This window comes from Sander vitreus, chromosome 15 (assembly GCF_031162955.1).
Source record: "Sander vitreus isolate 19-12246 chromosome 15, sanVit1, whole genome shotgun sequence".
Lineage (NCBI taxonomy): Eukaryota > Metazoa > Chordata > Actinopteri > Perciformes > Percidae > Sander > Sander vitreus.
In genome coordinates this window covers 6,923,970-7,068,148 of record NC_135869.1, presented here as the reverse complement: position 1 = coordinate 7,068,148, position 144,179 = coordinate 6,923,970, and the positions used below count along the sequence as shown (strand labels likewise).

Genomic DNA, 144,179 nt, shown 5'->3' with positions numbered 1-144,179 from the left:
TTAAATTCCAGTTAACTTTCAGCCCTGACTTAATATGGGGCTCTATGGAATCTGTCTTATAGCTTCTTTTTTTTATTCGGAATTTCGCAATTCTGTCCATGATTGTGTTTAACAGAAACTATTGGGCTCTACATTAATGCTGCCATCAGTCTGTGGCTAGTTTGCGCCGGCCTCTTGTTTTTTGGGGGAAACCCTGTCAGTCGTACACACATTACTGTTCATCTTCTATCTGTGGACATGTTGTATCGCTGTTTGTATGCACAAAACAACAGCGTAATGCGTTGTTATCAACTGGTATTGCTAACAATGGCTAACCTGGCTAGAGCCAACCCCCACAGTGAAAATCCGACTTGCTAAATGGAACGCATTCAACTCGGGTGTGACCCAGCTCTGGCCTCCGAGTTCGAGGTAAATGGAACGCACCATTAGTACATGACTATCCTTAATAAGAGGATGTTGGTGTGCGTGTAAACGCACAGATACTGTAGTAAACACCAACAAATACACACCATCAGAAGCTCTATAAGCACACAGACTATTCACACCCTGTTTGCCATTGATGTCGATAGAAAAGAGATGAAACAGACTGAATCTGGACTACGGAACCATTTCGTAGTCATTCGCTCATTGCACTGCCTTTCTCCGGATATCAGACCTACTTAACTGCTTAAGCCATTTAAACACTATTAAATACATGTATAGAATATATACAAACAGTATGCCACCACAGTTCAGACCTAAAGAAAAAAAAAAAAAAAGCACGTCTCTGACTGACTCCTTCCATCGCTTGCAGAGAGGCTAGAAAAGAGAAACCAAAGGCTTGGGTGGGCGTTCTGCTATTTCACAGTTTATGTCACTAATCAGAAATTTGTCGGTCATGTTGTTTTGTAGTTTTTATTACTTAACTATCAGCAGGTGGTGGCTATTTCCTTTCAAAGTTTTTGTTGCACATTACTACCATGGTTCCACTTCCAAATTTGTCTTTTAAAAATGCGGTGGCCGCTTCTCCGTGTAGGTTTGGATTCCAATGATCAATGCCATGCGACAGAAAACACGTTTGTCCTCTTCAGAAGAATCCAGTCCAGTTCCCAAACAACGGAAGGAATGGTTCGGCAAACCGCCTAGTTCAAAAGTAGTAGAACAACAAATCAAATGTCCTTTTCCTCGGTTTCATTTTGTGGTCATGCCCTCGTGTCACTCTGTAAAGCACTTTGTGACGAGCCCGTTCGATAAAAGCGCTTCTTTTAAAATAAATTTGAATCCAGTAAGATATTGAAGAGAGGAGAAGCCAATACAGATCATCCATAAATAAAACACAGGTTGTTGAATGTGGTTTCCGTGTTGATTGCCAAGCCGGGTTGCCAGCAAGACACACAAGGAGGATTCTGGGTATTACAGAGGGAGCATTTTTGGGATTGGTTATTGACTGGTTATTGATCGCTGGTTAGATGTCAGATGAGAGGATGCTTCTTTCCTCTTTGAATGTCACCCCCCCCTTGTCCTCTCTTTCATAGTTGTCATCCCTGTTATTCTTTTTTCCCCCCCTCACTACCTGTCCGTGCAGTAAATGGTTGATTGGATTAAAATACAGCCTAGGTCAGAATGAAGGCAGAGCTCCTCCTCTTCCAGTCCCAGACAGGAGGTAGGAAGTAGCAGCAGCAGTCTAGGTGGGTTGGGGGGTCTTCAGGGCATCCACTTTGGTCTCCAAGTCTGTAATCTGGGAAAGCAACAACATATAAGGACAACGAAATACACTTGAACAATACTAACTCTTTCTAAAGAATGGTATCTGTTTCACTATCAAGGGCTCGATTTTTGTTGTGCACGGCGTGTATCACATTCAAGTACACTGTCACATAAATCACACTTGGAAGAATACATTATCATACATTATGGGTGGGTGTGTTCAAGGCTGTGATAATCAAGGCCAATCACATCTGTTACTTTCACTGACAGTTTGAGTTATCCTCAGATTACCTTTTTTTTTTTTTCTGGGACATGCAGTTTTACATATGAATATATATTGTATGAGCAGCTCAAATATAATGCCAAGAGAGGTTATGTGATATTACTCATTTCTGGACATGTTGAAGATCCAACGATCCCCATGTTTTCCATGCGTAAAAGTACACAGTTCTATTGATCACAATGATTCATACAATAACCATCTGCAGTTAAATACCACCATACTGCCATACATAAAATCACATGGTCTTTTGTTTTACATATTACATATTATTTTTAAAGTTTCTTAAAATTAAAACTTGTTTTTGGAAACACCACTATAAAATGAAACCGAACAGTCTCAGAACTGTTTTCAATGCGTCAGTCTCCAACACGCTTGTGGACTTGCACTGCATGGAGGATTTATAATGTGTAAAAATATTTGCAATGTAGAAAAATAAGAGGACCAAACGGGGACCAAGGATGGAGCCTTGGGGAACACCACACGTCAGTGGGGCTACTGAAAAGGGAGCGTCACCGGCGAAGTTCTTTTGACAAGTATGATTTAAACCAGTCTAATTCAGTATCTCTGAAATCCATTTTTTAACACAATCCAACAAAATTGCAAGGGCCTTTTTCCTGTTAAAATGCAAATATAAACTAGGGTTGCTAATTTAGAGGTTTCTTTTCTGACCGAGAGCCGACCGTCGTTAACCGATCATTAACCGTTAACCAACAAGCAGGCAACAACCAGTTCAACCATCTTGGAGGCTCGGACATACTTTCCGCATTCCATGGACAGCTGCGGACTTGTACTGGTTGCGCAGCCAAAATGTTCTGTGCATTGTCGTGGACACATGCAGCCACTTTTCTGGAACCGCTTGCGTGACCGCACAAGTCCACAGCGGTCCGTGGCATGTATGTTTTAGCCCGTCTCCACCGCATCCACCTACGAGGTTGTCAGCTGTGTGTCCGCCAGGCATACTCTGTGTGTAGGACGGCCAATTTAACCCGCCAGTCCTCATCGATAGTGTGACGTGTGTCACGTAGCTCTCTGCTGTAAGCACCGTCCAGCAGAGAGCCACGAGCAGAAAAAAAACGCAACTTGCTAGAGCAAAGAAAGTACACTTGCAGTTACTTGAGACCATTGGTGTTAGGGTGAGTATTTCACTAACCTTTTCCTGCAGGTTGTCCGCCTCCTCTTTGTGTGTTGCCTCATTTTCTTTTTGTGCTCGACGCTGAGCCGTCTCCTTCTTCAGGTACTCAATCTCCCTACAATGCACAAACACATTTAAGCTTTGGTGTCTTTTACTCCTCTCAAACCTTGAATGCATCTCTCCTTCCTTACTTCTGCTGGTACTCTTTAATCAGTCTCTTGGCTTTGCTGTATTTCCTCTCTAGAGTTTGGTACTGAGCCTGGGTTTCCTTTAGGTGTTCATCCACTGCCTGAAAACACACAAACACACACCCCATCAGCAAATGAAAACGTTTGGGGAGATAAATGATGAGAGAAAATACTTCATCCATTCATAACTGATAGTCCTCCTTGCTTCGAGTGTTTATCCTCTCATAGATTACCTTACACAGGGACTGCGCCTCCATCCAGTAGCCTTCCAGTTTCTCCATCCTCTCTTTACTGTCCCGGATGTTTTGCTCCAACTGAGCGCGCTCCATCCGCCAACGCAACTTATCCTGCTCCGCGTGAGCCAGCTGCAGGTAAGGGGTGGAAATGTGGGAGGAGGAGGAAGAGGAGGTATGTGGGAGGTAGAGCCAGTGTTAAGTCATCGTTCAGCCAGCAAAGGATCTGATGTTATGCTAGTGTACATTCTCCTCTGCAGTGGAACCTGGATATTGCAGTGTGGGGCTGCACAATATATCCTTTTGTTTTTTTTCTAAATCGACATCGCAATATCAACTGGCACAATAAACACATAGTGAAAGGCTGCGACATATCGCGAAAGACACTCAGAGATTTGTTGTGTTAGTTAAAAGAAAATAGCAGTAGAAAACTGCACTTTAAAATGGCCAAAAATAAATATCATTCATCATTCTTTTTTTAGTGGTGCCTTTTATGTTCAATTCGGTGTTCAATTTGTTCAATAAAAGAATGATGGAAATGACTTCCTTTCATTTGTTTTAAATTCAACAAGCAGTTTGTTGCATTTTAGCAGAATACTGAAAGCAGCAGAACTGAGTACCCTTAAATATCTCTTTATTTATCGCAAGTAATATTGTTTTCGCCATATTCAACAACGTTATCGCATATTTTCCTCATATCGTGCAGCTCTATTGCAGTGTATTTCATTGCTGCATGTTAATGAGAAGAGATGAAAAGTTAAGTGTTCTCACCTTCCTCTTCAGCAGCTGGATCTCCGCCTGGGTTACTGCATGTTTAATCTGGAGCTACAGACAGAGACCAAGATGAAAAGAAAATCCACAACAAAAACAAACACAGAAGCCTGATAAAACTGGGGGAACAGACAATTTCTGTGCGAATTGCTCTAATAGTTGATGCTTCGAGACCGGTACGCATCTTAGAGTATGGGTGTTAGGAGTATTTATTGTCTGTTTTATGGTATTGGTTGTATCATTAAATGCGTTGTTCTTTTGTTGTGTTAAGTGGAAGTTGCAGCAGAGTGTCTTGTTAAGACCTATGCCATGACTAACCTGCACACGCGTTACACTATGAGTGAAATAAATTAATGAAAAAAATAAATAAATAATGATTTAGCATCCAAATGATCAAAATCACACATACCTCTTTGAACTTGTGGGCTAGCTTCTCGGGGTCCAGCTCCACAGGAGACAACATGTCCTGGTTCTCGGCCAGGTCGAAAACCTCGATGGAGTTTGGAAACACCGGACTCATCTCCTCCTCCTCGTCAGTCGCATATTCACCCGTCTGCAGGTAAACAGAAAGAGATGTGGAAAAGATGAAAAGAAAAACATTACATTTGTCAATACGCTGATTTGTCAATATGCCGCCCCTCCATGCAGCATTACATAAAGACTTGATTCATCACACCAGCGACGAGAATTTCTACAACACTATCATGAACTATTTTAAAAGAAGTCTCTTTGGGTCTCATTTGGAAAAGTTCAGGACGTTGCTGGTGGAAACCCCTGTTTAGATGAGTGATGAGCAGAGCCGTAGCCAGGCTTTTGAAATAAGTCACAGTTACTGATTCCCCTGGCAGAATCCCACCACAATTAGAAATTATTGACAAGCCACCAACCAAACTTTGTAGTATTTTCAAGTATGGCTGGGCGATATGGCCAAAATCTTCAACCCCGATATAGGTCAGTTCATATCACGATCACGATATGGCATGTTTTCTGGTAATTCAATAATTAGTCTATGTGAAATAACCACATGGTGAAGCATATTTTTGTATACTCCTGTGTAAATTAAATACTTGACAAATGAAAAGTACGGAGTATTCTTCATTTTATTATGAACTTTAGTGCAAAATAAACACAACGTGCAAGGATCTGACCGTAAAGCCTTGTCCAAAGGACGTAAATGTTATCGAAACGCAGTTCGACCGTTGCTTTATTGCATAGATACATTGCGACAGAAATTATATAGAAAAATATATACGATGGACATTTTTAATTATATGACCAAGCCATACTATTAAATTATATTCGCATAATTTCTACCTACCACAATATGGTCGGGTGTCAAGTATGCAATTCTGGTGAGACATTGCTTTCATTTTAATTTCATATATTTAGTTTTTTGCCTAAGAACAGTATAAAATTGCCTTTAGGTCATTAGAAACCCCCAAATTTCCACATATATTCCCGAGGCCATGATCTTGACATCTTTTAGCTTCGCGCCTGGTGATGGGGAATGACGGCAACTTGCAGCCAAGATTTTAAATCGCCCCGACAACCTAACTCCCCGTTTAGTTATGCTGTAATTACAGGGACACTTTACATTCAGTCCATTGACTCCAGTGTAATGGGGAATGGCGTGTGCTACTGGAATAATCAAATATACTTTATTTGTTGTTTAGTTAATTGCAATTTGCTTTTATTGAAACACTCAACAACAATTTTCAATGCTTATTGTTGTAGTGCGGAATCGTCTGTTTCCCTCTCTGACCACAAGGTGGAGACGCTGGACTGAGTTTGAAAGTAGAGGCCACGTGGTGACACACAGACCGACATTTTGTCACACACACAACCACACACACAACCACACACACAACCACACACACACAACCACCCCACACAACCATACACACACAACCACACACACAACCCCACACACACAACCCCACACACACAACCACACACAACCACAACCACCCCACACACACACACACACACACACACACACACACACACACACACACACACACACAGAGAGAGAGAGAGTTTTCCAAAGCCCAAGATGACGTCCTTTAATGTCTTGTTTTGTCCACAACTCAAAGAGATTCAGTTTATTGTCATACAGGAGTAAATATTCACATTTAGGGAGCTAGAATTTTCTTAAAAAATTACTCAAACCGTGGCCGGGTTGGCGGAACGGCCCAAAAAAATAATCTTAAAAAAATAAAAAAAAATAAAAGATTACTCAAATTGATCGATTATCAAAATAGTTGGTGATTTAAGGCTATAGTGCGTAGTTTCTGTCGCCCCCATGAAGAATTCTAAGTATTCACAACAACACTGTCGGTGCATCCACATGACGCAAGCCTTCTGTGATCGCACACCATCCTCACCCCGCCTCAACGCAGTTGCTAGAAGCGTTTAACCCGTCAAACCAAGGAGGACACGGAGGATTAAAAAAACCAAACATGATGGACTCTTCAGAAGAGGTAATTATGACTCGAACTGCTGGGCGCCAATGTCGAGGGCGACACCATTTTGTAAACATAGCCATACTGAGAAATACAGAGAGTTGTGTGGAGCTGATAGACTTAATTATCTATGTATCAACTAATTTGGCAATGGCTTGAACGTAACAAACATTCATTAATATAAAGATAAATAATATATTTTTTAAGTTGCGTACTAAAGTTTTAATAGTTGACAACTAATTGATTAATCTTTGCAGCCCTACTCTTGTCTCTCTCTCTCTCTTAATCCCTCTTCTGATTTCCTGCAGCTATTAAAAGGCCCATGAGCTGACAAAGCAAAATTAGCTGATGAAGTTCTGAGTTATTAAATGTTTCTGGAGTCTATGTTTATTCAACATAAACCTTTCCTTATTTCCTAACGTTCCGAAAGACAAAGCTGCTGCCATGTGAAAGATGTATGAATGCATATTCTTTATGTATGGTTGTGCGTCTCAGCATGTACCTCTTCGTCATCGTCCATGTACTGTTTGTATCTCTGCTCCATCATCTCTCTCTGCCATCTCTCCTGTTCCAGAGTCTGCTGGATCAGCTGAGCCACTTCACTCTGCTCCCCGGGCTTCTCCCGACCAATCACAAACCTGGGAAACATTTGAAATTCATCGGCCAAGTTAATGATCTCAAAACACACGCGTAAATCTGAGAAACTCAAACACACGGCAACATTGCAAACCTTGAAAACATTACACACGTGCACAAATCGCAAACATAAAAACATTCCAGTGCATAAAACCGAAAGATTCACACCATACCAACTGCAAAAACATGAAATCCATCTGTCACAAACCTGAGAGCTTTAGCATATACCAACCAAAAACCTGAAAAATAATCAATTTATATTACAAATCTGCAAAAAAACAAAAAAACTAATCCACACATTTTGTGCAAAACAAAAATCTGAATATGCTCCATTAAAGTGTGTTTATGAAGGGCAGTGAGTGAGTGAGTAAGTGAGTGAGTATAAACCCAAGGTGTGTACAGTTTATGGGCAGCCATTGGAGAGACAGTGTGGGTGTTTGTGTGCGTATGTCAGACCTGACGGTGCCGGTGGTGTTGCGGAGGACAGAGGCAGCGAGGCTCTGAGTGACGCCGACCAGGCTGGTCCCATCAACCTCCACTATCAGATCATTAACCTGGATCCTACACACACACACACACACACACACACACACACACAGAGAGAATAAACAGTATGTGTGAACATGAACAGAGACAAAGACAAAGGATAATACCCTCCCCTAGCCACAGCTTTTGTTTCTCCATTCAGTACTGTACTGTCATTTCAGCGTTTCTTCCTATTCTACCCTTTTTTCATTTTTTTTATTTGATTAACATTTTTTTTTTAACACAAAACATACAACTCACGACATGGATAGATCACATCCCCATCTGAACACCCCCCCCCCCCCCCTCCTCCACTCGCCATCACCACCTCCCTATACAAAATTTAAGACAAGATGAATAGCCATAATATTCAACACTATAAAATAACAAAATAAACAACACGCTGTCAACCAAATAAAAATATTATGTGTATATATGATAACACCGTAAGCACATTGCATACATCCAGGCCTATCCCCAGTACATGGCATCCTAGGAGCCCTCCAAAGAGCTTAGGTACTTTCCCCATTTTTTAGTGTAAACACTTAATCTTGCAAACCATGTGTATTATATTTTTTCAAATGTTGTTACTCTCACCATCTCACAAGTCCATTCTTGGGCTTGGACCTTTTACATTTTTTTTTTTTATATTAATCAAATATCTTTGTCCTTTTCATAGACAAATGATCTGTGTGTTTTGCTCTCAAGCCGTGCTGCCATTACTGGTGGTGAAAGTAGACATGCTGTATTACGCTGACAGTAAGAGCAGAGATGTTTGGGTTTTACGCCCCCTTCCTACAGAGGAAGGCAGTCTGTATGAATGTTATTCAGTCCTATATTGTAGAAAGTGAGATTTTCACTTTGTCTTTTTTTGATTATAAAGAAGGTCAAGGTGCTATATAAATACTGTATTAAAATGCTCAATCCACAGAGAAACGCACACAGCCCGTATTCAGAAACTGTGCCTTTAAACGAACTGTCAGGACTTACGTACGGTTGTGATGTCACAACTATACTATATATATAGGGAGGAAGTGCTGCTACAGTACTGTTACAGTCATTCCCCGGCTGCAATGACGGTGCAAAGACTCTAAGCGGGCAGGTTCATTCAGAATGGAGGGGGGGGGCTTAAAGACACAGGCGCGAAAACGGAGCATTTCAGACAGAGGGTAAATACAGGTATATTCAGACAGACAGTGGAAAAGAATAACAATAACGCTTCAGTCCGACACAGTCTGGACGTGGAGTTAGCTAATCAAACCTAGCTTATCATTTCAATCACCAAACTCCATGATTATGTGCTTTCATCTGCCCTTTGTCGGCAAGAGGCTCATAATGCCATCGAAACATGAGGATTTAATAACAATGGAGATTAATGAAAGTGAAATTGATGTCATGGAGCAGAGGCTTTTGGTTTTGTCTTTCCATTTTGTTGTTGGATCAGCTGATGAAAGTTTAGAATAGAAAAGACCATAGGCTGTCTGTTATAATTGGACTATATCTTGTTGAAAAGTTATTTTAATGGGCTTTGATAACTATATAATAATTGGTTCTGCAAAAGTGCTTAAAAAATGAAAACCTTTACATAAATTACAGTGCTATACGCCAGTTTAAGTGAGGTGAAACTGCAGTAATTGTGGCCCGTTTACTTCCGCCTACAACCAGATTTGTCTATACATAGTGCAATCTTGTCATGTACTGTATAATAAAAAATACAGCTGAATCTTGAAATGTGTATTAATCCACAGCTGAAAATAGTCCCCAAATGCGCTATTTACTTCTGTTTAAGATACTAACTGAGCCTTTGTTAAAACTGAAATTATTATATTGTTCAGGCTGCAAATCACCAACACAGTGAGAAGTATAGACAGTCTAACTAACATATATATATATATAAAAAATATATATATATATATATATATATATATATATATATATATATATATATATATATATATATATATATATATATATATATATATATATATATATATATATGCCATTCCCCCTCTCTCTGCCCTTTCCTGTCTTAAGCTGTCCTGTCAAATAAAGACCTAAAAATTCCCCAAAAATATATATATATATATATATATATATATATATATATATATATATAAATATATATAAAAAATAAAAAAAATCCTGCGTGAGACACAGATAAAGATGTATAAAGAAGGTGGACAGGGTACCTGCCGTCTCTCTGTGCAGCTCCTCCGTCGGTGACTGTCTTAACAAAGATCCCCAGTTTCTCCAGACCCATATCAGCTCCTGCACCCATACCTATAATACTGATACCCAGACCATCACCGTCTGCACTCACACACAGACAGAGACAGACACAAAATATCACACTGAATTGCATCTTTATAGATGTGATTGCTGCTGGCATTATTATGCACATGTCAATATGTTCCTTTTGTTCTTAGCATCATCAGGTATGTGTATTCATTCTTTTGGTATAGCCATAAAGTTCCATCACCTGATACAGTCTGAGCAGACAGTCAAAGCTATAAAACATATCTGAAGATAACATATTTATCCTCATTCAATGCTTGCAATGCTAAAAATGAAACATAAGTCAGCGTTTAAGCTATCATGCTGTGCTGAGAGCAGCCGTCACGGATGGTTGCTGGTTCCAATCCATTACTTTCAGAATTACTACCTGCTAATTAGGCTAATCCGTGCTAAATGTAATCCCATAAGGGGATAATGGAGTTGTAAGCAGAGTCCACCAACAGCAGCCTGTCAGTTGTGTTCATGTGTGTTAGTGTGCATGCGTGTGCAAGCGTGTGTGTGTGTGTGTGTATGTGTCTGTGCGTGCATGTATGTGAGTGTATGTATGGTTACATAAGAGGCTTGACTGAGTGACTGTCAATGAATGTGAAGGTGTGTGTATGTGTGTGTGTGTGTGTGTGTGTGTGTGTGTGTCCTTGTTTAACTATAGTCGTGGGGTCCACAAACCAGGAATACAGTATACTTGTGGGGTCCGGACAGCTTTGTGGGGCCAAAATGCTGGACCCCACAAGTTTAAAGGGCGGTTTGAGGGTTAAGACTTGGCTTTAGGATTAGGGATATAATTAGGTTATGGTTAGGGTGAGGGTAAGGGTTAAGGTTAGGCATTTAGTTGTGATGGTTAAGGTTAGGGTAAGGGGCTAGGGAATGCATTATGTCAATGACGGGTCCCCACAAACATAGTGAAACGCACTAAGTGTGTGTGTGTGTGCGCATGCGTGTTTACCCTTCTCCAGCTCTACAGGAAACAGGTCCAGCTTCTCGACTCTTTTCTCCAGCTCGTACTCGGCTGACGCCGCCATGGGGTCAACGTCGTCATTACGCCGATCGTAGTCTTCGCTAGAGTAGGTGGTGAATACCTACACAGGAAAAGGTCAAAAGGTCAGAAAGCCTGATAGTGAATATTGTGTCATTGTTTACTTAAGTAACGGATCGGACTAACTCCACCACTGCCAACATCCTCAATGTGGCAACACATCTTGACTGGACCGCAGGAACATTCAGACGCTAAACATCTGTAGCTCAATCTGATTCTAGCCACTGCACCTTTGAGAGAGAGAGTGGTAATGGACAACAAAATCATCCAGCAGCCACTCTGCACCGGTGCTGCTGACTCATATTGCGCTAGGAAAACATACATGGATATCATTTTATGAAAAATCAACCTAAATATCCCATCTCCTTAAGAGGATAAAAATCACACATCGTGTGAATAGGCTCTCACTTTCCCCATCTCCATTGCATCTGCCCAATCCTTTTTATCCACTCTCTATCACACCCTCCCCTCTCTAAAAAAAGGTCAGCAGCATCTGTCTCGGTGACCATCTCCATGATCATGTGGCTTCGTTGTCGTGGCAACCACAGGCTTGCCCAGCGTGAGTTTGGCACTGGCACTGACCTGCTCTCTCTCTCTGTCCCTGTCTAGCAGATATGCTAATGTGCGTGTGAAAGTAGACATGCTGTATTACGCTGACAGTAAGAGCAGAGATGTTTGGGTTTTACGCCCCCTTCCTACAGAGGAAGGCAGTCTGTATGAATGTTATTCAGTCCTATATTGTAGAAAGTGAGATTTTCACTTTGTCTTTTTTTGATTATAAAGAAGGTCCGAACTATATAAAAAATGCTTCCACACGAGAAACTCACCGGACCATGGCCCGTATTCAGACCAACTGTCTTTATCAGAACGAACTGTCAGGACTTACGTACGGTTGTGATGTCACAACTATACTATATATATAGGGAGGAAGTGCTGCTACAGTACTGTTACAGTCATTCCCCGGCTGCAATGACGGTGCAAAGACTCTAAGCGGGCAGGTTCATTCAGAATGGAGCTTAAAGACACAGGCGCGAAAACGGAGCATTTCAGACAGAGGGTAAATACAGGTATATTCAGACAGACAGTGGAAAAGAATGTGTTTTTTTAAACAATAACGCATGTTCTAGTAGAAAACCAAGACACAAGTCTGGACGTGGAAACGAGCATGATATCAAACCTTTAATTTCAACACCAAACTTGATTATGACACATGGCTTTCATCTGCCCTTTGTCGGCAAGAGGCTCATAATGCCATCGAAACATGAGGATTTAATAACAATGGAGATTAATGAAAGTGAAATTGATGTCATGGAGCAGAGGCTTTTGGTTTTGTCTTTCCATTTTGTTGTTGGATCAGCTGATGAAAGTTTAGAATAGAAAAGACCATAGGCTGTCTGTTATAATTGGACTATATCTTGTTGAAAAGTTATTTTAATGGGCTTTGATAACTATATAATAATTGGTTCTGCAAAAGTGCTTAAAAAATGAAAACCTTTACATAAATTACAGTGCTATACGCCAGTTTAAGTGAGGTGAAACTGCAGTAATTGTGGCCCGTTTACTTCCGCCTACAACCAGATTTGTCTATACATAGTGCAATCCGGACAGCTTTGTGGGGCCAAAATGCTGGACCCCACAAGTTTAAAGGGCGGTTTGAGGGTTAAGACTTGGCTTTAGGATTAGGGATATAATTAGGTTATGGTTAGGGTGAGGGTAAGGGTTAAGGTTAGGCATTTAGTTGTGATGGTTAAGGTTAGGGTAAGGGGCTAGGGAATGCATTATGTCAATGACGGGTCCCCACAAACATAGTGAAACGCACTAAGTGTGTGTGTGTGTGCGCATGCGTGTTTACCCTTCTCCAGCTCTACAGGAAACAGGTCCAGCTTCTCGACTCTTTTCTCCAGCTCGTACTCGGCTGACGCCGCCATGGGGTCAACGTCGTCATTACGCCGATCGTAGTCTTCGTTAGAGTAGGTGGTGAATACCTACACAGGGAAAAGGTCAAAAGGTCAGAAAGCCTGATAGTGAATATTGTGTCATTGTTTACTTAAGTAACGGATCGGACTAACTCCACCACTGCCAACATCCTCAATGTGGCAACACATCTTGACTGGACCGCAGGAACATTCAGACGCTAAACATCTGTAGCTCAATCTGATTCTAGCCACTGCACCTTTGAGAGAGAGAGAGTGGTAATGGACAACAAAATCATCCAGCAGCCACTCTGCACCGGTGCTGCTGACTCATATTGCGCTAGGAAAACATACATGGATATCATTTTATGAAAATCAACCTAAATATCCCATCTCCTTAAGAGGATAAAAATCACACATCGTGTGAATAGGCTCTCACTTTCCCCATCTCCATTGCATCTGCCCAATCCTTTTTATCCACTCTCTATCACACCCCTCCCCCCTCTCTAAAAAAGGTCAGCAGCATCTGTCTCCCCGGTGACCATCTCCATGATCATGTGGCTTCGTTGTCGTGGCAACCACAGGCTTGCCCAGCGTGAGTTTGGCACTGGCACTGACCTGCTCTCTCTCTCTGTCCCTGTCTAGCAGATATGCTAATGTGCGTTAGAAAGAAAGAGACACAGCCAAAGGCCTTTATGTGTAGGATGTGCTCGTTACAGTATTATTTACATTCCCCTGAATGTAGAAGACTGAGACACACACACACACACACACACAGACAGACACACACACACATACACACACAGACACAGACACAAACAGGGTCAGTGGGAGTGATTGTTAAACTGTTTCCTGTAGTCACGTTTCCTTCCTGTTGAGTAACTTTAAGCTGTGTTTATGTGTGTGTACATAAAGCTTCAGGGTACTGCCTGTACACACAATCTCTGTACTTTGCCACAAAAATACCAACACAAGAACGCACAAAGAAATAATTGATCTTCTTTTCTCATGCTAAACAAAACTAAGAGCTCTCCTTAGCGGCTCTGTGAGGTTGTACTAAACAGCTGTGCTTTGAACTATATATCTATGCTGGATAGATATTTAGTTCAATTAGAACACATTGCTATCAACATTGGCTTGGTAATGGTAACCAAAAACGGCGTAGCAATTGTCAAAGGTGACATCCTTAAATCAACTAACCCTAAAAAGGTAGGCTATTCAAATTTACAATAAAATTAAAAACAGAGAAAAGCAGCAGCAATTCATCATTTAAGTCATAACACTCACACGAAGGTTTTAACCTTTTACTGCAACTATAATATGCTTTTAGTTTGGCGGTGTGGCTCCGCTCATGTGATACTCCAGAACAAATCTGAGCAAGCCTGACACAGATGGTCCCTGAGCCCCCCCCCAATTTAACTTTCAGTCACTTGATAAATCCATTGATCAATGAAAGGGAGGTCAGTGTTCAGATTGAGCCTCCATTTTCCCCACAGGAACTTTAAAGCGTAAATAGCAGACTATTGATTCGGATATGCCGGAAAAGGGCATGAATGACCATTATATTGATATATAATGTTTCATAATTGGTCATTCATGCCCTTTACCCTGTGTTGATACACAGGGTAGCTTAGGGTCAGTGCTCTGTATCCTGATGCCTGGATGGACTGGACCCAAATACAGGGCATAGGGCTGCACAATATATCGTTTTTTTTATCGTCATGCAATATCAACTGGCGCAATAAACCCATCGTGAAAGGCTGCGACATATTGCAAAAGACACAAAGAGATTTTTTGTGCTAACTGAAAAAAAATAGCAGAAAACTGCACTTAAAAATGTAACTGCAGTTCTTCAAATAATAGAAAGCTGGAAATGATTTAATTGACCTTTATTTAACCAGGTAAGCCGATTGAGACCTGGCCAAGACAAGGCATAAAAGATGTGAGACAACATAGCACATTAAATATGCAAAATATAAAACATACAAAATACAACAAAGAGTCTACAAAAAATACGGATCAAATATAAATACTGAGCGTAGTACAGAATCTGTATACAGTTTGTGCAAATGGAATAGTGCAAAAAGCATTAAACTGATATTAAACAAATATGACAGCAGTGCAGGTAAAATTGTGCCACTATGCACTGAGCATAAGAAACAATAAAGTGAGCGTGTGCAATACTGCTTGAAATGATTTCCTTTCATTTGTTTTAAATTCAACATGCACGTTTGTTGTATTTTAGCAGAATACTGAAAGCAGCAGAACTGAGTACACTTTAATATCCGTTTGTTTATCGCAAGTAATATCGTCATCGCGATATTCAACAATGTTATCGCATATCGCACAGTTTCCTCATATCGTGCAGCCCTAACAGGGAATAATAGACCACCTGCTTTTGATTGACGCCACTGCTTCCTGAATGACAGCCTCCGCTTAATCTGACCAATCACAAGCCACCTACTACTACCCTGGATAAAAGCAGAGACACAGGCCACTTTAAATAACAACCAATAAATCATGCCAAACTAAATTCACATCGCTAGTTGAACTGTGGGACTAAGAGTCAAAGTGCTGTCCATTGGAATATTATCAGGACACCGGGCAGTGTGCACACAGGCTATCCACCTATTCCAATGACCGAATAGATTTTAGCATCTAGTATCACATGAGGTCCTATAATTGAAATCTAAATTGACAGATTAATCCACGCAGCATGGCTATGATGAACAATAGCAGCAACTACTAGCTTACTAAAACACTTGCTCAACAATTACTTAAATTACAAAAAAACCCAATAAAGAACAAAAATGACTACAATATATAAACACAAGCTAAAAACAGAAGCAGACTTGCTGCTAATCCATGTTGGCTGAGTGGCGAATTAGCCTGAGTCACTCTAGTCAGCTGGATTTCAGACAGGTAACTGGATCAAGATTGGGCAAGGGCATTACCAAAGACTCTTGTCTCTCAGTCTTTACTGGCACGAAACACACAATGGGAACATTGATACTAAGGGAATCACAAGGTGCCTCACAATACGATACATGGCTCACGATACCGATTATATCACGATACAGCAATTCTGCAATAATCAATATTTTTGCTAGACTATCCTATAATGATGCATCACGATATTGGCCTAACTATGAATACAAAATGCCTGTGAAAAGGTTAAGTGCAGGTTTTCTCTCTTTACTCACCGCAAGTCCAAACTGTTACAAAACAGTACAATTCTGCAGCACAAGTTTTGCAATCTGTAAATTAAAACTACAGAACTTGAGAGCTATGGGTCCAGACTTTGGACTTAAACGTGGCTGGGGCATGTTATTTTCCTCAAACTGCAGTCCGCCATCACGTTGAAAACCTCTTCCTCTACGGCGAGTTAACTTCTGTTCAAATTTGCCTCATTAATGTCTAGAGCGCCACCTCGAGGAGCCATGAAGTAGCGACACTGGGAGCAGGGAAATCTTTTTAGAGCCTTGTTTTATTCATTAAAATACCAATATTTGGCGCTAGTGTATTGATTGTCGTATCGCACGAAGGTTGATATATTGCCATATTGATATTTAGTCCCACCCAAAATGATACACTGCAAAAAAGCTAAATACATTTAGACTTCAGACTACAGTCTGCTACTGTAGTTCTGAATTTCATTTATAATCTATAATATATAAAGCAATAGTCGGACATTTTTGTTTGTATCCTTCATAAAAGTAAGGTCGATCGATACCACTCTCACATCTCAGCATAAAGACTAGAAACAGGGGGAAACAGCTATTCTGGCTCTGTCCAACGGTCACAAAATCTGTCTACCCCAAACCATAGTCAAACACAATCAAAACGCAAATTGTTGTTTTTACACATTGGTTTTTGTACGGATAAAACAAATGAGACATAACGTGTTCATTTGTGAGCTTTAGAGCTGCTGGTAGGTGAAATTGGTTAAACTTTGGACAGAGCCGTTTCCAGTCTTTAGGCTAGGTTACGCTAAGCTAGGCGGCTACTGGCTCCATCTTCATATTTAATGCACAGACATGACAATGGAATTGATCTTCTCATCTACGTTTCGGGGCCAAAGCGAATAAGCCTATTTCCTAAAATATGGCTTTAAAAATTAAATAAATTCTGAAATCCTGGGATGTAAGTCATGCTAACATTGAATAATGTGTAAAGCTAAAGCGATTGCTCGAATAATCAATTGTCAATCAACAGAAAAATAACTGCCAACCATTTTGTTAATCAATCACTTAAGTCATTTCTCAGGCAAAAAAGGCAAAGAGTCTTTTAGTTCCAGTTTCTTAAATGTGACGATGTGCTGTTTTACATCACGTCATACGTCATTAGGGGTGGGAATCGGGAGAGGCCTCACGATACGATATTATTGCAATTTTAAACATTTTGCAATATTCTGCGATATACTGCAATTTATTACCTTTTCTCCAACTTCAAATTTTTCCCCAATTTCAAATTATGACTCCAAAAGAGACATATCTAAAAATACACATTTCTCTGTTTGTTCATCTCACTTCACTTTTATTTCTGCAAAATGGGATTGTCAAGCAGACAAACTGGCCAACACATATATAATAAAAGATCGATACTTGGCGTTTGTGTATCGATACAGTATTGCCACGGAAAATATCTTGATACTATGCTGTACCGATTGTTTCCCCCACCCCTAATTTTTGATACTATGATAATAAAGTGAACAACTTTGGGTTTTGAACTTTGGGTCGGACAAAACAAGTTATTTGATGACATTGCTTGGACATTTTTCACTATTTTCTGACACTTTGTAGAGCTGTTCATGCTGGAGGTGAAGAGAGGCCAAACCCCTCCAAATCTCCCTGACACAACAGAGCCACAACTACAATCCTGCTTGTCTTCTCTACATTGCGTTAATGATCAATCAGGATCGGGTGCACCCCTTAACTCTTTAAAAAGCACGACTTAATTAGCTGTTCAGCTCACATCAATGCACACACAATTTCTTCCAAACAAAGCTCCACTTGTGTGTTTCTTATCAATCAGCTTCCCCGTGTGTGTGTGTGTGTGTGTGTTCACACGAGTTTTCAAGGAAAACAAACACACCCAGGTACATTCCAACTGCTTTTTGCAGATGTACAGAGGTAGCCTTGTATACAACTCAACATGTACAAATCCAGTTATGTCTCAGTAAAAGTGAGATGCAGGACAACCTAGCTACTTTAACAGGTTTTCTACATTCGTTCCTCATTTATAGCCCTTTACCATTATGTTGTGTTTATGTGCTCCTGTGAAAGAACATCATCCAGAGCTTCTAAACAGTGCTGTAATCACATGGTATCAAATGTGATTTGATTTTTGCAAAATGACGTGCTGTGGAGGCAGGTTGGACACTCTAAGTACCGGAGGAGGTTTGAGCTCTCCTGGTTGACTTTTCCTTGAAGTGCCAACCAGTTTTGAAATTGAGTAACAACCGCCAACATGCCCAGGCAGTGAGTCTCAGTTCACTGGCTCGGTTCCCTGCAGCAGAACACACCTCTCTGAACATGCAAGACAAGCTACAGACATCGTGCCACTTTCTCTCAAAGGGCTTCACTCACACCACATGCTGTCATATTGAATCCTTTATGGATGCTATTAAGATCTAACCCTTCCTCAATTACAATATGAATCTACCTATTTGGCTGAGGTTCACTTCTGAACCAAATAAATAAATAACATGATTACTAGTTGCATGGTTTATTGCCACTGCTGTTGCTTTTATTCCCAAAACATCTGCCAAGGTATCATTCAAAAAGCTGTGAAATATAGTAATTGTCTTCAGTATTTCTTTCTTTCAGTGACTTGAAAGGGTTTAGTACAAATTTAGCAGCAGTTCTAATGCTATATAAAGAATTTACAGTTATACTTAACTGTTTTGTTCTTAATGTGTTCTCATTAATAAAGTTGTTAGTATGACGTTAGTAGTATAATATGTAGAATGAGGGGCTTCTGTGCTCTTAACTATGCGGACATTACCTTTTAATGCTAACGTTACTTTTTTATGCTAACGTTACTTTTTCTATTCTGTTAATTTATTTAATGCCAACGTTCATTTTTAATGCTAGTGTTACTATTTGATGCTAACGTTACTTTTTTATGCTAACGTTACTTGTGTGAGATGGGGTTGACCTTTAACTTGTGCTGCTCATTGCGTGAGCACACACACTTAGATCATTTCTCAATACTTATACGCAAGAACTAACGCTTACCCAGAGCCTACGCTACTATCCTTCATTTCTAACTTGAATTTAATGTGTTATTTTAGCTAGCCAGAGACAGTTGACTATCAAAGTGTGGTAGAAAGGTTTGGGAAATGCAAGGATGAGCATCACATATATATTTAAAACAATGATTTGTTTTAAATTATTGATTATTTCTAAATCCTAAAAAAAAATTCATAAATAAGCTATCTTGACTATCTTAGCATTCTAGGCCCATGCTGCAAAATCATCCTCAATTGTCTGTAAAAGGGAAACTGTCTATAATATTCTTTTTTGATTAAACTATGAAAATGGAATTCTTCACATCACATTTCATTTTGGTCTTACTGTTGACTATGATTAGGTAAGGTTAACGTAGCTTTATAATGAACCTTATTGTCACATTGTTCACAGTGACCCTCTAAAGCAGAGATCTTCAGCAGTCCTCAGTCCATTGGGGTCCTCAGAGTTACTGCAGAGGGGCCACCAAATTATAGTACATTTTTTGAAAGTTTCTAAGAAAAGAAAATATCCTGAAACACATGAATCTAACATTATTAGCAAATATAAATCAGCCTATTTTTGAAGAAAACATCGATGATGATCGGTAAGGTAGTCACTAGGGTAACCATCCACAGATACAGTTTTCACGGATTCACTGTGTCACATGAATATTTAACATTAAAACATGATCATGATCACAAAATCATGCCAACAATTATTATTTTAATAGCTAAGTAGGCTTGTCTATGCAAAAAAAAAGTATAATTGTATGTATAAAGGCTTTAGGCCGCCCACACGTTATTGTGGGACCAGTTTAATATCCAACTTAATTTTATATGTAGTAGGGGGTCCCTGCTCCGTCTCTCTTTCAGTTAACGGGTCCTTGGCTTAAAAAACGCTGAAGACCCCTGCTCTAAAGAGATGAGACAGAGAAAGAGCTGAGGGAGGCAGCTAAACAAAGTGAAAACTAGTTTCAAAGCAGTGGCCAGCAAACAGCTGAATCATTATGACTGAAATGTCTAGCAGCAACCAATTTTTTACACTTTATCTCCAATAAATATATTGTCTCTGTGTGTTTGTTGAAGTTGAAATGTTTGTTTTATGATATTGAACAAAAAAAGGTTTTCTGAATCTGAGGACAGGTCACATCAGAAGCAGATGTTGGCTTGACATGATTCACCAGGCAGCTAACTGTAGCAGTTACCTTGGTAGCAAATAACGCTGCATCAGGCCACAACTCTACTTTGAGCTGCACTGTGGCTAAAGAGGTCAGCTGCACTGTGGCTAAAGAGGTCAGTGGTTAAACGTTTTAAGGTCCAAGAAAATGAAGAATTCCTTTTTGACCTGACGCCCGGCTTGACATAAAAACTGTAAAAACTTGGCTTGACATCAAAACTGTTCTACCGCCTGCATAGGTGGACATGACCGAACAGGAAAAGTGATCCTCAGTGATCCATGTTGATGCCCATTATGTAGTCTTTGTCCTGTCTAACGACATTAAATTCTGCCTAAACATCTTGCTTTTCAATATCAAGTCTTCTTATTTCCCCATTCTCACCTCTTCTGTTACATGGTACATTATCATGTTATATTATAGTGGTTCTCAAAAAATTTTAATAGTGTACCCCCTTTACATTTTTTTTTTTTCAGCCAAGTACCCCCTGAACTGCGCAAAACATTTTTGGTAGAATAAAAGCATATGTAAAGAGGAACAATACAGCACCGACAGTGATAGATTTACAGCCTTGTAACTGAAAACATTTAAATGCTAAATTTCAAATGTTTAGAAGCCATCACTAAAGTTATTCACTATTATAGTAAAATTATTTTAGGAATCATGCATAGCATATTAGAATATAAATTAACATCTAAAAAATAAATCTCACGTACCCCCTGCAGTACTCCAAAGCACCCATAGGTGTACCCCCATTTGAGAAACACTGTTCTATGGTATTCAGTTGTCTCACTGAGGAAGTATGCCGTTAACTTGACATCATTAGGGCTTGTTGAGACATGTTTTACAATGCACAGAGTTTAACCAGCTGACTGCTGCAGTGATGGGGGGGGGGGGGGGGGTTGTAGGAGAAACAAGCTATAGAAAAGAGCTTCTGTTAAATCTAACTCTAAGTTCAAAGGAACACACACACACACAGTTTGAGCTAGAGTCAGCAGGAAATATTGTGGCCAAAAAACCCCAGCAACCCGTGTGTGTGACGTTAACAAAGCAGGAAGTCTTTTCAATCATTTCCTTAATCTCTTTCTCTTAGATAGCAGAGCACACACACACACACACACACACACACACACACACACACACACACACACACACACACACACACACGTCTTTTTTCTCCCATTTTATGATGTAATTATCAGATACCAACTGTCCAGGGCTCACCATCTCAATTAAACAACTAAAGCCCACTATCTCATAGTCTGTCATCATTTAACCTGCATTCATTGATTTGACTTGGCAGGCAGCACTGAAACAAGCTGTAAACACAACTTACGACATCCTTAGAAGTTGTTACACATGTTTGCGTTTGAGATGTTTCGGGCTACTTGATCCGTTTTTTCAGTCTCCACCAACTCCTGAGAAAGATATCAAGCTCTTTAGCAGCTAAATGCTCCAACTATTTTCACAAGCTAGATGCTATTTATTTCTAGGGTGGATGAAAGCGGCGAGAGTTAGAGCTATGCGATATGGAGAAAATCAAATTTTTGACCAAATACATGGATGGCGATATTGCGGTGATATTGTAGGGTTGACTATTGGTGCTTTCACAATGAGATTTTAGATAAATAATCATCAGTAATGTGGACATTGTGACTACGTGAGTAAAGGCAAATAATAGAACAGCTAGAGCAGTCTGGTAAGCTCAGAAAATTACATCACTTTACTGAAATGCAGCCTTTAAAACCAGGAAAAGACAACACTTGTGTCATATTGCGATATTACATATCCAAAATTGAAGATGATATCTAGTCTCATATATCCATATTGATATAATATAGATATATTGCCCAGCCCTAGTGAGAGGGAACTCAAACTGTAGGCTGTAAAACCAAAACTATGAGCTGAAAGACGCTTAAGCGCTCCAAAGACCTAAACGGGAGCTGCAGAGTGATGTGCTGAGGATATTCACCACCCCCAGAAGATGATTTGAATATTTTTGATGTCACCTTTTCTCCAATGCCCCCATCTCACACACACACACTCACACACACACACACACACACACACACATACAAACATCAAATATAAATACAGAATCAAACAGATTGCATTACAATTTAAGAGGCTTTCCTGCTCCCCAGAGGATGGGAGGCCATTTACATTAAATATCTTAAGACTTTACGAATAGCATCAAAGTCAGTATTTGAATTTCGTCTGACACTTTCATATTGCGGTGTGTAATAAACACTGAAGCCATAGAGGAAGTGCCTCAAGGAGTTCTCTTAAGAGTGCTGAGTACTGGGGCCAATAAAACTGACAGCACTGACATCAACTGGGAAACTTCCAAAGTCCCAACAAGTCCTCCAAACCACACGACGATACAGGTTGTTTATTCCTAATCTCTAATTTGACCCACAGGAGTGTTTCTTAAATTAGCACCTCTAGCAGTGGCAGGAAATACGACCCACAGGAGCGGTGTCCGTACTCATAGCTAAACTAGAGAACGTAACTTTCGCGGTTTTAAACACGTCGTTAACGTTTTGAAATAGTCGCAGTTTGGTTAGTTTTAGGCACAATAACTACTTAGATAAGTTTAGGAAAAGATGGTTCTTGTATTTGTATCTCTTTTTAATTGCTCTTCAATGTTTTATGTAAAGCACTTTGAATTGCCTTGGTGCTGAAATGTGCTATAGAAATAAAGTTGCCTTGCCTTACAATCTCAGTCAAAAGGGCATAGAGAACACTGCCCGTCTGTCTCACCGGCAATTTCCACTGGATGCGGAACGTCTGCGGACCGGCTCCGCTGCGAAACGGCTGCGTGCTCCGCCGTCCGTCAATACCCACCAGGTCCGGATTTGTTGCGGCACGGCTGCGGCCATGACTGACAGCTGAAGTCACGAGGACCCACAATATCTCGCGAATTCACGTAGAATAGAACCACAAAACCAACAACAGTTTGTTTCCATCCAGAGGAGTAGAGGGGAAACAACTCTGTGCTGTGTTTTCAAGGTGTAGTGCAGGGAAATATGATCCGCCGTGAGCACGGTGTATTTTATTTTGAAAATTAACCCGATTTTTATTTTGTTTCTGTGCTCGACTTCCTGTCCCGCACTATCTGCCGTGTGCTGAATTGCTGCGGAGCTCTCCGGCGTCCGGCAAAAATAGAAGCTCTGCGTATCTGCTCCGGAGGGCTGCGGACCGCCGGAGCTGGGACGGAGTAGGGACGCAGACGTTCCGCAGTCAGTGGAAATACACACGTTGACTTTAATGGAAACCTAATGACTCCGGAGACGTTCCGCAGACGTTCCGCATCCAGTGGAAATTGCCGGTCAGAGGTGTAACCGCACCGCGACTGCTTTCGGCTCGCCGTTATATTATATTGAAGCGAACGCTGTCCGCATGGAGTTTTGAAAAGTCTAACCACACTTGCAACCGCTTTATCGGCATTGCCGTGACTCATTGTGACTTAATGTTAAACAAACTGCCGAGGCGATGTAAATCCGTTCCGCCCTGCTCTCTGTCAACATGCAGAGAGGACAGATAAGCTTGCGCTTATGCGCTCTCAGGTACCGAAATTTGGCCCACTTTGATATAACGTGAATCGGTCCTCGGTAGTACCGACACAATTCGGTAGGTACCCAAAAAAGTACCGGATTCAGTACCCAACCCTACTTGCCGCTCTTATACTTTGCTCCCATCGTATGCCCAGTAGAGGGCACCGCCACTATTAACGTAAATATGTGTTGTAATTGCGGCTTGAAAAAACAACTTGTGTGGGCGTTTTTCGGGGGAGGACAGTCTCTTGGGGCCACATTGTCAGTATTTAATCTTCTAATGTGTGTGATGATGGTCACCATTTTAAAAACAACTGCTCTTCCTAGGAGACATTTAAGGCTCTGACCGAGTGTTGAAAAGTAAAAGTAATTACATCCGACAAAACCTCACTCACTGTGATTGGCCCTGTGCTGAATTTAATCTTCCTATTGGGTGGCGGTGGCTCCTCTTCCTCTGGGAGACCCGGGATCTCAGAGCAGCTGGTCTCCGGCTGATACGCCTCCTCATCTTCCTCATCCTCCTCGTCGTCTAGCTGGCTGCCTCCAGAGTCCTCCTCGCCGAGCCCGCTGTACGCACTGATGTCCACCAGATCACCCTCAGAGTAATCCTCCTTCCTGGAGCCATCCTCATCGTTATCCTCCTCCTCCTCGCCTTCCTCCCCTCTCCTCTCAGAGTCCTCTCCTCTCTCCTCCGAGGAGGGAGAGGAACCTGGAGGCTCTTTTTCTCCGTTTTCCAGCGAAGCGTGAACGTCGGCCTGCACCAGTCTGGCTCCGGCCTCTGACCCCCCCGTGGAGCCGTCTGGCTCATCAGCTTGGGGCTCTTGCTCTGGGTCAACCACTGTACTTGAGCCCCTGGCTTCAGTCACCGCTGGCTGGGCCTCCGACTCTGGTTTGACGTCCGAAGAGGAAGAGGACGATGAGGAAGAGTAGGAGCAGGAGGAGTTGGGGAGCTGGTCTCCCGACTGTCCGAACCCGTCCTTCTCCTCGCTGGCCTTCACTTCTCCTGAGCTCCCCTGTAGAGAACCGCTCACTTCTGCTAGTTCTGCTGCCTGGACGCAAACAACTCCCACCTCCTCACCGTCCTCCTTACCTGGAGGGAGCAGCTTCCCCTGAGAGAGAGAGAGAGAGAGAGAGAGAGAGAGAGAGAGAGAGAGAGAGAGAGAGAGACTTTATCATTTATTTAATCCATAGTTTCTGGTTCTCTCTTTACTTCTACCGCAGTTTGTGATTTCCTGCATTTTTTAGAAGGTACCAAATTCGATACTTTTTAGGCACTTACGGAATTGCCTCCTTAGTGTAAAAGTATTGAAAATGCCTCATCATTCAATACCAAATTTCAATACCTAAGTATTAAATCTCATCAGTGTCAGTGAGCCAATAAGCCTGCAGCATGTCAGGAAGGAACTCAGCAGGAAAAACTCTACGTTACGCACAGAGACGAGGCAACATCCATTTTGTTGAAATGGATTTTTATAAAATTGGTATCGAAAAAGGTAACGTTCAGGAACCAGTATCATAGTCAAGGTATTGGTACTGTATCGAATATTTTTTAACAATACCCAGCCTTACTCCTCACCTTTCTCCCGGTAGCCTCCGCTCTGGCTGGAGGTTTGGGCTTTGGTGCTAGGGCAGGGCCTGACCGACGTTGGGGGGCATGGAGATTGGTTTGCGGTTCGCTCTTCTCGAACACGGCACTGAGCTGGCTCACGGTGGGGCTGACGGCGTCACTGGGCCCGACTGAAGCCGCCGCAGCAGGAAGAGTAGCCGGTGCGGGAAGAGCAGCCGGTGCGGGAAGAGCAGCCGGTGCGGGAAGAGCAGCCGGTGCGGGAAGAGCAGCAGGAACGGGAGAGGGAGCAGGGGGGTCGTCCAGTCGGTCCAAAGCCTCGGTGGAGCCATTAAAGCGAGCCACGACATCTAGACGGCTGTCCTGGAATCCCGATGCCCGCTCCTTCTTCAGCAAGATCCGGTTGGTGGCGGCTTGCTTCTCCTGAAAGAGACATAGTCAGTCAGTCAGATGGTCTCGAATCAGAATCAGAACACATGAGTAAAGGCCCTGACACACCAAGGATATTGGTGCAAGTTGGACCGACATGTTGAATCGCCGTCGGCTGAATAGCCAATGCATCTGATTGGAGGAAAGCAAACAAACAACTGTGAAGAGTGCACACATAAGGCTCTTCTCATTTTTCATCTCACCTGATCCATCCAATACACATAGAGCTGTCAAAACTGGGCAAAAATTATGTCCGAACGTTCCTTCTATAAAACACATTATGTCCATAATATGGCAAACGTACGTAGATGAACAAACGAGATACATAACTACTTGTGTAGTGTGTATTTATTTCTACATCTTTTAAAAGAATGACATATACTGACACATTACAAAATAAATGTTAATATACTAATGTTCTAACGTGAAATTTAATTTAAAAACCATAACGTTTGGCTAATTTTTTTAAACCAGTGTGGGTATCACAGCAATGTTTGAACCCGGTTTCCCTTTTTGAATGACGAATAGATTACAGCTGGCATGGATAGTCATTTCCTCTCACGCAGGCGCAGAACGTACATGGTAGTTGGACGTCGACTGTAGTCTCTGCGGTGTGTATGAGGCGACACCACAGTTGGCTTTCGTCGCCACTAGTTCTTGGCCGTCTGCTTGGTGTGTCAGGGCCTTAAGTAACACAAATACCCTTCTGACCTGTAGAGTACGCTGTTCGAAGATCCTCCTGGTCTCCTGGAGCTTAGAGAAGCCCCCGCCTTCTCCGCCTGGTTTGGAGTCAAAACGGTTGACCCTCTCTGAGACCGTGGCCCCCAGTTTGAGCAGGGCACTGTGGTCGACGTTCTCGTTAAGGCTGGATGCCCTCGGTAGGGACAGTTTCACTCCCTGCTCTACACCTGCCAATGAGTTGCCAAAGTTAATTGGAAAGATGGCTAAGGGCAAAAAGGGAAAGAGAGAGGTTTGTTAAACAAAAGAAATCCAGTTTCACACAACTTAGGTCTCATTAGTAAAAACCCAAGTTGTAATGAACCAGATTTTGTGTGAACAACAGCTTTGTGTAACTTTTACATTATTTTTTAATTGCACATAGTATTACAGTATTAATATCATAAAACACCTAACACTGAGGTTTGACTCTCTACGTTTCTTCCTGAGTAAATAAAATAGTTTTAATATGCATGTCTCAACCACTAAGGTTAATACATTTATTACCAAAAGAAAATTGGTAATAATACATTTTTTTATCTGCCATACGTTTGCCAGAAAACAATGACTGTAGCTAGCTAACGATAGCTACTAAAGATAACTTTAGCTAGCGGCTGACTTTTAAATGTTTCCAGCTGACTAATTTTAAAAAGGAGAACACTGTAAAAGGGGTCTTAATTGTGCACTTGATGGCTACACACATGATATTGTGCTAAAAGGCTGAAGCTAAGGCTAAAGCTAAACGGTCAGTGTCCTCACCAGTTGATGATCAATGCAGAGGACAGGAAAATAAAGAAACAGCATTGTTATTTTATTGCAGTGTAGAGCTAGTTAGTCCTGGTGTTATAAATGTAAGAACACTCTCAAACACATAACGTGTAATCCCACAAAGCAATGTACTTAGCTAATGATGCGCTAGCTTTGGAAGTAGTAGTACAAAGTACATAAGTTAGTTAGCCAGACATGATAACATTTGCAGCTTACATTAGAGCAGATACACTGTTTAATCCATTCCTCACACTTTTGGTGTTGTGTTTTTTGGTTTTGGAAAGGCTAAACAACCTCAACTAACTCTTAAGATACTAAATATTGCTCTTATTACAGCCCCTACTTAGCTAATGATGCACTAACTCTTAGCCTTGGAAGCGGTTACAAAGTAGACAGTATGTTAGTTAGCCAGGCATGCTAGCATTTGCAGCTTACATTAGAGCCGATACACACTGTTTATTCCATTCCTCGCACTTTTGTTGTTTTCGGTTTACGAAAGGTTAAAAAAGTCAACAACCTCAACTAACTCTTAAGATACTAAATACTGTTTTTATTACAGCCCCTTACACACCGCTTCAACATGTGGACAGTCCAAAAACGTGACAGGCCTGTTGTGCCGCCTTACAGTTGCTAAGCTATTTGGACAGGACAATTGGATTGGACAAACGCTGTTCGGCGGAGGGGTTTAGTGAACGGTCAATTCCAAGCATAGTTCCACCCAACTTCCACCTGACTACAGGCTAATTAGCAAGAGTATTAAAACACCTGTGTGGGTGTGTCAGTCTTTAAAAGGCTGGACTAAGGAATGACCAGTGTGCAAAAGGCTAATGTGAGCATGGACTGTGAGTGTTCACTCGTTGCTAGGCCACACACCCTTTCCAACTGTTACATCTTGCCCAGGATTGTAGAGAACGACTGTCAGTTAAGTTTCAGTTCCTAAAAGTGAAGTTTTAGTTGGTGTGCGTCATTGCCCACAAGTAAGTTGTAAAGATATAAGTTAATATTGGTGATTTATGCAGTGCAATGTCTAAGTTTACCAACTCCTTATGTAGCAATGTATTAGCAAATTTGTATTCATTGACTTTATCCTCTATCTGTGTTGTACGTGTAGCCTGTAGAATGACATTCTCATTGTAGTTTAAGCCTTCAGTACATATATACATTATATCGGCAAGTATGGAGAGTTAGTAGTCCCAATTGTGAGGTTTATGTTAGTTAACATGTATGTTCATTTCCCTCTCCTTTAGAACAACACCTACACTGCTACAAAAAGTATATAAGGAATAGTGCCTGTGCAGCTGTATAAGTACATATTTAACCTTGCAAAGGATATCCCTGCCTTCCGTGTCCTGACTAGACACCCCATATCAGGGACTAATTTTCCTAACCAGTAAGAGCCACATTACCAGGAAGTAGGGCTGGCCGGTATGGATAAAATCAAATATTACGATATTTTCGACCAACTACCTCGATAACGATATTGCGGCGATATTGTAGGGTTGAAAATTGGTGCTTTCACAAAATATTTACACAGTGAGATTTGTAGTAAATAATCATCAGTAATGTGGATGTAAGGACTAAGTGGGTAAAGCCAAATAATAGGACAGCTAGAACAGTCTGGTAAGTTCAGAAAATGACATCACTTTACTGTAATGCAGCCTGTAAAACGAGGAACACTTGTCATATCACAATATCCAAAATCTAAGACGATATCTAGTCCCATATCACGATATCGATTTATATTGATATATTTCCTAAGGAAAGTTTAAGCTCAAGATTAGAATCATAATGTAAGTAGTGAGTGACAAAATGGTAACATTATAATACAAATAATAATAGTTCTCCTCATACTGTTTATTCTAAAGACTGACAAAAAATCTAACTAGTGAGGTGAATTACCAATCATTTTGGCTCCGTCCTCCTCATCACCAGGAGACTGCATCTGCATGAACATGTTCTTGATGCGGTGAACATTTGATCCATATTTCCGGCCCCTCCCAGTTGGGCGAGGCAGAGGAGCGGGTTTTGAGGCAGGGCCAGCGCCTCCGTTTGCGGCATTGTTGAGGTGGTCAGTGGCCTTCTTGAGTGCTGCCAGCCCCGCCTCGTAGGCGTTGCGGTGGGGCGAGGGACTCCGCAGGTTGGCGCTCCCGCTTCCCCCACTGCTACCACCGGAGGTCCCGTTGCCCCCCGTGGCCGACGGGGGTTCAGTCTTCATCATGTTTGGTAAATCAGATGGCCGCTGGTGAACAGCAGATTAGCAGGGATGAGGACGGCAGCATCCTGGAGCTGTTTGACATTCACCTCCTGAATCACACATAGAGAGACACATCGATCGTTCATATTTGGGATGAGTTATAGTATAACAGATGAGTTACCACAATCCAAAGCATGGTCTTCAAACTTTATCCTTAGTCTGACGTGCAACCAACAAATCCAAAGTATTCTATTCTTAATGATACGAAAGAGAAATCAACTGAAGGCACCACCTGCACCTTCACTATTTTCTGACTTAACTAATTATATAAATCAGATAAATAATCGTCAGAATAATCAAGCATGGAAATAATTGTTAGGTGCTGTATGGAAGAGAAGAGAGTCAGCTGTTTCTGGTCAGAGGTCACAGTGACACAAGCCACTAACTTGTTCAAACCAGTAGGACTAGGCTAAAATAATCGATTTTCCAATTGAAAGTGATCGTTGTTGATGATTGATCGTTTGAGCGATCTGATATCAATTCACAATATCCAGAAATCAATATATGCCTTTTCACCATGGATGTATAACTAAAAAGTACTTTAAACAAAATTTTGGGGGTAAATTCTTTTTGTAAACATTAACCTGGTGCATCATAAAGGCATTCTGATTACAACGACAAAATGGTTAATCAATTGTCAAATTTGTTAATTATTTATTTTCCATCGAACTAATCGATGAACTGTTTACGCTCCAGTCAAGAAGAACATATTCCCTATTAAAAATTACATTCAACTTTGATATGACTGCAGTTTGTCTCTGAGCTGTTTTTGAACTACCAATTTTAAAACTAACTGGGGAAATAATGGATTTGAACCATGAACGTTGTGGTTCATAGTCACTGCCTCAAACCCGTGGGCCACCAGGCTGTCCCACTTAGTCTCGCATTGCCAGATCTCCACAGTGCTGTGTCAGCGCTGGAGTATGGTCTGGCTACACCGCTTATCTATTCTAGGATAGGGGAGAGAAAAAAAACCCGCTCTGGCTTGTTTATATTTCTTTAAACCAATCACAACCATCCTGGGCGGCGCTAAGCCCCGGATGCAGTGACGGTATCCTTGCAAAATAGATAGCGGAGATAGCGGAAGGGGAGGGATATCTGCTGCATGAGAGACACGCTGGATGCCAGGCTTTATCCCAGCACTGTACATCTGGTAAGCCAGGCTACGAGGCGTACTACTCACGCAGCCTGTCAAAACAGTATGATATATAATGTAAGTATAATGTCTTTTGTGGCTCTGAAGAAGCTTTCTCATCGTCCATCAACAACAAGGAAAATATGCAATATAACATCCCACTTACCCAACAAAAGAGTAGTAATAATTTTTAAATGATCATCATCATCGTATAATCAATTATGTTACCGTACTGTAGCCCCCCTCCCCTTGCTCACATCAGAGAATACTTGTTAAATGATCTGATGTAAATGTGCCGTTGGCGAATCAAGAATTAGTATTTTTTTTAATAATAGCCTCCACTTTCAGTATGAATCCTGTCATCATCATCATCATCAGGGTTATCTTGGGTTTTGCTTGAAACCTCACATTTTCAACAGAAAGCCTGCATTACAGCCCTAACAAAAGACCCCATTGAGTTGCATTACAGGACATGCCGTTTTTCTGGACTAAAAGTCCGTATCTGTGCCTCTGCTGCTTCAAATTTTTTTATTTTTGGGCATTTCTGCTTTTATTGTATTGGAAAGCTGAGATAGGGGAGGGGGGAAGACATGCAGGAAAAATATCACTGGTCAGATTTGAACCCTGGACCTTCTGCATCGAGGAAGAAACCTCTGTATATGTGCATCCGGCTCTACCAACTGAGCTAAACAGCCACTGCTATTTCAATTCTGATCATTTTCATTTTGTGAGTGGCCCAACTTTATGGAATCCAAATAACTTGAGTGAATTTTACATCAAAATTGCTAAAAAGTCACAAACTCCAGCTTCTAAAATGTGAATATCTGCTGGTTTTCTTAGTCTTCTATGATTGTTTAATGAATACATTTGGGTTTAGTACTGTTTGAATGTTTGTTTAGTATTGTTTAAATGGGTTAATTTGGGCTTTAGGAAATAGTGAAGGGCATTGTTCAAATTTTTCTGGCTTTTTTTTTTTTTTTTTTTTTAAAGATTATTTTTGGGGCATTTTCGGCCTTGCAGCAGCAAAGGGTTGCAGGTCGGAGTCGAAGCTTGTCCTGCTGCGTCGAGGAGTAAACCTCTATATATGGGAGCCCGCTCTACCAACTGAGCTATCCGGGCACTCGCATTTTATATTAAGATTAATCAAACAAGAAAATAACTGAGATGAATCTATACTAAACATAATTGTTAGTTGGAGCTCTAGTAATGTATAATACTTTATACTCTTTATTGATCCCCAGTGGGGTTATTACAATGTTACACTCTAATACACGCTCAGGTCCTATGTATGCACAAATGAAGATGTCAAAGTGAGGGGGCTGAGTCTGCTGGACAGTTGGGGGGCCCAGAAGGTCAACTAGCATCTCTCCAGCTACTACTCCACCACCGTACTTTGGTCCATACTTGAACCAGCGACCCTTTGGTCCCCACCTAACTCCATACGGACTGAGCTACTGTCACCCCTACAGTTCAACAGAAAATGGGAGAAAACATTGTTGGATTTAAACTTTGATCGGAAAAGAAAAAAAAATACCGTATTTAAGCAGTAAATGACCAAACTTATCAACCAAACAACATCAAACAGAACAGAAACTGCTTGGCTGTGTATCTCAGAACCCCCACATGGCGCTCCAGGAGCTGTCAAAATAATCCAATTAAAATGATGCACATGACGCACTGTGAGCTCAAGTGTCATGTGTGTCTTCATGTTGCTGCTCTGAATGTAAAACTTACTTTGTGACAAAATCAGCGTGTGAATGCAGAGCACTCCTGGGGTCCCCAGATATCAAACTGTTTTCTCATAATCCCAATCTTATTAACTGGCTGATTGCGTTTGCACTGTGCTGTCAGATCTGGGCTACAGTGGCGCCTGATGTTTTCATCAGGCCTCATTTCCAATTCTGCGTCTCATAATTACACACCAACAAGACCACTGTTGTGAAACACACACAATTATTAAATGGGTACCCTGAATATAATAAAGATATGAATATAAAAAAAAAAAAATCTCAAACACTAAATATGAACTAACAGAAAAGTTACTAACTGTGACCAAATTTGCCAGTTGATATCAAAAAATGGCTGCACAGTTTGTGACTACAAAACAATCTCATCTAGGTGTCTAGAGGTCTTAAGAAAATGTTGATTTATTCATGATAATTTGATAATTAATTATAAGAAAAATAGCAGGAAATGTTCAGCTTCTGTCTCTCTGAGCAAATTACTTTTCTTTGCTAGCTGCCTAGCTTTCAGTGATTTCAGGTCATGCTAGCAGTTTTGCGACTAGTATGAAGCTACAGCCAGCAAACAGTTAGCTTAGCTTAAATTTAAAAAAAATTGAAACAAGCAAACAGCTAGCATTGTACAAAAGGTAAAAACGCCTCACTCCAGCAGATATAACTTGTCAATTAATGAACTTAAGAGGTGCTGACAGAGCCAGACTATCTTTTCCCACGTTTCCAGTCTCTGTGCTAGCTAGGCTACATGTTTAGCATACAGACACAAGTGTGGTTTCTGTGTTCTTATCTACCTCGGTAAGAAAACAAATACACATATGAAATGGAATGGTAACTCAACTAGGGCTGCAACTAATGATTATTTTCATTACCGATTAACCTGCCGATTATTTTCTAGATTAATCGTTTGGTCTTTAACATGTCATAAACATAGTGAAAATGTCCATCCCAGCTTCTCAAAGTCCAAGGTAATGTCTTTAAAAGGTCTTGTTTTGTCAGTCCAAAACCCCAAAAAAGTCATTTTCTGCCAATTTTGCATGAAAAATTACATTAACAATTAATGGAATAGGAAAATAGTTGGCGATTATTTTTCTGTCGATCGACTAAAATCAATTAGCCGACTAATCGTTGCAGCTCTAAACTCGACAATGGCAATAGTACCAATGGTTGTTAATAGTAATGTCTTTTATAATTCTAGTTAGTCTGAAGCAACCATACAGTCTATGCAAATTAAAGAAGAACTGAACAAATAGCATGAGCAGCGATAGCCCACACTGGTAAACGGACCAAAAAAAACTGCATCATCTGCAAAAACACAAACTTCATCAACAAGAAATTCACTCAGGCAAATGCTTCAGTCCCACTGCTGCTGATCTCTGGCAAGCAGAACACCACAGCAAGTAGGGCTAAGCACCATACTAATAACACAAGGATCTAGCTGTTGGCCACCTTAAACAGTTAAATGAAAGATAAATAGGTTTTGCAACTCAGACAGTTACTTAATCAAATGTGGACGGCGCCAGAGACATATCGCATTTTTCCAACAGACACAGACTGTGGGGTTTGTGTGAAAATTCACAGCAGATGTGTGAAGCTTCATACTGATACATACAGTACAATGTCACAATAATACAGCGTGTGCTTCTTTTGATTCAACGCTCCTCGATACACAACAAACCCAGTCTGAAGAAGTCTGATAGCGTACAGTCTTTCTCGCCTTGTGCTTTGTTTCTTTGAGTCTGAACAAGCCAAATACTAAAGTCAAAATGTTTTACCCCGTTCAGACCAAAGAGACCTAGTCTGGACAAACAGTTCATTTCCAGGATAATCAGCGGAACATCCAGCCACTCTCTGTGTTGCCATTCCTAAACTCCGTTCGCTACAGGAAACAACAACCACAATCTCCGAGCTAGCAAGCTACATGCTGAAAATGGCAACTTTTGACTAAAAATATGATTGTGCAACAAGGCAGGACTGCTTGTTCTTTTGGGGAATAATTGTAAATATTTACAAAGAATATGTTTACGGCATTTACTCTTTAACTGGGACGTTTTAGGACCGATTGGCAGGAATTTGGTATGGACAAAATACACACGGCGATACACTGGTAAGAGAAAATTACGTTTAAACATGTATCCAGCTAATTTAAATAGCTCACGTTACTGTATTGTGTGAACAGTTAACTTCATTTAATATTGTACGTGGTGTTTTCTTTTGCCGGGTGCAAACGTTCCACCAAAACAAGATACTTCCCGAGGCTATTTTGTAGAGCCACCGTCGCTGCGTCCAGAGCTTAATGCCACCCAAGACGATCGGGATTGGTTTAAAAAAAACAAAAAAAACACAAACAACCCAGAGTGTTTTTTCTCCTATCCTGGAATGTATGTGTGATGTAGCCAGACCGTACTCCGCAGCGCTGTGGAGTAAGTCTGGCAATGCGAGACTAAAAGGAACCCAAATGAGGGTGCCCCACAACAGCTTTGTGTAATTTCATCATCAATTGATGGTGTGTTAAGTTGATCCTCATCAAGTCATAAAGAGTTTTGCCCTGAATAAGCTGGTACAGAAACTTTCCACTGGCTTTTGAGATCTGTGGGTGTGTCTGGGTGAAGATCCATGCAGCAGTGATTTCAAACAAGCTTCAGTGCAGCCTGGAGCACAGTTTGCACCAACAAACATATATTCGAACTAGGTCTGCAACTAAGACTATCATAATTGATTAATCTGGAAATTATTTTCGCAATTAATTGATTCATCGTTGGGTCTATAAAAGGGCAGAAAATAGTGAACAAGTCCATGCTAGCAGCTATGCTAGGCTGTACAGCACTGCTGTGAGCTAAGTGTTAAAGTGGACGTTCATAATTGTAATTTGAGATTGTATCAGAATAGGTTTACATAGTTTAATTTTCAAAAAACACCATATTTTTGTTGTACTGCACATTGCTGCAGCTCCTCGTTTCACACTGTGTTCAGGTCTCTGTTTTAGCTACAGAGTGAGACCTCTCAACTTCTGTAAGATCTTTGTTGTCAGTCGCACATGCGCAGTAGCTAGGTCAAGCCCCCAGGAAGAGCGCCATGTCTAAAAGCCACCATGGGCTTAGCGGATAGGGGTGGTACTGCACCCCATGGCTCAGAAAGACTTTTCACATAGACTTTGCATGGCGAAAGAAATGTCTATATTTCAGCGGATCATTTGTTTCGGGGTATATCAACTTACCAGCCCGAACAATTAAAGGGTCCTTGTTTAAAACGTCACGTTTTTAACATTTTTAACATTCACTAGTAGCGAATCCAGAATGATTAAATTAGGCATGATGAACGCGCATTATGGACTGTGCCCGCCCGCTCACAGGGGCTCTCCCGAGGTCATGTAGCTAGCTGTAATAATGGATATAGCTAATGGTTTTAATTCACCATGTGTTCTATTAATACGTCCATGGTATTATCTTATGAAGTTATGATACATCCGAGGGATGTATGTATGCTGTAAAGCCTGTTAGCTACGTGGATGTAACGTCATTAGCATTTCCCAAACTGGCGAGCTATCGGCTAGCTAGCTAGTTGCTAACATCAGGGGTAGCTAGCATGGCTGTATTAAGATGTATAGCTACATAGCTAGCTATATGCCTAAATAACGTTACTACAGACATAGTGATTACATCGCCTTGGTTCTCTCTTATGATACATCCGAGGGCTGTATGCTGTAAAGCTTGTAACATGGATGAGAGCTGAAGCCATGGATGAGCTTTTTTCACGGAACTGCAGGCTAACTGCTAGCGCTAGTTAGTAGCTAGCTAGCTAGCTAGTAGCACAACATAATTATTAAATCTCCTTGGTTGTCTAGATAAATACATCAATCGTTATTTATTTAAGCATGTAAACGATCGGGAACAACACAATGTTTAACGTTAATGTTTTAACTCATTGGAACGTACGGGGCTTCCCGCCGAACACTGTATCCAGTTCTCTTAATACATCCATAAGCTAGGTAAGGATTACATGAGCTAGCTAGGTGTTTCTGCAACTTCGGCCTGTACAAGGCAGGATTAGCTGGGAGACTTCTTCTAAATGAGGGCGCACTTCCAACTTTGTGTGGAATACCTGCAGAACAGGGACGTAAGTAGTTCTATACAATTTATTTTGTAGATTAGGGTGAATTTGTGTCTTGTAGCAGTGTTTTGCCATTGAGAACGAGCTAGCATGCTAGCACTAGCATGCTAACGGTTAGCCCCCTAGGCCCCTCGTCTCGGCTAGTTACGTAGAAAGTCGTCTAACTCAAAACAGCATGGATGTTTTTTTTCAAAGTTTGTATACGTGTGGAAGCACCAGAGACACAAAATAACACCCCAAATCCCAGAAACAGTGATTTTTTTCATAATATGGGCACTTTAATGTCAGCATGCTAACACGCACACAATGATAAAGCTAGCATTCTGATGCTCATTAAGTATGTTTACCATATTCCCCATTTAGTGTGTTAGCATGCTAATCAGCACTAAACAATACAATACACATATTGTGTACAATACAAATGAGGGTAACAGTGATGTCATTAGGTATTTGGTCATAGAATTTGACAATTTACAGTTTTTACCTGGTGATGGTTTTGAAAGATAAGGCATCACCACGAGTTATTACAATTCATCATGAGGGGAGTGTGCACCCAATTCCATGAATGCCAAACTCGTGGTGGCGCCATAGACAGTATATAAGAATGGACCGGAGACCAGTGAAGGCCATTAGAAGCACTTTTCGGGTGATGGCTGAGCGTTACTGCGCAGCCTCCAACTGAGAGAGACGACGTAAATGTGCCATGAGCAACGTTTCTGAAAGTTTTAAGTCTTCTGGTAGCTGTGCCAAGAGAAATCTCAATCATTCCGAATCTTGCAGAGACGGAGAGCGTAGGTATATGTAAATATGTATATGTATATGTATTGTTATATGTATTGTTATGACACAATCATTAGCCTATTTTTACAAAAACGTCTGCTACGGAGCCATAACGTGAGGTACAAGGTAATGGAGCCTTTTATACATTGTCGTGTTTCTTTAGAAATAAACAATGGACAAATAGAGTCTTTAAACGCTTCAGATGTAAAGTTATTCGCTGTCAAAGTGGCACCAAAATGAATGGCAGTCAATGGGATGCTAACGGGAGGTGATGGCTTGGTAGCATCAAAATGGCGCCATAGGAGGTTCGCGGTCCGAGGAGAAGCTTACCCCTTGGGTGGCGCGAGAGGAAAAGTCAGGGGGATCACCAAAGTTATTGCCTGACCAGTCTTTTAAGAAAAAGCTAATTCTTCTTTATTAGATAAAACTAGGAAATGTTTGGCATTTTTGCATGAAAATGACAAACGATTAAACAATTATCAAAATCGTTTACGCTCAATTTTCTGTCAATCAACTTCACATTTCAGCTTCACTTTCAATGCTTTCGAACAACTATTCTAATGTTTGCACAAAAACTCCACTCATTTCATCCAAGTAGTGCAAACACTTTGCAATAAAATGCTACAACATGCATCTGATAAAATATGTTGGATCATGTTGCTGTTTGTGTGGTTGTTTACGTCCTTTTCCATGGCAACGCTAAAAGACTGGATGTTGATAGGACGGACGCTGTAATGTCACAGAATGAAACTGTCTTTAGGCAAGTAAAACTTAAGCTAAAACAAACATTGTTGAAAACATTGCTGACAGGCATTATGGGGAATGTAGGAAAGACTGCTTATGTTCTGTACATAGTGACTCCAGATGGCACAGCTGACCACGATGGGACCAACACAGAGAGACACACAAACACCGCGACTGCAGTATGTCTTGTGACGTCTTGCTAAATAGTAGACTCTCACACACTGATCATGTGAACTTAAGTGAGCAAAACCAATGTAAAGCAACACACACACGTTTGTTTCACTATCTTTGTGGGGACCCGTCATTGACATAATGCATTCCCTAGCCCCTTACCCTAACCTTAACCATCACAACTAAATGCCTAACCTTAACCCTTACCCTCACCTTAACCTAATTCTAACCCTAATCCTAAAACCAAGTCTTAACCCTCAAACAGCCCTTTAACCTTGTGGGGTCCAGCATTTTGGGCCCCACAAGTATACTGTATTCCCCGGTTTTTGGACCCCACGAATATAGTGTACACACACACACACACACACATTCTTGTCATTGTTGAGACGAATTTGGTGGCTCCTGGTCTAACAGATAAACACACACACAGACAAACAAAACCTGTCGCCAAAACTCTAACTCAGCACAGCGGCCTGAACTATCCATCTCTTCTTCGTTGGTGTTCCTACCAGCAAAGAAGAAAACAGCATGAGCCTAGATTTAATTTTACACTGCCTGTCTTTCTAAGAACAACTTCATTTGTCTCCTTCTACCCCTAATCCTTTGCGGTTTGGGTTTGCCTCCTGTCATTTGGTCCGTGTTCTCTCACTCCTAACTGCACTTTGGTTGTCCTGTTTGAGGATGGGGACATTATCAAGCATCACTCTCACCTAGCCAAAACAAACCTGAGGACAGTGCAGAGTTAAACAATAATTCCTGTTCATTACAACCTGGGTCTTCTTACATGAACTAATCTGACTCATCTTTAGAGAAAATTAAGAGATGTTGGTTCATTAAAGAATATAGTATGTTGGGCTTCTTCCATCAATACTGACTTATCTACAGTATTTTGTAACCAGATTCCAATGTATTGCATTTACCCAGAGCTACCTTCCTCCTCCCACGAACGTTACACACAAACACGCCGTCTCAGTCAGGTCAATACAATCTAAAATAAAACCATTACAGCCCAACCACTGCCTGCCTGCACCAATCATCCTCAGTATATGGAGGTAAATGACTATTGACTTATAATCTATTGATGGGAGAACAGCCCCTCCCTTCACTAAATACAGGCTATACCACAAACAAACAGCCTACCTATGTTTTTCTAAATGACATGTGTGACAATGTAAGAAGTGGTTGGTTGGTTAATATGGCAAACATGACCTTGTTTCATCATATCACTGCAGCACTGAGGACTGTCACATCTGTGACAAGTCACATCTGTGTGTGTGTGTGTGTTCAACACAGTCTATGAGACAGACACTGCAGCCACTGCTGTATGCTTCTACAATGGTAATATGCTGCCCGTTCAGACATATGAGTAATAAGTCCTTAAGTCTCCATGCCTGCACAACATCTCTGTATCTCTGCCTGTCTATGTGCGTCACACGCAGTGTTGAACAGAAGGCATATTATGGCAACTACAATGACTCCATCTATTCACCCCACAATCCCTGCATCTGTCGAGGAGACTCCCAGGCCTGGCCTAGTGCAACGGTTATGGCAGAAACACACTGCGTGCTCCTGCTGCTGCTGCTGGCTAGAGAGACGCTTTGTTGGCATACCCGACACATGCTGCTAGCTCAGAACTTCCATCCAAAAAGATAGTAATTATTGTGCCGTTGCTTTTGGAGCACAAATGTATCATAACCACATAAAAATGAACAGCTAATGCGAATCCCTACAAGCCACTCGTTAATTCGGCATGCATGTAATACACAGAGCAGCGTTTACCACAGTTAAAAGGTCAACTATTATTTATTGTTCGCTGCTGTCACCGTATTTCCCTTCCGTCAAAATACACCTAAGCGGAAGGCGACACGCTCCGTGCTCGCACAACAAGATTCGATTCTAATTTTAATTAAACAGGGTTTGATGAATCACTCATAAGCCGAAATCACAAGAAGACCCCGGGGTAACCAAATACATCTTAGTTCACATCCTTAGAGGTGTTTCCTCCAACATGTAAGCACGGAAATTTAAAACAGCGACATTTGTTGGAGAGTTTGGCGTGACGTTCTTTCTGGAGAAGAGAGAACGCTGCGCGGGCATTCCGAATGCGTTTTTTTACTGCTGTGATTTATCACGTCAATAAAATTCAGCAACTACCGACATTAACAGTTAACAGTCATAGTTGTGTCTGTGTTTGAACGTGTCACCGGCACGTTTAGGACCCAGAGGCAGACGGACGACAGGCCCTGCTGGGTGTCTGTCTGCTGCGCTGCGTCGCTTCCTTCCTGCAACCTCTCCTCTTTCACAGACAAACGGCACATTTTTAACGCAGGTTTAAACCGTGTTGACACCGAGACCATCTGAGACTCTTTGCGCCGCTTCGCTCCGTCAACCATACCTTATATTCCAGTTTGCCAGAAACAGCCCTGTGCCCGTTAGGATCCGTAGTGGAGACAGTCCATTGTCCTGCTGCTGCTGCTGGGCGAACAGACTGAGTGCCAGCCTCCCTTCTGCTCCTCCCTCTTCTCCTCCTCCTCCCCCTCCCATAATTTTCCTCCATACTCTCTCCTCCGCACGCACCCCTACTCTTTTCTGCGTCCTTTTCCTCATCCATCGTACCCCTCCTCCTATTTCTGCCTTTCCTCCCTCTTCCACTTCACACCCTCTTCATTTCCTTCTTTCTTCTCTTCCTCCTCTTTTCTTCCTCCTTTATACTCTCTCTTTCTACCCACACCCCTTTTTCCCATCAGGTGTACTTAGCTATAGCCTAGTTCTCCCCTCAGTAGATGCAGATCAACATTATTTTAACATTTCACCTCTTTGATTAGCTAGCTAGCTAATCCCCTGACAGACTGTAGGATGTATTTTAGTCTTACCTGTTTTGGTATCTGGCTGACTTTTACAAGCTGGGCACAAATAACAGGTCGGTGCAAGCATTTCAGCTACAACATGGAGATTCAGCGCCCTCTGCTGGCCAAGTTAGCTATAAGCAATGTACAGCAACACCGCCACTACTGGTACTTCTAGCCATACTCGTTGCTACTACTAGGCTTTTTATTGTGAACAGCCAACAGCGCAGGGACAGGCTCTTGTTGCCTGGGCAACAGCCCGTTGGCCCTGATTGGCTGAGCTGCCAAGAGCCTAAATAAACTTTTCTTTCTTTCTTTTTTTTGTTGCTGTCGTGGCTGCATGCATACGATAAGCCAATCATTAGTACATTTAAATCAAATTAAATCGCCACATCATATATTGTGTTAATGTATTTTGTCACCATAACGTTAGCGATGCCCAATGCCCCCAATAGCGTAATGCCTTGTTGTTTAGTAGCCTAAGATATACACAGATAGCCTATTGATTTTTGTAAATATGCACGACGCTCAAAGACTGAGATGGCTGTTTACATGTCAAACATATAAATTAGCCAGTTATCTTCTAAAACCTGGGAGAAGACAAAAACAAGCTCTGGAGATATTGGTTTGTATGTAGGCCTACTGTTTTTGTTATTCATGTACACTCACCTAAAGGATTATCAGGAACACCATACTAATACCGTGTTTGACCCCCTTTCGCCTTCAGAACCGCCTTAATTCTTTGTGGCATTGATTCAACAAGGTGCTGGAAACATTCTTTAGAAATATTGGCCCATATTGATAAGATAGCATCCCCCACACTATTACACCACCAGCAGCAGCAGCCTGCACAGTGGTAACAAGGCATGACGGATCCATGTTCTCATTCTGTTTACGCCAAATTCTGACTCTACCATCTGAATGTCTCAACAGAAATCGAGACTCATCAGACGTTATTTGAGTCAAAGTTGATCTTCTATGGTCAAAAATCACTCAGGGGGGGCGCGCTCGTGCGCAGTGATGGAGTAGACGTGTTTTCGTGCCATCTCCTCAACTTTATTTTCATAACATTGCACTTTAACATTATTTTACGCTGGCTTGCCCTTAAAACTGTGCTGTAGCCTGTCGGAAGTGGGTTTATGTCAACATACCCAAGAAAGACGATAGTCAGAGGAACACATCCAAGACGAGTTCGTCGGCCGCTAGCAACGATGCCGTATTAGCGGGTATTGCTAACCACGGGGCTGAGCTTCTGAAAATCACCGCTCTCGTAGATGGCTTAAAGAAATCTTTGGAGGGCCGCCTCGACGCAACGCTATCATCGCTTGAGAAGAAAAACCATGAAACTGAGCGCCGCTTTGATGATTTTGACGAGGTAACATCAGCTAACGACAGTCGCATATTAACAGCTCTGGAAGCTACGTGCAACGAGCTACAGGTGGCTAACGGTCTCCTCAGGGCTATAGTGAACGATTTGGAGGGCCGCTCCCGAAGACTCAATGTCAGGATCGTGGGCATTAAAGAAGGGGAAGAGAAAGGCAGCCCTACTGATTTTTGTTTTTAAGCTGATCCCAGAGCTACTCGGCCAAGACAACTTTAGCGGACCCGTAAAAAATAGACCGGGCCCACCGTAGCCTGAGACCGAAGCCTCAGCCTAATGAGCGGCCGCGGATCATCATTGCCAAGGTCCACAACGACCGAGACGTGATCGACATACTACGACTCAGCCGTCAACAAGCACCCCTGCACTACCACGGTGTGAGAGTCTCCATTTTCCCCGACTACACGGCGGAGGTCTCGGCACAGTGGCAAGCCTTTACAAGCGTGAGGAAGCGGTTAACCGAAGCTGGTGCTAAATGTTCCCTGCGTTTTCCAGCCAAGCTCCATGTCGACTACAACAACAGATCGAAGATGTTTGTGTCACCAGCTGATGCTGAACTGTTTACCAACTCTTTAGCCCCAGCGAATGACTCCTAAATTCTATATATTATATATTACTATCATTGTGTGTGTATGTATGTATGTGTATATATATATATATATATATATATATATATATATATATATATATATATATATATATAATTATACTTTTTTTTTCTTTTTTTTTCGGACTGGATATTTTCCTATCCAGCATTTTGATAAATGTTCAGGTCTAACTTTTATTTTTAACTGATCATTGATGCTGCATAATGTAACGTTATGTGTTTAAATAGCGTTTCACACACTTTTGTATTAATTTTGATTGATACTCCCGGTTATGTGTATTTATTTAAGCGTTTACCTTTTCATACATACACACATTTTCCTGTGGTATTTTCTTCGAAGTTCGATGTTTTATATGCTGCACCATTTATACCTTCCCACATGTTATATTTCATGTTATAGAAGCGTGTGTTCTGAATTTTGCTTACACTCCGTACTTTCATGTGGGCGCAATTTAAGCATTAGTTAACGTGTTGGAGATGCGCACGGGGCCCCGTGGTAAGTGGGCTTTTCTGTGTGCAGTTTGGCAGGCTCTGTTACCCGGTAGCCTCCTTGTTAACTATTGGGATGTACCGCTTAGTTCTTTTAGCGCGTTTGGGTTTTGTGTTTCTTCATCTGTCATTTTTGTCACTTGATGTGTGGCGAAATGGTTTAGGGTTAAATGGGAAAGGGTTAAACAGGATAAAAGTATGCTCTATTAATGCTCGACTTCAGCTCATTCAGTTTAAAGTTCATAGGTTGCACTATTCCAAGACTAGACTGAACACAATTTTTCCTGCTGTCTCCCCCACTTGTGATAAATGCAAGTTAGCTGATGGAACTCTTGGGCATCTTTTCTGGTCCTGCTCTAAGCTCTCAAGGTTCTGGGTTGACATTTTCAGTTTGTACAGTGCTGTTTATAACAACAAGACAACTGGTTCCTGACTGTCTCTTAGTGATACTGGGCTGTTCCAACAGTTCTTTGGCTGGTTCTATGGTTTCCTGTTTACATCTTGAAGAAATTCGGTTTTCAAGATAAGTTCAAGAAGATTTGGGGCCCTTTCATAGAATACATCAGGAAGGATAGACCACAAACTGGGACCTCAATGCACAGCACTGTTTTAGTATTTTTTTTTTTAACTTTCGTTAGTTATCCATACTGAGACTTTGCCACTCCTGTCTGCCTCAGGCATCCTTGACTCAATCTGTGTGAGTGGACTTTCTGGGACATCTGTTCAGTGAATCGACATGTATATTTATACTTTTTCTTTCCATATAATGAGTAAGTGCTGGCTGTGTGTTGTTTTTTTTTTTTGTTTTTTTAATTGTGTGGTTTTCTGTCTTTTTTTTTGTTTGTATTATGTGCGCCTGTATAGATAAAAATCTGCATAAATAAAATGTACACAAAAAAAAAAGTTGATCTTCTATCAGCTTGAATCAGTCGGCCCATTCTCCTCTGACCTCTAGCATCAACAAGACATTTTCGCCCACAGGACTGCAGCATACTGGATGTTTTTCCTTTTTCAGACCATTCTTTGTAAACCCTAGAAATGGTTGTGTGTGTGAAAATCCCAGTAACTGAGCAGATTGTGAAATACTCAGACCAGCCCGTCTGGCACCAACAACCGTGCCACGCTCAAAGTGGCTTAGATCACCTTTCTTTCCCACTCTGACATTCAGTTTGGAGTTCAGGAGATTGTCCAGACCTGGACCACACCCCTAAATGCATTGAAGCAGCTACCATGTGATTGGTTGATTAGATAATTGCATAAATGAGAAATTGAACAGGTGTTCCTATTATGTAAAGTGCTGCAGTAAAAATGGTCTTCTTTTCCTATATCAGATAAGCTCACCTGGAGTATCAACACAATCAGCATAGTAAAGAAGGCCCAGCAACACTAACTTTCTGAACCAGCTGGAGATCACTGGCCCTGGGCACTTGGGTCCTCACGTCCTTCTACAGGTGTGTGGTGGAGACTGGAGCATCCTCACGTCCTGCTGACACGTACGGTATATCTGCTCTGCTTTATTTATTTATTGATGTGTACCGGCAGAACTAAGAGCAATACACAAATAACTACCAAGCATTATTTAAAGGCTGTTCAATTTGCACAATACTCTCATGTGACAAGCTAAGCTACAGTCACTGCAGCGGGTGGGACAAACAGGGGATGTAACTAAGTAAGTTTACTCAAGCACTGTACTTAAGTACAGATTTGAGGTACTTGTACTTTACTTGAGTCTTCTCTTTTCATGCCACTTTTCTACTCGGCTACATTTGGGAGAGAAATATTGTACTTTTTACAGTACTCCACTACATTATTCTGACAGTTTTAGTTACTTTACAAACTAAGATTTTTTTTCTTCGCATAAAAACACATGTAGTTTATAAAATACGATGTTTTATTATCAATTAAACTACCCAACAATATACAGGCCTACACAAGTCCAGCTGAAATGATTAGCCGATTAAACACAGAACTGTTTGGATCGTTTCCAGTTTCTACAACGGGAGGATTTTTCTGCATTGAGTACTTTTACTTTTAGTACTTTACTTTAATACATTTTCCTGATGATACTTACATATATATTTTTTTAAGTAACATTTTGAATGCAGGACTTTGACTTGTAACAGAGTATTTTTTACAGTGTGGTATTAGTACGTTTACTAAAGTAGAGTACTTCTACACACCGTCCTGCATCATGAGGGACTGTCCCAACCCTGCAAATGGACAGTTTGCTTCCCTCCAATCAGACAGGAGACGACCCAGCATCAGGGCCAGCGCCACTAGGCTAAGGGACAGCGTCTCAGTCACAGTCAGTATCTGGTGTGGCCACCAGCTGCATTAAGTACTGCAGTGCATCTCCTCCTCATGGACTGCACCAGGTTTGCCAGTTCTTGCTGTGAGATGTTACCCCACTCTTCCACCAAGGTCCCGGACATTTCTGGGGGGGGGCATGGTTCTCGCCCTTACCCTCTGATCCAACAGGTCCCAGATGTGCTGGGATTGAGATCCAGACTCTTCACTGGCCATGGCAGAACACTAACATTCCTGTCTTGCAGGAAATCGCGCACAGAACGAGCGGTATGGTTGGTGGCATTATCATGCTGGAGGGTCATGTCAGGATGAGCCTGCAGGAAGGGTACCACATGAGGGAGGGGGATGTCTTCCCTGTAACGTTATGCAACTTTGAATTTGGACCATCCTTTGTTCAGGTTTAGTTCTTAGTAGTTGAATTTTGTTATGTTCATACAAAGTTTTACGCATGCTAACTTGGCTGAAAATGAAAGCAGTTGAAAGTGAGAGGACGTTCCTTTTACATTCCTCTTTACATTTGTTATTGTGAATTTTTTTTCCACAGTGGAAAGGATGATTTGAAGCAGAAGATACAGTTTGGCCTCTGAACTGAGTGACAAGCTGTTACAGCAGTAGACCAATGTGGACAGAAGAGGGCAGCAGATGGAGGCGTATCTGTGGTGCTCATCATGATGGATCCACTGTAACATGACAGACTTTCAGAGAAGGAAAAGTATTAAACTCGATACTTTCCACAGAATCAATATTTATTTCAAACCATTAAAACACATAATATACCAACATTTTATATAACCACAACAGATATGTATCACTTCAAATAGTTACTATATCATTCTTTAACTCATTTGTTACTGATAATATAATAAGATAAATGTAGGAGACTTATTTTACTTCTAAGTCAAAGTTTAGGGCCATTCTTTTTAAGATTATTTTTTGGGCATTTTTAGGCCTTTATTGACAGGACAGATGAAGACATGAAGGGGGAGAGAGGGGGGGGGGAAATGACATGCAGCAAAAGGCTGCAGATCGGAGTCGTACCCGTGGCCCGCTGCGTCGAGGAGTAAACTATATATGGGCGCCTGCTCTACCAACTGAGCTATCCAGACACCCAAGTTTAGGACCATTCTTAAGAATATTTTTTACAAGTTTTATACATACCGGTTTTGCGTTGAAGTCTGTTCTCCCATTAACCCTCGTGTTGTCTTTCCATCGACCATGAACTTGTTAAAAATTGATACAGAACTTTTTTTTTTGCTGCTTTTCTCAACGTTTTTGTCGCTTTTAAAAAAAATTCATGGTCAATAAACTTAATTTATATGACATCATACCAAATTTTTTGACTTAAAAAAAAGCAAAAAGTATGAATTATTCTGACTAGTAGTTAAGATCAGAGGATGTTGAGTGAATCACAGACGGTATATGTCAAAGTTTAGGCAGGATACTGCATTAAAACCATTTAAACATTTTTCTCAAATGCTATCAAATTAAATAAAACACCCACAATTCAATGGAAGTAATGATTCATTTTACTTGGGAAGAATGATGCATGGGTTCCATACAACGTACATGCATGCATCCAAGTTACTTTGGGCAATTTGGTTGAAATAAACCCATATTTCTGATATAAAAAAAAAAACTTTGAAAACGGGTCACAGAGTTGTACAACACCGGCCCAGTTAATCACTGTAGGAAACACGTTTTTATTTGCTTCAGACAAACTCCAAAACACGTTTATCCAAAAAAAAAAAAAAAAAAATGCAGAATCCACTGTTATATACCTGTTAAATGCTTTAATTCACCGATATAGTCACCCACACAAGATCAAATACAGATGATAGGTTGGCTTAAGTAGGCACAAACAGAGCTGTCAGTTCTCTGGGTAGAAGTAGGCACACGCAGTAAGTCTATTCTCACATGCTGTAAGGTTGAATTCAACTAAATGAATCTCAACGTTTTCCCAGAAATGAATAATTGCAACTGAAATGAATTTCCTCATCAAATAAGGTAAAAAAAAAAAAAAAAAGCCCCATCAAATGTCAACACAGGGAGTCTACAAATCTAAGCAAGAAAACGTCTTTCTATGATAAACATCTCTTCCACTGTAATGATATATCTATTCACTTACCAGTCAAACCAACTGTATGTTTTCCCAAAGTATAGTTACTCATTTCCCAGGTAAGGCAGAAGAAGCTTCCCACATTTCAACATAAGTAGCCTATGAGATCATGAATATTTCCCTCTGGTTTAAACCTCCACTAGTTTCTGCCTCAGCCATGTCTCCTTTAATTCCCAGCTTGGGTTTTCCCTTCACCCACTAGGGCTGGGTATCGATTTCAGTACTTTTTAGGCACCGACCGAATTGTGTCCTTAGTATCGAAAGAAAACTCAATACCCAATTTCAATACCTAAGGAGTAAATCTCATCAGCGTCAGTGAGCCAATGAGCATGCTTCTACCAAGATTTAATAATGCACGCAGGAAAAAAAAAAAAAAAAAAAAATCTACGTTACACACAGGGACTAGGCCGTAACGTGTAATGTTATTTCTTTTTGTATTATAAAATTGGTATCGGAAAAAGTAGCGTTTAGGAACCGGTATCAAAGTCACGGTGTTGGTATTGAACATTTTTGAACGATACCCAGCCCTACCGCCCACTGTGCCTGCTAACAACCCTTGTTTCAATTCTCCCCATCCTTTCCTTCCCTCTTGATTTTCTCTATATCACCCTACCCACCCACCTCGGCCTCTTTGACCCCCCACCCTCCGCAAGTGACAGTGCTCAGCTGCTGACCACGCGTCCGGCCCAGGTCTCGTGTTTGGTTCCCGGCTTGAGGTGGGTTATGGCCACCTCCACCGCCTGGATCTTTGTGTGTTTGGGAGGGATGGAGCAGATTTTGTAGCTCACCTCGTCGCCTTCCACCGGCACATACTCGCCCTCGATGCTGGAGGGGAAGAAAGAAAAGGGCTTTGACGGAACAAATTATGAAACAGTGGAAGCAAAGCGGCAGTCGGGCCTGTCCTAGTATTGTACTGGACTCATTTGTCTCCTCTTGCCCTTTTGGTGCTGGACCAGCTGTGCAACGTTTGGTGAATTCAGATGCTCTTTTTCAAAAATACACGGTTTTGATATATCGACGACGTTTCATCTACGGGATTGTTCCGGTGCCGCCGGAGGTTCTGCCGGATGTTGGCATTCTAAACTCCGGTCGATAACGGAAAACGCCCTCCGAGCTAGAACCGACAATCAAGTTATATTTCTCTTTTTTGTGGGGGTAAAATTCTCATCACACACTTGACAGCCATTTTGATTCCAGAGCTCGCATCCCTACGTGCACATGTTCCACCAAAACAAGTCACATTTTGTTGATGACGTTTTGGTCCTCAGACCGTCATCATAGAGCTGGGCAATATATCGATATTGTGATTAGCTTTCGTCTTAGATTTTGGATATCGTAATATCGTGATATGACAAAAGTGTTGTCTTTTCCTGGTTTTAAAGGTGATGTCATTTTCTGAACTTACCAGACTGTTATAACTGTTCTATTATTTATTTGCCTTTTCCCCACTTAGACATTATGTCCACATTACTGATGATTATTTATCTAAAATCTAAGTGGGAAGATATTTTGTTAAAGCACCAATTGTCAGCCCTAGAATATCGCCGCAATATCGATATTGAGGTATTTGGTCAAGAATATCGTGATATCTGATTTTCTCCATATCGCCCAGCCCTACTTCATCATTAAAAAAAAACAATATAACTGATCTCAGCTGGTATTCTGTCTGTAATGGAGTGGAATGGAAATTTCTAAGTGACCCCAAACTTTTGACCGGTAGTGTGTATATATACACTGCTGACGTCTATGCATTTTAAGCCTGTGTGTGATAACAAAAGGCACTGTGGTGAAGGCCATCAGATAATCTGTTGTCCTCCTACACACTCCTGTAGCTACTGCCATCCCTCTTAGTGTGAGTGTGTGCGTCCCTCTACTTCTACAGACTGACATTGTTTGAGGTCAGAGATTAAAAAAGCAGCCCTCTCACACACCTCATCAGAGACAACAAAGGAAAAACACACTCATCGACAAGCTTCGCCCCCAGAATAACCTCACTGCACCGCTGTGTGTCTCGCCTTTCTCTTCACATCGTTTCCACATAATCTGATTAGTCATTAGAACATATTATGGTAAATTAAAATAGATTTTATTCAGAAAGCTGTCCGCTTTCTTATATAGTTTGAAGGACTTTTAGCCCTCATGAAAACATTCCACCCCCCCAATATGCACTCCCCAGGACACTCACGCACATCAACTTATACATAAAGTTGCCAACTCACACACACACTTACTCTGAGATGTGGACAAAGATGTCGCTGCCCCCGTCGGATGGCGTGATGAAGCCATGGCCTTTGGAGCGGGAGAAGCATTTACACACACCAGTGAACAACGGACCCTCTGATGCACGAGCCGTCCTGCATACACACAGAGAGAGAGAGAGAGAGAAAAAAAGTTGTCCAGATAGAAAAAAAAATTAACAAGTAACAATTAAAGCGACGCCACAGAAGCAGGTGTACTTCTACCCGTCTCTCCTTCTCTGGCGAAAGTCTTTTTTCGTTATTTTTTTAAAAGTTTTTCAACAGAGGAAGGGCACCAGGAAGTGGGTGTACCTCAAGCGCTTCTAAGTCCCCTTCTCCGGTCGAAAAAACGTCAAAAAAAAATAACCATATTTGACTTTTTATTTTAGACCGAAGAAGGTGCTCTGACTTGGATACGTCTATATCTGGACAAGCTGGTCATGTTGCAGTTTCCAATAGAAACAGTAGAAATGATACGAGACAAATGAAACTTGAGTGGGTAGGTTAAGGCTGGCTTCTGTTTTGCCTTTAACTCCATTACAGATTCTACATGAGAACTTCTACGAGTAACTAATGCATTCAACAAACTTCACTTACTACACTGGAAACATAAATAGCAGTTAATGTTACACTCACTTCACTGGCTCATGAGGCCGTTTGATACACTGTGTGTGTGTGTGTGTGTGTGTGTGTGTGTGTGTGTGTGTGTGTGTGTGTGTGTGTGTGTGTGTGGGGGGGGGTGTTTCCCTGCCACTGTAAGGTTTAGTTGCAGCACCCGAGCCGTTTTGGGCAGAACCTAAGCCATATGAATGTACCTAAAAGACTTTTCTCAGATCTAATGATTGTAGTCTTCTTAGACTTCTTTAGCTTTAAATTTTGTCTTGAAGTTTTTGGAGTGTTATTTATTTATTTATTATCTGCTCTAGCTTTACCAACTTTTTACACACAGATATGGTGATAATAATGGTCCAAAGTGATGTGAAAAAGATGCGAAACTACCCCAAAGGAAACAAAAATGACCAAAAAGAGACACGGCATGACTACAAAGAGACGCAAAACCCCACAAAGAGACAAAATCCCACAAAGAGACACAAAATGTATGTGGAAATTGCATTTTTTTTATTATTGAAAAATGTAACATTTTTTTGAGGAAGGACGCCTGAACCCCCCCCGCCAAATATGTGCACCTTAGTCTTTCACATGGCTAGGGAAAACACTTTTTTGTGTGTGTGTGTGTGTGTGTGTGTGTGTGTGTGTACTTACGCTGAGCAGGTCCTGTTTCTGCGTGTAGGCAGAGGGCTGGGGATGAGGTAACCTCTCATGGGGGAAGGAGAGCGGTCTCTTTGTCTGCAGGCTGGAGGATGCAGAGACTCTGATTGGACCAAAAAAAAACAACTGTGTTACATCATACATTAAATAACACACAGCAGCATACTGTTGGTTTCTGTACTACACTTCCAGGAAACAATGTCAGACAAGTCACCAGTATAGTGACTAAGCATCAGTGGTGGAAGAAGAAGTATTCAGATCCTATACTTCAGTTGAAGTACCAATACAGCAATGTAAAAATACTCCTTTACAACAACAGGTCCTGCACAAGAAATCCTAAAAGTACAGAAGTACTAGTAGCAAAATGTACTTAACTTGGTTACTTGGTCTCCACGGTGACTTTGTCATCACCCACATTGCTGCTAAATGAATTGGTCGTCCCCACACCCACACTGTCTGATCTCAATTTTAAAAGGCCATCACACGCATCGCAACCACAATAGCACAGGACAACACACACCCACTGAACAGCCATTTCACCACTCTGCCCTCTGGACGCAGGTACAGGTCCCTGTGTTGCAAGAGAGCCTACCATGGCAAAAAGCCTCGTGCCTGCAGCCATAGCAGCCCTATTCTCGCTTTGCCAGGCCTTCCTCCACAGCGCTGCGGAGGAGGGTCTGGCGAGTCCACACAACATTCCGGGATGGGAGAAAAACGTGCTCTGGTTTATTGGCATTTCTTTAAACCAATCGCAATCGTCTGAGCACCGAACGGAGCAACGGCGCCTCTGCAAAATAGCCTCTGGAAGGAACTTGTTTTGGTGGAACGTGTACGTTCAAAAGTTGTTTTAGTCATGCAACAGAAAACTCAGATTGGACAGATAGTCTAGCTAGCTGTCTGGATTTACCCCGCAGCGATCTGAGGAGCAGTTAACCACAGTCCTCAGAAATCCACCGGAGTTTAGAGTTACAACACAAAGAAAGCGGAAGGTGAGGGACATCCGGCCTAAATGAGGGGCATTGAGCATTGAGGGGAATGTCCGGCGGGCACCTGAACAATACCGGAAGTAGAACGTCATGTATATAGACTATAGCAGCCCTAAACAAGAGTCCCAGATAAATCACTGCCACTCGGTCAGTGTTATTTCTCTGCATGTCGTTCTGTTCTGTGTGTACTTTTGTTTCACTGTAAGCGTGCTGTGTACATAACTTACGGTGTTTGTGAAAAAGAATTCCCCCTTGGGGACAATAAAGTCGAAAGTCTAAAAGTAGGCTAAAAGTGTTTGTGACACAAAAGTCACCAAAATTGTCAGGTGGGTTGCAAATTCCACCAACTACTCAGGCAAATAAAATAACACTCAATGGCCTCAAGGTGGCGCTGTAACAGCCAAGTTTACATTTTGTTGTTTGCCAGGAGTCAAAAAACGTTCATCATTTTAATCTCCCAATTTGTCTGCATCTTTCCAGCGATCTTCTGCTCTTAAAAATGTCAAATCTTGCGACTTTGTCACAATTTTCTCAACAAAAAAAAAAAAAAACACTTCCAATGCCAATCGTCTCCAAACCTTGTCACGAGCATCTGCTGGCTTTGCTGATATAAAGTTAACGGTTTTATTCCGATTTGTCAATCCGTTTCAATTATACAAGTCAATCATTTTTTCATCAAAATAGGTCATTTTCAGAAATTTGTAGCAGAGGCCGAGATATCCCGACTTATAGTATTATGAACTCTAAGTGCTGGATCCTTCCCCATAATGCAAGTTGATAACATCATTTATTAGATCCTTTCTGTCTGGTAACTGCCCACATCTTTCAAATACATTGCTCCCGTTTGTAATGCAGGCTTTAGTATTTCTATTCTTCATGTGTAAAATCAGTGCCCCTTTAAGAGAGGTTCCAGTATGATACAGTTTTTTGTCAACAGTCTAACTGTCAGAGCACTTAATCATTCTGTACCTGGTGAAACTGGAGACGGTGGGGATCCTGCAGAGATCAGGGGAGGGGTCACTGGTTGGGACCCTTGGATGGGCGTGGCCTGAGATGACATCACGGAAGAGGTGGAGTCAAAGAGTGGGGAAGATGTGGGGGTGGTCACTCAAGAGGGAGCGCAGCAGAAGAAGTTAAACACCTGGAAAGAGGAGGACATATTTAGAACTGATCGTGGTGAACACACACACACACACACACACACACACACGCCTTTGTTCAGTTTTTTGAAAGCATAACACTGAATCAGTGACCCCGCTGGAGCCATTCTCAGAACTCTCGTTACCGTGGCAACACCAATTTGAGGACAGGCCAACGCTGCTATGACCTGAGAGAAACAGAAAACAGTCTCCTCATTCACGTTGGCGCGGGACTTGCATCATAATTTATGACATCACAAGCTGTGTCAACCAATTAGGGAAAGGGAGAAAAAGAAAACCTCCATTGATTAAACTTTCCGTTTCAGCTGTATATTGTTCAAAGAGGGAGAAAAAAAAAAAAACATGAGAAGGGGGAGGGAGGGCTGTCAGCCATTTATAAAAAAAAAAACTAAACAAGGACAGAGGCACCAGGTCCAGCACTGAAATTGATATTTCTCAGGATTTCTGTAGTGGTCGACAGAAGAGGGGAGGGGATTTTCCATTTTACAAAATCAGGATATAACACTATTACAAGTGCCAGCATAGGCATAGATTTTGGAGGGTGGGGGAGGTTCAACGGATATGTCCCCCCAAATATTTAGAAAAGGTAGATTTGCCCCCCTCAAAAAATATAAAAGAACCCACTCCCCAAAAAAGCGTTAAGCGTGCTAAGTGTATATACGTCCCACCGATTTTAACCTATTTCGACTGGCACAAGTAGGTGGGGGTGGAGAGAGCGAAGGATGCTGGGTAAATGGCCGATCCTGCTTCTGATTTCAATAAGCAAAAATCAAATTATTTCTATCGTTTTTAAAATTTAAAATAAAAATCTTGACACCCCTAACAGGCAGTCGTGGTACCCAAAAGATAAACTGAAATAACTGTGGTGACCCCCTTATTGTTTCGTCTCCATCATAAGGTCAAAAATGACTTTGGTTTGTGATGGAATATGTGCAAAATAACATTATACTTGCTTAACATTCCAATGTTAGCATTGTCACTGTGAGCATGTTAGACACAGCGCTGCTTTGAGCTAGCATGCTATCGGTAGAGATCCATTTGACCGTGCAATGCTTCTGTTGCTCCGTGCTCCACTCTATTCCTATGGGTGACGTCAAGCGACTTCAACGTGCACGCAAAGCATTCCGGGAAGGCGGCGCTGCATTTGAAAAAAATGCTGCGCGTCCAAAAGCTGGCCGATGCCCATCTTTATGCAAATGAATCCGTTGAACGCGACGCGACTATCCAGTAGAAGTAGACAAAAATCTTTCAAACTGACCTTTGTCGATCTGAAATAAAGACAGATTCAGCAACTGCATGGCCTATTTCTCGCTTTAAATGTTTTCAGAAACACGTTTCAGTGAACTGTTCGTAAAATACGAGATCGTATTCTCAACGAGCCGCCATGACACTCTGTTGAAATTCTCGAGAATCCAAACCCACGACACGCGTTCGTCCAATCAGTTGCGTGGAGCATCAACCATGGATGTATGACGTCGCGACACCACGCTTCAGTCGTGTCGGACAAATAGATCTTTACCGTAAGTACAGCCTCACAGAGCCGCTGGCATGGCTGTAGACTCTTCGTCTTGTTCTAAATGATTTCATTAGGCAAGCTGTATACATTTAGCTCCTTTAACACTAACCTGTCTCCTGTCATTGTTGTTGAATTAAGCTAGAAATGAACTACCGTCTTAACACGAAATGAATGAACGAATCAGGAAAGAGGTTTTACATGGATCATTTTCTTAAAAAGAACCGTCTGTCACTTCCTGTAGCTGTCAGGTGATGGACAGGAAGCAGCAGTGGTAAGAAAACATTTAGTCAGGCACATTCTAGTCTCGCATTGCCAGTCCTACCTCCACAGCGCTGTGGAGTATGGTCTGGCTACACCACACATACATTCCAGGATAGGAGAGAAAAAAAACCCAAAAAAAACGCACTGGGTTGTTTGCATTTCTTTAAACCAATCACTATCGTCTTGGGCGGCGCTAAGGTCCGGATGCTCTGCAAAATAGCCTCAGGAAGGAACTTGTTTTGGTGGAACATTAGCACCCGGCAAAAGAAAACGCCACATACAATATTAAATGAAGTTAACTGTTCACACAATACAGTAACGTGAGCTATTTAAATTGGCTAGATACATGGTTAAACCTCATTTTCTCTTACCAGTGTATCATCGTGTGTATTTTGTCCATAGAAAATCCCCGCCATTCGGTCCCAAAACGTCCCAGTTAGAGAGGAAATGCCTAACTGTAAAGTTAGAGATTGTAAAGATCTAAATCTTTACAATTATTCCCCCGAAGGAACAAAGTAGGCCTGCCTTGTTGGATGATCCAAATGTTCTTCAAAACTTGCCGTTTTCAGCGTATAGCTTGCTAGCCCCGAGGTTCTGGCTGTGGTTTACCGAAGCGACCGGAGTTTAGAACGTCAACACAAAGAAAGCGGAAGGTGAGGGACATGCGACGGAACATCCGGCGGCGCTGGAACTAACCGGTAAATGAACCGTCGTCGAGCCAGACTAGGCACATTCAGATTTAGTATTGATAAAATAGAACAAAGGCAGATAAAGACTACAGTTTGTAGCTCTGTGGAATTTGTTTCTTATAATGGACAAGGATGAGTAACAGCAACGAAGGGAGGAAATCGAGCACAAGAACTGTAAGCACCGGGCTTACAGATGTTACTCTTTTCATTAGAGTTTTATTAAAGTTACATTCATCCAGGAAGGTTTGCGGGGCATTCATGCAGCTACACACATCGGCAGCAGGAGCCTGAATACATTTTATAGTTTCAAAGCACAGAGCGGAGCGTCTGATCCATCTTAACTCGATAGACATGATGTTAATGTAATCACAGCCTCTCTGGACAGCATGCTTCCGGCTGGAGGACAGCAGGGCTGGGACTGACAATCTACACACATGCCGCATTTTCACCATGGTATTAAAATCCCATCTGTGTGATCCAATCACAAGTGGACAGGTTTAGGTACAGGTGTTCCCACCTGGCAGCACAAATGCGTCTTGAGTGACCACTTGTGATCGGATCTCTTCCCCGCTCTACGTGCAAATAAACACGTACACCATTTCGGTTTACATAGGCTGGCTGTGTGTGAGTGTGTGTGTGTGTACCAATGTCAGTTGTTACTCTCACACAGACATGGCAAAAGTACTCACTTCCCATACTCAAGTACAGATACTTGTGTTAAAAAAAAAAACACTGGTAAAAGTACTGATTGAATTTCTTTACTCAAGTAAAAGTAACAAAGTACAGGCTTGGAAACTTACAAGTATAAAAGTAAAAGTAGCCTTGCAAATGACAACCTTTTTTTATGCAAAGCTACCTGGACCACACGGCCAGCAGTTTGTGCTGTTTCGGTTGACGCAATTTGCAGCACATTCGCCTGAAGTCATTCTTGGTGTCTACTATCTCAAACATCTCTCTCAGATAAGGACAAGGATGATTGAGAATGTCTTGTTGCTTGTCTGCCGAATCTCTGGGATCTCCATTTTCAATCATGTCGCCGTCCATACTACTATGTGCTAACGTTACCGCCATCAAGCCGCAATGATTTGCCGCCGAACCGGTCGAGTAGTCTTGTAGTGGTCAGTGTAGGCGTCAAGTGCAACGTATATTGTACTGTATTGATGACGCGAAAAATAATATGGGGTAACTCCACTGAAATTATCAGCAGAAAAGGCAGTCGAACTGACTGCCTCCCCGAGTTGGTCAAAGAAGTGCCTCGGAACACACCGAAGCGACGCCGACTTGAGCGTACGTTCTGCGCATGCACGAGACGTAATATGTCTCCATAACAGCAGGCGGCACTAATCTGTATTGTCGCCCAAAAAATGAAAACCGGCAGCTGATTGGACGTACGCGTTCACCGAAACACGTTTCTGAAAATGTTTTAAGCGAGAAATGGGCCATGCAGTTGCTAAATCTGTCTTCATTTCAGATCGACAAAGGTCAGTTTAAGAGATTTATCAGATTTTGAGAGACTCTAGTCACGCTCATCCCGCTCGTCATTTCCGGGTTAGCGCTCCACCAATCAGATTGGCCATTGAGTCCGACTGCCCGCCTTCCGATTCAACATGTCAAATCGGCCCAAATGAAGGCCGACGGCTCCTCCGACTGACAACGGTATGGAACACACCGAACAGACTCGAGTCACTGACCTCGCCAGACTGTCCAGCGGCTGATAATCGGGTAGGTGTGTCAGTGCCTTTACATTTCATGTTCATACAAAAGGGGTCAAGAATTTATAGTAAATGAAACAGTTTTGAAACCATTTTACTGCCAATTGATTGGACCACTCAGGCTCCCTGGTTTCTTAATAACACAAGGAAACGTTGCGACACCGACAGTATGACAATAATAATATCCAAAACACATAATGACAAAATGCCCGCATATCCACTGGCCAATCCTTTATTTAGACCGTGACAAGCACAAACCATCCAGCTAATGGGGATGGGAATCAACTCAAACACAGTAATGATTACAGAGAAACAGACTAAACAAAACCGGAAATACAAACCATTAATAGGCGTGAAGGGAAAATGGCTGGTTGAGAACAACAACAGGGAGGGAGAGAGGGTCTTTACAGTAGAAGGAGCAGGACAATGAAAGGAAAATTGAGAAAAGATAAGCAAGAGATAATGGCTGAGGGAGGCCCGGAAAACATGATAAAAGGAGAGTACAGATTTAGCCTGGGAAGGCTTACTCTTTACTGCATGCTGCTTTAAAGAGCCAGAATGATTTATTGCCATGTTTCAGCCACCCAACTACAAAATCCAGACACCATTTTCCCAAGCATACTGTAACATTTTTTTTATTTTTTATTTTTTTGTATTTTTGATTTCCTGCTTTTCAAGTAGCAGTTAATTTCAGTTTATCCGGTATAAAAATCAACTTGAAACTTGCTTGTGGTTGGTAATCGATTACTTTGAACATTTCACCGCCCTCTGTATTTAGGTTGCTGTCCGGTACGGAGGATGCAGGCAGGGAATGTTTGCAAACTGTCTTCAAGAATTTGGCTCATTAACTATGATTATATCATTTGTTCTGCCCTCCGCCTCGCGCCATACCACACCGGGAGCGTCTTGCCTGCCCGAATCGCACATTTGATTGTCTCTACAAGTTTTTATTAAGCTAGTATCTACCTTGCACTCCAAGCACTCCTGCAATTAAACTCCATGCCTTTTCTTTTCTGGCGTGGTCCTTAATAAAAAAGGATCTGTGGTGTCGTATAACGTTAATATCTTCAGTACCTCCGAGATGAATCTCTCGTCGTCCATCGTTTTGGTAAATTGACTGGATGCACTCGTCCTAAAAACATCCTGCCCGGCCTGCCGAACGCCCCGCAGCTTCCGTGAAAAATAGACCTGAAGCGCATTGTTAGCGGAGTGGCAAGCCGCTTCTTGCATGCTTCTGGGACGCGCCCCGTCGCAGCTGGTGGAATATCAAGCATTGTCTTGAAGGGCCATCTGCGGCGCCACCGAAACGCAGAATTTGGCCGTAAGACGACTAGCACAGCAACTTTTCTTTAAAGATTAATTTGCCAATTATTGACTTGTTAAATCAATTAATCATTTTGACTTTAAAATAGCAGAAAATGCATGAAAATGTGTTGTCATTTTAAGTTGAGTCCAGGACAAGAATATGAATGAAAAATATGAAGAAAAAAAAAGACAGTGATGAAAGGCTTGCAATACAAATCATTAAAAACTGCATAGACATGCATGGAAAAATAAGAAAAGCTGAGTCACTAGAGGTGTAAAACAGGAAAAGATTAAAAAAAATGTAAAATAGCAGCAGCATGAGGAGTTAAAGATAAGAAAAGGGAGACTATACAATAAGGTCAGACATGATAACATGCCTGTGTGTGTCTGGAGAAGCTGCCACCTTAAATGTGTATCCGAACATAAACAGGCAAAAGAAACCAGGGGAAGAAACACACACACAATTCTGGATCTAAATATATAGATTTAATCCAACACAATAATCCAATATTATCAACACAAAGTGAAAATATCTATACATATTGTCATCTTTAACACACACACACACACACACACACACACACACACACACAATAGCATTTTCCATGATAGTGCTCCATCAACCCAGAGACCCTGCTGATACAGCAAATACCAGCCCAATGGGGGGGGCGACACACACACACACACACACACACACACACACACACACGCAGCATCAAACATTCGTTGACTCCATTCACTTGTTCAGAGTTTCAGTCTGGCACTCTCTGCAACACTCGACCCATTCATCTGAAGCTGCATTCACAGAGAAAGGATTAGCCTTAATTGACTGTTAACTGAGCATTCCCTACTGCTGAGTAAGCCAAACTTTGTTTGTGGCACTTAAACCTCTTTTTGACTGTAGGAACTTTCCACGGACATTGGAACCTTCTGAGGGACTAGGGGTGTAAGAAAAAAAATCGATACACCCGAGTATCGCGATATTTTATTTTGCAGTACTGTATAGTTAGATCTTTTTACATTTTTTTTTTTTTAAACGTGCAAAAATATTCATGTAAGACAGTGGTTCATGTTTATGTTGTGTTTAAACCACCTACCGCTAGATGGCTATGCTGAGACACACCACTAGTGACCTTGCCTACTACTACTTTTAGCTAGAAGCTAACATTGTAGCTATGGCTGAACTTTGGCCTACTTTAGCATATCCAAATTAGCTCACTAAGAACCTGTGAACCACAATCCCAAACTGGCAGTTTGATTTTCTGTATACTGAATTGTTTACCTAAAGTAAACTTCTTTGACTTTTATGAACATCATGTCTTTTTTTTTTAAATATTACTTTATTATATATATTTTTTTTTATTATACTTTAAAAAAATCCCAATATATCGCCTTACGCACAGTATCGAAATATATTGCAATATATTGAATCGTGACCCATGTATCGTGATACGTATGAGGGACTCATTGCGTTTCGCCCCCAGGGACCAGGAGTCCGTGATCGGAGAGTGGTGACTTCTTATGATTTTTTTTAATTCATATCACGGAAAGCTTTTATGGCAACAACCAGCCACTTAGTAGTGGCAGCTGACCATACATGTAATCAAACTGCCTTTTAGACAATCAGGATAAAAGAAAACAAAATAGAAGAAAACGCTATGGTAAAAATAAATTTTAAAAAAAAGCTTAAAAACACAGAAGAGGAAGAGGGAGCAGGACAGGAAACTGAAACTTTTTAATTTAACATCCCAAGCTCTCGTTCTTCTCCTCCTGCCTTTTGTATTCTCTTATCCTCTGTCTCTTCTCAAACGTTCGCTCAGTTCCCGCCCCCTCCCCTCCCCCGGTGTAAAACAGAAAAGAGTTGAAATGTCAACGGGGACGAGATGACACAAAGGCAACATAAGAAAAGACAGCTGGATAAACTAACACAGATTCACAAAAGACAGTGAGAGGAGGGTCTCCTGTAATTACATGTTGGGTGAGCGTTGTACTGCAGTGGCACAGTTTTACTGTGGGCAACAACAACCTTCTCCAGGTAAAAGAAAATGATTGTATGCACTGACACAAAGAAGGAGAAAAGCTGCTTTAGAAACATTATGCAGCCAGTGTTGAGCAGTAAAAGCAGACAGCATTATCCTTAAACACAGACAGCCTATTACACTGAGCTCTCTTGTGTGCTTGGAAGTCAGAAGATGTGTTGGAAACCGTTTTCCCATCACGGAAACCGTGCACTATACAGGTGTGTTCGCCATGTTGTAGTGGTGTTCGAATTCTCCGCCGTTAATTTCATTCACTATACAGTCCACTAGATTTCCTTTCCTATATAGTTTAGTTTATAGTTTAATAAACACTATCTAGGGAATAGTGAGTGAGTGAATGGTTTCAAACACAGTGCGTGTGTGTGTGTGGTGCGTGTGTGTAAAACGCTAAATTTGATCTGCGTGTGTGTGACGGAGGATGACTCATCAAATTGTCGGATCAGGAGCAAGAGATGCTCCTGATCCTACAATTTGATGAGTCACCCTCCGATGTGCGTCAACGCATTATCTCCCGTATTTCAATCATGCACACATTCATGAAGGCTGAACAGACGCACTGCGATACGCACCAGCAGCCTCCTTCCCTGGACTGGTCTAATGTACTGTTCCAGATAACTGGGATCCGGCTGCTCTTTTTCCAAATTTAAAAATCAAATTGGGATTTACTGTCTGCTTTCCTGATGTGTTGTCAGAGTAGCTTCATCGACTCTCTTCCACTGAGACGTCACCTCAAAATGACTGTTTGTATGTCTATTACTCACTGTGAGTGTTGCCTTGAATTCATGAAAGAAAATTAAAAAAAACTGAAGAATATATATATATATAAAAAATATATATATATATATATAAGTTGATGCGTTAAAGAAATAGGGGTCCATGTGTAACAACAGCAAAATTGTTGAGGGTGAAGTATTCCAGTAGGTTACCTTAGTCTTAAAAGTCACAAGCAGAAGGTTCACAATCTGAAAATGCAGTTGCGTTACGGTTTGTTGTGGGGGTGTTTTTCTTAAATCCTTGCTACTTGTTCCTGGGGACGGGTAGCCTGGAAATCCAGACCCAAATCCTAAGGATTAAGGGTCTGGCAATGAGTAATGAAAATGGCCCAACTCGAGGGGCGGCACCAAGCCTTAGCCTACTAGTTTACTAATTGACTTTGACGTCGCAGCGCTGTTGTCATCTGTTTAGCTCGTCTCTGGCCCGCCTATATCAGATACACCGATGTAATTGGTGCAGCTCGGCTGCAAGGGCATGGTTAATGAGCATTGTTTATCAACGCCAGAGTGACTCGCCGAGCAAATTCAAATTGTGTCCCCACCCAGAGTAGGGGACGGGTCTAATTACTGGTGAAAGTGCAAGAGCACTATGCTTCAAGCGATTAGGCCATTTCCGGTCGTTGGCACATTTTCGGCTTTGTTAACGTCACCCATTTGTTGCGTGTAGGACTTAACTTTAGCCGTGCCCCGTTTGGAACCGTCTCGTCTACTGCATGGCCAAAAGTGGTCCAAACCAACATCTTGTTGCGTTGTTGGTTCACAACACCTCTTCACATTTGTGAGTTGTGACTGACTTTCTCAATCAGCTTCTTACTCTGAGCGATGGGGTTTTCTGCCGAAAGTAGAATTGTTTGTATGCTGCTTATTCGGACAACAATATATATATAAAAAACAAGTTGTCAGGGGCTCTAAGGGCCCGATCTATGTGTTCTTCTAAGTCTGTAGAGGACGATTCATTTCATACATAAACATCAAAAAAGGTAGTTCATTTTAACGGGTTATTTATTCAAACGGGTACTTTCAGTGAAGAGTGGGCGAGGAGTCAAAGCATGGCCTTTGAGCAAACCATTTTGTTTTTACCTCATCCTTTGTTATGAACCTTTGGAGTTCATGGAAATTAAAGTCCTTACAGCCGACTCGAAACAAAGGGACATGCACTGCACCACAGTTGTGTGAATCTCTCTGGGCTTCAAAGCAGCTTTTGTCTTAAAGTTGAAATTCATAATAGCTGTTAATTAGCATGTCTTTCTTTCATCCAGTTTGTATGGTTAGGGGAAGTAAGTTAGGTAGTTAGTTAGTTAGTGAGTATTTTAAAAATGCGACACTTTCTGTTCTCTGATTTTAGGACTTGCCAGTTGTTGGCTTACACCTGTCCTTGTTCACCATAACCCTTCAGTCCATGATATTTTTGTAATCGAGTTACGTGGTCAGCCAGTGGCATTTCACTCTGGATTCCAACAACAGCAATGTGGGATGTAACACGCATGACGCTCTGCCAGCTTTGCTGTAGTTCGAGGATGACAACGTACAGCACACCCAAGTTCACCTCTCCCTCTCTCTCTCCCCCCCCCCCCAGTTTCCCTCATTCTCTCCTCAGGGTGTCACAACCAAACCTGATGACCACCTCTTCCTGGATACAGCAGGAAAAAGGAAGAGGCCACATCTCATCCTGTGCAATCACCAGAGACGGGAAATGATTTAGCTGCTGAGGGTGTGATTTGCTCTCTTAAAGCGTAGAATCTTCTTATCATTTTAAATTCTTCTGACAACATTAGTTTGTGTTTGGAGAAAATTAGACCGGCGCGGTGAGAAAAGGTGCAGCCTATGCATTGTTTTTAGTGTCCTGTGGCCAGTTTCATTGATTATAGTGAAAGCGTAGTGTTGGATGGTCGTTACGTGTGCAACGTAGCCAGCCCGTAAGTTAAAATGAATTGAACTTTTAAGGTGAGGAATGAGAAGTGAATTGCATGTACGTGTATATCTCGCGCATCCATTTTTTTGGGAATATATAGCATCATTATTTAATTTTGTTATTCTTTCAGGGGTGGCGGACACACTCATATCATCACGATACTTATGTCACGAAACGATATTAATGCGATATTAAAGATATTGCAATTTATTACCTTTTTAACTTTTTCCCCAATTTCAAAATTAGGTCCCCAAAAGGAAACTTTGTCAACATCTGTTTTATCTAAAAAGATACATTTCTCTATTTGTTCATCTCACTTCAATTTTTATTGCTGCAAAATGGGACCGTCAAGCAAACAAACTGACCAACACATATACTGCATAATAAAAGATACTTGGCGTCCGTGTATCGATACAGTATTGCCACGGAAAATATCGCGATGCTATGCTGTATCGATTCCAGCCCCCAACCCCCTATTGGCTACTGACTATGTGATCCCTACCGGTCCTCCCTCAAGAAAATGTTCAAGTTTTCAAATTTAAAAAAAGTGTGCAATTTCACATCATTTTGGACTATTATTATTTCCATATCTGTGTCTAAAACGTTGGAAAACCTAGAGCAGATAATAAATAACACTCAAAAAAAGCTACACAATACAAAGTATGAAACAAAAACTTGCTAAAGAAGTGGGGGGGGACCCCCTACAAGTACGTTTACATGCACACAAATATTCCACTTTTACTCCAAACAAGACAATATTCCGAATTTGATATAGGTCATGTAAACAGCATATTCCGTTATGGTATATGGATACTCTGAATAAAGCCTTTTTCCGAATTAAGCATTTTCCGAATTAGACGTGTGATATGCTGGTATCATTCGGGTTTTAGAAGCATTCTTTGGACATGTAGGCTATACAGCGCATTCGGAATATGCGTCTCAATCAGGTGTTTTACCGCGGTCTCCGGCCAGTTTTTAAAACTTCCTAAAACTAAAAAAATCCTATTTTTGCACGGCTGCGTGTAATGGGGAATATTAGTGGAATATTCACTTTCATTAGCCATGTAAACTTCTTAGTCGGAATATCGTCTTTTCCGGATTTAAGGCAAAAACCGGAATATTATGCTATTATGCGCATGTAAACATTAGATCCGAGAAAAGTTATTTAGTTAGATTTGATGCTCATTGCTTACGTCGATTTTAAATTTGTTTGGCTTAGGTGCTGCCCAAAACGGCTTGGATGCTGTGCCTAAGCCTTACAATGGTAGGGAAAATCCTGAAAAACACAGTTTTGAGACAAAGAAAAAGAATAGGACACAGAGAGAAAGAGATGAGAGAGAAAGACAGAGATATGGTCCCTTCATTTGTTACTTAATAGTGTCTCTGCTACAGCAGCATCAACAACAACAACAGAGCTTCCCATCAGGAGCTGGACCCAGCTGACTAGTTCCAAATGACAATGGCTCCTCTCTTCTGCTCAGCACTGGGTTGGCCAAAAATGAGACAAGATACTATTGTTGCTAACTGGACCTTGAATATTCAGATAAGCACTCATTTGTAATGTACAGAGGAGTTAGAACAGACTTGTAGGGCTGGGACCGTATGCTTTTGTCCAGATTCGATTCTTTCATAATACATGGGTGCCGATTCGATTTGCAATTTTCATTTATTGCGATTTTCATTTATTGCGATTTTACAAGTATTGCAATTCCATCGTATTGAGTATTGCGATTTTCTGTTCCTTCTTTAACAAAACGAAAAGTTGAATAATACACTTGTAGAGACAATACATCCGAGACATTTCTAAAAACTCTTGTTTTCTAAGAAGCGTGCACATCACAGTCTGACATTTATTTTATTTGTAAAGAAACAGCTATAGTGCGTAGTTCCTGTCGCCCCCATTAAGGAATATTAAGTATTGGCAACAAAACTGTCGGCGCGTCCACATGACCCAAGCCTTCCGTGATCACGCTTCACCCCCACGCCTCCCTCACACTGTTGCTAGTAGCCAAGGAGGACACGCAGGATTAAAAACAAACATGGGACTTATCTTCACTCATGTTTCTGCGTGCAAAAGTTGCCGGACAACACAATCTTCTGAACATAGCCATACTGAGAAATACAGAGAGAGTGTTGTGTGGAGCTGATAGTCTTAATTAGCTTTGTAGCAACTCATTTGACAATGGCTTGAATATAACGGACGTTCATTAATATCAAAAAGTGACGCATTAAAAGCTTTAAACTGTCGCAATCTGACGTTTCTTTTAAAGTTTGAGTCTGGGTTGGAAAACCTTTGTAATCTTTGTGGGGGACTCCGGCTGAATGACCACGTCCCGTGGTGCCCTAACACCAGCTAGTGTGACAACATTTTCCTACAAACCTTATGCATACTGGAATGTACACAAAGAAAATCGAAAGAAAAATGCAATAAAAAGTAGCGTTGGATACGGCTATCGAATTCCATGTCATGGTCCCCAAATCGGTACAAATTGAGCAGGAAAATCAAATACTTTAAAAGTTTAAGTGAGGAGATTGAATGTTATTTTGTTATTGCCAATCGTTCCGGACCTCTTGACCTGGAATAACAAAATGTGATGCGGACCTTTGAGTGATGTGTTTGAGAGAGCACGTTTTTCTACCATCCCAGAATGCTGTGTGGACTAGCCAGACCCTCCTCCGCAGCGCTGTGGTCTCTCTCTCTCCGTCTCTCTCTCTCTCTCTGAACTATTACAGCAGATCATGTTGCACAACATGTAGGCCTTCACAACAAGCTCCATCCCCCGACTTGGCGGCTGTAAAAGGCACGGCCTTAAAAAAAAAAAAAAACAGTGAGGGTTCAAAGTGGTCTAGCAGCAGTTAACAGCACAGTGGACAACAAGCATTTATGATCAAGTAGACAAATATGAGGACGTCGCTTTGCAGATCGTGTTCCTTTGGCCTTGTAATGTCGACAAGACTTCACCTAGTTATTAGTTTGTATTCACACAGCATCGTCGTATCATTTAAAATATTCCAGAAGGTACAATGATCATATGTAGATTGTAGGACGCGTGAAATTGAGAAGCCCAAATAATCTCTCTCTCTCTCTCTCTAAAACATTATATACACTGTCTCTTGCAACAAAAATATAAAAGACATCGCAACTTTTATTGCAATTTTTTCCAAAAGCTCTCGCAAAAATCTGGCATTTTGGGCCGCAACTATCTAAAAAAAAAAAATATAATAATAAAAATAAGAAATAAGAACTTGACTTGCCTGCACAGAGCTCTGACCTCCCTTCAAATCCCTGCAGGCAGGTTTTAGAAATCTGGTGGAAAAGGTTCCCACAAGAGCAGGGTTTATGACTGCATAGAGGGATTTTTAAGGTGCACCCGCCCCCCCCCCCAAAGAGGTTTTAGCCAGCACCAAAGATAAATCACCAGTGCCAAAACGTCTTTGACTTCCAGCAGTCAACTCGCAGTTGAGACAGTTTTATAACTGGTTAAAAACTTCTCAAAGTCAGGTTAAATAGTAGTCCACTTCTTTGTTTTGGCAAGCCAAGGCACGGAATGCAAGGTTCACACTAATCAAACAAATGGTACTTTGGGGGTCAAGTGTACTCTGACCCGGGCCCCAATGCCCCTTACTGCATTATATTCCCTTACATTTTTTGTTTTTGAATGGTCACCTGCCTCCTCAATTTTGTGTTTTCCTTCACATAAAGAGACGTTTCCACCATACATTGGTGCATACAAATCCTAATGAAGCGTTTCGCTCAACATTCCTTTGGGGAAGAGGAGGACCCACTCTTTATGTGTGCCTCCCCACCCCCCAAAGGCCCATTCTGAGCCAGGAAAAAACCCTGAAGTGTAGAAGCTGTTATAGCAGCAGTTGTTTCCCCTTGGTTTTGGAACTTGAAACTTCTTTTCCAATTCAGTAGCTCTCTCTCTCTCTACTATCTCTCTCTCTCCCCCCCCCCCTCTCTCATTATCATTGCTTTATTGCCAGCCAACGCTCACAGGGGACTATTACAGCAGATCATGTTGCACAACAACATGTAAGGCCTTCACAACAAGCTCCATCCCCCGACTTGGCGGTTGTAAAAGGCACGGCCTTAAAAAAAAAAAAAAGGCCATAGTGAGGGTTCAAAGTGGTCTAGCAGCAGTTAACAGCACAGTGGACAACAAGCATTTATGATCAAGTAGACAAATATGAGGACGTCGCTTTGCAGATCGTGTTCCTTTGGCCTTGTAATGTCGACAAGACTTCACCTAGTTATTAGTTTGTATTCACACAGCATCGTCGTATCATTTAAAACATTCCAGAAGGTACAATGATCATATATAGGACGCGTGAAATGGGGAAGCCCAAATAAGCTACTTAAAAGCTTTTCGGAGGAGGCCCAATAACATTAAACATACAGAGAATAGACAGACGCTAAAAACGCAGCTCACAATAGACACAACACAGACAAATGCCACAAAATACAGACGATCCCAGTGCAAATATAACACTTAATATTCAGCAAATATATGTTATAAGCAATGTTTCCGGATTTTTCTTGAAGATGGAGACAGAATGCGTCAATTTCAAGCTTTCATCAAACACGTTCCAGATCTGAACTTTTTTTTTTATAAGCATGTTGGCTAACGTTAGCTAATCTCCCTCTTATAGCCTTAGCCTACCTGCATGTGTCACTCATGTCACGTCTTATGAATAATAAGTTAGCAGGAGTGAGAAACACAAGGCATTGTGAGGTCTAAGCTAACGTTACGTACCGAGTAACATTAGTACAACATCACAGAGCTAGGGGAGAGTGACGGGCTGTGGCTGGAAATCGGAAGGACGGGAAATAGTTTTAACGTGACTTTAAAATCGACATCCACTGAGCCAAAGTGCTTATGCTAACATAAGTTCGCTCATTCTTGTTTCCTAACTGCGTCGCAAGTTATAGTAATGTTAGCTTAGCTGGGAGCTTCATGGAGACAGCTAAAGTTTATGTTAGCTGCTCTACAGCTGTCAGAGTAGCTTCAACTTCATATATTACCTTCTAATAGCTGTATTCTCAGTAAAGCTTAGATCAGGCACAAAAAAAAAAAAATCAAGCCCGACCCTACCTGAGCCCATGCACGTTGTGTCCGAGCCCGGCCCGACACATTAACGGTAATTATGAGCCTGGGCCTGATTTAAACCCGATATTTTTTTTAATACATGGGCCATTATAACTGACCGTTCTCAACTACAATTCCGAGTTGTTTGAACTCCAAATTTGTTTAGAAGGGGTATGCTTGGAGAAGTAACAAAAGAAGACATTGAAGGCTGACTATCATCTTTTCTGCCATGGCAAGCCTGCTTCATGTGTCTGTTCATCGTCCCTGTTTTTGTGCTGTCATAGCCGAGCAGCGAGCCGTACTTAATGCACTCGACAAAGCCAACACATACTGTATGTTGTCACTGCCCACGACTTGTTTAAAATGGTTCCATACCTCCGACTTTCCTCCAAACTTGCTCAAAGGTAGGCTAATTCTCCTGTTTTTTATTTACATCTTCAAGCTCCATGTTGCACTTAAGCTACACCATACAGCACAGCAGTGATGCGTGTGAGTGGAGGAGACGCTGCGCGTGATTATGGCATAGCTTTCTCCCCACCAAATTAGGCTATCTAGGCAATCTAAAGAATGTGTGACGTGCACCAACAACACCAAAACAAATTCCTTGTATGTGTTAAAAAACGTACTTGGCAATAAAACCCTTTTCATTCTGATTCTAATAAAGTAATGATTAAAAAAACACAAATGCTTGATCAAGGGCCAGGCCCGAGGATAGTGGCGGGAAATGTCGGCCCGACGCGGCTCGTGGGTCCAGTTCGGGCAGAGAATCTAAACTCTAATTCTCAGTAACGTGACAATCTGCAAGCAACAGGTTGCTTATAAATCACTAAAATAGTAGTGACAGCACCGTTTGCCTTAGTTATCAATGCCGTTAGCATCTTAGCTAACACTATTGTTACTTAGTTTATGACTAATTGTTTCGGCTGTGCTGTCACTGTGCTAACCGAGCACCGTTAGCCTTTACAACAGAGCCGCTTCACTACACTTAGATAATATTTGATTACAGAGTTCTGTTGGTTTGTGTGTAGCTGTGTGCTCGTGGTGGAAAATGAATGTAAACAAAGTTGCGTGCAATGCGCCATGACGTAGTTCCTCTTCAAGACCAGGCTAATGTTAGAAGTGCCTCTAGTGGACAGAATATGTAACAACAACCACATGCTTATGGTGGCATTGACAATGCATAAGCCTGAGTAGCGTAGTACGTATTAAGAACAGGCTGCATTTGAGCATTAAATATTCAAATATTATTTCAATATTTAAAAAAAATAACCAATGAAATTTGAATGGTATTATAGAGGAAGATTGACAGCTCTATCATGCACTTCACCTGGATTTCTGCAGTGTTTGCTAGATGAAATAATGTCACGTAGCATCCTGAAATTGGATACATTTACTCCCATTACTGCTCAACTTGTCAAGATGATATGCCAATACTACACCACATCACCAATCATGTAGTGGTGCATGCTTTAAGAGATTATTAAAACTCAGGACAAGACAATGATATTCCAACTGCCAACACTAAACCACCGTACCGATATGGCTGAAAACATCTGTAAATATTGTTTCAACGCAGGACTGTTTTCTTAGTCCTTGGTTTGGCAAAATTGGAGCGTTGTCCCAAATCCATACTAGGGTTGGGCCGGTGTACAAATGTTCAAACTGGTTTGATATTAAGCCAAACACCGGACCGGATCGGTATATCAAATTCTACCACTAGGCGTCGCACTTGACACAGCAGCCGCTCACGAGTGGAGCATAATGAGACTCCGAGAGGCCATGAATGAGAGTGTAGCGACTCCAGTCCTCTTGGTGGCAGTAATGCACCTTGAAACCGTACATTTTTTTTCCCTGCTGTGTTTACATGTTGCCTCGTCTATGTTTTTCGGCTCAACGTCGTCTTCAAATCCAAAATATGTTGGCACAGTTTTAGTTTTCTTGGAGACCACCTCTGCCATGTCCTGTCTCGTCACCCCAAAAAACACATGAACTTTCTAGTAGACAGACGCAACACGCACATCTTCCCTGCTCCCACCCCTATTGAAATTTTATCTCCTTCATGTTGCCAGCCTCGGCAATAAATTGTGCTGGCCTGTCAGACACAGTGGCTCAGGTAGTCCGTTTATGAATATAATATGTTAATCATGTTGTCATATTGCTCTCTCTCTCCGTTTCTCTACAGAGCATGTGCAATAGAGCGAGGGGAGATTGAAGGTGGCGTTGTTCTATTGGACAGATAAAAAAAAAAAAAAAATTATTTGAAATTGGAAAATTGGGTTTAGCACTGAGACGCCGCCGGCACAGGTTGCTAATGTAGGCTGCTTTTTTATTTCCCAGAACACGTCATAATGAAATGCCAGTTCAGCTGTTTTGGATAAAATCAAACCAGTTTAAGCTTGTACACCGGACAGGAGCAGCGAAACCAGACATGGACCAGTACTACATAGTAATTGTAAGCGTTGAGTATTTAGTGTGTCACACTGGGAAAGTGACAAAATACATTTTGCTGTCTCCCTTTGAAGTTTAATTGGCATTGACATTTCGTCACAGTTTGATCATCCATTTGATCAACATCCGACAGTACAAGTACTGTGTCATTTCCGTATAGAATAAAAATAAAAAATGGTTTAACAACATAATGCAAACAAAATACTGTAAGGATTAGTACAGTCCACAGTGTATAGTTAGTATGTAGTATGGAATCGGGGCACAGCATGGGATTGATTTTGAGCACAATTATGCCCATTATTCCCAGCATGGGATGTCTTCTGGCCTTTAGTGCATTCTGGTCTATAGACTACTGAATTCAGAATCTCGTCCTCTTTCATGGATTTCTCCATGTATGATCTTCAAATTTCTAATTTCTTACCCCTTTCCTTGTCCTTTTGTTGTTTCTTTTAGTTTCGATGTTTTTCTCCTTAGCATTTCTATGTAGCACTTTGAGATTTGCTTAAATATAAAGTGCGTTACAAATAAAAATGTATTATTATTATTATTATATGCTAGTGCCAATTGGTAAAGACGTTTTTGCTCTTCTTGTGAAGGGGACCAACACCAAATGCAATGTTTGTGGTTGTTATTTTAAATGGTTAAAAATCAATTCTGTTACCAACCTCCACTTAAGCGGAGTTGGAAATGTTTGAATATGATGTCATGCTGTCCACATTTAAGAAGATATTCATGTGAACAAGAAGAATACTGCACTGAAATTCAAAAAGGGACCAAGGCCATTTAGGCTTACTCGTTTGCGTACACACTGAAAGTGACAGAAAGCCTCTTCAGCCCCTGAACAAGCTAAAACATGCAGTAGTGTGAATGAAGGTGTTCAACAAGAACCTGGTTCAGCCTTGAATCGGTCAGAAACAGTCTCAAGGAGCTGTGAATCTGTCTGTGGCTAATCTCATCTGTGTGCAGACCTGAGGAGGGAGGTGGGCACCTCAACCTTTTAGAGCCAGCCACATCCTGACTGAAACTGTGTCATGATACCATTTATTAGAATTTGTTTTTTTAACCAGAAGCACACAAACAACCAAGCTCACATGTAGACATGGGCCGGTATGAGATTCTGACGGTATGATAACCTTCAGCAAAAAATATCACGGTTTCACGGTATTATAGCTTTAAAATGTATTATTTTGAAATGTCTGGGTAAAAAAAACTTTTCCCATTGAACACAATGTATTTTATTTTTAAACACACTGCACACTGGCAGGGAGAGGGATTTCTAAACTGCACTTCCTGTCCTGGAAGACTCATAAAAAAACTGCTTATAATCCCGGAATGGTATGGCGGAAACCTTTGGTGGGTTTGAAACACTAACTTTTTCAAACCGCGGCATCAGAATCCGTTTTATTGGCCAAGTATTTACAAACACAAGGAATTTGACTTCGGTAGGTGTTAACTCTCTACACATTCAACAAATAGACATGTAGTAGTAACATACTGTACAATAGAAACAACAATATGTACATATAGGCACATTTCAACATAATATACACAATTACAAATAAAAGACATAATATCAAGACAAGTACACATGGAGTGGGATGTAAAAGGCATACATTGAAACCGGTAACCGGCCCATGCCTACTCCCAGGCATCCATTGCCCATCACATCAGCTGATGTTTCATTTTATTTCAACCAACAAAAGGCCTGAACACGGGCTCAAAAACAAGGGGTTTCCCTCCAACTCTGCTTTCCTGTGTGATTAATGCAGCCACACACACAAACCTACTCATACACACTATAATGAGATTCTGATAGCTACTGGCAACATCCTACATCTCTAAAGTGCCCTCAAAGCTCATCTTCCAGCACTTCATTAACTCAAAATAAGAGGGCTGTGTTGAGAGAAAATCTTTTCAAGTCTCTGAATAAAAGCTTCTCTCTCTCACACACACAGGAAATGAACGCGCCAGGAAAACACAATCCGTAATGGAAAGGAGGGAGTCAATCAGTGGACTTTGAACGCGACCAAAAAGTTGGAAAGAGAAAGCAAAGAACTCTTAATGCTGTGTTTATGGTGATGTTACTGTTTATGTTCTGCGCGAATATTTGGACAAATTGTATTTTGATGCTTTGGCAACATTCTTATTAAAACTGTCATGCCAATAAAGCCCTTTTGAATTGAAAGCAAGTGGCAACCTCGACAGCAACCCCATTTTCCAATTTGACCACAAAACATTTAATTGTTTAAGTTAGCCTATTATAGCCTAAACCAAAGTGTTTACTTAAGATACCCGTTTCCTAAAACTTGACAGCTAGCTTGTGATAAGAAATGAACTTAGCGAACTGCTGCGGTAATTATCCGTGTGTATGGCATTCGTGCAGTAAAAACTGTTACTTAACGTTAGTTGTTTGTGAGACACTCACCTTGCTTCCTCCAACTTCACCGCTGAAGATGTTCTCGAACCGAAGAACACGCGTCCAGCAAGACAATAAAACTTTGAGTGGGATTTTAGTTTAGAACGTTTTGTTTGTTTAAACCTCCGCTCCGGCGAACACAACGTGACGGGTGTGAGGTTTGGGTTTAATATCCAGAGGCAGGAGGAATCAAGGCAGCGTAGTTCTCTTTCTTTCTTTTTCTTTTTCTTTCTCTCTCTCTCTCTCGCTCTCGCTCTCTCTGATAATGGGCGTGACTGATTCCACAGTAACGTCACCTGTGAATCCTTTACCGTAACTGACGCTACAGTGCGGCCTCAAAAACACGCAGTGTACCGTACACTTTAGAATAAAGCTACAACCCGCAAAGCTTCCATTACCGCGAATTTATATTGGATGTTGGATTGGTTTTGGAGGTGATGATTAGTATGGAAGCCCAGTTCTGCCAGAAAATTGATGACAGCAATATGACAGAATGTAAACATAATATAATATGGACAGTTTGTAAACTGCAATACATTTTACAATTAACAATGATTCTAAATGAGCTTGCACATTTTTATTTTTCATTCAAATAATAAAACCATTATTCATCCACACGCAGAACATCGAGACAATGTTATCCACTCTTTTATTTAACCATAAGCATTTTTCCATCCAAGCATTTAATCGAGGGTCTATTCAATAATACTAGTCTAGAAGTATTATTACCATTAGTATAACTATTAGTAGTAGTAGTAGTAGTAGCAGTAGTAATATTAGTAGTAGTAGGATCAATCATTAAAAAAAAAATCTCTTGGCAAGTCAATTAAAAATATTATTGTGCAGTAGACTATTTTTTTTCATCTGGGCGATTAGATTGGGAATACAAGAGGCACAAACTGGGGCAAAATTAAAATTATTATAATTATTTACAATAACTACAATAACCCACGTAGAAAAAAAAAAAGAGAATCGAGAATAAAAATAGGTTCGATAATCTTAGCACTAATATGTACCATACCGTGCGAACAATGTGCTGCACGTGTAGTACTCATCAAGTAGAAGATAATGCTATACATAGCTGAAAAATAGGCCTTTTTCACAAAATACATTTTGACATACAGTAGGCCTACAGTAGGAAAAGCACAGGTGTAAATAAAAAGGAGTGATGGCTGAATTCCATTTAGCAGCTTCCGTTTCAGGGTCCTGGTACTGTTCATGCTGGCTCACTTTCACACTGTCATTCCTGACATCTCATCTTTTTCTTCTGGTTGAACTGGAAAATGACATGGTTCACATAAATCACCTTCTCACATTCAGCAGAGGGAAACATAACTGCATTTGTATTTAAGCGGAAAGAAATGGTAACTGGATAACTGTCCACTAATTTCTGTAAATGTGTTTTATGGTTACATAATGGACTCCATGGAATAGTGTGTGTAATGTGATGCTGATAAAACACAGCTGAAATAATGCAGCTGTGCAATGTGCATTAACTACAATTCCTTTTTCAATCGGCCTCTTTTATCACCACCACGGACTGCTGATCCCTTTTGTACAACGCATGAGGGAAAAAACAAAGAGAACATGAGGCGGGAGCAGGAGCGGGAGCGGGAACAAAGGGTGAGGCAAAGATATGACCGCCTCCCATTTGCCCTTTACATGTACAGAGGTTAGGCAACAACAAAAAACACACCTCATGAAAAATGATTTTAAAGAGAACTGGCATTTTCATCATAGTAACACTGCCGTTTAATTTGACAGCCAAAAAGCAGTATCTGTCGGCTATAAACTGGTCTGGCCCTTAGCATTTTAATACGCGTTACAAAGCAACATATGAGAGCTCCAAAGAGACAATACTTTCTGTACTTTTACAAGATATTTGAGAAATTTCAATAAGCAAACATCAACTTTTCAGCTTTAGGGCCAAATTATCTCTTTACACATTGCTCTGGAACAAATTTGGGCCTCACTGTACAGAAAGCTGAGTTTGTTCTGAACATTTTGATATGAAACACAAATGGGTATCTGGTTATATGCAAATATCCTTAAAATGTGAATTTAAAAAGAAATGCAAAAATGCCCTTAGACCTCAGAGGGTTAACATGGCTGCCTGTAACACTGCTAATTGGTAAGACAATCGTTTTTGCCATTGACTACAACAAACACATATAGGCTTAAGAGACAAATTAATTAAAATTTTATGTGAATATTTCATGCGCATGAACACATAGCAATTATAGTTTTTAGTGGACTGGTCCACCACTTTGCTCCAGGCTGAAATATCCAGATAACTAGCCTATTGAGTGAATTATCAATTTTGTACAGACATTCATTGCATTCCAGATGATGAATCATCCTGACTTTTCCTCTAGCGCCACCATGAGGTTCACATTTGTGGTTTTGATTGAAATGTCTCAACAACTATTGAATGGATTGCCATGAAATGTGTTACGTCCCCCTCATATGTTGTAATCAATTTGGTGAAGATGTTAAATTTGTCCTTGGTTTATGACCAAATACGTACAAAACTAAAGACATTCCCATCAGCCTCAGCTTGACTTTGTGTCAAGCGCTAATTAGCTAATGTTAGCATGCTCACACGAAACTAAGATGGTGAACATTGTAAACATTCCACCTGCTAAACATCAGCATGTTACCATTGTCATTATTTAGCATGCTGACGTTAGCATTTAGCGCAAAGTACTGCTGCGTCTAGTCTTGTTTCCTACAATACGGACGACAAAAACAGTTCCATCCATTCTTTAAAAGGGCTTTATTGACAGTAACCCCCCTTTGTCAATGTGGCCAAAATTGGAATCAATACAGTTGGACACTGGCAATGTATTCTTCTGACACAGGGCAACATTTGTTAAGAAATCTATGCTCTGCTTCAATGGGGACTGTGCATTCATTAATTAATGGTCTTGGATCTTCTGCAACACTGAGAACATTTTGATGACATTGGACAGCAGAACAAAAATGGCTGCTGCAGCAGCGTACCGCAAATGATGATTCTCTTGGCCTTTTAAAACCTGATTAGTACAGGACAACGTAGATCCATTCTGAGGAAAATCTTTAATAGGTATTCTCGACGTGTTTGGATATAAACACCACACTAATGTACTTTTCCTAAAGTAGGATTGGACATTTTCATTTTGTGGCTGTACATCTACCAAATCTACAAAAAAAAAAAAAAAAAACATTCAGATTTACCGCTAAGTAGCGACCTTAATTGTATTTTTCTGTTTTAGATAATCAGTTTAAAAAGTGAATTTGCCTCTTCAGGGTATCCCTCAGCTTAGCATTGGAAGTCAACTGCTTCTGTGCAGTTTATGAGTTACATTACAAAAAGGTTCAACTGTATTGAGCCCCATAAGGTGAAAATAGAAGTCATGAATGATCCTTCAGCCAAGGACACATTCCTCTTCTTGCCCCTGGCAAGAGCACCAGTTATGTAACAACAAACATGTACAGTGTGGAGAAAAAGACAAAGACAGGCAGTGGACAGGAACACAAACACACTGTTGAATTTTAACACAAAACCTGCTTCTTCTTCTTCTTTTTTTTTTAAATTTTTTACCCATTATTGAAACAATATTGTGCAGAAAAGCCTTCATGGTCCTAGAAGTAAAGCCACGTTGTATGCACTGAATTTAAAAAAAGGAAACTTTCTATTCTGTTCTCTACAGGTGCTGAGGTTTTGGCAGGATGCTAATGGTACTATTGCGCCTATGTTGCACCAGATGTTTAAGGAGGAAAGGACAAAAAGGAAGCCTTTTACAGTGTATTGACACAAGATCAGTTTACGCATCATGGGGAGTACTATACAGCCTGTGAAACTATGTAGTCTTCTGTGACTCTGTGGGAGCTTTCCAAATTCTAAGAAAATAAGCCTGAATGTGTTATCGCTTGGAAGTTGGACACACTTTTTTTTAAGATAAAGCCCAGACACCTGACTGGAAGTCTGAAAGTGATTTTACCAGTCAGACTGGTTTAACAAAAGATGTTATTACGTTGCATTATGGAAGGTGTAGGAGCTGAAGGTCAGGACAAACAGTTGAAACCATGGCTAATTGTGAATGAAAACAAGGCTCAGGACAATCACAACCACAATCATTATAACAATGTCAAATAGTCATACAGCAGGGGCAGTCATACTGACTCAGTCTTTACAATCAATCAAATAAAACAAATTTATTGCATACACAATGTCTGAAATTTACTTTAGTTACCTGCCCAGGGCTGGTGAACTCAGAAACGTTCACTTTTTAACAATGGATACACATTTTTCACAGTTACCCTTACTTTTTTTTCAGTGCTATGTCCTGAATAAAAACTATTTGCTCACTGACTACATTGGATCAGGTGCAACATAGATGCAATACAATTAAGAAACTGCAATATTCCTCACTGTCACGTTACCAGTCAACATGTTGGGTGAACTTTACTAATTTGTTTTCCACAGACAATTCAGACCAACATTTGGCACTTGCTGGGTGCTAATCTTGGACCCTGTGCGCACACACAGTTACACACAGTTACACACAGACAGACACACACACACACACACACACACACACACACACACACACACACACACACACACACACACACACGGTGTATGATGTGTGTGTTTAGGAGCATTACATCCATTTCTTCATCTCTTCTACATGCCCGCATAAAAATCTAATCTAGGCCGCATTTTAAAATCTGGACAAACAAATGGACATTTCTCTACATTAGCAGCAATTTTACAGCCATGGAGCAGACAGATAGGGCTGCAGCCATTTTTTTTTAAATCTCTAAAATAAGGACCCGAGCCGCTCCCCCTTTACTCTTGTAAGAATTATACATGGGCAACATTTAGAAACAATGTAGAAAGGCTTCGGGGTTTGATCATATTTTTATGTAAGACTTTCAAACAGCACTGCATAATATGTGAGGTGTCTGTTCTTACTAATTTCGTGTTGCAAGTACTGAGTAACATACTTTGACATGTTCATATGTTGCTGTAGTTCAGTTTCCAGTACAATTGTTGCGCACAGCAAATCAGACAATATCATGATTTTCAAAAGGGTAAGAATCCTTTTTAAAAAAACTCCAGTTGCTTCTAAATATATCACCCGTCTACATTGTGTCTCAAAGTTGCCTGCGTATAATTGGCTTTATTCTACACTACTAGCCTATTAACATAGCTAGATAGATTCACAGACCAATTCAATTTAACCTGTTCTTGAGTCTCTATTTTACAAAGTGGAACTGACTCTGGATTCATTCTATACTCAAAAAAAAGGGGAAACGGGATTGGTTATCTTTCAACTAGGACTACTGACAGCATAGAATAGACATACATATTGAGATAAATTTATATATTAGCTTAGTATATATAATATACAAACAATATACAGAGTCTCTGTGACAGTGGTGGACAGGATGAAAGGAGACAGACAAATAGGCAGGGTTGAACCTTTTGGTCTCTGTGGGGTTTCTTAGTGGGTGTTTGTGTGTGTGTGTGTGTGTGTGACACCCTTTTTACACCAAAACTACGACCTGTGTTTGCCGTATATGTGTCTGGGTGAATATGTGAACCAGGTCCTTGGCTTTGCTCTGCTGCCTGGGTTGAAAAGTGGGTCTGACACTGCTCCGCTTTGGTATGACTGGGTGAACACAGGTTACTGTTGGAACTATGGGGTTGTGTAGTATATATACAGGATAGTATAGTAACAAAGTAATTAAAAGAAATCCCATGGTTTTACCAGAAAAGAATCCAACAGTGCACTTCCGGTGACGTTGCAATGCAACAACCCTGTTTCCCTTCGGGGCGCAGGACTACAGCTGCAAACTCGGATCCTGTGTGAACAGTGTAAGACGTGTGTCGTACCGGGATTCATTTTCTAGTGTGTGAACGGTCAAAAAACGCAGGTTGAACCTGAGCCCTGTGTCAAACACAGGGTGTGGAAAGCCGTACGAGATCGAAGAATGTGAGTGTGCTTGTACATCTTGGTGTGTACAGGGGAAGACTGATGAGAAACGACTGCGCTCCTAAAGAAAACAGACAGACAGAAGAGAGACAGAGAGAAACATCAGACATCCATTAATAGAAAGTCATGTCAACAGTAGCGCTGGGTACCGAATTCAATACTTTTTAGGCGCCGATCGAACTGCCTGCTTAGTATGGAGTATCGGAAAAATGCCTTGTCATTCAATACCAAATTTCGATACCTAGCGTCAGTGAGCCAATATAGTACAGGCATTATGCAACATGACCCCACACAAATTGCAACAGAAACTGATCTAGTCTCATAAAAAGTCTCCTCTATCACATAAAAAGTCCTAAGAAATCCAAGTGGTGGAAAGTATTGACGAATGCTGTAATCGGTGATGCCAATTTCCCATTGCAGCCCATGTTAAGGGGAGACACTGCAGGTGAATAGGGAAAATATTTTAGCTAACAGATATCACCATGAAACTGCCCCAGTTGATTACTTATATTACGACAATACTTTTTTGTATTACAAGTTTTCAGAACGTTTAGGTTTAATTATGCAAATGAGGCATTGTCTAATTAAATATGTGCTGATTTGCATAAATAATGGTGTTTCAGTATTTTTCAACTTATTTTCCCCATGCATTGGTGTCTAAGTGACTAATGTGAATTGACATCTTTGAAATCTTTTGACTCTGTGGTCCAGTATTGAGTGAGAACGCTGTAACCAGCAGCCGTGAACCGGGCTGCAATGTAAAATGCACAGCGTCAGTTAGCGTCCACTAACGGTGCCGTTTTTGCCACTGACAGGAGTAATAAACATTTGTCGGATTTTCTGTTGCAATTTGTGGGCGATTCACCCCTTTTTTTCTCCCAAAATGCTTGTGCTAATAAGCACGCAGCATGCTTCTACCTAGATCTAATAATGCTGCTGATTGGCTGTCTAACTTTACACCTCGTGGAGGCACGCAGGAAAAACTTTGTTACACACAGAGACGGGGCTCACGTAGTGGGGGCTGAAAAATAAAATACAAAGATTTGTGCCGTAATGTGTAACGTTGTAATTTCTTTTTGTTAAAATGGATTTTTATAAAATTGGTATCGAAAAAAAGTATCTTTTAGAAACCGGTATCAAAGTCACGGTATCGGCAACTATAATCAAACATTTTTGAACGATGCCCAGCACTAGCCATTAGCTACAACTGTATGCTCCTGTCACCACAACTCCCACCCACCATGTTGTGGGTCACATTGTTCTGCTGTACTGTATGCCGGTCTTGGAGGCGATGTTGGACCAGGGCAGCAGAGAGCGCAGCAGGGACTGGGCCTGCCGGTACAGCCTCTGAGGGAGGGAGCACGGGCTCAGGCTGGCCAGGGTCGAACCGATGTGCTGGATATAGTCAGTGGGACAGGAAGTTAAGGAAAATATGAAAGATACAACATTTATGTTTGGTTTATCTACTTGAGGTGATTGCCTGAAACATAGTCTGGCATTGGCAGACCATTCTCCACAGCGCTGCGGAGGAGGGTCTGGCTAGTCCACACAGCATTCCGGGATGGGAGAAAAACGTGCTCTAGTTTATTGGCATTTCTTTAAACCAGTCACAATTGTCTTGGGCGACAGTGCCTCTGCAAAATAGCCTCGGGAAGGAACTTGTTTTGGTGGAACGTGTACGTTCAAACGTTGTTTTAGTCGTGCAACAGAAAACTCAGAGTGGTCAGATAGTCTAGCTTTTTTCAACTGCAACTCCGCTGCATTGGCCACACGCAGCGGAGTTGTATCACTACAACATGATGCCGACGGTGTACACGTTTTGCTAACAATTTGTTGTTGGTGTTGATACGTTTCTGTCAGTTTCTATCTGGCCTATCACAAACTATTTGGTAAGTTTTCTACTCCAATCACACACTTTGCCGCTTAAAAAGTTGTGTTTAGTTTAAATAACGTCATGTATTGCTAGCGACCAGCAAGTTGTCGTTGCTACAATGCTAACGTTACTACAGTGCTACTGCTAAAACAAATATGTGTATAAAAGCTCAACAGGAAAACCAACTGCCTGGGCAACCCTCTGCCAAGCTAGCTATTAACATCCCTCTAGTCATACAGAGACATATCATAAAGTTGGCTATAAGAAAATCACGTTCTTTTAATTTGCACAAAATTTTAAATATAGCATATGTGCATACGCGGGAGAATATATTGGAGGGAGGTTCGCGAGTCTGCCCTCTCATTGGCTACCGCTCTGCAAAAGTTAACACAGTGTCGCCTTCAGGAGAGCGGTGAACATCCGGGCACATTCGCCGCCGTCAGCAGAGTTCGTTCATAGCGCTGTTCTTATGGGGAACGAATTGAATTGCTCCGCTCTGCCGTTATTTCAGCTGCCTTTAAAACCCCAACGTAAAGCGAGATTTATGCTTCTGTAGAGGCTCCACGCAGAGCTTTCACCGTAGCGTACGTAAGTGGCCTGAAGTCTATACTTGTGCGTCGATCTCTTTAGGAGAATAGCAGGGCCGACATGTGTGCGCGCGTGGGGAGTGTGTGGTAGAGCGAGTGAGGGAGTAACGGTGATTAGCTTCGGAGCGAGTACCGACTAGCGGCATAGTGAGAGAAACAAAGTGTCTCCCCTGTGCTTTCTGACCACGGTGGGAAAATCTGTAGCAGGAAAAGTTAACCCTCTCCTTGATTTCATGTTGTTTATGGAGAAGGAGAACCAGGAAATGAGTAGAGGGAAATGCAACGCTACCAAGCCACGGCCGAGCGGACCAATCACAGTTGTTGCGGTCTGCCTTGCCGCATGGTCCGTATCTACTCATACCTACGTACGTACCCATGGCGTTGATTTAACGCACAAGCATAAATTGGCCTTAAGAGTGAAATATAAAAACAATCCGTGCACTAAGTAACAGTGAGCAAGTGTCTTCTTTTCCTGCTTTTTTACAAAAGGATATAATATTGTCCAGGGCGGATGACCCCCATTGATGTAGAGCACATATGTGAATCCATCTTTGAGGACGCCTCGTATGGAGTAGTAGTAGGGCAGGTAGTGGTGCTGACTGAAGTCCCTGTTCTCGTAGAAGTGGATGGCAGTGTTGTTGGTGGTGAGGACGTGTAGGTAGATGGCCTTACAATGGTCCTGGGCTGTCGTTGAGATGTGCTCCTTCAAACTGTCCAGCAGTAAGGAGCCTGAATGGTCCAAAGGGAGAGACAGCTCCATCAACATGAATGAACTATACAGTATATTTGCCATTTACAGGTCATTACTAAAAGCAGGTGTTATTTTAAAAGCAGTTTTCAGTCAGTGGGATTAATTACATAATAACCTTTCAGAATATTGTAATTCAAGTGGTCAGAGAGAAAACTAGATCACATGGCATTTCAGAGGGAGAGAGTGTTCATATTGGCTTTTCTACAGAGAGGGAGAGCTGATTTCTTTTTAGCTTTTACCTACTGCAGCTTTAACGTAAATGCGTATGATTTTCCATTTTGTGCTTGTTGGACACTGGACTCAAACAATGCTGTATGTTCCCTCCATTGCCAGCTGATGTGTGTGCGCTTTCACATTTGAATTCAAAGTGTGAAATGGATGAAGACCTAAGAACATTAGCTGGACCAGAGTGCACTGTAAGGCTATGTTCACACTTGGCGTCTTTTTTTAAGCTGCCAGCGTCTGTTTTACATTATAATCCTGTGAAGTAAACAGTGTTTTTTTTTTTAAGATTATTATCTTCTAAGTAAATGAATAAAATTCTCTCTTCCCCCACCCCACCCCCCCCCTTCAACTCTCCTCACAGTCTGAAACCTTCTGGGTTAGGGTGAAGGGTGGGGTTTGACATGCAGTGTTTCTGATACAGGTTTGGGGAAGTGTCAAATAAATGAACGTAAGTCAATGCACTATCGTCCAACATGCACGTTTGTGTGGGTGAGTGAGTGGGAGAGCTAGGAGGTACCTATGCCATGTTTCCTGAAGTCTTTGACCACTCCCAGGCTGAGGATGTAGGCTACCTGTGTGTCCACGGGGAAACTGGAGGCCAGGATGTCTCCATCCTAACACACAAACACACAGACACACACAGATACACACAGATTAAGACCCAGCACTCTGTATGAACATTACATTATTCTACTATTTTACCTTACACAACAGATTTATGGAATAAAACACTACATTTGATTCAGTATTAAATTATATAATATCACTTAAAAGGTCATTTGGTGTCACTCTGATCATGCTCTGTATGCTCATTGCTCCCTTCATCTTTTTTATCTTTGCCTAGGCAAATGACCCACTGGGAAGGCAGATTCCAAAATGCAAATACTAAATTCAGTGAACAGCTTATACAAACAATGGCCTAAAGTGAGAGGAGCATATTTCAGATACCAGCGCAATGGAACACGTTCAATTCCAGTATTTCATTACACAGGAACAGTAGTCCCAATTCATTTAAGGGGAGGGAAAATCTGCGATAAAATGAAAGACCTGAAATGAAAAACCTTCCGTCTTTAATGTTCATCTTTGTTTATACTCCTTTCTCATCACCCTGTATCCCCTTATTTCTTGTTCTTGTGTAATGACCGAGTCTAACTCAGTCAGGGGCATCTTGTTCATCTAATTAGATGACTAAAAACAGATTCTACCATGTTTACATGTGTTCCACTTTTGACATTTCCAAACGGCAGCTGCCTGGGAGTGGATAAAGTGGACTAACAACACACTCACAGGGACACCACCGCTACGGAGCACAGCTTCAGAGCCTTGCGTTTTGTGTGAATACAGTGTATACACTGTATACAGGGCTGAACATCGCACCTCTTTGTGTACTTTGGTCCGGCCTTTGATCTCGGCCACAATCATTCCCACGATGCCTCCTCTGAAGGTGGCGGCGAGGGAGAAGAACTTCTTGTTGGATGTGATGTCCTGATACCATGACTCTGGGTACCTGCAGTCGAAGGGCAGAGGCGTTAGCATTCATGCATGGGCATGTATAGAAATCTGTCACCCAGTCCTTAAAAGAGTTAGAAAAATCACTAGGGCTGGGATCATATGCTTTTGTCCCGATTTGATTCTTTCACGATAGATGGGTGCCGATTAGATTCGTATCGCGATTTTCATTTATTGCGATTCTAGAAGTATTGTGATTTGATAGTATTGAGTATTGCGATTTTTTGACATTTATTTTAGAGATGCACCGATAGACCGGCCGGTGACCGGAATTGGCCGGTTTTCACGTGCTCGGCCATGACCGGCGACCGGCAGGTCAGTCTGACGTATGCCGAAATCATGCCGGTCAATGCTACAATTAACTGACAACATAAGTTATACGAGTTACAGTTTTCAAGGACGCACGCACACACGGACGCGACAGCACAGTCTCTTTTTCCTTTCTCGCAACCCTTCCGCCGTGTGTCGCGCGTACCCGCTCGCGGTGTGAAGCGCGTGTCGGCGCTATTCTCGCACATGTAGGGACCCTCGGGAATTAACCTGCAACATGTCAGCTGTTTGGAAATTCTTCAGCGTGTGTGCAGAAGACAACAAGTTTGCAATATGCAACACCTGCAAAGAAAAAGTAGGGCGTGGAGGGACAACACCAAAAACCAAAATCACATTTTTTTAGTTGGATATTGGATGTGAAAAGAAGGAAATGGTTCTAACATTGACCTTTAGATGTGTGTGAATTTCCCACACCAGGAGTCATTTATATAGTTCTATTTTATAGTGATCCATTATCTGTTAAAAAATATTTCTATGTTCTGTGCAAAATGTTCCATTAAAGAAAAGATAGAAAATAAATATTTGTGTGATGTAAAAAAAAATGAAATCGGAATCGGCTAAAATCATTATCGGCTGGCCTAACTCAAAGAAAATCGGAATCGGCCTAGAAAATTATAGTCGGCGCATCTCTAATTTATTTCGTTTGTAAAGAAGAACATAACATGTATTTTCTGCATTTTCTGCTTTCGCTCTGGAAGCGGATATGATGTAACCGTATAAACAGAACATATTTAGGTGAATCAGTTGGAAAAAATATATAAATAAAAGGAGAAGAAGGGAAAAGAATGAAGATTAAACTGTATGTAGATCGAATCATGTAATGCAGAACCAAAGTTCACAAGCGCGGGCTCCGCCCGGAAACTTTTACCTGTAGAGCATTAGTTTAAAATGTTACTTGAGTAAGTATCATCAGGAAAATGTACTCAAAGTATTCAAAGTACAAGTACTCAATGCAGAAAAATCCTCACATTTTAGAAACTGGAAACGACCCAATTGTTATATATATATATGTTAATCAACTAAGTGTTTAATCGTCTAATCATTTCTCAGTCCTTCCAGAAAAATGCGGAGTCTTTTTGTGATTGTTGTGGGCAAAAATCCTTGATTACGCGGCGCGTTTTCTTAAAAAATGCGCTGGAATATGCGGGATATTTGCGCAATTTTATGCGATGAAATTGCGGGAACTTGCAAAAACTGCGGTTTCGTCGTGGCTTCATCGCGGGGTTTGCAGCTTTTCGATGATGTTCACGTCGCGTAATCACGTCACTTCATAACGTTCCCATGGCAACAGGGGAAAATGGCTGCTCTTGTGTGAAGTAAATGCAACATTATTCAACTTTCTGCTAAGATATATGGGACTTTTTTGCAATGAAAATGCGGGGATTATGAAATCATGCAAGCCCCGCATATTTTGCGTGGAAATCGGCAATTTACGCGGCGAAAGTGCGGCGTATTTGAAAAAAATGCGCCCCCCCCCCCCGCATAAATATGCGGACTTTGGCTGATTGTGCATTGAATTATGCGATCGCATAATTGCATTTTTCCTGAGGGACTGATTTCAGCTGGACTTAAAGGCCTGTATACTGTTGGTTAGTTTAATTTATAGTTAAACATCATAGTTTTTAAACTACATGTGTTTTGTGTGCAAAAGTCTTAATTTGTAAAGCAACTAAAGATGTCAGATGAATGCAGTGGAGTAAAAAGTACAATATTTCTCTCTGAAATGTATTGGAGTAGAAGTAGAAAGTGGCATGAAAAGAAAAGACTCAAGTAAAGTACAAGCACCACAAATTTGTACTTAAAGGGTAACTAGGGTAACCGTTTTTTTTCAACCTGGAGCCTATTTTCCTATGATTTTGTGTCTAAGTGACTGATGGGAACAACAATCTTTGACATTGGTCCAGTATTAAGCGAGATGGCTGCAGTCGGCAGCGGCGAAACAAGCTACAATGTAAGTTAATACAGCAATAGTCCAGCTTGTATTTACCTTCACAAAAATGCTTGTTTTGCCGCTGACAGACTCAGATTAATATTCTAAGTGAGGCTGGGCGATATGGAGAAAATCAGATATCACGATATTCTTGACCAAATACCTTGAAATCGATATTGCGGCGATATTCTAGGGTTGACAATTGGTGCTTTAACAAAATATCTTCCCACTTAGATTTTAGATAAATAATCATCAGTAATGTGGACATAATGTCTACGTGGGGAAAAGGCTAATAATAGAACAGCTAGAACAGTCTGGTTAGTTCAGAAAAGTACATCACTTTACTGTAATGCAGCCTTTAAAACCAGAAAAAGACAAGACTTGGGTCATATCACGATATCCAAAATCTAAGACGCCCAGCCCTAATTCTAAGTGTCCAGGTTGAAAAAAAATGGCAGTTACCCTTTAAGTACAGTACTTGAGTAAATGCAACTTAATCACATTCAGTGTACCAATGGTGGAATGTAACTCTTACTCGATTGGGAACCAATCACCACAGAGCAGCTTGACATTGTCTATGTCATCGTGGCAGAGGAAGCGGAGCTGGACTTCACTGAGAGCTGTGGGAGGCACCACGTCACTCATTCACACCTGCAAGGACCAACAGAGAGCACACACAGGCTGTCCTTAGCAACACGCCAGGCTGACCTCAGCAACAATAACACATCATGTGGAGCCAAACTTAGAGCTGGAACAATTCCAAACTTTGTTGTACAATTAATTGTCTCAAAAATAATTGCGATTAACAATATAATTGTCTCCAGGGGTTTTCCCTGCCATTTCAAGTCTAAGGTGAAGCACCCAAGCCGTTTTTGGCCACTCCTAAGCTGACTGAATGTGAAATGCGCCAAAAACGGCAAAAAAGTGCCCAAAACAGTGAAACCTAAAACACTTTTCTCAGATCCAATGACTGTAGTTGGACATCTTTAGCAAGTTTTGTCTTTAAGTTTTTTGAGTGTTATCTATTATCTGCTGTGGCTTTTACAACGTCTTGGAAACAGATATGGTGATAATAATGGCCCTAAATGATCAAATTGCACATTTATTTAACTGAAAAACATAATTTTTTTTTGTTGAGGAAAGACCACTTATCTTCCGTCAAATATGCGTACCCAAGTCTTCGTCAAACCTAGGGAAAAAACTGGTCTCTTTCAGTCCAATTTTAAAATATTTATTTAGGATACATCTTTTGGTTATATCACTGTTATGTGACCAAGATAAGGTAATAACACAAATACACAGCCTATGAAGTAAACAATGCCTCTTTATTATCATCATTTTTCTTCTTGTTGTTGCTATGAACGTGTATAGGGTCAAGTGCCCACAACTAACAATTGAAATAATAGTAAAAATATATAGTCTGACCAATAATCACTTATATAATTGCAATTTGGCATATCTAAACAAAATCAACAATTACCAGTCATAGGCCTTAAGACCTTAGCTAATGTTAAAAAAAATCTGCAATTATTAAAAAAATAAATAAATGGTGTAATGATTGTTACAGGCCTAGAGCGAAACTTCAATTTAGAAAAAGTGCAACTTCCAACACAACGTCCTATCTTCAGTAAAAAGCGGCCGTTGACACCCAAAAGAATGAAATAAACATCAAAATGGGATTGACGAGTTTGGATTGTTTTGAAATAACATGACTACGATAGCCTCTTGTATCCGTTACTACGTGGGGGATGGAGAAGGACACAACGCTGTGTTTATGTGTATACATGTTCATGACTCACATTCAAGCATATATTACTCTTTAAAAAAAACAAAAAAACACTTGTAAGAGCTTTCAGAACATTAAATTGAATTTAACCTAATTTAAAAAGCTAAATAAATGACCCAACCTGGCAGAACCAGTCAGTGTTTTGCTTTAGTTTGTAGAAGACTTAGGTGTGCGTATTAGGGGGGGGGGGGGGGTTTAGGCGTCCTTCCTCAAGAAAATGCTACGTTTTTCGGTAAAATAAATAAATAAATGTTATTTCCCCATATACTTTGTGTCTCTTTGTGGGGTTTTGCGTCTTTTTGTAGTCGTGCTGTGTCTCTTTTTGGTCATTTGTGTTTCCTTTGGGGGTAGTTTTGGGTATCTGATCATTTGGTGTCCCTTTGTGGTAGTTTTGCGTCGCTTTTCCACATCATTTTGATTATTATAACCATATCAGTGTCTGAAATGTTGGAAAAGCTCGGGCAGATCATAAATGAATAACACTCAAAAAGCTTAAAGACAAAACGGTCTTCAGAAGCCCAACTACAATCATTAGATCTGAGAAAAGTCTTTTAGTCACATTCTTCGGCTTTTGGCGTTGTTCACCATTAGAACATTCAGGCAAAACTTCCGCAGATTCATCATTGACCATATTTATAAAGATTTTGCATTATTGTGGCATTGTGATTTTAAGTCAAATAAAACAAAATAAATACTTTATAATACATGTATTAATTCTGATGGCAAAATGTACTGTTGATGTAAAATGTAAATTACAAAAAAAAACGTTGTACTTTTTCCTCCATGAGTTTGAACATGGTATACATTTAATTTCTAAATCCAATAACAAAACGGCTTTGAAAACTTTCAACATATGGACCTCTCTAAATATCCTTACATAATATAGGCTACCCCTAGCAATGTTATTCATACGTCTGTCTTTTATATACTTGTATACTGTTCTGTATACTTTGTATGATTCCATGTATACTATATTATTTTTCTTGCTATAAAGAGAAAAAAAAAAAAATCCATATCAACACGCTTCATTGTGGGTTTTTTTTTGCTGACTACATTAATTGTTACCCGTTTACACGAAAACAACAAAAGTCATTCATTTATCGTTACCAATCTTGTTGACGTCAACAGAAATGTCTGCTTGTATACCTAGCTAGTGGTTGTTGACCCCGTGGCTGCCACTGCTTATATATTATGTTACCTTACGTCAACAACACATTCAAGCGTACTATCAAAATGATCAAATAATACTCGCAGAGTCACAATACAATAGGCCTGGTAAAGTAGGCTCTATTAAGTAAAACGACTGCCTGCTCATTAGCAACCAGGCTATTGAGGCTAACCATAGTTACCGCAAGCTAACGCTCTGTTGCTAAGCTAACGTACCTTGTTGTAACACTCGGACCCGGAGAAAGTCGAGGAGAATTATATTCCCTGAGTGTCTGTCGATACAGTCACTACTCCGGACACATCATGGTAAGACACCAGTGTATTCTCGACTCTCAAGGCCGTTTTATTACTGTGTCAATGCTACACAGGCTGCTAAGCTAGCCAGAGGTCTCCAGTTTAGCTAGCTAACTAGATAACAGCTGGATGTTTTCTTCCTGTTTGTGGCTGCTACGCGGGTGACGTCAGTCTTAAGCGTTTTCTTCTTTTGGTGATTAGCCGGTTGGTATCAAACATATTGGTGCTTTATCCCCACCTACTGGGCTGAAGTGTGGACTACTAGGAAATTATAGAATCTACCAAAGCCGATCTTATTAGAAATTCTTTGAATCTACTCACTCACATGTTCTATTATATATTAGCTAGCCTATTGTTGTGCTGCCACTCAGTGGTTTTATTCATTACAGCACAATATAATAATTTCTAATGTGTCAATAATGCCACAACCATCACATCTGCTGTTTACCTTCCAGGTTAAAGTCTTTCTAAAGTTTTGACGCTGCAGTGGGTAAAATACACCAGAATTTGAAGTAGAGTCAGTGTTCTCTCAGACTTGAAATTACAATATGCTGAAAGATTTTTATGGATGTTTTTTTGCCCAACGACGGCAAAAAATAAAGTGTGCTAACTTTTTACCAAATCTTCACTTTTTGCTTGTGAATTACCGGTAAATTTCCAGGCCCATTAAAAAGCATTCAAATCCACATTTTAAATCTTGTTTCTCACTGTTCCTGCTTTTGAAAAAAATAAAAATAAAAAAAATCTTAAGGATCGTCTCCAGACATGATTAGACACGATACTCAGTACTCAAATACTTTACACAAAAAAATGTAACCTTGTTCAAAATGTTTAAAATGACATATACTCCTTCTCCATCATGGACAATTTACAGATATACAAATATTGGTGCATTTCAAAACTTTACCTGCACACAGGATGTCTCCTGTGTTACTAAAAAGTCCATTCTCGGTGTGAATGCACTCGCTCAGCTGTCACTCTTAACAACAAGCTCTGGAGAAAAGCTAGTATGTGGACTTTGAGTTGGAAGTTTGTTTTTCTTTTGTCAAATTACTGTTTCCTAGGTAAAAATGAACTTTCATGCTCAATATTTTAAACTTTGCATGTTTTGTATGCGCCTGTATCATATACAGCAAAGCAGTGGCTCCCAACTCGAGACCCTTCCAAGCGGTCCCAAGATAAGACATGTAGATATAGATAAGCATTTTTTTGCTCACAAAAAGTATTCAAATCCACCTTTTTGTTGTTGTCACTGCTCCTTGTTGACTAGCCATATGCCCTGGAAAGTGTTTACTGATCCCCCTGCGCCGCGGCGTGCACACACCTGCAGTGGGTTTGAAGAAGGCTCAGTAATTATATTTGCAAGCAAAAGAAAAACAGAAAGGAAAAAACAAACAAAGATGCAAATCAGCAGTACTTTAGCACATTTGTTTTTTTAGCTGTGCAACAATTTGGTTGCATTCTTACTACCTCTAAAGCAGCTGAGTCTGTCCTTTATATATTCAAAATGAATGTGTGAAAATACGTTCCCATTTTCTAAATAAATTTCCATTATTTCTTCGTAACCAATCCATCATTAAAACACTGAAACACACGGGGCGCCTGGTGGAGCGAACGCCCCATGTGCAGAGGCTCGGTCCTTGCAGCAGCGGCCGCGGGTTCAAATCCGACCTGCGGCCCTTTGCTGCATGTCGTTCTCCCTCTCTCTCCCCTTCCATGTCTAAGTTGTCCTATCAAATAAAGACCTAAAATGCCCAAAAATAATCTTAACCCCCCCCCACTGAAACCCTTACTCGACTGAAAGAAATACTCATCTCTGCCCATTTAAAAAAAAATAAAATACTTTTGGAAACACTGCAAACTTTGCTGAATGTCAGTACTACTATATTTACTGTCATAATTATCTTCAACTAAAATGTAATAATAAAATGGCACATTTTGTGACAAAAAAATATTCTGCAACTATGATTGCTCTTGATCTTGATATTCATGAATATTATAATTAAAATGCATCGCCCTCTGAAAAACACATTATTATTAATAACGTAAGTGTAAAATAATGTATTCCAATAATAGCACACACATTTTACATGGGGTAATATTTGCAGACCTGAAATACTTCTGTCCTTCAAAAAAATACAAGTGAATGTCTTAAGACGACACATTTTTTTTTTTTTTTTTATTATCAAGCTTTAGTTTTGTTCACTTTGATGTTTTCCTAAAACATATTACATTTTGTCATGAAAACGTGCATGGCTCAGTAGGAAAGTTTCCATCGCACATTGGCTTGAGTCAACTGTCTTTATCACATATTCACGCCATCTGTTGCCTTCTCACTGCTCCTACCAACTCTGCATGTAAACACACAGCCTCTGCTGACTCTCTGCACAATCTAGTTCAAGAGGTGAGTGTGCTTTGGTCAGTCCAAATAACAAATAATACAAAGAACAACAAAAATAAAATGCAACTTATGATGTAAGTTAGCAAGTAAAGTTTATCCATATTGCACCTCTCACAGATACAAAATCACAAAGTGCCTAACTTTTTTAGTCAATTTATTGAACATGTTAACCCTTGTATTGTCTTCTGACCCGGTCTGGTTGGCCTGTTTATAAAGCATAGAAAAGATTCAAGATTTTTATTTGCCATTTGTGCATACACCAAACAGTCCAGACCACAATTCTTGTGCAGGCTCTTTGAGTCAAGTGAAAAGAGTGAAAAGAGTTAAAGGCAAAGAAAAGCACACAGACTAAAATAAAAAATAAAAAAAGATTATACAAGGTAAATAAATTAAAATAAAGTAAGACAAAAAAAAACTTAGATACTATATAAAAGAGTGCAAAAAAAATAAATAAAATAAATTATGAATACTGTAACTGGAGGATACAACTATGGGGGATATTGCATTTGGAATGACCATAACTAGTGCAAATATTGCACAGTAATATTTCACAGCAGAGTGAAGTAGTAAGGATTTTTGCAATCACAGTGAATTGTTCAGTGTTTTATTTAGTTTTTGCCATCAGTCTGACTGTGGCAGGAAAGAAACCGTGTTTTATGTGTAGTGATACTGTCCGCTCTGCTGCGTCTGAGTCTGTATGTGCAGTGTGTGTGTCTGAGCAGAGAGTGGAGTGAGTCTCTCATGATGCTCTCTGCTCTTTTTCCGTCATCGCTGTGTGTATTTTGTGTCCATGGAAGGAAGCTTAGTCCCAATAACAACAAAGTAGAATTTATCACCACAATATGTCCTACATCTTCTTAGCCAAGTTCATTCCAACTCATTTCAACTAGTTTTACACTTTTTTTTTTTTTTTTTTTGCATTCATGATCAATAAACTGAATTTACATGCAATCATACCTAATTTCTGAGAAAAAAAAGGAGAAACGATTAGTTGTTTTGGACCAGGTCCACAACACGCCTCCATTTTTTGCTTCTCCCCAGCTTGACCCAGTCACATGCACAATGAAAAACTTCAGGAGAGACACTATCAGTGCTTGTGCTCAGAAGTTGTAGTGCAGCCTCCAGGGATTCACACACAGGCAAGCCTCTGTACTCTGCTTACAACAGGCCTTCTCCTTTCCCCAAAACCACTCACAGAAGCAGGTAGATATGCACCTCTGACTTTTCTTTAATACAAAAAACAGCAGATGCAAGCTGGGAAATGATACTTTTTGTTACAGTGATATGGATAAATTATTCGGTACAACAATAACTCATTTATAAACCTTTTTTGTTGTTGTTGAGAATTACAATTCATGCAGGCTATAAAACATCAGTAGCTGTAATCCGATGTGACTGGGTTTGCTTTAGTTTCCATTTAAAGAAACATGGAAAGACGTCACAAAATATTGCAAAGATGGTACTTTGTTAGAGTAATACAGGATATGGTTTAACTCTGGCTGACTAAACGAAACATAGAGCAACAGTGTATGCAGTATTACCATAGCAAAAATGTCACCACACTCGAGCTGATGCATATAATTAATAATATGGAATAATGTTCTGCCCAGGATCATGCAAGCCTCTGCAAAAAGCAGCACATGAAACGCCAAGTTGCAGACTCACAGTTAGATAAAGAGCCAGGAATAGAATTCATGTTGTCATGTGTCCAGGGGCGCAGGTGTTACGTCTGTGTCTGACTCCCACAGTTGAAAGGCTAAATATGTTCCCTCTGTGGCCCAGGATGCGTTCGCTGTGTGCTTTGGGTCTCTTTTTGGCCCTGCTGAACCTGTCTACATCTCTGCTGCTGGGAGCCTTCAACATCAGGTCATTTGGAGACAAGAAAGCCTCCAACACCACTCTGATGAACATCATCAGCACGGTCTGAAACTACATCCAATATTCCCTTTTTTTCTCCCTAAGGAATAATGTAAATAGTGTAGAAAAAAATGTATCTCGTCACAAATATTTGAACTATAAAGACAATCTATTTGGAAGGGTGCTGAGTAACTAAACTAACACAAAGGTTAGCCTACATTTGGCATCCCTTCCAGTGTAATAATTTGGTAGCACATTCAAAACATAAGTCATTAGATTTAGTTAGAATACTGTATTGTTCAGAGGATTTTGGACATTAACCCCCTGATGACGAAGGACGCGTAGGTACGTCCAAACAATGTTTGGACAACCAACAACACTCCTACTCAAAAAACGGTAACACTACATTTTATTTTAGACATTTATAATACATTTATTTACTGTTTTATTCATATATTACACTACTTTTGTGAACCTAAGACTTTGGTAAACTCATTTCAAGCACCAAAACAATTCATCCACATGAGTAAAGGGATAAATGTTTTTACAAGAGATTTGAGGAATTCCAAAAAGCCAAATTCCAAAACATCAACTTTCAGCTTTAGGGCCAAATTGTCTCCTTACACATTGCTCTAGGACAAATTTGGTCCTCACTATACAGAAAACTGAGTTTGTTCTGAATATGGTGATATGTTGATATAACACATGGGTGTCAGGTTATATGCAAATACCCTTAAAAGGTGAATTTAAGAAGATACAGTATTTAAAAATCGAGAAAAAGCCCTTAGACCTCAGAGGGTTAAAGGGGTACTCCAGCAGTTTTATTTTTTCACATCCATAAAGTTGGGGGACTTAAAAAAGGGAGATTAAAAAAAAAAGAAATAAAAAAAAAAGAAATGGATCCTACATTTCCCATAATGCAGCATTTCCTAATTTTTGTAGACCCTTTCTGCCTGGTAAATGCCCATGGCTTTCAATTCTATGTCCCAAAAACAACCTATGGGGTCGTTTTTTTCGGGGGGAGGACAGTCTCAATCTTTTATGTGTAGAATTAGTGGAATGCCCCTTTACTATAGAACAATAATAAGTACGTAATTATTTCTGTTTCTGTTTGTTTGAGGAGAAACATACTTGAAATCAATCGGACCTATGTTGCGTTGTGTTTTTGTCTTTCAGATTGTCCATCGCTATGACATCATTCTGATCCAGGAGGTCAGAGACAGCGATCTGTCAGCAACCAAAAAACTCATGGAGCATGTCAACAAGTTAGACCAACCACGCACCTTATATAGAGCACACACAGTGTTATTACACAGATAGTAATATGGGGACCTTTTGTAGAAGTTTGTAGACAGATGGACAGCTTGTGAACTCACATAATGACATACCATAAACAAAATGAAGCTCTTCATTCGTCATCTATATTTGTGTGTGTGTGTGTGTGTGTGTGTGTATGTATGTGTGTGTCCACAAAGATGAACATTAAAGAAGGAATGTTATTCTTTCATTTTATCGCAGATTTTCCCTCCCCTTAAATGAATTGGGACTACTATTCCTGTGTAATGAAATACTGGAATTGAGCGTGTCCCATTGGGCTGCTATCTGAAATATACTCCTCTTACTTTAGGCCATAGTTTGTATAAGCTGTTCACTGAATTTAAAAGTATTTGCATTTTGGAATCTGACTTCCCAGTGGGTCATTTGCCTAGCCCTTGTACTGTTAGAGTTAGAAAGCTGCACATATTTTTTGTGTTAGCGGGTCAGATTTGACCCGTGATTTAACTCAGCCCCAAATACTCAAAAAAAACAATGATTACCATCAATGGTGACACCAAATGACCAAACTGAAAGGTCTTTTTAAGTGATATTTTAAAATTCAATTAGGGCTGGGTCATATGGATAAAATCCGATGCTGCGATAATCTTGTCGATATTGCGGCGATGTTGTAGGGTTTACAAATGGTGCTTTCCCAAAATATTAACAATTGAGATTTTAGATAAATAATCATCAGTACCATGGATATATATATATATATATATATATATATATAAGTGTGAAAAGACAAATAATAGAACTGATAGAACAGTAAACCAAAAAAGCAACACTCTAGTCTCATATCACCATATCATTATTTATGTTGTGGATGGTAAAATATTAGAATAATTTAATGTTCATGGAGAGTGCTGGGTCTTATTCTGCAATTTTATCTCTGTCTTTATCTGTGTGTGTGTGTGTGTGTGTGTGTGTGTGTGTTTTATCAGAGGTTCTCCTGAGTTCAGGTACAGTCACATCATCAGTGAGCCTCTGGGTCGCAGCTCCTATAAGGAGAGATACCTCTTCCTCTACAGGTACACACACAAGGCCAAAAAGAAAGCAATTATAACGGTAAAACTATCTTTTGTAGAGCTTCTCTGTTGACACCCCACATCATAGAGCAGAAACAGAAAGAAATGTGTTTTAAAGTTTTATTTACTTCAGTTCTGCAGTGTCTTTGTCTTTAATTGTGAGCGATGACAACTACTTATGTAAAAGTATAGCTATACAACTTTAAAACAAAAATACTCCACTATAAGTTAAAGTCCTGCATTCAAAATCCTACTTAAATAAAAGTACAAAAGTATTCAGCAAAATGTAAAGTGTCACAAGTATAATCACACATAATGCAGAAGAATGGGTCCTGACATAGTAATATGTATACAATGGTATAATAATATTTATTTATGTTATATATTAAATTTTCAGATTATTACTGCTGATGCATAAAGATAAGAAGGATTTTAATGTTGTAGCTGGTCTTGGTAGAACAAAATAAAATACTACTTGATATACGGATGGGTAGGTTAATCTGTACCAATACATAATATATTATAATATATTTTGTATGTAATAGCTCCATCTGAAAAGTAATGTGTAACTATAGTTGTCAGATATATTGTAAATATTTCCCTCTGAAATATAGTGGAGTAGACGTATTAGATAATAGAAAATGGAAAGTAAATACCTCAAAATTGTATTGAAGCACAGTATTTGAATACATGCACAGTTATTTTTTAAATACTGGTTTAATGAAAGATGTTTCAATACAGATATTAGCAGATTGAAGTTTCAGATCAATATGGGTGATCATGTGTCACATGCTGTGCCATGCTAATGCCATTGAATGCAGTTTATTAACAAAGACACTTGAAGCGTCACCAAAGTGTATTCTGAGTGAGATTTGCTTGCAAATGTGTGGTGGAATTAAAATAAATTTAAAATGTCCATATTATATGAAGTGCCACACAATTGCATATTTTGCACAACATATATACTTCACAGTCCTAAATGCTTTTGGATCATGAAATGAATGTACATTTCTGCACAAAATGCTGATGAACACAGAATGTATTTTGGTCTAGCTTTATTTAGTAATGCAGTCAGTGGTGGAATGTAACTAAGTACATTTACTCAAGTACTGTACTTAAGTACACATTTCAGGTACTTGTACTTTACTCAAGTCTTTTCTTTTCATTCGACTTTCTACTTCTACTCCGCTACATTTCAGAGAGAAATATTGTACTTTTTACTCCACTACATTAATCTGACAGCTTACTTTAAATATTAAGATTTCTGCACACAAAACACATATAGTTTAGAAAATATGTTTATGATTGTTTATTATAAATTAACCTGTCCAAGTCTACAAGTCCAGCTGAAATGATTAGCTGATAAAACACTTCGTTGATTGAAAGAACTGTTTTCATCGTTTCCAGTTTCTAAAATGTGAGGATTTTTCTGCATTGAGTACTTCTACTTATAATATTATTTCAATGCAGGACTTTTACATGCAAAGTATTTTTTAAACAGTGGTATTAGTACTTTTTACTTGAGTAAAGGATCTGAATACTTCTTCCACCACTGAATGCAGTTATCCTATGGTAATGATACTTAGATGTGGTTCCTTGGCAAAAAAAAAAAAAGGCATGTTAAACACAGAATCTGACACATCTGCACACCACATTCATCCATCATCACGTATTCAGGATTAGTCAAGATGCACCCTAGTGGTCAGTCCTGGAAGACACATGACGGATAAAGTTCTATATAAGGTCAATATGTTACAAATGACTTTTGAAAATGCTCCAGTAATTCTATGGCTTAAACAGAGGCACATTTGCTAAAGTCTTTGTTTGATACAGCACAGTTTAATTTATGCTCCTCTGCCTGTCTGTGTTGGTTTTACTTTTGGTTTTTATGTATCTATGTGACTGTTTACTTTAATTGTCAGCTTTTAACCATCTAGGTTGCTGCCTCAGTCTGCTGTATCGTTCGTCTTTATTCATGTACTGTATGTGGCTGCTGGTCCATGTTTGCATACCATGTTTGGTAAAATAAAAATAAAATACTGTGAATATAGCTAACTATGAGAAAGAGTTGTTGGATTTCTTAAAAAGTAAAGTTGTACAATAAAATGACAGATGTGGTTGAGTATATCTTTCCTCTACAGGGAGCAGATGGTGTCCGTAGCTAAAAACTACACGTACGATGACGGCTGTGAGTCCTGTGGGACAGACATCTTGAACAGAGAGCCCTTCGTTGTCATGTTCACCTCCAAACAAACAGGTAGGGTCTGGAAGAGAGCGGCAATCACAGACTGATGCTGCTTTTTCACTGTCAGACAGTGGTGGAATGTAACTAAGTACATTTACTCAGGTACTGTACGTAAGTACAAATTTGAGGTAGTTGTACTTTAGTTGAGTCTTTTCTTTTCATGCCACTTTCTACTTCTACTCTACATTTCAGAGAGAAATATTGTACTTTTTACTCCCCTACATTCATCTGACAACTTTAGTTACTAGTTACTTACAAATTAAGATTTGTTCACACAAAACACATGTAGTTTATAAAATACAATGTTGTAAAATGATATTATAAATTAACTACCCAACAATATATAGGCTGTAGTCCAGCTGAAATTATTAGCTGATTAAACACTAAACACAGTTGATTGACAGAACTGTTTTGATTGTTTCCAGTAGTATTTTAACAGTGTGGTTTTAGTGCTTTCCCCCCATTTGATAAAAACATTTGATAGGACTCGATAGGATGTTTTTTTTTCAAAACAATGTATGAAATCCGTGACCAAAATAGTCACGCATTCTGTCATTGTGTTACTAATGGATGGAATTATACTGAAAGTGAATTATTACCCTTTTTGCTGCGGACCCCCTTGAACCCCCTCAAGGACCCCTGGGGGTCCCCGGCCCCCACTGTGGGGACTACTGAACTAGAGAACTAAGCACCAGACTTGTGTAGGATGAGATTCTGAGGTCATGAGGTCTGTTGGACACTAATGTCCCTTTAAAAAAACTGTTGCTTCATTTTTAAAATTCTTACTTGTATACAGAATTTATGTGAGCCAAACAGGGTCAACAACTGTGTCATGCCAAATTTAAAAGGCAGTAAGCTCACTTTTTCTTATTTTATGTTTTTCTGCCATAACTATGAGGGGCCATCTGAGGGTCACGTTTGCATCATAAGCTAATGACTCATTAATTCAGAAAAACAGGCTCTGAAAACGCGCTCACACGCTAGACTGAAACACTAATAAACACTACTGAAATACTCACATGCAATACTGAAACGCTCTCATATACACTATTGAAAGTGAAATCCCGTTTCAGTTGTGTATATGAGAGCGTTTCAGTATTGTGTGTGACAGTGTTTCAGTAGTGTTTATGAGAGCATTTCACTTGTATGTGTGTGAGGTAATTGTGAATAATGTCCCAGATGGCCGCTCATACAAACTCTCAACTTGTCTCTCTTTCAAACATTTCTCTCTTCTGTTTTGCCAGCTGTGAGGAACTTTGTTCTGATCCCCCAGCACACCTCTCCAGAGTCCGCTGTGAAGGAAGTGAATGCTCTCTATGACGTGGTGATTGATGTCCGTGCCCGCTGGAACACCAATGTGAATATTCTCAGCCACATACACACAGTCAATTGTTTAGTGGAGCTGAGTGAAAAAAAAAGGTGGAGTGCAAAGGCTGATTCATTTAGTAAAATATGAGCTGAGGATGACAGAGGTTGAACCATTTCCCTCTCCCTGCAGGACATCGTGCTGCTGGGCGACTTCAACTCAGGCTGCAGCTATGTGTCGGGCTCCGACTGGGAGCAGATCCGCCTCTTCACTGACAAGAGTTTCCACTGGCTGATCAGCGACCAGGACGACACTACAGCGACACACACCAACTGCCCTTATGACAGGTGGTTTCACTCACTCACTCTCTCACACACACACACACACACACACACACACACACACACACACACACACACACACACACACACACACACAGAAAGAGAGATACACCCACATGCACAGACTCTTAATTCCACATCTATTTCTGTATTTGCAGGATTGTGGTCACTGATGACATGATGAAGGGAGTGGTGCCCAGCAGTGCTGAGGTCTACGACTACATGGTGGATATGAATCTCAGCCAGAGTCTGGTAAAAACAACTTTAGTGTTATATTCCCCTCTATAATGTGAGCTAATTCACTTCCCTTGCCAGGTACACAAACACAGAGTATGTAAAGAACCACTTACCTAACCCTAACCCTGACTTGTCATGACAAAAACCGAATGATACTTAATGACAGAAGTTTTATGTCATAAATGTTTATGACTTGTTTATAATGTTTATGACACGTTCATGACAATGTCATGTCACTCCTATGTAGATACCTTCAAGTAAAGTGTAACCAGTTACTCTTTAAATAAATAGTTTGGCATTTTAGGAAAAAAATGGTAGGCCTATTTGCTTTCTGGTTGAGAGTTATACGAGAAGATTAATACCACTCTCATGTTTGTACAATCATGAAGATATGAAGATACCGCAAGTAGCCTGTTAGCTTAGCTCAGCACTAAGACTGAAAACCCAGGGAAACAGCACTGTTCAAAGGTAACAAAGTCAGCCTACCAGCACGGCTAAAGCTCACTAACAAATCTAGTTTGTGAGGAAAGGACAATCCACCATTTTAAGGACGGTTACGTGCTGGACTTTCCTCTGAGCAGTGGCCCGGCATCCAGAGGAGACTCAAGGAAATGTTTGGTCCCAGCCAAGAAATAGTCCCACACAAAGTCCCCAATAAAACTCAAACAAATTGTCATTTTTACCAGTTTTTGCAATGTTTACTGCTATTCTTTTTAAAACAATATTGTAGCAAGCAAGAAAAAAACATTATTATGGTATGGTCAGCAGTTTTGGTTGATAGGCTAAAAAAACAAGCAAACCACCAGAATACTGTAAAGGCCTTTAGTGATGCTGGTGGGAAAAGGTATTTTGATGGCCTATTGAGTTTTACAGTACATAATAAAACATAGTGTTTAACTGAGGCAATCTTCTGTATACAACGCTGGACTAACAACAGAATTGTGCCACAGGGAGACTATCTGCAATGTTTTTTTCTTTCTCTTTCTTTCTCTCTCTCTCTCTCTCTCTCAGGCATTGGCTGTCAGCGACCATTTCCTTGTGGAGGTGAAACTGATTGGACAGGCTTCTGCCTGAATCATGACTCCCACAACCGGTCCACCGACCTCCAGGCTGAATCTGAATTATGACTGAATTATTATGAACAGTGGTGGAACTCTCAGCAACCATGTAACATTGAAATTACAGGACCAAAATAAACAAACTACAAAAATTATTTCATTGCAAACTTCTTTCATTGAACAGGCTTATGAAATAGAAGAGTGGGACATAAAAGGGCATACAAAGGTGCACGAAAAAGCCCCTTTGTTGAGGATTTTTCTTATTTAGTAAGATTTCTTTTATTTATATATCACTTTCTACGGAAGTGCAATGTCAACAGCGCTGTGGATAGGTCTGGCAAGCGAGACTAATCTAGACTAACTGGGAAAATGATTCTCATTGAGCACAAACAAAAGTCCATTTACTTTTATTGCATCGGCGTATATGTATATGTATATGTGTGTGTATGTATGTATGTATGTATATATATATATATATATATATATATATATATATATATATATATATATATATATATATATATATATATATATATATATATATATATATATATATATCTCCACACAAATATAAGGCAGGACAGTTTTCAGTGACAGGAATTAAAAATCTTTGCACATAAAACTGAAGCTATCTGCATATTATGACACCAGCAGGAGTAGTAGTACATCTGTCTCTGTTGCCTTCAAACTGAGACTTTATTGCATTTTCAGATCAGTTTGTCTGTCTGTCAGCAGGATTACGGAAAAACTACTAGCCTGATTTTCATGAAACTTGGTGGAAAGGTGTAGCATGGGCCAAGAAAGAACCCAAATACACACTTTTGTTAACATTGCGAGACAGGGCATGGCTTTGGTAGTCTGCGCTCTCCCAGTGCCCGTCTAATTTCTCAATGTGACCAGAGGATAACATTTTAAGTCTCTTGAGATAAGTACTGCCAAAAATGAAACTGACGTTCAATGCCTTCTTTAAATCACACCAATAAACCATCTGACCACATAAATACACTCATTTATTGAGAAATATCAGGCTAAAAAGCAGTCAGTCAGTCATGTGTTGTAGATAAATCTGTTAGAGATCACAAAGGCTTCGCCCACTGTGGGCTGTTCAAATACACCCGAGTTTACTTTCATTAGTTATGCTTCTTAAAGGGACAGTAAGGCTAGGCACTTGGTGGAGGCCTGTCTGTGGCAGTAATAGACTGTTCACTAAACCCCAGCAGTCAGAAAAGAGTGCTTTATTCCTCTGACTACTGCTTTGTTCAGCATTCCCTCTCCTCATTCCTTCTCTAGCTCACTCGACCACTACTGCTGCTCTCTCCCTCTCTCTCTAGTTAGGGATACTCACTATGTATTATGCCTAACAGTGTGTTTATTTGCTTTGACTTCAAATGTTATCATGTTACGAAACAGTCCTCAAAATAAGTTTTTTTTTACATTTACTAATGTACTGTGAAATGTGGGTGTGTTGTGTTGATTTGTCACTAAATCATTGGTGTCAATCCTGGCTATGTCTCCCCTTGCGCTTGCTGGTTGAACACTGTTACGAATGTAAGTTGCAGGGAGCTGTATTCAAGGGTCTATTAACACTAATGCACACATGACACTGTGTTTTCAACAAATGTCACTAACTCCCTGTATTGCGTGTATATGTGTGTGTCACTTTATAGGTGTTCCCTCTCTCCTTTAGGCTCTTCTCTTTTTAAGCATCTCCAAATACATGCGGAGCGACTTCTGAATGGAGTCTTTGGTGATGAAGCTGACAAAGTTTTGGATGTCGGCCTCTCTGTTGGACGTCAGCTTGTCGACGGTTGGCTTCCTCATCATGGACTTGGTGATCTGTCTGGCGTGGTCTGTAAAGAAAGAAAGAACCGATGTACAGTTAGCTCACCGCTTCCAATTAAAGTTAAGTTTGTTTTTCTGCCCCTACGTTCACGTTGATCAGTGTTTTATTGGTTGCATCAATAGGTAGCATCGACCCAAGGCTGACATGTAACTTTAAAGCCCAGTTCGGACCAAAGATTTGCGGCGAGATGAAAGTGGTTTAGAACGGCGCGGAGAAAAGTTGCAGCGGTCTGAACCGGCCCGTCTCAGCTCCTCGCCAGAGGCTGGTTTTAGAACGTAAGAGGCGTCTCCTGTTTCAACAGCCAATAGCGAAGTCATCTTGTAAAGTCAGCTACAATAAAAGTATCCATAATCCATTTTATTTCTGTTACAAACATGTTAACGGAGGCTCAACGTGCGCCCGCGAGCATGTGCGGTGGAGCGAGCTAGAGAGTGACTGAAGAGAGGGAGCGCCTAGGACTTTTATTCAGAGAAATAAAACGTTTTTGCCGATTCATCACTAGAAATGTAACTGTGGCAAGCATCTCGCTATCACTGACGTTATCCACATTCATATTTAGACGCAACAGATGATATATTTAGCTACAAAAAGCCTGGAAGTCGGAAGTTAGGACGGAAGTACAAAGAGTCGTTGCTATGGAGATGATACGCTGTCTCAGCTTGTCGCATTGGTGTGAACTGGCAGGTTTCAGAGCGCTGCAGACCGACGCGTTGCAAGTAGTTGAAAGTTTCAACTCGTCTCGTCGCAAATTCTTTTGAGCAGAGCAGAACTGCTTTTGGAATGCTTCTACCATGCGCTGTAGCGCGATTGGTGATATCATAAGTATTGTCTTGAGAGGCCGCGGTTGCCGGTGGCGGCCTGGCGCCGCTGGAACGCAGCGCAGATGTACCTCGTGTAATCTAGGGGTAAAGATTAAGAAACGCTCAGCGACAATGTCTTAGTCGAGAGTACCAAGTACCACAGGTGGAAGACTATATAAATGTAGCTGGACTGGCCAGTTCACTGATCGTGCATGCTATAACATGGTCCCGTATTGCCAGACCTTCCTCCACAGCGCTGCGGAGGAGGGTCTGGCTAGTCCACACAGCATTCCGGGATGGTAGAAAAACGTGCTCTGGTTTATTGGCATTTCTTTAAACCAATCACAAACGTCTCGGGCAGCGCTAAGCCCCGGACAAAGCAACGGTGCCTCTGAACTTGTTTTGGTGGAACATGTGTACGTTCAAAAGTTGTTTTAGTCGTGCAACAGAAAACTCAGATTGGACAGATAGTCTAGCTAGCTGTCTGGATTTACCCTGCAGAGATCTGAGGAGCAGTTAACCATAGTCCTCAGAAATCCACCGGAGTTTAGAACGCCAACACAAAGAAAGAGGAAGGTAACGGACATCCGGCCGTAAAGAGGGATATCCATAGGAATTTGCGGTGGCCCGGAAGTGGAAGGTCGTGGATATAGACTAGCTATTAGGGCTGGGCGATATGGAGAAAATCAGATATGACGATATTCTTGACCAAATACCTCGATATCGATATTGCGGCGATATTCTAGGATTGACAATTGGTGCTTTAACAAAATATCTTCCCACTTAGATTTTAGATAAATCATCAGTAATGTGGACATAATGTCTACGTGGGGAAAAGGCAAATAATAGAACAGCTAGAACAGTCTGGTGAGTTCAGAAAAGTACATCACTTTACTGTAATGCAGCCTTTAAAACCAGGAAAAGTTAACAGTTATCTCATATCAGTTATCTCATATCATGATATTACGATATCCAAAATCTAAGACGATATCTAGTCTCGTATCACGATATCGATATAATATCGATATATTGCCCAGCCCTACTAGCTATAACACACACCTCCTATTTTGTAAGGTGCCAATATACCTGGAATAGCCAACCACTTGGTCATGGCCTGTGCAGCTGTGGTGAGGACCTGGTCTTCAGGTACCAGCTGGTCCACCAGTCCTATCTTCAGGGCCTCTGACGGGTTGTAGAGCAGCCCCAGCTCCAGAGCCATCTCTGTGGTTCGGTGGCCAACTGTGTTCAGCATGGTGTCCTTGAACCTGCAGACGGCAGCAATTGTTTTTCCATCAGGTGAAATAGAGCAGGGGATCGGCAGAGACCTTTTACTGTACATTCCAACACTATCATCATCATGAAGCTTAACTTCACCATCTTATTAACCATCTTATCAACCTGTACTGCGGCTTTTAATATTGTATCAAGATCTCCATCATGAGTGATGCGTTTTATTTCATTTTTTTTGTGTCATTGCCTATTACTGATTAATTACTGACTAATACGCATCCACCTTGGGCATCACCTGCTCAGCCTGCTTCCCTCTGGGCGGAGGTACAGGAGCATAAAAACCAGAACAATCAGATTGAAAAATAGTTTCTTTCCACGGGCCATCAGAACACTCAACATACATCCAAACCATGAACTTACTTTTATCATCCCGCAATAACATAACAATAATCATACACCATGTGCAATATTTTTCCTGTCCCATCCTTAGTGTGTTTATGGCTTAAATTGTTCGTGTTTGTAGCTATTTATTGTTTATCTTGTCTCTAATGCACCTTCAGTTGTGGCACTCACAATTTCATTGTATGGGTCTCTCTGCATGGTTGCATGGTACAAGAACATGGCTACCCTCTGTGTTGTTTGGCTGTGTTTTGTTGCTTGCATGGCTTCATGTACTGAATGTGGATACTGTTGATGTGTGACTTTACTAGTGTCTTGCTGCTTCCTGTCACTCTGCAAGGCTTCTGGAGGAAGCTTATTGTGTTGCTTTGGCAGTCTTTATGGCGTCTTACTGACTCCTGTCTGTACATTTGAACCCATACTAATGTCTAGCGGTTTACTGTTGCTCTGGTCTCAATACATCTCGCCAAAGGGCTACAGTTGAAAAGTAGCCGGCTGGCTAACACTGACACATTTGCAGAAATTTGAACTAATGTGCATTGTCTTTTATCGAACTAAATAAATGAAATCAACATAACCGCCACAGCTGTCATGGGTGTTGTCATACTTTGAATTCCTTACCAAAAAGGTGCTACGATGCCCAGCTGCGTCTCATTGAGGCCGATGCTGTACCGAGGGTTGTCCGCCATTATCCTGTAGTCACACGTTATAGACATAAGACAGCCACCTGCAGGACTGGAACCCTGTGGGGGGGAGCGACGAGTTATGCTAAAGTGCAATCTGAGAGGGCTTTCACACCGGTCTCATCTAGGTCGGTTGAGTCGCACTAGAGTTGGTTTCCCCCCCCTCGGTGCGGTTCGTTTGGGCAGGTGTGAATGCAGCAATCGCACTCGGATGCGCACCAAAAGCCGACCAAACAAGCGCATTGAGACCTCCTTGAAGAGGAACTCTGGAGCGGTTCGTTTGTGGTGAGAATGTGATCCGACCCAAACTTTACGTACCCCGCAAGTCAGAGCTTAACGGCTCCTGTAGTCAGGTGTGCTTTGCAATCTGTGATGCCGCAGAGCAGCAAACTGTAGCAGCTTGCAGTGTTTCCCTTTTTTTGGCAGTTTGCAGATATGGATATCTGTATCAGTGTTTTATTTGCCTGATAACCGATAAAGTTAATGAATTAAAAAGTGCGTTACTTTGGTTCGGCTACAGCTCTGTGTCTGTGTCTGTCCCTCTGCTCCAGAGTCTGACTTAATGTCCCGCCTACAGCTCTATCTGACTATCTTTTACTGGGTATTATGTTGAAAGGTTCTAATTTATTAAATCATTGCTTAAAGCATTTAAACTAAGTTCTGTGTTGGAGTTTGTAACTTAATTTTGACTTAGAAGATTTGTATTCTCACTATAAATGCGTATCGGTTCCAAATATCGGTTATCGGTTTCATTAACTACTAATAATCGGTATTGGCTTTGAGTAACCAGTATCGGTCGATCCCTAACAACAACAATAGAAGGCAGTGAAGCTGTCACTCGCATCACTCGTGACCATCAGTGGTCGGGTGGACTTCATACGTACATTGATTGCAGCTATAGTGACCATGTCGGAGCTATAGAGCTTCAGCCACATCTCCTGAACGGCTCTCCAGAACTCTCCGCAGCGCTCCGGACTCTTTCCGTACATCTCCATGATGTCCAGTCCGGCTGAGAACACCTTGGGCTGGTTCTGGATTGACACAACACACACAATACTCAGGCTAAAATTTCAGATTGTACTGCAATACATACATACACACACATATACATATATATATATATATATATAAAAATATATAAATAAAAAAAGATTATAATGCACTTTAAATTCCTAGTAATACACAAAGCTAAAAGTCCCACTTGTCTCTCGAACAAAGGCTCTGCTGCTTTAAACGGTTTTACTGTACCGAGGTGATGATGAGGCCTCGGCAGCCCTTATCCATCTCCAGCTTCTCCACGCCGATGCAGAACTCTGTGAGGAAATCTAAACTGAGGCTGTTGACCGGCGGACTCTGCATGCGCATCACAGCCACACCTACAGAGAGACAGAGATGCTGATCTTTTGCCTCATTACTTTCACATAAATTCCCTACAGATTCCAAAATGAAAAGAAATGCTATGAAATGGTAGAAATGATGACATGATTAACGTCAAGCCTCAGCTCTAATTGTGTTTTATAGGCAGTTAAGAAATGCATAGATGGCCATGAAAGACAACAGCAATATCTAATTTACATTTCCCTGTCACAGCCAAACTCAGGGACTGGCTGTCTCTTGGTAGGTTTAGGCTGTGTCCCATTCCGCATACTTCCGTCAGTACACTGCTAACGTGCACTGACCACTTACTGCTGTAGCAGGGGCTCCGTATAGGGGGGAAACGTTAGGACAATTCCAAGGGCCCATGACTGACAGGAGCCCCAAAAAATAGGTTAAAACTCATTAAAAATTATTAAACCATCATCATTCAGTATATATATTTCAAATATAATAATAAAATTAATGACCTCATTGTTTTTGGCAGTAAAAGTTAAATATCCCCATTGACCAAAAAGTAAACATCCATATAGACCGACCACCCCCCTGTATCTGCATGAAATGGTTTGGTCCTGCCTTAGTGCACTCAGTGACGGTGTTTAGTTGCAGTCAGTAAATGCGGCTAGTGTTGCCAAGTAACGTTAAATCAAAATCTGGTTTTCAAAAAAGGAAAGAGAGAAAAAAGAGGAAAGACAAAGGAAAGGGTGTTAAACTGTAACCCAGTTTTTCACCAAGAAAGGTGGGTAGCCTATAGTCTGTGAGTGGTATTAACCTGTTGGCTTAATGTCCATAGTGAAATAAGCTAGCTAGCTACAGACTAGTGTTAGCCTACATTTAATCACCATTTAATCCGTGCAGGGAAACTTTTAGCAAGATATTCATATTAAATCATTGTCCCTGCCCCTTTTAGCAGACTTAACAACAGATGAGTCAGCAGCACCCCAGTCTTCCCCTAACTGTGTCCCCTCCCTGTCCCAGTGAAGAAGGTGAGCAACATTGTGTTCAATGACATGCCAGTTAGCATCATTGCAGGGAGTCTGTGGGGATTTCTCGGTCTTTCATTAATAATTATAATAATAATAAATTTTGTTAAGAGAATTTTCCATTTTGTCAAATTCTAGTACTAGTATTGAACTACAAGAAGCAAGACAGTGTCAAGCCTTTAATTAGAGTTATGTAAAGCTTTTGATGGGACAGTTAGGTCCTAGAGATGTGGTGACAACAGCTGCGCAGAGGGGGCCCAATTTGATTTTTTTGTCATGGGGCCCAAAATTCCTGGCGGCGCCCCTGTGCTGTAGTGCCCACTTTCAATGGTTAGTATTGTCCCAAAAGGAACACCCCTAATGAAAACACTTACTGGAAATGACGAGTGGGATGAACGTGACGAACGCAACCCGTTCTCTTAATACATCCATGAACGCAACACATGTGAACCCGATTTTCCAGCCCGCTTTCCTGTATGCAAATGAGGAGCATCCGGCTCGGCTTGCCGCCTCTCAAAATCTGACGGAAATCTTTTAAACTGACCAGATTCAGCAACTGTATGGCCTATTTCTCGCTTAAAATGTTTTACGAAACACGTTTCGGTGAACAATTTTCGGAAAATACAAGATCGTATTCCATCCGAGCCGCCATGACAGTCGGTTTGAAATTCTCAAGCAGCCAGACCCAAGTGACGCGTTCGTCCAATCAGCTGTCGGTAAAGGGCTCCCTACCTTTTCAATTTTAAGTGGGCGGCGTTTTGAGACAAGAAACAATCTCCGTCCACGCAAGAGTTTTAATTCCAGCAGCAAAACTAAGCTCAGTTCATATTAACACATCTGACAACGCATATAACATGACCATTCACACACACTGGGTATGTGCGTGTCGGTATAAACAGGAAGCAGATTGTCCAACATTACTCTGCTGTTCAATACCATCAATGTATAAGTTCAAAATATTTAAAATACTTTGGAAAAAGAACAATGGCAAAAAGTAAGAGCAGGGATTTATTAGCTTGGACCGACGTTGAGGCGGAACTGTTACTGAAAGGTATGTAAGCCTACCTAACCGATAAGAACGATTGATGTGCATTGTTGTTTCCTAAAGCTCTTCGTTTAAGCCCGCCCAGACTACAAACCAACCCTGGAGTTTTCAAACCAAAACAAGGGCAGCAGTGTTTCCATATTTCTCCATTATAGGGGCTTGGAAATGCCCGAGTAGGTGCTCATATGATGCTCATTTTCACGTTCATAATTGTATTTAGAGGTTGTACCAGAATAGGTTTACATGGTTTCATTTTCAGAAAACACCATATTTTTGTCATACTGCACATTGCTGCAGCTCCTCTTTTCACCCTGTGTGTTGAGCTCTCTGTTTTAGCTACAGAGTGAGGCATCTCACTTCTGTACCATCTTTGTTGGGAGTCGCACATACGCAGTAACTAGGTAAGTACTACTAGCCAGTCAGAAGCAGCGTATGAGGGAGTGCCACGCTAGCAGCTAGGTGAGCATTATAACGTGTGTTACAAAGTGACGCAGGTTTGTCACGGAAGTAAAGGCTGGACTACAATAGAGCTGTTTGGAGCAGTTTGTCAACAGTGTTTTCTCTGGAAGATGGTAAGTCCCTTTGGGGGTGGACTTTGGGCTTTTTCACTTTGTAAACCTATAACATGCACAAATATATATAACACAATAAAGGAAAGGGAAAAAGCCAAAAAGCATAATATGAGCACTTTAAAACCCCAACACAGGCTGACAGGAAAAAAAGTGGCTCCAGAGCTTTCAACACATACAGAGATGTGTACTGAGCTTTTAGCAAAAATGTTTACCTGTGCTTTGGTCAAATTCCACATCGATCTTGGGCGAGGTGGAGTTGTTCCTCTGCTGAGCGACGAGGACGGGAGACACACAAACTCTGCCATGACTGCTGCAGGAGGACCGCTGGGAAAGGAGACCTACACACACACACACACACACACACACACACACACACACACACACACACTGTTGTCTTGTCTTTGGCATGTATATGTATCAAGCTTCTAAGAATTACACCCAAGAATGCTAAAATAAAAAAAAAGCTTTTCATAAAGACACAGTAATCTTTAGGAGCAGCTCTAGGGGATATGACTACAGTAATACTATGTACGTAATATGTAAAAACCCTACATCTGCCATGTTGTTCATTCTTAAAAAAAAACAAAGATCATTTTACTCCATAATGTTTTTCTGCAAAAACCAATGTATTGGGTTTTTAGATATATAAATAGCTACATTGTATTTGTGTTAAATCTGTAATGTCTTATAGAAACATAAATAGAATAGTGTTTGGAATCAGAGAAAACGGATCATTTCGTAGCAGATTGGTTAGATTGGGCCGATTTAAGGCATTTATTCTGTTGCTGGCACCTTAACGCAACACAAAGTCAATTGAGAGCTATGATTATTTTCTCCTCCGGTGTGGGCGGGACTTAAGACAGAAATAACATAGAGACAGAAATAACAGACCGTAGAAATGCCGTCATTGACAAATCAGAAACGAGTATTCAACCACGCAGTGTAATAGCTTGAATTACTCCTTAACGCGTTATTTTTAAATATATAATTTAAATATTCAAATGAACTATAACCTGACACGCATTGATAATGAAAGTTAAGGTGCACAAGCTGACATAAACTTAGGTTTATTACGTCCGTCATGTATCCACTGGCAGCTAAAGGTGTCCTGTGACCTTTGTTCCAGTTTCTGGAAGCAAACACAACTAACACAGCTAACAGTAACAGCCCAAACAGCTACAGGTGAAATGGCAATGTATAACATTTAAAGCATTCTGTTAGAATGATAGGTGCATACACATGCAGACATACCTGACAAGCCGCACTTGTTCCTTAATGCAGCTCTTAATGCCATTTTGTCCTGCTCAGATTCTGGATGAAGGAGACCCTTCTTTTAAGTTCTATGAGGAGACCACTCAGCTACTTCCGCCAACGGCAAGATGGGCGGGACCATGAGCTTCTTCTTTAGCTTTTGGTTGGCGGAAATTGGCCGTTTTAAAAATATTACCGCCACCTTGTGCTTCAGTATGTATGGCCCTTGTTATTACATATCCATGGTATGAAAACTTAAAGGAGGTTAAGACATAAAAAAAAACAACTCACAGGTAATAGTAACTTCAAATAATTAGGTAAACTGAAATAACAAACACAATTAGTTCCTACTGACATTAAATTACATAAAAGATATATGTTGATGTCCTATATGAGATAGGGTTTATCTGATAAGGTTACCAATGGACTAAAACCTTAAAAAGTAGCTCTTGTGAAAGGCTCATACCCCCAAGGTGTTCCACAGAGCGGCACAGGAGGTCAGGGCTGTAGTCAAGTCCACCTTTGTCGAGTCCAAGACAAGTCCAAGACCAGGACTAGTCAAGACCGAGTCGAGACCGAGTCAAGACCGACGATCAGCCATGACGATAGTGTGAAAAACTCCATCGCTACCTTGTTAGCCGGTTCCTGGACGGGCGTATGTGTGCAGTGCCGTGAAGCAATTTGTTACATTGCAAGACCTGATATCACGCGATACTTCCTGACGCTGAGGCCGGCGGCTCGCCGGCCAAAAGTTGCAAGGGTGGTTTTTCTGCTCATAGGCGTTAGGGGGAAGCGAGGCGACCACCATTCAACCCGAAAAAAGTAATGTAACCATTCCAATGACTCCGAAGCTGTTCAGTTAAGTTAAATTAAGCTAAAAAAAACCTGCATAGTTCCCCTTTAACTCATTCCACCCATTGCACATACTATATATTTGTTTTGCACATTCTGCACTCAATCCATTCACATTCTTTTTTTTTCTCATGTTAAACAGCTATTTTGTATATATTTGTTTCTGTATTTATTGTTTATTTTGTCTATGTATGCACCAACCACCAGGGCAAATTCCTTGTAAGTACTTACTTGGCAATAAACCATTTTCTGATTCTGATTTCTGATTCTATGTCACAGAACGGACATCGGTGAAGTTGGAGGCTGCTGTGGTCCTTCTGGACTCACTAACTGTAAATGGACTCACAATTATCATTATCTACATATTATCATCTGTAACTCTGGTAAAGTGCAATCTATCTTTTGTACGTATAATTTATAATAACCTCCCTTTTGCACACTCAATGCACATCCAATCTGCACACTATGCATGCATGCTTGTTTTTGATCACTTTTTACTTTTAACTCTTATAATATATTAAGATATTAAATTATAGTTGTGACATCACAACCGTACAGAAGTCCTGACGGCCCATTTAAAAGCACAGTTTCTGAATACGGACTGTTGGCTTTTCTCTGTGGATTATACTGTATATAATTTAAAAAAAAAAGACATGGAAATCTCACATTTTACATTTTTTAAATATGGAACCTTTAAATTATAACTCGGTTATCAGCATCTTATGTTTAATCAGACTGAATACTATACAGAATATAACACTGTGTGTATATATATATATCCACTGTATCAAATACCTTTTTTCCCATAAAGGTCTGTTTTCATTTGTAAGATTTTTGGATCCTCTAATGACTCATTTCAGTTGCAAATAAATGTGGTGCGTAAAGTTATGTTTTTTCCCAAATGTAGTGAAATAGAAGTAAAAAGTAACACGAGAATAAACGGTTAAGTAAAGTACCTTACATTTGTAATTAAGTAGAGTACTTGAGTAAGTAGCCTACTAGTTACATTCCACTGGTGTTAAAAAAAAAGCAGTAGAACTGACAGTAGAACTAGAACAGTGTATGTTCTGTTCTGTCTGATTGTGACACATCATCACCATGGAACACTGAATGTATCTACAGGAAGATGGAATTCCAGTCTCATTCCCACACAAACCATTGGAGAGGTAAGACAAACTTTACAGCTGCTTTTCACTTGACTTTTCATGTTTTGTAGAACTGTATTGTGTTGGGGAAGAAGCAGGGTGATTGTAGTAAACTAAGACTAAAACGAAAAAAGCGGTGAAAAACATTTTTAGTCATCTGAAACCCAAACAAATATTGACAGGTTAATAAACAAATCAAAATTTTTAATTGAACTGACTAGACATGAGATGGCGCTGTGACGCAATTGCTTTAAATCAGACACTAAAGTAACAAAAAGATTTACTTAAAGATATCATCGAGGCCATTCCTATTCAGTTATCCAACCGTGTATTTTACATGTATGTGTACATACTTCTGAGACATTATACGCTAACAAAAGCTACTGTAAAACTAAAAACTTAATATATGAAAACTAAAACTAAATCTTTCAGAATAACTAAAAATGAAGTAAAACTAGCAAACACACTCTAAAAACAACTAACACTAAATTAAAATGAAAAGTCAAAACTCAAGACAATGCTTGTTATTCCACTCGCGTCTCTGCTCCGTTACGCTAACAATACACGCCAGGTCTATTTTTGATGGAGCTGTGGGGCGTATAACTGTGAGTTGAAAGGCTCAGCTCGTTTCGGGCAGGCAAAACATTTTGCCTCTTAAGCTCCTGGTGTGGTATGACCCAGGGGGTAAGCTTCGCTTCAGAACTCAAACCTCCTATGGCGCCATTTTGATGCTACCAAGCGATCACCCGACTGCCATTCATTTTGACGTCACTTTGACAGCAAATAACTTTACATCTGAAGCGTTTAAAGACTTTTTTTGTCCGTTGTTTATTTCTAAAGAAACACGACAATGTGTAAAAGGCTCCATTACCTTGTATCTCACATAAAAATAGGCTAACGATTGTGTCATAACCACGCGACTTACTGTCGCATAGTAGAGGAATTACCGTACAGTACAGGAGAAGCTCGCAGGCAGTTTCGACTTACATTAGCTGTTTAAGTTTCATTCCTAATGTTAACTAGCCTGTGTCCATGTTATCTCCTTACATATCCATATTTCAGACAGGTTGCTCACGTCACATTTACGTCGTCTCTCTCAGTTGGAGGCTGCGCAGTAACGCTTAGCCATCACCGGAAAAGTGCTTCTAATATCCTTCACTGGTCTCTGTCCAGAGCAACGGGATCTGTTGGTCCATTATATACTGTCTATGGGTATGATGCATGGCGGGGTGGCGGAACAAAACCGGCATACGCGCCTGGTGGAATTTCGGGGTTACGGGTGCGATCTAGCATCTTCCGTTTTAAACTCATCAAAGGCAAGTGATGATGTCACCAGCTGCCTTTGATCTGACACGTATGACCTAGTTAGCAACATAAGATCACCATTATGTTACCTTCGTCGGCGATTGATAGCAACATACAACATAATAGAGGATTATCTAATTTCGCATTGCTCTCCATTTTCAGTTTGGATTTGACTGATCATTTTACAAGACAAGACCATGTTGAGGAAGAAGATGGAGCTAAAAACACAAGGCTTCACCATGAAGGCCACTATGAAGAACTACGTGGTGATGGGTCCCCCGGCTGCAGGGGCTTTTCGGGAGCGCCCTTTCAAACCAACTACCTTTCGCAAGTTCTACGACCGCGGATTGTTCCCGACGGCACTGAAGCATGACGCCAAAGGCAACCGCATTAAATGGCAGGTGGAGATCGAGACGCTGGACTACCACCACTACCTGCCTCTTTTCTTTGATGGCTTACGGGAGACTGTTTATCCCTACGAGTTCTTTGCCCGCCAGGGAACACATGACATGCTGGAGCACGGAGGCCCCAAGATCCGCCCCGTCATTCCCCAGCTCATCATGCCGATCAAGAATGCCCTGAACACGAGGAACCGTCAGGTGATCTGCACCACTCTGAAAGTTCTGCAGCATCTGGTGCTGTCTGGAGACATGGTAGGAGAGGCTCTGGTGCCCTACTACAGACAGATCCTCCCCATTTGTAACATCTTCAAGAACATGAACATCAACTCTGGAGATGGCATCGAATACGGCCAGCAGAATAGAGTGAACATTGGTGACCTGATCAAGGAGACTCTGGAGCTGTTTGAGCTCCACGGAGGAGAGCATGCCTACATAAACATAAAGTACATGGTGCCTACCTACGAGTTAATGAGTTCTATCCAGCCAATGGCCACAATGTACTCCAGGCAGGAAGTGGCAAAGAGCAATTCCCTGCATCAGTTTTCCAGAGCAGAGGATAAACCCCTGAAAGCCCGATTCAGAAAGCAGCAGGTAGCGAAAAAACACAATGAGCCTGATGAGTCCTTGCCAAGATTGGGCACTGGGCAGATGACCCTCCTTCCAGCCATTTCCACAGAGGAAGCATCTGCGGGACAAAGCCAGGAGCGCAACAAGCTGCTGCCCAGGAGGCCTTAAATGGCCAAACTAGAGCATTCCTGTTCCACACCCCACTGTTCTACTGTCCCTGTTTCTTTCTCTCTTTTCTCTCCCCCTTCATTTAAATGCCTTCTCATTCTTATCTATTCCCCTTTTCTGAGCACCACCACTGGTGAGCATTGATGCCTCACAGACAGGTTCTGGTTGGCCCAGACCTTTCTGTGTGTTGTTCATGTTCTCTCCATGTTTGGGTTTACCCTGGGTCCTCCGTTTTCCTCTCACACTTTAGAAATATTAGGTTAGGTTAATAGGCAAAAAAATAAAACCCAAAAATAAAAATAAAAAACACAATATGATGCGTTGGACTTTTTATTTAGCACTGCACAAACAATCTGTATTAAATCACACACATATAGGACTTTGCAATGAATGAATACGGGGCGGCCTCAATCTGCCGCAATGCCTAAAAATGGACAGAACCTCTTCTAAACTTTTTTTGAATCAAGGATGTCAAGGAGACATTTACACACCTTAAAATGTCCAAGTAGTGGCCAGCATGAGAACTGCGGTCATATCACTTATCAAGGGTTTTCAACATTTTTTAAGCCAAGGAACCCTTAACTTAGAGAGACTAATCAGGGGTCCCCTAATAAATAAAATATATATATATATACTTTTTTTCAGATTATTATTTGGGATTTTTCCGCCTTTATTTTTTAACAGGACAGCTAGGTGAGAAAGGGGAGAGAGAGGGGGAAGACATGCAGGAAATTGTTACAAGTTTGACTCAAACCCTGGACCTCTGCGTCGAGGCATAAACCTCTCAGTATATGTGCGCCTGCTCTCCACTGAATCAACCCGGCCACACATATATATACTTTTTAGTGCATAGAATACTTATATTAATAATTAATAGTTATTGTTTTTATAGTTATTAATAGTAATTGTTGGCATGATTGTATGAATCATGCTTTAATGTTAAACATACGTACATGTGGCACAGTGAATCATTAACTGTATCTGTGGATACCTTAGTGACTACCTTACCTATAGGCCAGTAAGTCTATCATCAATGGTTTTTGATTTTTTTCCACAAATGGGCTGGTTTATGTTTGCTAATACTATGTTGGATTCATGTTAAGATTTTTAGTTTTTGAAAAAAAAACTTTCAAAAACAACAATTTGGTGGCCCCTCCTGCAGTAACTCTGAGGACCCTCTAGGGGTCCCGGACCCCCTGTTGAAGATCTCTGACTTATCACATATGTCAACCACATATTTGATCAAATTTATAAGATTTTTGCCTTCATGGTGTGGTATATGATTACATGTTGTATTAAGGAACTGAGATTTTCAGAATTCTTTTTTTTTTACTAAAAACATTCATAAGCTGTCTATCACTGTCACAAGATAGCAATTTCAGTGTATAAAACAAATCCACAAATCATGTCACAAATCATCACTTATCTAAACTGCGTTTCTGTTCCGCGTTCTGCGTTTCTGGTCTGCTGACTGGAATTGTAACTTGTACGATTTCACGGGACAAATACAATTGAATGATTGATACTGCAGCATTAGGTTTATGATTTAACAGTAAACAAGGTTAAAGTTCTGAATGTCAACTCTAAAGGTGTTTTACGCCATAGTGGGTAAAATTTCAATTCATGAATTTTATTCAAGCTATTAACCTGGTTCTAGTGATGGAAACGGCAGTTGCGTGGTTAGTTCCCCATTTTAGTCCACAATGAAATATCTGAAAACATAACAAATCGTGGTTGGGTTGCCATGGAATTTTGTGCAGACGTTCCTTGGGTCCTCAGATGATGAATCACAGTGATCCCTGACTGTTCCACTAGCACCATAACAAAGTTATCATTTATAGTTCTAAGTGAAATGTCTTGACAGCTGTTAATGTCAAAATGTCCCTTTTTCATGCATCGTGTAAACTAAAGGCTTGTCCATACGGGAGGCCTCGGAGCCAAATTTTTTAGTTGTCTGTCTTACGTGCGTCTGACGGAACTGATGCGTTTCTGTTTTAATCAATGCAGTCTACACAGGCTGTGCAGAATCGTGGAGCCTCTCGATAGTTCCTGGAAGCAGCACTGTGTTCACTGCCACAGATGCAGCATCAGATTCATGCATCTTGACCGCATTCACCATAATCATGTCCACCACCGCATCTTGCACTTTTTTGCTTTCCTTTACATTGTCCTGCAGTGTGTCCCATTCTTTGACATTTGAAACATAGCAATGGTGCTGGGATAAACTCTCTGACATCATAACTCAAATATCCCATTCTTACTCTCTTGGGAATAACATTTTCAAACTCAAGGGCTACTGATAGGCTATCAGCTTCCACACCCTTTCTTTGCATTTGTAGTCTTTTAGCTTTCCCTGATAGACTGTAAAAATACTGGACGGGGTAGCTGCGTCTGAAAAGTGAAGGCAATGCGGAAGTGCCTTAAGCCCAACTGAGGGCAGACTGGACGCTACAGTGAATCACTACCGTCTCTCGAGGTACAAGTGGTATTACAAAACAGGACTGGTCAAGGCTAGCTGGTTAGCATGCTCATTTCAGTAGATCTCTGCAACACAATACAGATTTATTATTATTACAATACAGAATGCTACCCTCCCCACCCTGGACAGCACTTGTTCAACTTCCTGCCCTCTGGCAGGCGATACAGGTGCCTAAAGAGCCGGACTAACAGACTCAAAAACTTCCCCGTGACCATTAGAACTCTTCCTGTAAATAACCAAACCTTACACACATTAAAAATCTTTTACATGTGAATTGCACTTTGCCATTTCATCTGATCACTGCCGCCCATTCATGTGCAATTCTTAGGTATTTATTTAAATATTATGCCCTGAATGTATGTGATATCTTTGCTTTTATTTTTAACTGTTTTGCACTTTGTTTCTTTCACTGAACAGAAGAGCTCTCAGAATTTCGTTGTATGATGACAATAGTGGATATCTTTCTATACTGTAGACGTATTTAACATACCGTCAAAACTGTTTTACATTCTGTTGATAATGTTACTTACTGTTTTAAACTAAACATCTGGCCTTATCTTACACATTGCACCTTTAAGTGTACAGGATAGTGCAGGCAGTAAAATATGAGATGGAGAGGAAGAGAGAGACAGAGAGAGAGCGAGAGAGAGAGAGGGATAAGAGGGGAGAGTGAGTGAGGGGAGAGATAGATGTGTGTGTGTGTGTGTGTGTGTGTGTGTGTGTGTGTGTGTGTGTGTGTGTGTGTGTGTGTGTGTAAGTCCGGCCAAAGCACAAGTGTGTGATCACAGCAGAGAGATACACCAGGCACTGAAGCTCCTCTCAATTAGTGAGTATATTATTTTCCCTACGTCTCAGTTCGCATGTGTTGTCTGTGAATACAATTGTTTATAGCTGCATACAGTTTTAGGTTTAGATTGTTTTGTGGGTGGGTGCAAAAATGGTGATTTTTAAATTGATGGATGATTGGAGTTTCTGATGCTCAGCTCGCTTCAACAGGAGATGTTGCACAATGCACTCAATGTACCTTTCCAGTATTGGACATCTGGTATTATCTGATTTCAGTTTTTGTTTTCTCTTGGTTTAAGTGATAGAAAATAACAAAAGTAGTTCGGAATTAAATAGCATTTAAATATTTGATATATGGCCCTTAACTGTGTTGATATTAAAGATGGGTTACATATCAGTGCAGCAGTTTGGGGGATTTGGAACTAATACGTAGAGTATACAGTATTACATGCATTTGTATGTTTGATTTCTTGTAAATGCGCACATACATGTTTTTTTCTTTTTGTTCTGGCTAGACAGCACTCTCTCACCCCGACCATCCCCGTCAGTGTTAGCTGTGATTGAGCGCCATAGGAAATCCATCGCTGTGCGTCACCTCTGCACCCTGTAACCTGGGGGACATACAGCTCTCCCCCTGCCGATTTCTTCGCTTTTATTTCTTCCGTCTAACCCCACCCTGCGTCATCATGGATCTCACGGAGTTGGGAGACATGGGTAGTGGCTGTGAAGATGAAAACTGTGGCCTCGCATCTGGATTCCTGGAGGACTGCTCGAACCAAGAGTGCCAGTGGGAGGAACCGATGTTTGGATTGATTGAGTTAGGTGGGTAAAAAAACAATAGAATACTATTGCATAATGTTTAATGGAAGTGTAAAGCTGCATCAGGCAAGATTTTAGAAATAAAATTAAAAGAAAATCACAAAGTGGGGCTGCAACTGATGTAGTGTCCCCTTTGACTTTGATCTTGTTTGAGCGAAGGGAATTTTGATTTCTGGACAGTACAATTCAAAACCCCACCACTAGGTCGTTTTCCTCGTTCGTTTGAAATGAAAGGAATAGTTCAACATTTTAGGAACAATGCTTATTTGCTTTCTTGCCGAGAGTTACATGAGGAGATCGAAACAACCAGGGCTCTGTCGGAAAACAGTGGTTGTGTTGTTTGTTGTTGTATTTTGCCTTTGTTTGATAGTCAGTGTAGAGATAGTCAGGAAATATGTGGCGAGAGAGGGGTATAAAGGGTTCTGTGATGAGGCAGGGAATAATAGGACCCAAATGCAGGGAGAGGCAGGCAGGTAGGAGATGGTTTGAGCTTGAGGTTTAATTTAACAAAAAGCGGCAGTACAGAGACTGGAAAAACACAGGGGAAAAAACACACAGGGAATAACTACTGGAACAAAAGAACGCTGGGAAGATTTCAAAAAACAGGCACAAAACTGACAGGGTGGAAACACGAACTGACCAGAAAAAGAAACAAACTGACGGGCAAAACACAAGGACGCAAAACGGACGCAAACGGATACAAAACAATCTGACACCAGACAAAGGAAACACAGGGGCTAAATAAACTAGGTAACGAGAGGACGCAAGACAGGTGACACCCTGGCTGGGGAACAGGTGGAGCACATCAGACAATCACACAGGTGGGAAAACAAGGGACGTAAAACTAGACATGACAAGACAGAAAACAGACTATCAAAATAAAACAGGAAACAGAACATAAACAGGGAAATGCACAACAGAAAAATACACAACAAAATATACACAGACCACAATACACAACACAGGATACATTTACAAGACAGGGAACAGAAAACTACAGAATAAATATACAAAAACAGGAAACAGCAACAGAAATATACAAACAGGTAACAGAAATGTCCAAAACCACAACAGGTTCGGCACTTAACCCTGCAAAAAAAAAAAAAAAACACAACATGTTGTTTATGAACTTCGGTTGTTGGAAATATAACATGTTAATTACTGAACTTTAGTGGCTGCCATGGATTTTTTTTCTTTTACTCTTTGACGGAGCCAGGCAAGCATATTTCCCAAAAATGTCAAATTGTTCCTTTAAATTAACAAAACAGACTAGCTGTTCTAGTGTAATTCTAAGTGCATGGGACAGTAAAATTCTTAAAAGAAATATTTTTTTCAGTTTCATGGCTGACAATGTGTACAGTCATTAAATACAAATTGATTCTGATAAAACATACCCCATATTTCATATTCTAGTGTGTGTGACTGTCATTTACATTCCACTGATGCTCTTCGGCCTTCTGGGAAATATACTAACAATTCTGGTGGTTTGGCTCCGACCTCACATGAGAAGTTCAACCTACCTCTACCTGAGCAGCATGGCTGTCAGCGATCTGTTGATACTCCTACTGCTGCCTCTGGATCTGTATAAGGTACACACGTACACACACACACATGCACACACACACACACACACACACACACACACACACACACACACACACACAATTGTGTTCTAATAGTGATTTAAACAAGCCCTTGTGTCTTCCCCTCAGGGGAATCCCTGCTGGCAAATTAAGTTTTCTCCTATTACACGTTAAGCATTGTGTCATACCCAGAGTGATCTTAGATCATTTTCATGTAATTTCCTCTGCACAATTGCAATGGAGAATCACATGATATGATTGAGTGAATAAACAATATTCTATGGTTAAAAAATGATTGTTCTTTAGTTCTTCTTTCCGCACCGTTTTCTTGACCGAACCAATCGATAGTGAGTGATTCATTCACCCTTAACATCATTTTCAGTTGAGATGGAAGCTGTGGTAGCAGTTGCCTGGTGCAGTTGACACATATGAGTAATTCTGTAAGTCATTCTGTACAGCTGCGTCAAACTCATACATGCTTGTCGCCATTTTTGTAGTTATTTTTCTGGCTCTGGCAAAGGAAATCAACTTCCCTGTTCCTATTCCCCTCACACAAAAGCTCTGATTGTTCTTCGAAATTCTGAAACTGCTGTCAATGAGCACCAGACCGCTGTGTTGTCATGATAGTGTAGCAGCTAATTGCATTTTTGTAAGTGGAAAGAAGTACCAAAATTGGCACAAATACTCCTTGGGGATTTTTTTTGGGATAAAAAGCCACGCAAAAATCAAGATGGCTGCCATTTAAAAATGTACGTGGCTAATGGGATTTTTTGTACAGAAAAATACACATCTACAACGTGAGACAGGTGCATTGGAGGGAGACAAGCATCTCAAAATTTGCAGACAGTGTGTGGGAGTGTCTTTGCACCTAATGGGATTTTTAAAAATAAATGACCAAAGACATACACACTCAGTCAAATTTTGGTGCTTATTTCTGGATTTCAATTCATTTTGTGGCTTATCTGCTGTACTATGAAGTGGAATAAAAGTGAAAAAAATCTCTGTTCCAGCTGTGGAGGCCCAGACCCTGGCCCTTAGGAGACCTAGCCTGTAAGCTGACAATGTTCCTCTCAGAGTGCTGCACCTTCTGCACCATCCTCCATATCACCTTCCTCTCCCTGGAGAGGTACCTGGCCGTCTGCTGGCCAATCACGGCCAAGACCCTGGTGACGCGGCGCAGAACGAGGGCTCTCATTGGCTGCCTCTGGCTGGGCGCGGCCGTCAGCGCAGCACCGGTGTTGCTCATGGTCGGAGTGGAGGACGTTGGGGGAGAGGAGCTGGCGCTCGGCGGATGGAGGGAGGACGGAGGGTGGACAGGCGGGGAAGGAGAACCGGGAGAACTGGTGACAGGTGGAGGGGAAAGAGGAAGTGGACACGTGGCCTCAATGGATGGAGGATTAGAAGGTATAAAGTTGGGAGAAAAAGAGAAAAAGGGGTGGGATGAAAGGGTTGGGGAGTTAAAATGGTTTGGAGAGAAAGGAGAGAGAGAAGTGGGAGTGGAAGAAGGAGATGAGGGGAAACAAGGAGATGGAGGAAAAATGAAACAAGCAGATGAGGGAGGAGGTGAAGAGGAAGGAGGGATGGAAGTTGGGGGAGAGCGGCAAAATAAAATGAAAGAAGATGAGGGAGGAGGAAGGGAGGAAGGCATCGATGGAGGAGAGATCGACAAGAGAGAGTGCCGCTGCACAGACTACGCAGTCTCTTCCGGCCTGCTGTCGGCCATGATGATACTCTCCAACTTGTACTTCCTGGTACCCCTCTGCATCCTGGGACTGGTCTACAGCCTGATTGGACGGACACTGTGCCTCCGTCCACAAAGCAGCCGCAGAGACCAGAGTCACCGAAACACTGTCAAAATGCTGGGTGAGAAACATGCAGTCACCAACACACACCTTTAGGTATTTGTTACAGTGTAACAAGAACACACAGGAAACAGTGCTATAGACTAGTTTTGTTAAATATTTACATGGAGCACAAGCTTTGACTCAACTAAAAAAGACTGTTACATTTACAACATCTTAATCAGAAAAGCAAACACGCTTCATCCAACAGCTCATTATAGCTATTTGTCTATTTTGTCAAGCCCAAGCAGAAGGATCCTTTAGTAACATCAAATTTGACGCGTTTTCAAAATTTCTATATCCATTTTTTTTCAACTTTTTAACTACCCAATTTTAATTACCCCAGATAACATGGATGATTCCATACAACGCTCTTCGGCAAGTACAATTAATGATTGGATCTTTACTTTGAATTTTGGGTGTTTTATTCAGTTTTATAGCATTTGAAAAAAAAAATTGAAATGGTTTAAAAAAAATATTGTTGAAAATTGTTTATTAGGAGTAACGCCTTGAGATGCAGCATCTCGTTTTGGAGAGGGTCCTTAACAAAAAATTCATATACAGTACAGTATAATCGTAATTAGACACAACAGTTAACAAAACAAAAACAGACACAAAAAAAACATTAAAAAAATCATAATCAGTCAGTCATAATCTAGTTTGAGACAGAGCAAGAATGAAACTGGATATTAGTAATAATATTAGAAGAGGTGTTATCATGGTGTTGTGGAGGGTTATGGACAGGTACAGTTGGTACTGTAATAGGAAGACAGGGAATTTTTAAAGGAGTGAGAGATAGAATGGATCGAATGACTATATTATTCCAATCTGAGGGGGCTTTAAACCTAAAGGCTTTCTTAGCTGTAGCGAAAGATACAGCAGGGACAGGAAAAAAAGTTGTGTAGAGTGTCTCAAATGGTAGTTAGAGGAAAAGGGTACCATAAGCCATTTTAGATAACTAGGGTAATTGAAATGTATACATTTATAAATACAATGCAACCAATGCTGATGTCTTCTTATTGAGGGTGATGGTAGAGCAAGTTTTTCATACATAATACAATGATGAGTTTTGAAAGGACATCCAAGAACAAATCTACAGATTCTGTTGTAAACAACATTGGGAGGGAGAAGATTAGTGCTGGGTGCAACCTGATATACATCAGCATAGTCCATAATTGGTAAGATAAGTTTCTTTCTTTCAACAGTAAGAGAGAAGCATTTTCTGGAGCGGTAGAGAACACCAATACCAAAGTTGATTCTTTTTTAAATATAATCAATATGATACTTAAATGAGAGCTCAGAGTCTTAGTTTTGGAAGTGTATAATACTGTATCATCTGCATAAAGCTGAACACAACATTCAGAGCAAATTGATGGAAGGTCATTACAGTTTTCGCTTTGGTACATTTCTCGAATCATCCTCGACATTTGCAAAACAGTAAGTGCATTTCTCAAAACAATTCGTACAAATAGCAAAACACCATGGATTACCTGCAAAAGCCAGTCTCTTGCTCAAAATCCTTAGTTCATCTCTCAAAAGTAAATATCTGTGTCAATGAACATGTCAGTGCCATCAGAATGACAAGTCCTTGTGTCATTGTGTACGGATAAGACAGTCAAATTGCTTAGTCATGTTGTCAATATAAGTGTACTCTGGAGGGATGTTCTGATGTAAACTATGGCTAAAGTTTTGATGACAATTATTGTAAATTGTAGGTTACATCTTAGTGCATGTGGGAGTTTGATTGCAAGAGACTGGACAAGATTCACATTTACGCTTTTACTGTTTGTACTGTAATTTGTTGACAGACCATGTCATTACGATACAGAAAGGAAAAGATAGCACTGCATAGCACAAAGAAAAAAAAGAAAAAAACGTGAACATAGGACATCTCCTTAGGGAAAACTGTACATGCAGTGCTGTAGGAATTACAGTGCCGTCTTCCTACACCTCCTGACGGTCATTGTAACATTGTGTTGTGCTCCAGCTATATATATACTTGCCAGTTGATGGTTCATGAGATGCACCTTCGTTAGAGAAAGTCAAGATTCACCTGGGAGCAATTTACCAATTCAGGACAGATTTAGAAAAAAAGTCTGTATAGGACAATGCTTGACATATTATGACTTATAACTTGTTCAACCATTTTGCATGTAAAGACTTATGCTTTGAACTAATGCCTAAATGTTGTGGGGTGTGAGACTATTCAACAGAGACACATTATAATACATTTTGATCAACATGACATAAGCAATTGATAATGTAGGAAACAGCAGAGAATTGTACATAATCATTTGCATGGATGTACCAAAGCATTTGCAACTTGTTCAAATAAATGAGAAACTGCTTTTTTGATGTGCACAAGTGAATCAATGATGTGAAGATTGAACAGGTAGTTTTGAGAATTTCAATTCTGATCTGAGAAATGTACCAATACGACTGAGAAAAACTGTAACAAAAATAGAAAAGAAAAGTGGACCAAGAGTTGAACCTTGAGGGTCACCTCGTTGCTGAATTAATATATCGATTTGCATCCTTGTATCATAACACATTATTTTCTGTTATGGAGCTAAGAATTGAACCAGAGTAGTGCATTGCATGACAGACCAGCAGAGAACAGTTTATCTAAGAGCAAGTAGTGATCAACTAAGTCGAACGCTTTTGTCAAATCAATAAAAATTGCACCAGACTGCTATTAGATGTGGAGAAAATATAATTTGTAAGCTTTAATAGTGCAGCAGTTGTGGAGTGATTTGATTGAAAGCCAGATTCCAATTTCGAGTAAACTTTCCAGTCGGTGATTATCCGTCAACATACGTTCCTTTAATGTTAGTCTGAATAATTAATTAAATAATTACTTCTATTTTTACTTGAAAATTAGGTATAATTTCCTATAAATGAGGTTTATTGACCAAAAATTTGAGAAAATAAGTGTAAAACCCAAGTTAATAACTTGATGTTAGTGGTGTCTATACACAGTAGTAAAGAAAAAACTGTTGAAAACGTAAAAAAAAAAAAAATAGCGTCAAAAGTGTCCGAAAAAGGGACAGAAACGTCAGAAAAAGTGTTAAAAACATTGGAAAAAAGCATCAATAAAAGTGTTGATTTTGACATAAAGACTACACTAGGGTTAAACAAAAGAAACCCTGGAATTGGATTAAGATTTACATTTAAATAATCATTATGTGTATATATATATATATATATATATATATATATATATATATATATATATATATATATATAGCTTATTGCATTAACTCTCATTTTTCATTAAATAAAATGGTTGTCATATTCTGCTTTTCTGCTTTAAGGGCCTACTGCTTCTGTGATAGTTACGACAATGCAACTATGCTAAAGTGCATATAAAAATGGGTAGCAGATATTAGACCTCATTTAATACGCTTCATTTAGTAGAGCAAATGTAGTTTTTAAAATTAGATCAAATGACAGGGCAAGGGAAACATCACCATATTACTGAATCCTGTTTTGATCTATTACATGGTAATGTTGATGGACTCATTTAGACTTAAGGTTTTGCAGCTCCAGACAGATTTTTAAATTTTTTTACGGCTAAAATGTCTGTTTTGATAGTAAAGCTATCCTGCGGACCCTGAGGCAGCCTATTAATGGTTCTAATGTCCTAATCCTGTTTTTCTTCCCACCCTGCCCCTGTGTCTTCACCTCCTCCAGGAGTGATTGTCTTGGCTTTTATTCTGTGCTGGCTGCCCTTCCATGTGGGTCGGACTATTTTCTCTCTTTCTCTGGGCTCCGGTTCTGACAGACAGGAAGCATACACGGACACAAACTCACACCCAGACAATAATACTCTCTCTGATGTCAGCATAGACAGAAATATCGACATTCACACTGTCACTGAACCCATCAGCCACTCAGACTTGGACACGCACTTCAAGACTGAAAAGATGACTGCACACGCTCACACAGAAAGAGACAAAATATTTTGTGACATCTGTGCAACGACCAAAGTCCAAATCAACACACCCACTGATGGAGACACACACTTGGCAGACACAGAAACTGATGTAAACTCCAAAAATAACACACCTAATCACACAGCTGCCACCGCACACACACACGCTGTGACACCCACCAACCTGTACAATGATAACACACACAATGACACACGCTTCAACGACACGTACACAAACCCTGACACACACTTGTATTTTTTATACTATCTGTCTCAATATTTCAACCTGGTATCCTCTGTCCTCTTCTACCTTAGCGCTGCCGTCAATCCTTTACTGTACAACCTGATGTCTGCCAGGTATAGACACGCTGTACACAGCCTCATGCACACACACTCTCACACACAGTCTCTCCGCATGCGCACACTCACGACACGGCCCTCCACGACCACTTTATAAGCGCAAATACTGAACGCACAGAAAGTAGACGCACATGCAGCATGCAAAAAAATCAAGCACATTGCCGCCTCTGTTTAAACCTAAACCTCTTGGTAATGGTAAAAAAAAGTTATTATATGAATCACAGCATACTGACATATATAATTAAAGAGAATTATCTATAGATGAAAAGGCCATACACCAACACTGCTGATGTAAAAAGCATCCGAAAATATGCCTACAGTTACTTAAACTTACAAGACCAGTGAGGAATTAACTTGAAACCAACAGCAAGTTCCAATTTTTTATATTACTTGGGCTACCCTCGTATTTATATTTGTGCCTTAAAGCACAGCCGCCATTCGACTTGTCAAACACAGGTGTACTTAAATAATATAATCTCTAAGATTTTCTTTTAAATTAATGTCTCTTACTGTAAGTCACCATCTGTCGATGAATAAGGTAACACAATGCTGAGCCTATGGCCCACTGAAAGCCCTTGCATTTTAAGTGTTACGAACTGGGTGTCTGTGCTGACATTTCCGTTAAAAATCACTGGTGGGGCACAGTTATACCTTTTATTCACCAAAAGTAGCGTGTATATACAGGTTTTTATAAACCGGTAAACTGGTGTAAATCTGCCAAAAATAGGCGTTAGACTGCTTTCGCGTTGTGAGTAGACAAGTATGGCTTTCTGTTTTTTTTGCTGGTGTGTCACATCGATGTCACAAACACGCCGGAAATCAGGGTTAGTAACCAGCGCGGAGGCCGGTGACAATGGCCGGTGGTTGCTTCTTTTTAAATCTGTTATGTATTCAGTCTCTCTTTCAAACCCAGTGCTGACTAAATTGGCTGATTAGGTGGAGATGGGTGGAATATGTTGCCGTGATAACAGAAGTTACTGACAGAGGCAACCCATGTCATAACATTTTGCCAGAAAAGAGTAAAAAATTAGCGTGTCCACCCAGGTGTCATGTTTCCATCACTGCCGATCGGAGCTGAAACTGATAAATACCCATGACTACTGCAGAGTCATTTGTCCCTGGAATGAATGCCGATTGTAACCTTTCCCACTAAAGACAAAAGCCAGATGTCAGTGGGATTTTTGGCCAAAGGGGATGCGTTTTCCTCCCCCCAGCAGTGATTGGTCCGCTAAAGAGGGAAGGCGCAGCTAACGCAATAGACTCGCTCTTCAAATGCAAATTGACTGAAGTGACAGATTTTCTCTATTAAGATAGTCAAAATGTCACTGAAAGTCCAGTAGCTTCGCTACCTTAAAGGACAGGTTTGGTATATCTTAAAGCGTAACTCTCGCCAAAATGCAACTTAGGGTCTTTTTGTGAATGTACCCGACTTTAAACTTTCATTTAAAAGCATATTTAGGACGGAATCGCCACTTTTAAGATTTACAGAATTTTAGTTTTTCAGTCAAATGGCCTTTTGAATGGGAGTGCTAGGGGCACTTTTATGCTAGCCTTAAAATAGCTATTTTTGAAACACTAAGAAGGCTCGACACAACATTAAACTTTGCTCAAAGTATCACCAGGGGCTCTACACCTTAACGAAAGCTTTGACAACATTGTTTGTGTACCCAGAGTTTACTAAAAAGAAAGGTTTTGAACAACTCACCGTAGCTCTTGTTGTTTCCGGCCGCAGCCATTTTATCAGTCAAAAACAAAAGATTTCCGAATGCAACATAACAGAGAGGAGAGTAAATATGGAAAGCTCCTAAAGCTAAGTTCCATATAAATGCATAGATTATTTCTTGTTTTATCGTTATTGAAAAGCAATATTGACCTCGTAGTTGAAAAAGGAGCCTCACATGGAGCCCGTTCATTCGCATTCGGATATCGACTCGTTTTGACTGCCGAGGTGGTAGCGGCCGGAAACAACAAGAGCTACGGTGAGTTGTTCAAAACCTTTCATTTTAGTAAACTCTGGGTACACAAACAATGTTGTCAATGCTTTCGTTAAGGTGTAGAGCCCCTGGTGATACTTCAAGCAAAGTTTCTTGTTGTGTCGAGCCTTCTTAGTGTTTTAAAAATAGTTATTTTGAGGCTAGCATAAAAGTGCCCCTAGCACTCCCATTCAAAAGGCCATTTGACCGAAAATTTGGTAAATCTTAAAAGTGGCGATTGCGTCCTAAATATGCTTTTAAACAAAAGTTTGACTCGGGTACATTCACAAAAAGACCCTAGGATGCATTTTGGCGAGAATTACGCTTTAATGTCACTGTGATCATTCTTTTGGCTGTGAAGCAATAGGGCCTTTTCACAGAACACATTTCGACATGTTACAGTAAAGCACAGGTGTAAATAATAAAATTGATGATGGCTGAATTCAGGGTTTTGCCCCCCTGCCACTCAATAGATTACTATTGTTTTTTTGGGGGGCTAGTGAGTGAAGCAAATCAAGCAGCCACTTGCATATTTTACCAGCATTTGGCTAGTGGCTGGTGTTAATTATAAAGTATCAGTGGAAATGTAGACATTGTCCTTTGATTAATGGCTAGCACTAACTCAGACTGATGAAGCCTCATGTTAGCTTTAGCTGAACTTGAAATTGCATTTTTGCAGAAAGAGGACTGTGGATTTTACCCATCATTTCCTACACAGTAGTTGCTCCAAAAGGGGATCACTTCAATGCCAGTATGAACAGGATGTGAATATTGTCCTAGGATAATAAAAAAAGAAAGAAACCCAGCCAAACGTCACAAATTGCACTTTTTAGCTCAGTGAGAATCATATGTCTTAATGTTTAAAATAGGGCTAACTAACTTTAAGAAAGTCTGTATTTTACAGGTACTTCACACTGTTAAGTACTTAACATTTGGTTGAAGAATGCTTAAAAGCCATCTAATGTGCAGCTGTACAGCTCTGTTCCCCATGCCATAAAGGGTATGTTTTTGTTTTGTTTTTATTGTATCATTTAGTCAAACACGTGCCCTGTAATACCGGAGACCTCCTGCCTTGACATGACGCTGGGCTGCTGCATGGTTCACAGAACAAAATCACCAAGTCATTACCTCATTCTACCATGATGACTAAGTGACTCACATAATTGTTATTGTTAATGGTTTGATATTTCAAATGTCAAAGTATAGAACATGATTTAACGATCTTTGTTGGGCTTCAACACACACACACACACACACACACACACACACACACACACACACACACACACACACACACACACACACACACACACACACACACACACACACACAGAATAGGGCTATCGTTTGATTCATGTAGTTCATAGGGCCTTGATGTGTTTTGATGTAATATGTATTACATTATGTGTTCTGATGTGTCATATACTGATATAAATGTTTTTATTTGAGTTACACTGGAGGTTTCATCATTTCTGTGAAGGAGGTTATGTTTTCACCCATGTTAGTCTTTCTGTGTGTCAGCAGGAAACTCCTCAGAATGGATTTCCTGAAGTTTGTTGGACATATTGGCCCCGGGCTAAGGGACAATTGATTTGATTGTGTCAGTAACCCAGGCCATTTCTGCCATGAGATCAGGTCTTTTTTTAGAATGTATGTACGTACTCATGTATTTATGAAGTACAGACTTGATGACAAACCAAATGAGTATGAGAAATGTTGAAAAAAATCTGCTGTTTACTGAGACGGTATAAAATCATAAATTCAATATGACCTTTTGTATTAAAAATGTTTTCTTTCTAGTTACTCACATGTTGTGTTGTTTGACAATGAACTTATGTTAAGTGACTGCACTGTAAACTTTGTAAAACGCAAGGATCTGCTGTATTTGTTAAATGTTTTGATTGTATTTGACACGAGGCATCCCCTGGGATCAATATCAATATAGTTGTCTGTTATGAATTGTTTCATATAAGATATCTGTTTCTGTTCTTTTTTGGTTATGTTTATTGTAGGCTTTGCTTGAATGTATTTATGTAAACTGTTGGCCAACTTACCAAAAGCTTTGCATTGCCTCATGTCTTTTGTTGCACTTGAACACACTGCAACACTACAGCTGACAGCAAGCAGATTAATGGAGTGTGTGTCAATGTCAATGTTCATTTTATTTGTATGGCACCTTAAAAACAGCATACACATTAAAATAAAGCATGAATAGAAATAAGAATACACAAGACAATCAACAAAAAAAAACTAGATATGCAATATGCATAGATATTCACACCAGGGGCCATGCCAGTGGCATAGGGTGGCCCCTGTAATGAACTCCAAAAAATGCTTTTACACATCTGTTTTGGACAATTTTTGAAATTATATATATATATATATATATATATATAAAAGATTGTGGCTGGTTGGAAATTTACTAGCGAAACTCTGATGTCTGAGCTCAAGTGAATGTAGCAAGAGATGAGGCTCCCCGCCCTACAATCCTAGGCCACTAGGCCAACAATCTGTGATGATGGGTGGGAGATGTTTGATAGAGAGAAGTGCAAAATCAGATATCATAAAATAAGAAACAAACAAACAGCCTTGCCACACGTCTTTGTTAAGGGACTTTGGGAACCATCGTCCTCATCACACAGGGAAAATGGAGTTTTAACCCTTCCCTCTCAGCTTGTTTCTTTTACAATGGGCCTCATGTATTCATTCTCACAGCATCTTTGAACATTGTTATTAATTTCCTGATAGATCTACCTGACACATAGATAGATCACTGGCACAGGCAAACACAGTTAAACAATGTTCAAGTACACACAAGGAAATGTAAACTAGAATTTAGTTTAGCCCGGGCCTTAATACCGCATCAGTGAACTGGTGAAGACTGATGTGTAGAACCAGCATATATACTGCAGGAGCTTGATGAGAGGATGAATCACAGGTGTGCAGGTTGATGAAGTGGAGCGGAATGAAGAACCACAACCAGACAAATACACACAGACAGACAGGGAGTACAAACAGGGGACCAACAGAAAAACCAAGGAACGGGAACACAAGTCTGTGGATTTTGAAAAAAACAATTTATTGATTTCTAATGCTACGTTTTGGCATTTCTATTCAATTCAATTCAATTCATGAACTGACCCTTTAGCAGACCCAGACGGTGTTTGGTGTTTTAAGCCCCCAATGTCATCTTCCAGGCAGCGCTGCATGGAAGGCACTAGGGTTAGGGTTAGGGTTAGGGTTAAGGCTAGGTGCCTTGAAGTCGATGGTTGCAGTGCTGCCTTGAAGTCGACGGTGGGGGCTTAAAACACCATTGAGTGACCCAGATGGAATCTGTGGATGTTTTAACAGTTTTTTAACAGTGATCCATAATGAAATCCTGCAAAATTTGGCGTAATGTTTTTTTTTTTTTGCTTGGGGAGGAGATGTGTTAACATCCTGAGGTGTGTTTTTTTTAATTTATTTTTATCTGAGGAACATTTGTGAAACATTCTGCAGAATTCTGCAGCCACAGACATACTCTGTGTAGCCCTGATCATTAATAATCGTATAACAGTAATTATTACATTTACAGCATACAACACAAAAAAACAAATACAGTAGATATAAAAGAAAACATCTTTTCATGTTCTTTCAGGCTGAATTTTTTGCAAACTGTCATGGATGAGCTGTGAAGCACTGGCCTCAGTTCTGAGCTCAGAGTCATCTCGTCTGAAACAACTGGAACTGAGTAACAACGACCTGCAGGATTTAGGAGTGAAGGTGCTCTCTGGTGGACTGACGAGTCCACAATGAAGACTGGAAACCCTCAGGTCAGAATTCTTGAAATGGTTTCATAAATGATGAAAACGTGGTAAAAATAAGCAAACAAAGACTGGACACTCTCAGGTATGAAGAGCCAGCAGCTGGAAGATGGTTAACAGATCCCAAACACTTTCCCTGTCACTGTGTCACATTAAGGAATACTAATGAAACGTTAAAAATGATGACGCAAATTATTTTTCTAGGGTGGACCCTGGTGGAGTGCACTGGTTGAAATCTGGTCTGAGGAAGTGTGAGTGTATATTTCATTTCATTTAAATTTTAATTTTAAACTGAAAGTTCATGAAGGTGATATGCTTGTTCAAACCTAGGTCATGTGAATTTGGGATTCTGATTGGCTAACGTGGGCTTGAGCTTCTCGTTACACTGCCACCTACAGGTTTGGCATGCTCTTGAAGGCATTGACGGCATATATACACGGGTACATGTAAACGAACACTTTTCTGAAAACTGACAGGTGTGCACAATGTTATTTTTGAAAACGGAAAGGGTGAAATGTCCGTTTATGAAAATAGCCGGCCACGTGTAAACGTAGCATGAGATGTTTGACTAAAGACAGCTGCTTAAAGGGCCCATATAATGCTCATTTTCAGGTTCATACTTGTATTTGGCGTTTCTACTGGAGCATATTTAAAGGTGCCGTAGGTAGGATTGTGAAGATCCAGGACTTAGCCAAAAAATTTGAATATCGACAACTTTTCAGTCACTCCCCCCTTCCTGCTGAAGCCCAAAAGCAGTGATTGACACGCAGTTAGACCCCCCCGGCCCTGATTGGTGCATCTGAACAGGGAGCTGTGGATTTTTGCAAATTGCACTACAGGCTGTACGTGGTGCTAGACGAGCTGTATTTTTTTTTAATTACCTGCTTCATGTAGTTCTACTCGAACATAGGGTCAGTTTCAGCAAATACGACAGAACGTTTGTTTTATAAGTCTTACCTACTGCACCTTTAAATGCTTTAATGTTCAATACTTTATTATTATTATAACACTTTATTTTCAGGTTGAAGGTGGGAAGTTTAGATGGGAATTTATTAGGTAACACATTTTTATCTACCAATAAGAATGATAAAGCTGTCTTTTTTTCCGGTGCAACAGAGCTAAGGCTCAGGAAGATGTCAATCAATCCGTCTAGAAACACCCACACAGTCCTGGGAAGAGGTCCAATCAGCCAGATTAACTGAAAACACTTGTGTCAGTGTTCAGAGCCTTTAACTGCGGTGCAGTCACAGGATGTAATAGATGCTCTCCACCACCACATGGTGCTGTGGTCCAAAGATCTGAAAGGTGCAGTTGAACTTGTCAAGCTCCTCTGATTTTTAAATGTAGGCAAGCCAACAATCAGTTCATGTTTTTAAACTATTAAATACTCATTGTTTGATTGAAACGTTTTCATGTGAGTATTAGTGAACGAATAGGAAAAAAAACTCAACTAATTAGTCTAACTTTTATGAGTAAGACCTGCTTGTAATATTGGGTTATCATTTTCTTTTTTTTGTTTCTGCTTTTTGTACTGCATCATTAGTTAATTAGCACATATAACATAGTTTTAACAACAGATAGTGATGTGATCACTATCACTAGACAATGTAATATGGTAAATCCATTCCAGGTTACATTTTACATACATTTTAAGTAGAAGGACATTATCAATGTTTTCACTGTACTTCTCTGTTGCATATGACTCTGGTTCTTTGTCAATGGCCAATCTTAAAATTGTCATGTAGCTGTGCAGTTCACCTTCATAGAGCTGAAACTGAGGAGACAGCTCTGGCATAAAGTCTGGAAGACTGCATTGTGTTGTGCATTCACAGGTAGTCGCTGATGAAGCATCATGCTTCGCTGTGTGATGCACAGCAGGGATTCAATTGCTTTTTCTTAGCACTTGTGGATGCAGACTATGGGAGAACATACTGGTTAGGCAAACAAGGTTAGGTTTTTTTAAGTCCCACTCCACTCAAAAATATGTTTTTCCTATGTTTATGTCCCCTAAAAAGTCTGATCTTGACTATACTGAATTGTGTTTGTCACTAGAGAGGTGTGTCAAATTCCTCTCCTAAAGGTGGAGAAGTCTGTGACATCTGAGATTCAAGCGTATCCCGGGCAAGTTTACTTAGGTACGGCACCAATCTGCAAACCAATCGCTGTCTAATACGCAAAAGCCAGCAAAGAAAACTGACACCTACAGCGCAGAGTGGACTGTCAGTACAGAGAGCGTCAGCCGTTGCCAGTTACAAGCTTACAAGCTTCAGCAAGTCTCTTAATCTGAGTCTGGGTCTGACTAGATCCAAAATTGCTCAGTGAGAGGGAAAAGGGTAGATGTGCTCCCAGTTACTTTTCAGACTTTTATTTTACTTTTTATGTGGGTAAACCATGTTAAATAAAATATTGATCATAACAGAGTACTTTTATATACCTTAAAATGTGTCTGGAGTGGGACTTGCATGTTTGCAATCAATCTTTGTTTAATTTTGTGACAAGACGTGCCTCACATGGCAGTTTTTAGGAACTATTTGAACGCAGTTAAATCTTGATCTTTTGACAACTTCAGTCACATTTGGTTTGTGGCTGTGCCGACTGTAACTGGGAATGTACATAGTTTGTGTCTCTCTCGCCTTATTTTCAACAACAGTGTTGCTTTGTGCTGTGATATTCTTTTTCATGTCAAGCCTGGGTTCACAGAACAAGTTGATAACCACCATTGTGGTACCCGTTATCTCTGATAAGGGCTTCCATCTTTGTTGAGCCAGCTAAGGAAAAGAAACCCTGGCTCTCTCCAACTTGCTTTGTGTGACACTCCTCTGGTGCTTCAGCTGCATAGATAAGAGATTTATGGAATCAGTTTTTAGATGACCTTTCATGTGTCTAAACCATGTTATCTTCATATCTCCCGATCACCTCCTCATCACTCATTCACCACTCACCCAGCTTCCTCTCTTCCTTGTTGATACAGCTGTGTGCATTTTAAATGTACCTGATACACCCAATCAATCCACTGCCACACACCAGATCATTTCCAAATAAAGAGGTCTTCCATCCTCCTCCAGAGCCTTTGCCAATATGACCCAGTGACTGCAATCAATCAAATGATGCAGGTCTGGACTTTTTTAATTCATTAATAATAATTGTGATGACAGTATGTAGAGCAGATGTTCACCAAACAGTCTTTCACCTGACAGGCATCTGGCTAATAGAAAGGCGATCACTTAGCATGGGGCGAATGAGATACGCTGCAGGGCTGAATCAGGGATCGTGTGTGTGTGTGTGTGTGTGTGTGTGTGTGTGTGTGTGTGTGTGTGTGTGTGTGTTGAGGGAGGCCCAGCTCAATCTCTTTCAGACCTCATAAAAAAACTGGGGGGAAAACTTATACTATGTTTTTTTGCATTCTTGCTGAGAGTTAAATTAGAAGGTTGAATGTTGACAGCACTGTTAAGTTTGTACGGTACATGCTAGGCTTGCTAGCTTAGTTTTATGAACAGGAGGACACAGTTAGCCTGGCTCTAAAGACTCTTTAATTGAGATTTTTTTTTTTTTTTTAAATCACATTGCAGTCCCTCTAAAGCCCACATTTAAACAATGCTTATATAGTATACATTTTGTTGGTTTAAAAGCAGGGTTGGTAACTATTTCCAATATACACTTTGTTGTATATTGTTTCAAATGGTCTTTACACCCTTTCAGCAATAAATAACTTATGGCTTATGAAAATGGAGCGAAAAAGATCCGTCATCTGTAATGTTAGCTGCTGTAATCCTGTAAAAACACCCACGAATCATTGCCTTGCGGTCCACTTGGAAAGAACCAATGAAATGCCTCCTTGCCCCAATGCGCGTACTTTCTACCTCTCTCGTGTACGAGCCTGAGCTCAAAGCGCGTCATTGCCACCAGAGTTACTGCACGTCTACTGGAGAATGAAGCAAAAGCAAAAGTTGCCACTGCCACCATGGTTGCAGTCTTTCTGTTGGACAGATACGTTTTTGTTTTTGGGAAGGGGGGGGTATTTGTTGTTTGCAGAAAATGTCTCATGCGTTGTTGTGTCTGATGATGATGTGGGAGGCCCGAGGGCAGGGGGAGGGGTTAGACGGAGCCCCGAGGAGATGCTACTTTCAAATCTTGCCGGCCTTTTAACCCTGCCTTTAAGCCATACAGAAAGAGTATAAACTACAATTAGCCCATTTACAGCGGGTTATATGCCAGACTATTTCCTGGCCCCGGACGAGTAACTTCCTGGAGTCTCTGCTTGGTTGCCTGGCAAGTGCTCCCAGTGGTTTTTGTACAAAGGGAACAAACAAGATATAAAATGTTAATTAGTGAGCTGGTATGGTGGATTTTGTGATTTTGTTTTTTGTGCGTTTCCACTCTTTGTCTTAAACTGAGCCAACCTGCTGCTGGCGGTAGCTTTGTATTTAGCGTACAGACATGAGAGTGGGATCAGTCTCATCTAATTATCCGCCAGAGAGAAAATAAGTGTCTTTCCCAAAATGTCAAACTATTCCTTCAATGTTTGACAATGGTGAAGTAGTGATTATTGGGCTGATCATACAAAGTACAGCTGAGGTTGAAAGAAACAAATGCAGTTGCTCATCATTTACTCCCAGCCTTTCTCTCTCTCTCTCTTGAACAGTACTGAGTGCAATTAGCAAAAACAAAGCAGCATTAGTGATCCCAAGCTACAGTATTATACAATGGTGGAAATTAGCAGCATGTATCTCCCTGACACAAATCCAATACCTGTCTTTATACATTTCAGTGGACCTAAGCTCGTTTAAAAAGCCAGTGTCTCAAAAGGATTCATCCATGTTTAAATCCAGTCACACATGGATGTCAATTCCCCACATATATACACAATACATCACACACAGACATTAAAATGCCCTCACACAACACACAGCCGTGTCCCTTTCCCTCCTTTTAAGCCCTCAGCAAAACAAAGATCAGCAAATGATTGAGCGATCTAATTACAAAATGGGGGAAAGCATCCAGTTGTATTTACTACCAGTATTCATTACCTGTAGTGGTGCTGCTCAACAGCAGGGATTTCAGCAGAGACCTTTAACATATGGAGCAAATGAATGCAATATGGATATAGAGCTTCTGGGCTAAAAATCTGTGATAACAAGGTTGAGAAAGATACATGTGTGCATGTACATACATAAAGTTCCTTAAGGGAGCAATACAGTAGATGTTTCTGCTGCCATTATTTACCCTGTGAGACAGCTTCCATGGCTTTGCAAGATACTCTGTTTAATGTATTTGTAACTATGAGGGTACATTTCTGAGTAGAGGAAATCAACAGGATGGAAAAACACAAAACCAAGATGTTATTTGCATATAAGGAAACTTAAAGTTACACAATGGCTAGTCTTGCTATGCCAGACCCTCCTCCAAAGCGCGTTGGAGGAGGGTCTGGCTACTCCACACAGCATTCTGGGATGGGAGGAAAACATGCTTTGGTTTATTGGCATTTCTTTGAACCAATCACAATCGTCTTGGGCGGTGCTAAGCAAGCTGCAGTGCCGCTACAAAATAGCCTCGGAAGGAATTTGTTTTGGTGGAACGTGTTCGTTCAAAAGTTGTTTTAGTCGTGCAACAGAAAACTCAGAGTGGACAGATAGTCTAGCTAGCTGTCTGGATTTACCCTGCAGAGATCTGAGGAGCAGTTAACCATAGTCCTCATAAATCGAGCGGGGTTTAAAAAATACAACACAAAGAAAGCACAAGGCAACGGATATCCGGCCTAAATGAGTGAATTCCGGCAGATTTTTCGTCGGCAATGGAGCAATCCCGAAAGTGGAATGTCAAGGATATAGACAACACAATGGCTGACAGCGCCACATGGCCTTCCCCGCCCACCTCCTCACCTGCACCTCATTCCTCATCAGCCATTCTCTCCATATACCGGCCCAGAGCCTTTGTTCCTCTGCTAGTTCGTCATAGTTACAAGTTGCCATGTGCTTTGCAGTTTTGCTTTCAAGCAACCTGAAGCCATACCTGCATGCTTGCCTGCCTACATGTGCCTGTCTGTAAGCCTTTCAATTCCAATAAACCACTGATGTCATTCTGCTGTCTGCATTTGGGTCCTTCCCTTGTTGCCACTCTCACTCACCGTTGTGACAACCTCCTCCCTGGCAACATGAGTACCTAAGTAAACGCAGGGGCAAATTAGTGGAACAAATATTCCTTTCATTGTGGCTGTTTCATAACCCGTGGGCTTCATGTTGGGGTATAAAATGAATCAGTGTAGAAAAACACTAGTACCTACCTAATTGGCTACTAAGCAAACACCAAAGCACTAAATGTGGTCAACAAGGTAAAACAGTAACACTAGAAGCTAGGTTCTTCTCAAATTTGTGGTTTTGATGGCGTTAAGGTACAGTCACATTCGCTTCATGTCCCATTAACTTCTACTGAAGCCTGCATAATGGATGAATTCAAGCATGAGTTTCCTGTCTTGGTGCAATCTCATGGAGGACTCCAGCAGCCCTAGTCATAGTCAGCCAATAGAAACAAGAATGCACTCTTTGGAAATTGAAAAGTCATTATCCGAGCAGGGTACATCACCCTAATAGGTAAAATATCACACAACCAGACCACGAACCACAGCGTGACTCTCCCAGACTGTGATCTCTGTGCTCAGTATTCATTTTATTACCCACATAGAAACCAAGGCATTACATCCTTACTGTTGTTCAGCAGACAAACACGCAGAGTGTCAGGATTTATGCAGGCTTGGACCCAAAAACGAGGAGGCAGCGTAATGTTTCGAAGGTTAATTCTACCCTCTACACTCTATACCAACGACTGTGTTACCTCTGCACCCAACCACCATATCATCAAATTTTCCGATGATACTGCACTGGTAGCTCTGATGAAGGAGGGGGAGGGGGCCGACCTCTATGTGGAAACAGTGAATAATCTGGCAAAGTGGTGTGATTTAAATGCCCTCATCCTCAATACACAGAAAACTGAGGAGATTATCTTCGGCACCTCTCATGACTGCCACATTACACCAATAACCATTCACAATCAAACCATAAAATAAAATTCATCCTTCAAATACCTTGAGTGCACGTGGACAGTGACCTTTCCTGGACCTATCATGTAGAGCATATCTGCAGCAAAGTACAGCAGAGAATCTACTTTTTAAGGAAACTTAGGTCATTCGGAGCGAGCAGCAAAATCCTGTTTCTTTTCTTTGTGTCAACAATTCAAAGCATCCTGCAGTATGGAGGCGCAGTGTGGTTTGGGGGCCTCTCTGTTCATCTGAAAGCCAGGATTCTACGGCTCCGGAGGATTTGTTCCAAATTGGTGGGACGTTCAGTGGAGAACGCTTTCAGTGAAAGCCACGTATTGCACACCGTCAGACTGGCTGACAAAATCTCCCAGGACTCTTCCCATGTGTTGCAACGGGAGTACCAACTCATGCCCTCCGGGAGGCGCTATAGGGTCCCAGACTGCAGAAAGAACAAATATAAACACTCATTTGTTCCTCTGTCAATATCTCTGCTGAGTCAACACAGGAGGGCTAAGAAGTGATAGTTCCCCCCTATTTTTTACTTTTATCTATATGTTTATGGCTATTTAAGACCAGTCTTGCAGGGCAGCCCCCCCCTCATATTAATTAAGTATCTATGTATGTCTTATTGATGCCTCTATGTTTTTTAGCTCTTGTTTTTAGGTTGTTGTGTTGTGATTGTTGGAGCTTGTATTGCAAGACAAATTTCCGTGTACACGGACAATAAAGTGCTATCTATCTATCTATCTATCTATCTATCTATCTATCTATCTAATTAAATTAAACTTCAAGAAAAAGTGTCCTGAAGCAAGTAGGTCGAAAATTGGCAAAAGGTAAACCCAAAAACACTAGGAACAAAACGACACAGGGAGAGACGATGACAACGATCGGAAAAGAGAAAAAGAAAGCACAGAGGCTATATACACAAGGTAACGAGGGTAGTAAGGAGGGACAGGTGACAAGAGGGCTAATGAACAGGTGGAACACATCAGAGCTGGGCAGACAATCACAAAGCGGAAAACACATAAGAAAGACATGACACAGGAGAAATGACACTACAAAGTAAAACAGGAAACTGAAGCATGAAAACATACACAAGGCTGGAACTGGGAAAACAAAACAGAGAACACAGAAAGGACACGGGTAAAACATAACCATGAACAAATAACAGGGAAACGGCAACAGACAAGGAATGAATTGACAAAATAAAACAGGAAAAAACAAAGGTATTAAAGTGTACTCAGTTCTGCCTTCCTGCTGCTTTCAATATTCTGCTGGGTGAAATGCAGCATATTGCTTGTTGAATTTAAAAAAAAAAATCAAAAGAAAATAATTTCCAACATTATTTTATTGAACAAATAAAGGCACCATTAAAAAAGGACGATAGTCACGCGATATGTGGCAGTCATTTGTGATTTGTTTATTGCGGCAGTTAATCTCGCAACAGCACACAAAGTGCTCTCATGTTATTTACATATTTATTGAGGCCTGATATGAATCTGTGTTTAAAAAGTAGCCTCATGCGATGAAGCAATGCTAAATTAAAAGGAGCAGCTCAAGTGTGCAAATACTATTTTTCTTGTTTGTAATTTGGGTTTGCATCTGCAGTATTTGCTGTCTGGAGAGACAGAGACTGACAGCGAGAGAGAGAGAGAAGATGTCAGATGAAATATGGAGGGAGAGGTGAGAAGAGTCTGATAAGACAAATCAAAGCTGATTGGATCTGCAGTGCAATGATTGGCAGCAGCGACAAGAAGCTGCCTTTCGTCACCTCCAATTCTGAACCTGGGTGTTACTTTAAATTTTGATCTGCCACTACTCATTTACAGGGTGGCCGCATATACATTTCCCTTTATCCTTTGATTTACCAGTGTCACTTTGTGTTTTGTATTACAGTGGAGCGTTTGTAGAAAAATGGTCAGGAGCCATCCAAAATGAAAAGTTTCTACATATTCCCAACATTTCTGCTGTGCATAAATCCAGAAAAGAAAAAGAAAAGAAACCTGTGGCTTGTTACTAAGATAGAGATTACTAAGCTTTAACTGAACTTAAAGCTATAGTGCGTAGTTTCTGTCTCCCCCGTGAGGAATTCTAAGTAATGACAACAACACCGTCAGCGCATCCACATGATCCAAGCCTTCCGTGATCGCGCACCACCCCCCAACCCTTCCTCCACACAGTTTCTTGTAGCCAAGGAGGACATGGAGGATTAAAGAAACATGATGGACTCTTCAGAAGAGGTAATCATCTTCACTTGAGCTTCTGCGCTGGAAAGTCGCCGGACAACACAATCTTCTGAACACAGTCATACTGAGAAATACAGAGAGAGTTTTGTAGAGCTGATAGTCTTAATTAGCTTTGTAGCAACTCATTTGTGTCTCAGAGTGAAGGCTAATGTTAGCGGCTAGGAGATAGGAGTTGGCTCCCTCATTGTTTTTTCTTTTTTTTTCTTTGTAAATTAAAACAAATGTTTATTTGTCGCATATTATATACTACTAAGTTTGAATCTGATCCAAATCTTACCCTATCATCATCCTAGTGATTATTTCCCAGATAAACCTAGTAACCCCCGTCCCCTAAAAAAAAGAAAAAAGAAAGATTATCAAAAGGAAACGGAGCCATAAGATCCGGCTCCT

General features: G+C 40.7%; 6 protein-coding genes and 1 pseudogene across 8 annotated transcripts in view; 3 read left to right on the top strand and 4 right to left on the bottom strand.

Moving 5' to 3' along the window:
- Positions 1-41,034, bottom strand: part of LOC144529914 (neurabin-2-like) — a 45,386-nt gene extending 4,352 nt beyond the window's left edge. Inside the window, exons 1-15 of the mRNA XM_078269276.1 lie at positions 40,925-41,034; positions 29,499-29,903; positions 26,826-27,022; positions 25,698-26,108; positions 24,517-25,230; positions 13,097-13,229; positions 10,106-10,226; positions 7,848-7,952; positions 7,258-7,393; positions 4,703-4,846; positions 4,294-4,347; positions 3,523-3,654; positions 3,293-3,390; positions 3,120-3,216; positions 1-1,717 (exon numbers count right to left, since the gene is read on the bottom strand). The exon at positions 1-1,717 is cut by the window's left edge and continues 4,352 nt beyond it. Coding sequence (XP_078125402.1) covers positions 1,664-1,717; positions 3,120-3,216; positions 3,293-3,390; positions 3,523-3,654; positions 4,294-4,347; positions 4,703-4,846; positions 7,258-7,393; positions 7,848-7,952; positions 10,106-10,226; positions 13,097-13,229; positions 24,517-25,230; positions 25,698-26,108; positions 26,826-27,022; positions 29,499-29,817 — 2,715 coding nt within the window. The 5' untranslated portion in view covers positions 29,818-29,903; positions 40,925-41,034 and the 3' untranslated portion in view covers positions 1-1,663. The remainder of the gene's footprint in view (positions 1,718-3,119; positions 3,217-3,292; positions 3,391-3,522; positions 3,655-4,293; positions 4,348-4,702; positions 4,847-7,257; positions 7,394-7,847; positions 7,953-10,105; positions 10,227-13,096; positions 13,230-24,516; positions 25,231-25,697; positions 26,109-26,825; positions 27,023-29,498; positions 29,904-40,924) is intronic.
- Positions 41,035-47,667: 6,633 nt separating this feature from the next.
- On the bottom strand, positions 47,668-74,343 carry carhsp1 (calcium regulated heat stable protein 1). Of its 3 annotated transcripts, none has more exons than XM_078269491.1 (6): positions 74,098-74,343; positions 66,737-66,942; positions 53,737-53,908; positions 51,776-51,884; positions 50,507-50,629; positions 47,668-49,100 (listed from the first exon to the last, which is right to left on the bottom strand). In XM_078269491.1, exons 3-6 carry the CDS (start codon positions 53,825-53,827, stop codon positions 48,938-48,940), a joined length of 486 nt encoding a protein of 161 aa, XP_078125617.1. In that variant the 5' UTR covers positions 53,828-53,908; positions 66,737-66,942; positions 74,098-74,343; the 3' UTR covers positions 47,668-48,937. The 3 variants fall into 3 exon arrangements, with proteins under 3 accessions (XP_078125617.1, XP_078125618.1, XP_078125616.1); XM_078269492.1 differs by lacking the exon at positions 66,737-66,942 and adding an exon at positions 53,980-54,094; XM_078269490.1 differs by lacking the exon at positions 66,737-66,942.
- Positions 74,344-78,270: 3,927 nt separating this feature from the next.
- On the bottom strand, positions 78,271-90,684 carry naa60 (N-alpha-acetyltransferase 60, NatF catalytic subunit). Its single transcript, XM_078269242.1, has 7 exons — positions 90,447-90,684; positions 87,813-87,928; positions 84,886-85,015; positions 84,026-84,122; positions 83,027-83,261; positions 81,313-81,480; positions 78,271-80,133 (listed from the first exon to the last, which is right to left on the bottom strand). Exons 2-6 carry the CDS (start codon positions 87,920-87,922, stop codon positions 81,324-81,326), a joined length of 729 nt encoding a protein of 242 aa, XP_078125368.1. The 5' UTR covers positions 87,923-87,928; positions 90,447-90,684; the 3' UTR covers positions 78,271-80,133; positions 81,313-81,323.
- Positions 90,685-94,708: 4,024 nt separating this feature from the next.
- On the top strand, positions 94,709-102,540 carry dnase1 (deoxyribonuclease I). Its single transcript, XM_078269799.1, has 8 exons — positions 94,709-94,846; positions 95,959-96,047; positions 97,044-97,130; positions 99,269-99,384; positions 100,617-100,729; positions 100,871-101,025; positions 101,178-101,271; positions 102,268-102,540. The coding sequence occupies exons 1-8, from the start codon at positions 94,709-94,711 to the stop codon at positions 102,328-102,330; spliced, it is 855 nt and encodes a 284-aa protein (XP_078125925.1). The 3' UTR covers positions 102,331-102,540.
- Positions 102,541-103,303: 763 nt separating this feature from the next.
- On the bottom strand, positions 103,304-112,629 carry eci1 (enoyl-CoA delta isomerase 1). Its single transcript, XM_078269797.1, has 7 exons — positions 112,495-112,629; positions 111,456-111,581; positions 108,518-108,645; positions 108,154-108,300; positions 107,208-107,329; positions 106,044-106,222; positions 103,304-104,164 (listed from the first exon to the last, which is right to left on the bottom strand). The coding sequence occupies exons 1-7, from the start codon at positions 112,535-112,537 to the stop codon at positions 103,998-104,000; spliced, it is 912 nt and encodes a 303-aa protein (XP_078125923.1). The 5' UTR covers positions 112,538-112,629; the 3' UTR covers positions 103,304-103,997.
- A 3,364-nt stretch (positions 112,630-115,993) lies between these two features.
- On the top strand, positions 115,994-116,932 carry LOC144529994 (parkin coregulated gene protein homolog pseudogene; annotated as a pseudogene).
- A 3,951-nt stretch (positions 116,933-120,883) lies between these two features.
- On the top strand, positions 120,884-136,378 carry LOC144529993 (growth hormone secretagogue receptor type 1-like). Its single transcript, XM_078269389.1, has 6 exons — positions 120,884-121,019; positions 122,430-122,605; positions 123,610-123,942; positions 124,012-124,462; positions 128,134-128,486; positions 136,343-136,378. Exons 1-6 carry the CDS (start codon positions 120,884-120,886, stop codon positions 136,376-136,378), a joined length of 1,485 nt encoding a protein of 494 aa, XP_078125515.1.
- Positions 136,379-144,179: the final 7,801 nt, after the last annotated feature.

Bases quoted from the DNA above. Each gene is read 5' to 3' on its own strand.
- carhsp1 (XM_078269491.1), bottom strand. From the start codon at position 53,827: ATGTCATCTCAGGCCACGCCCATCCAAGGGTCCCAACCAGTGACCCCT. The intron at 50,630-51,775 runs GTAAGTACACAC...GTGTGTATGCAG, and splicing joins AGAAACAGGACCTGCTCAGC to GACGGCTCGTGCATCAGAGG. The intron at 49,101-50,506 runs GTAAGTGTGTGT...CTTCCCCTCCAG, and splicing joins ATCTTTGTCCACATCTCAGA to CATCGAGGGCGAGTATGTGC.
- LOC144529993 (XM_078269389.1), top strand. From the start codon at position 120,884: ATGGATCTCACGGAGTTGGGAGACATGGGTAGTGGCTGTGAAGATGAA. The intron at 123,943-124,011 runs GTGACAGGTGGA...GAAGGTATAAAG, and splicing joins AAGGAGAACCGGGAGAACTG to TTGGGAGAAAAAGAGAAAAA. The intron at 128,487-136,342 runs GTAAACTCCAAA...GTGCATTCACAG, and splicing joins TGGCAGACACAGAAACTGAT to GTAGTCGCTGATGAAGCATC.
- naa60 (XM_078269242.1), bottom strand. From the start codon at position 87,922: ATGAGTGACGTGGTGCCTCCCACAGCTCTCAGTGAAGTCCAGCTCCGC. The intron at 85,016-87,812 runs GTAAGAGTTACA...CTTCGACTGCAG, and splicing joins GGTGATTGGTTCCCAATCGA to GTACCCAGAGTCATGGTATC. The intron at 84,123-84,885 runs GTGCGATGTTCA...TTTGTGTGTTAG, and splicing joins GGACCAAAGTACACAAAGAG to GATGGAGACATCCTGGCCTC.
- dnase1 (XM_078269799.1), top strand. From the start codon at position 94,709: ATGCGTTCGCTGTGTGCTTTGGGTCTCTTTTTGGCCCTGCTGAACCTG. The intron at 96,048-97,043 runs GTTAGACCAACC...GTGTTTTATCAG, and splicing joins CTCATGGAGCATGTCAACAA to AGGTTCTCCTGAGTTCAGGT. The intron at 97,131-99,268 runs GTACACACACAA...TTTCCTCTACAG, and splicing joins AGATACCTCTTCCTCTACAG to GGAGCAGATGGTGTCCGTAG.
- eci1 (XM_078269797.1), bottom strand. From the start codon at position 112,537: ATGGCATTAAGAGCTGCATTAAGGAACAAGTGCGGCTTGTCAG. The intron at 108,301-108,517 runs GTACAGTAAAAC...GTGTCAATCCAG, and splicing joins GAGGCCTCATCATCACCTCG to AACCAGCCCAAGGTGTTCTC. The intron at 107,330-108,153 runs GTACGTATGAAG...TCCCCCCCACAG, and splicing joins TCACTATAGCTGCAATCAAT to GGTTCCAGTCCTGCAGGTGG.